Source organism: Haemorhous mexicanus, chromosome 18, assembly GCF_027477595.1.
Source record: "Haemorhous mexicanus isolate bHaeMex1 chromosome 18, bHaeMex1.pri, whole genome shotgun sequence".
Taxonomy (NCBI): domain Eukaryota; kingdom Metazoa; phylum Chordata; class Aves; order Passeriformes; family Fringillidae; genus Haemorhous; species Haemorhous mexicanus.
In genome coordinates this window covers 1,014,935-1,147,500 of record NC_082358.1, presented here as the reverse complement: position 1 = coordinate 1,147,500, position 132,566 = coordinate 1,014,935, and the positions used below count along the sequence as shown (strand labels likewise).

Sequence of the window (132,566 nt, the reverse complement as noted above, 5' to 3'; positions counted from 1 at the left end):
CCTACAAATCTCCTGCCTTATGCTCAGTCATACCTCACCTGTGCTCTCCCCTCTCTCCAAGCAGCCTCTTGTCCTTCCCTGGAGGTGCTGCTCCGAGCTTGGCCCCAAACATCCTCCATGACAGTTCTTTCTGGGATGCCCAAAGGAGCTCAATGCATTTGTTTTGCCCAGAGAAATGGTGCAGAGATTACAAGAGCACACATATATTTATTTCCGTTCGTTCTTTTGCTGGATTTGCACACAATGGTGTTATGGCCAGTTTCAGAAGGGTTGGCAATGTCTGTACCTGATCTTACAGTCTGTAAATCCAAGTGTTAGAGGGGCTTCAGTCTGGGGACAGCAGCAGGATGGGTGGCAGCAGGAAGCGTGGCAGCAGGAGGAAGGAGCCCCTGTTCAGCAGCTCTTGCCATCGCTGGGCACCTGCCTGTGGAGCTGTGCTCTGCTCCTCGCCCTTTCCCCTCTGCCCCTGTGCCAGGCCTGCTCATCCCCCATCCCTGCAGCATCCCTGCTGTGCTCATGGGATCCCACAGGGACTCTCAGCCTATTCGCAGAGCTCTGGGTCCAGCTCTGGGCTGGCTGCCAGGTCACTGTGCTTGTTCCCTGGAATGGAGGCTTCATCTCATCTCATTTTTACCAAAAGCAGCTGTGGGTGGTTTGCTGAGGCTCATCCAAATCTGGAAGAGAACAGGAAGGAGCAGGAGGTGACAGCCCAGCCTAGGAGGGACCTCTCTTCTCACAGAGACCATCCCAAGATGCTGCTGTTTGAGCTGTAACATTCCACAGGATTTTCCCTAGAATTAGATCCCTGCACCACCTGCCCAGCTCTGCTGGCCTTGCTGTGCCCTGGCTGTGAAAGGCTCTGGCCCTTTCTCCCTGTGGCAGAAAGGGAAGGACCACCCTGCCCTCCTCATTTGCTCACTTGGTTTCAGCTCACTGGGCTGAAACCCCATTGCCTTCCTCAGGAGGCCCCAGCAGACACTGATGCTTCATATTTCATCACCAAACTACAGCCACCTCTGAGGTGGCACAGAAGCACCAGATCCATCCCTTCAAGGCCTTCTCCAGCAGCACAGAACCACGCAGGCTGCAGCAGGGCAGGCTGTGGCCTCCTCCCTCAGCCCAAGAGGACAATAATCACCAGCTGATTCTCCAGTGAGGTTTGGCTGCAGAGCATCTGAGACTCCGTTCACCAAAATTGTCTTGGAGGGGCATCAGTTCATCAGCAAGACACCCCTGAGCAGAGCAGGGTCCTGGATGGATCCTTGACTGCTTCCTCTGGCATCCTGCGCCCTCATTACCTGGAAAATCAAGGTCCCAGCTTGGCCCCTGCTCCCCCACCCTTCCACTGGTCTGCAGTCCCCTTCCCTGAGCTTCCAGCCCCTCTCCTGTCCTTCCATGCAGCAGCTTCCATCCCACCCCAGCCGTGAGCACTCTGCTGCCCTGCACCCTGAGCATGGCAGGGACAGGGGGACAATGGAGGCAGGGAGAGAGGGACACTGGAGGTGTCTGGGTGGAGGGAGGAGGAAAGGGACACTGGAGGCATCTGGATGGTCGGTAACATCAGGTCCTTGGGCTGCTGACACATTTGTTCATTTGCATTTCCTTGGGTGTTGATGCTGATATTAATTAAAAGCAATTATGGTGCCATTTTCTCTGTGCAAGAACAGCCTGTAAAGGGAAAAACAGTGTTCCATACCAAAATGCTTCTTCCTCCAGAGCTTCAATGACCTTGTTTAGTTGGAGGAACCTGCTGGGTGAGGGGAGGCCTGGCACCCAGGCCCTGCTTCTCCCCCCCCATTGGATGTGCCAGGGGGTGCCAGGACTGGGCTTTTCCTGGGTGCCTGAGGCACCCTGAGAGTGCTGGTTACACACACAGACGTGATGGGTGGTGCCAGCTCTGGACAGGCACTTCCATCCCAATGGTCACTGCTGCTCTACAGGATGCTGATGCTGGTGCCTGTGCAGCCAGGAGGGTGCTGGGGGCATTCCTAGAAGGTGCTGCTGGCTCCCATGGTGGCCATCGGTGGCTCCAGTGGTGCTGCCCTCCATCCCAGCGCTGGTGGCACTAGGGCAGGGCACTGTCACACAGTGGATGACAGAGACAGGTGGGTGCTGACACTGGGGGCAGCACTGGCTGTGGATCCTGGCTGTGCTGGTGACTCTGCTGTCTGCATCACGGGCTCAAACTCAACACAGCTCCCAGTGCTGGAATTCCCTTTCCCATGGAGAGAGCTGTGAGAGCGCCAGGCAGTGCCAGTGCAGTGACTGTGCAGGGCAGTCCCTGGCACCTGGCCCTGCCACAGCTCACCCTGGCACACACAGTGTGGTGACTGCCACCTCAAGGACACCCCTGAGCCCAGGAATGTCTGGCTTTTGGTGGGGAGGTGTCTCTCAGGACACAGCAGAGGCCCCGGGCTGGGTGAAGCCACATGTGCCTCACCTCTCTCTCAGCCTCAGGCTCTGACCTCACAGCCCAGCAGCAGCAAGAAAGTCAGGAGAGAGTGGAGGGTGTTTGGTGTAGGAGGCAGGGGAGCTCTGGAGCTCAGATGCAAATGCCCTGCTTGGCCGTCCCAGGACACATCCCTTTGCTTTAGCAATTCCCTCTGCAGTGCTGGGCCATAGTGGGAAGGTGATGAGGGTTTGTACCCAGTTTAGGAGGCCAGACTGCTGATCTGCCCAGGCTTTCCATCCTTCTGTCTCTTGGGATATCCCCCCTGAGGGCCTTGGAGTGAACACAGTCCTCTTGTTCTCTGCTTGCACTGTGCCTCTCCATCTGCCCAGGCTTTGCTTCCTTGGGAAGGGTTCTAGGAGGGCTGCTGGGCATGTCTGAGGAGAGCATGGTGCCTCTGCCCCAGCCAGGCACCCGGGCTGTGTGTGCCCCCAGGCAGGAAAAGTCCCTCTGGCTGGGTGCTGGCAGGGGGCACAGCGGGGTCCCAGGAGCACTGCAGTGCCCATCTCTCCATGCTGGGGACAAAGAGCTGCTGCCTCATCTCTGGGTTTGCTCATTTTCTGCATCACCAGGGGGGAGTCAAGCCCAGCACCTGGATCTGGCTTTCCTAGAAAAATTGCTGAGGTTTGTGTCCGTGTCCCAGCCTTCCATCTGAGCTGAGAAACTGGGGTCCACCTATTTTCACCCCTCTTTGAGCTCTCACAGACCTTCTCAAACCCAGATGGCCTCCTCCATTCAAGTAGGAGTGAAAAGGCTGTCCTAGGAAGGCTAACTCCTCTTCTGGTTCCCATGCCATTTCCAACCCCTCCTTTCCTGCAGCAGGAGTTGCCCAGTTTGCCCCCAGCAGTTCACAGTGCAGGACAGACAGGCTGATTGTGTTCATCAGTGCAAGCCCCAACACCACTGAGTTGGTAACTCAGGCTGTATTCTCTGTGGGCCAGTAGGGTTTTGGGGACACTAAGAAACATGGGGGGTTTTCCCCAGATTTATTTAGCTGGCTTTTCACAGAGGGAGCATTTTTGCTGTGGTTTGCAGCGTGATTGGGTGGCAGGGAAGGAGGAACCAGCAGGCTTTAGTTGCAGCACAGTAGCACCTAATGACCAGATGGGAGAGGCTGAGTGGGAGCTGCCGTGAGCAGCTGGAGGTGACAGTCAGAGCAGGTTCTGCTGTGCTGGGACACAGCAAGGGGAGCACCAGAGGTGCCATCTGCCACCCTGGGCAGGGGGATTGTCCCCAGGATTGTCCTTCCTGCCTCCCTGGGCTCAGCTCAAAGGGGACAGCCCAGAGGCTGAGGCACAGAGGGTGACAGGATCCCCCTGCCCAGCTCAGTGGCTCCTGGCCTGGCCACAGACCACAGGGGGTGAGTCCACGATGAACAAACAAGGGAAGGGAAGACAAAGAGCCCATTCCCACAAAGGGGCTCTGCCCAGACTTGAGCCCCCAGCAAGGAGCATTTTGGATATTCTCCTCCCCCACCTGGCTGATCTCCCGCTCATCCTCTCAGTCCATGTGACACCAGAGTGATACAGGACCCACTCCCACATCTTTTCCTGTCCTGTGGGCACTGCCTCTGCCTCCCCCTCTGCCATTTGCCCTTTGCTGGACACAGCCTGGGTATCAGGCAGAGCAGCCGAGTGTTTGCAGCATTGGGTTGTGGCCTGGGATGTTTGTCAGGGAGCTGAACTCTGATCACAGAGATCACAGACACCTCTCTGATCCCTGGGAGGACACAGCCCCTTTTCTCTCTGCCCTGCAGGTCTTCATGAGGGACAGCCCTGGAGCCCAGAGGGACACATGGTGCTCAGGATGCTGAGTCTGGCCTAGTGCCGAGCCCAGCGAGCTGAGAGGTACGAGATGGTCCTGGGGTGGCTTTGGGATGGTCCTGGGGTGGCTTTGGTGATGGCCCCGGGGTGGCCGGGGAGGACAGCCCCGGCTCTGTGCGTGTGGCCAAGGGGCAGTGGGGCTCCTGCAGGAGCAGGCTGGGGAAGGGAAGCTGGGAGGGTGATTCAATGACAACCCTCCTCTGTCTCCTGGCGAATCCTGCGACACGCCCCATAAAATAAAGTTATGAAATCTGCTGCCCGTTGCTGTGGTAACGTCACGCCTCCACCTGACCCACTTTGAGACAAAGGAAATGTTCCGAGCTCCGAGCGCGGAGCTGCGCATGGGCCCAGCCCGGCTCCGAAGGGAGGGCACAGGGAGCTGCTGCCTTCTCCCACCTGCTCCTCTTCACCCTGGGACCCTCAGGCTACAGGAGCTGCTTTGTTTGTGGCACTGAGCAAAGCCAGTGCCAAGAGCATCTCCAGCCTGCATCCCAAATGCAGACAGGGCCCTGCCTGGCTTCATGTGGAGATTTAGGGAGCAGGAACCTCTGCCCTGGAGCACAGAAAGGTCCTTGCTTAGCTGGTGGTGCAGCAGTGACAGCCCCGGCCTTTCAGAGCATCCTGTAACAACTGCCATACACATTAAGGACCAGGAGACAGAGAATCATGGAATGGCTGAGTTGGAAGGGACCCACAAGGATCATCGATCCAGCTCTGACCCTGCGCAGACACCCCAACCGTCCCAGCCTGGCAGCGCTGTCCAAAGGCTCCTGGAGCTCTGGCAGCCTCGGGGTCGTGCCCATTTCCTGGGGACCCTGGGCAGTGCCAGCACCCTCTGGATGAGGAACCTTTCCCTGATCTCCAGCCTGAGCCTGCCCTGGCCCAGCTCCAGCCATTCCCTCTCCTGTCACTGGTCACACAGAGCAGAGCTCAGCACCTTCCCCCAGTGAAGACTCCAATGAAGTTTGACCTCAGTCTCCTCCTCTCCAGGCTGAAGTTCCTCCTCCTCAGTGTGGTCTTTGTACCCTGGGAGGGGCACTGGGGCCGTGGCCCTGGGGCTGCTGGTGGCTCTGGCAGCACAGAGAGGCAGGAGGACTTAGCTGGGGCCTGGGCAGGGTGGCAGCACAGGAGGCCAAGCAGCGTCTCTGTCTTGTCTGGGTCCCAAGTTCTCAGTGCAAGGGTGGACACCTCCAACCCTGGGAGATAGGACAGAGGCAGCTCAAGGGCAGCTGTGGTCAGGGCTTTGCATCCAGGGCTTTGCATCCAGGGCTTTTCATCCCGCGCTCGCTCCATGGGGGCTGTGCCGATACCCCTCACCCCCTCCAGACCCTTTGAACACCACAGGCCAGAACAGGTCAGCTTTGGGCCGGGATGTTCTCATTAGCTGCTCTTCCAGCCAAGCTGGAACCTGCCCCATGTGGTCACCAGCCTGTGCCCCAAGTGCTCTGCAAGGCAGCAGAGGCTGCAGGTGGGTTTCAAAGACAACAATCCAGCTCCCTGCCCTGGTCCTTCCCCTCCAGCCACCTCATCAGCTGTCCTGCTCCCTTCCTGAAAATTCCCTTTCTTATCTGTCTCATTTGTCTCATTTGACCTACTTAATGCTTTTCATTTCCTGATTCAGAGCAAATCCCATCTCACGAAGAACTTTGAGAAACTTCTATTTAGGGACAGACAAATAGGTTGCAGAATTTCTGGGGTTTTGCTCCCTGGAGAGTTGATTATATTACCAGTGACATCTGCATGGAAATAAGTTCTTTGTCTCTCTGAGGAGTTCATCTGCTCCTCCAGCTTAGACAACACCTGAAGTCAAAAATGTTTTTCATATCACAGCCTTTGACTTTCACAGCATTTTGTTTTGCTGGTAGATTTAAAAAAAAAAACAACAACAACAAAAAAAAACCCTACCCAACCAATAAAAAAGAAAAAAAAAAGATGTAGTAGTTAGAGTTCTTAAGATAAATTACTCTTTGTCATTTTGGCATGGTGCCAGTCAGATCCCATCCCTCTCATCACCCCAGATAGCACCAGTGGGCAGAGACACCCCTTGGCCTGAAGAACAAGCAGGAGACCACTGGTGTTCAGCTGTCATGGGGCCTCAGGAGCTCTGTGTACATTCAAAGGGCAGCAGCCATGTATTCCCGCATGAGGAGGGACGTGGGGAAATCCTTCCCCAGGGACACAGCTGAGGGATCAGGCTGCCAAGCTCAGGCTGGCACTGGCTGTGTTTCCCCTGCCTGGCAGGGGTGAGGATGGGCAGGGTGAGCCCCTGAACACCCTCAGGCAATGGGTAGACCCATTGAAGACTCCCTGTCCACTAAGCAGGGATCCCAAGAAGGTGACATACTTGGCTTGCTGGAAGCCACTGTCCCCTCCATTGCTGTGCTTGGCTCTCCTGGTGGCACTGTCACAGTGGGTGGCATTAACTCCTCCTCAGGAGCCCCTGCCTCCATCCCAGGACGGGCAGTGCTCTCCGCTGCTCCTCCCTGGGCATGGCTCTGCCCAGGACGGAGCTGTGGGAGCATCCCAGGAGCAGCGTGGCGGGAGGGGGCTCTGTTGTGTAAGGAATTGTTCCAGCTATTTTTATCAGCCACGATCAGATTGTGAACTCTGAATCATCATTAATGCAGGGCTCTGGCAGGCAGCGGCCCCAGCAGCACATCCAGAGCTCCTGCTAATTCAGGGAACGCTGGGCTCCGCGTGGGCAGGCCCACGTCACCTGCAGCACAGCTCACAGATCCTTTCAGCTTCCTGCAGCAGGAGAGGGAGGCATTTTCCCTCTGCAGGTGGCAAATCATCTCCCCGGATTGCAGCCCGTGTTTATCATGCTGCTGGCTCCAGGTACAAAAGCCACCTTGTGTTTGCAGCCAGCCTGGACGGCTGGGCTGGGCTTTGCCCGGGGGATGTGCGGCCCTGGAGGAGCCGATGGGCAGAGGCAGGACCAGCTGACCCCGAAGGGTGCCCTAAGCCCATCAGCCCTGGGGTGGCTTCCTCCAGGAGGATGTGTGCTCCGGGCAGTCCCATTTCACAGGCTGCTGCATCTCCTGATGTGCTGCCAGCCCCTCCTGAGCATTACTAAAGTGGCTCCTGGCCCTTTCTGGCCAGCCCTGCCTCAGTAGTACATGGAATCAGGGAACCAGAGAATTCTGGAATGCTTTGGGTGGGAAGGGACCTTGAAGCCATCCAGTCCCACCCCCTGCCTTGGACAGGGACACCTCCCACTGTCCCAGGCTGCTCCAAGCCCCATCCACCCTGGCCTTGGACATTCCAGGGATCCAGGGGCAGCCACAGCTTCTCTGGGCACCCTGTGCCAGGGCCTCAGCTCCACGTGGAGAGCTCCTCAAGTGCCCTTTTCTGGGCCAAGGCATCGCTCAGCTGTGGCAGCTGTGGCTGCATCAGCAGAGTGGGGTGGCCAGGGAGGGGACAGGGAGTCCCTGAGTGGCACGTGAGTGCCAAGGGCAGGGGCAAAGGCAGCAGGGAGGCAGCACAGAGCTGCCCTGGAGGGTGAAATGAGCCCCCAGCCCAGCACTCCCTTGTTCTGCAGGAGCCCTGTAACACCCAGGGCACCCCAGTCTCAGGTACATCCCCCACAGCCCGTACACCTGGGCAGCCACCACGTGTCACGCAGCACTGTGTCACACACAGTACTGTGTCACACACACCCCCCAGCCACATGGAGCTGGATGTGCCCCCATGGAACCAGTGAGGTTGGAAAAGGCATCCCTGGAGTCTGACCATTGACCCAGCACTGCCACCTTCACCACTACACCGTGTCCCCAAGTGCCACATCCACGCACCTGTGGAACACTCCTGGCTGCAGTCCCAAGGTGCACATACAAGGAGCAGAAATCTGTGTGAGTGTGGTGTGCTCTCAGAGCTCCCTGGGATCTGGCAGCCTCAGTGAGAAGGACTGAGCCCTGCCCAGGGCCTCTGCCATGGTTTGGGCTGGCAAATGCCAGCCAGCTGCAAAGAGAGATCCTGCAACAGAGGGGAGCAGAGAGGAGTGGGATGAGGCTCCTCCTGCTGTCCCCTCCTTGCTGAGAGAGGGCAGGGAGTCTGCCCTGTTCTCTGCCTTCTCTGTGCCCTCAGGTAAACTGGTTTAAGGAGGATTTGCAGCACTGAAGACAATAGAAATAGAGCAGCATCTCCTGAAAGCCATGTCCATCCCGGAAGTTGAGGAGGGGGCATGGTGGGCAATGGCACGGGTTTGCCCAATTCCCCTGTGGTGCAGAGCCCCAGCATAGAAGCTGATCACAGCCAGTGGTCCCTCACTGGCTGGAGACACATCCCTGGAAGTGTCCAAGGCCAGGTTGGTTGGGGCTTGGAGCAAACTTCCAGGTCTAGTGCAAAGTGTCCCTGCCCATTGCAGGGGTGGGACTGGATGGGCTTTAAGGTCCCTCCACCCCAAACCACCCAGGAGTTCTGTTCTGTGGTTCCAAGCCCTGCCTGGTGTCCGGAGCTGCTGGAGGTGCTGCTGGAGGTGGGTTGGGTGCAGCCCACCCAAACCTGCAGGCTGTGAACCAGGCCCAAGAGGCTCCCTCTTGCTAGGGTCTGGTACACACAAAAAATCAGCTCAGGTCAGGTCGCTTCATCCCCTCTGAGCATCAGCGAAGCCACTGGGAAGAGCAAGGGCAGTCCAGAGAAAACAGACTGAGGGGAACAGGGGTAATGGGGTTAAACCAGTCCCTTCCATGGGCTCAGGGATCCTGTCCTTGGCCCTGGCAGCCCCTGCTGTGACCTTCTGCTGGACAGGTCTTCTCCTGCAGTGACCCTGGTGCCCCCTCTGTGGTGCAGAGCTGACCACCCCTGATGGGGTGCCTGGCTCAGGGAAGGGTGACACAGCAGGGACACTGGGCACCTGTCCCAGGAAACAGCCCAGTGAGCTGCAGGATCTTGGATTTGGGAGATTTAGTTTCAAGCTTTTTCCCTTCTTCCAAATCCAATAGATGGTGGGGAAGATCTTGCTGGACTATTCTCTTCCCTGTCCCCATATCTCAACAAAGTGCCAAGGATTGCAGAGAGTAATTGAAATGTGGGAAAACAGTTTAATCCATCTTAGAGCGAAGCCAGCTGCCAGAGGAGGCAGCAAAGACACCATGGTGGGCAGTAGCACGTGCCCAGCAGCAGGGATGCACCTCACACCTCCCTTGCTGCCAAGGGAAGGGATCCTGGAGCTGGCAGGACAGGCAGCGGGATCAGCACCTGGGGCAGCCCCACAGGAGAAGGGAGCAGTGAACTCTACCATACAGAGGTGAGTGCCCACCCTTGGCAGCAGGAAACCACTGTGGGAGGGAGGGAGCTCCCTGCCCTCCCCTGCTCCCACCTTCCCACCCTTTCTGCTCCTGCCCCTCCAAAACCTTCTCTTCTCTCCTTTCCTACTCATCCCCCAGCTCCTCAGGGTTTCCTCCCTGCCCCACTGCCTCTCCAGCACCTGGAGCCAGCCTGGCCCTGGCCCTTCTCCTCCTCCTGTGCACACCACACCTCCACTGCATGGCATTGATCTGCATTTCTTCATTCCATTTCATTTCCCTACCTCCTTTGATTCCTAAGGCAGTTTGGGTTTATCTAGAGCCCAGCGAGCACAAGGCACTCATGGGCTGCCTTAAGAGGAGATTCCTGCTTCAAATATCACCTGCTCTCAGAAGGCAAAGATGTATTTGCTATCAATATCCAGAGACATCCCTTTGTAATCAGATCAGGGAGTGGAGTCTCCTCAGGGAGCCTGGCTCCTGTGGGGGTTCCTGTGAGCCTGGTTCCACAGCATCCCTCGGAGCCAGGAGGGCCCTGGGCACAAGGGAAGGATTTTACTGGGATTCCAAAGTGGGGGGAAGGAGGGGAGGGAGAGTGGCTGTGGCAGGCAGAGCTGAGCCTGGGTGGTGCTCAGGGAGGATTTGAGCTTCTGCCTCCTGCAGGGCTTCCTCTCCAAGGTGTGCAGGTGGAGCTTGGCCATCCAAAGCCATCTGGAATTCAGATCAATAGCTCAGCCTGGAGCCTGTCCTATGCCCCATCCTTCCCTTCTGCCTGGCGAGTTTCCTCTGGGAACATCACCTGGGGCTCTCTGTCACTGCTCTGTGAGCACTGTGGGTGCCAGCTGGCACAGCCTGAGCCTCCCTGCTCACACCCCCCAGATCCACCATCCCAGTGGGTCCCATGGGCAGGGGACTCCAGGGGGCTGATGCTGCTGGAGAGCACAGTAGGAATTAGGATCACACCCCCAGGGGAATTACAGGGGGATTAGGATTGCTCCCACAGGGACCAGAAGCAGCTGGGCCCCAATCAAGGCTCAAGCTGCATTTGGTGTTTGGGCAGAAAGATCAGGTTTGGTGCCAAAACTTCCCAGCTCAGGCCATGTCCCCATCCCTAAAATGCCTGGGTACTGTGTGTGGGGGAGAGGCCAATCTTCACTCCCAGAGCAGTGCAGCCTGACAGGGGCAGGGCACAGCTCGGAGGTGGAGGCTGCTGGAGCAGCCACTCCATGGGGCCATGCAGCCTCTGCAGGGGCCCAGGTCAGGACAAGCCCCATGGGCCCTGGGATGCCCAAGGAATGGTGCTGGGAAATTGCCATGGGTGCAGGGAGCAGTGAGCAGTGCCCAGGGCAGGTGGGCTGAGGTCAGCCTGGGCAGGACCCTCAGAGCAGGGCTCAGAGGAGGGGGACTGGGGTCTCCATTGGAGCAGGATGGGAAGCCCAGGCTGTGCTCTCTGCAGCTTTAGAAAGCCCAGCTTTGCTCTGCCAACCCACTGGGAGTGACAGAGTTAAATGGAGATTGCAAAACCCATCAAGCCATGGAATAAATTCCACTTAGTTTTCTTTTTGTGCTTCCAAACAATTATTTAAAGCTCTGGCTGCTTTTCATTATTCATACATTTTTCCCTGAGTGAGGAAGAAAAGCCTGTCGATTCCTGCCACCCTGTAGTGGTCACTGACTCCACTCCCACACCACTTTGCTGGCCTCACTGCACCTGGGGAACAAGTTCCTCGAGGAGACTGGAGACCCATTCATGGCTGAAAGGGAGAAGCCAGGAGCACAGACTGCCACCTGTGCTCCTCACAGGGACATACCAACTGCATGTGTTAAAAGTCACTCTCTCTTTTTTGAGCACACTCAAACTAAATCAAAAAGGAGCTAAGAAACTAAAATGTAACAGGAAACAAGAGTTCATTTATACACTCAGTGATTTTAAGTAGGTTTTGAGTATGGAAAATCAACTTATTGATTGACAGCTCAACTCATATCAATGTTCATTGATTTTTCTTTTAAGCAAACCCAAAAGGTTTGTCATTTTTCCCTGTATAACACAGTAAAGATTAGGATCCCTCTGAACCAAGCAGGATGGGGCAAGACCACTGGGGAGATGTTCAGTGAGGATCCCTCAGGGGATCTCTCCGTCCCAGCTGCCTTTCTACCACCCACAGGGATCCCATACCTGCTGAAAGGAAAGGACCAACCCCATCCCCTCACAGAGGGGCTGGCTGGGAGGTGACACAGCTCCCCAGGAGTGGTGCAGCCCAGCAGGAATCCTTGTCTGTTCACTCAACGGCTTCTCAGGTCAGGCTCTGAGTGCTCAGAAAGACCTCAGCTCTTATGGAGCTACTGACACGCTGTGCTCTGGGGCAGAACCTGCCAGGAAGGCAGCACTGGCTGGAGAGGAGGTGTTTGCCGTCGTGTGACATTAGCACAGCTGTGGGAGCTGTGCCAGCCTTGGGATCCATCACCTCGGGAGCACCAGGCACCCTGCAAAGCTGGGGTGCTTGGCTCCAGACTGGCTGGACTCAGCAGGACCTGCTGGGCTTTGACAGCAGCCTTTCCTCCAGCTCCCCGAGCAGATGGACAGAGCAGGGACCTGCTGGCAGTGCCTCTGTCACGCTGTTAAATCCCATGTGCAGCACCAGAGCAGCAGCAGCAGTATTGTTAAGCAGCCTGTGGCTGGGCACTGAGGCACATGAGCACTGCAGCTGTAGTGGGAACGTGAATCCTGCCCCTCCTCTGCTGGGCCCTGCTCTCTCTAGCCCCTGGTCTCCCACCCCTTCTCCTCCCCTCCTGCCTCTGCCATCCTGCTTCTCTCCTTTGTCCCTTAAACCGTGGTGGCATTGGCTTTCCAAGGGGGACAGGGATGTGCCCCCAGTGAGGAGTGGGCTGCCAGAGGGGTTCACAGTGGTCTCTCAACATCTGGTCTCTTCCTCCAGCTGCAAGGAGGTCTGCGAAGGCTCTGCCACACCGTCCCCAAGCCATGGTCTAGGAAGCACTGGGACCATGAAGGGCTTAGGAGACAACAGAAGCCGCCATCTCTCCGAAAACCTGGACTCCCCTCAAGACTCTCTTTATGCCCCCCAGGACAGGAACCCTTATCTCCTCAGCCCCACCGACTCCTTCACCATGGATCCCCGATTCCCAGCCCAGAACACCGTCCATGGCGACTGTCTCCTGCCGCTCAACAACCAGATCTCCAACAGCAGCACTTTCCCCCGCATCCATTACAACTCCCACTTTGAGGTCCCGGATGACAACCCTTTTCCAAGCCATGCCCAAGCCACAAAGATTAACCGCCTGCCTGCCAACCTCCTCGACCAGTTTGAGAAGCAGCTGCCCATCCACAGGGACGGCTTCAGCACCCTGCAGTTCCAGCGGAGTGATGCGAAGCACCGGAGCGAGAGCCCAGGCCGTATCCGGCACCTGGTGCACTCCGTGCAGAAGCTCTTCGCCAAGTCCCAGTCCCTGGAGGGCCCCGCCAAGGGCAACGTGAACGGGAAGAAGGGGGCAGATGACGCCAAGCAAAACCGGAGGAGCAAGAGCAAGGACCGGGCGAAGACCTCCGAGCCCAAGCGCAGGACCAGGTCCAACATCTCGGGCTGGTGGAGCTCCGATGACAACCTGGACAGCGACACCTGCAGCTACCGCAACCCCATGGGGCTGATGACGCTGGGCCGGCAGCCCGACCACAGCCAGCCGAAGTACTTCATGCACGCCTACAACACCATCAGCGAGCACATGCTGAAATCCTCCAAGAGCAATAACGACCTCAAGGTCACTCCTTGCACCAATATCCCCATCAACAACGACTCCAACTACATCAAGCGGGGCTCCTGGTCCACGCTGACACTCAGCCATGCCCGGGAGGTGTGCCAGAAGGCCTCCGCCACCATCGACAAAGCCTTGCTCAAATCCAAGTCCTGCCACCAGGACTTGGCCTACCACTACCTGCAGGTGGGTGCCACGGGGAAATACGGGGTGCTCCATGCAGAGAGAGCACAGGAGCTCAGGGACATCCTCTTGGTGGGCACCCGTGTGACCTTATCAAGCATGTCGAGATGGTTCAGCTGCCAGCTCAGGTCACACTGCCAGGAGAGGGCTGGGGAGGGCCCTGGGAACACGCCCCTACTCCTCCTGTGGGGACACTGATGCTAACGGGGTCCATCTCCCACAGCTCCAGCACGGTCCCAGCACCCCCAGTCCCTGAGGAGGGGACATGCCACCCCACCTCCTCTGCTGGGTGTGACCCCATTTCCTGCAGGCCTCCCACGTGTTCCCAGTGCCTGCCCAGACCCTGCAGGTGATGGGGGACGCTCCTGGCAGGTGGGGACGTAGCTGCCCCATGTGGCTGTGTCCCCCTGAGTGCCCACATGGCCGGGAATGCTGAGGGGGCATGTCTCACCGGACACAGCCCCCCAGGCCCCCACGGAGACCCCTGTGCCAGGGGCTGAAGGTCAGCAGCCCTGACTAACGCTCCCCCCTTATCTCCACGCATCCCAAGGATGTGCCGTGCCCGGCCAGCCCCGCCCTGCCCAGCTTCCCCGGAGCACTGGTAGGAGCCGCGGCACCCTCGCTGCTCTGCTCGCCTGCGGGCAGGGCTGGGCAGCAGGGCAGTGCCAGCCCCGCTTGCATGGCCTGCATGGCTGATGCTGGTTTGAAACCCTGGCACCTACAGCTCCAGGTCTGCGGCAGGCTCCAAAAGCGGCGCTGGAGCGGCGTCAACCTGTTTGTGCCCTAGAGAGAGGAAAGAAGACAAATAAGCCAGGCCTGGATGGGGGGAGGAGGGGACCAGCCTGTGCATGTAAATCTCTAGCATCCTTTTAATGCAGAGGTGCCAGGGGCTTCCCTGGCTGTGCCCAGCCGGGTTAGAGGCTTTGAAAACGGATGAATTATTGAAGCACACTCAGCTTCCAATACCTCGCTGGCCATGGCTGCAAATCAAATTTCCAAGGGACTGAACTGACCGCATCAGGAACACCAGCAGGGAAAATGATCTTGGCCTGGTTTCTTTTTCTTTCCCCCTGCTCCTTCCCATTAGGCATTTGAGGTTAAAGAGCTGCAGCCAAGCTCTCCAAGGGCCCCGTTCCCTCGCGCTGCAGCACCGAGCCCAGCAGGCAGCCTCGACAGCCCCTGGGCTCTGGGGTGCAAGGCTGCCCTGCTCCTTCCCCCCATGTAATGAGCCTCCGTTTCTCGACAGCCTGACGCAGGGCTGTGGGCACCGCTGGGTGGCACGGGCCTGGCCAGCAGCTGGGCGGCCCCACCGCTCGGCTGGGAGGACACGGCTGCCCTGCAGAGCTGGGACCAGCCCCTCAGCCCCGGGCCGACCGACGCAGGCAGCGCCCAGGTAGGGATCTTGCTTTGAGCAGGAGCTTTTGCCCAGTTCCTCCTGCTCTGATCCTCCTAGGACCACTGGCCAGGGGCTCAGTCTGCACCACCGGACTTGGAGCGGGCAGGGAGCTGCCAACATCTACGACTGGTGTGGCAGGAGGGGCACAGGGGACACCAGGGTGTGACCAACACCCCCAGTGCCTGGGACACGCCCTGTGCTTGGTTCAGCAGTGGTTCACCCCCAGAACCAAGACCCTGGGCACCCAGTCCCAAAACCACAATGCCTGGTGCCCCCACAAGCTTACAGGGCACAGGTGCTTGGGCTCACCTTGTCCCCAGGTGTCCAATGTCAGCCCCAAAGATCAGGACACAGGGCTCAGGGACCTCACGGGAGGATGGGGTCATTGTATCCCAGCCCCTCCTTGGCACAGGAGAGGCGATGGAGAAGTCACCTCCGGAGCCTGTGTGTGGGGAATGTCCTTTTGCAAGGCCACATGTCCCCTGTCACACCTGGGGACAGAGCGAGCCCACTCCCTCCGTGTGCCAGGGGGAGGAACAGCAAGGATCTGCTTTCCCAGTGCCTGGGGGACACGGGGGCCCTGCCCTGCTGCAGAGGGAGCAGCTGCCAGGCAGAAATGCCCAGTAGGTGCCAGAGGTGCAGGGACAAAAGGGAGGGCAGGACTGGGATGGAGACAAACAGGACAGCCCAGTCCCCAGGGCTATTCACCTCTCCTGCCCCATTTGAAAGGTCTGGGTATTTTGGGGATTCATCAGCAACTACTGGGGGTCCATGTGATGTTTCCAGGCCCTGAAAACATCCACACCCAGAGGCAGGTGGTGATTGCCCAGCTCCAGGTCCAGCCCTGTCCCATCAGAGTAGGGGTCTCTCAGATCAGTCCCTAGGATGACACAGCTCCATCCTTAGAGCATAGCCTCCAAGGAGGGAGGCTGTGCTCCACATCCCCTGTCCCCATGGACCCCATATGCAGCTGAGAGTACAAGGAAAGAGGCTGAGAAGCTCCTTGGAGTGGGAGAAGCCCCAGGCAGGAGTGAGCAGGAGCTGTGGATCGGCAGACAGCACCGAAGGGACGGGCTCAGAGGGGACAGTCACCGTTAACCTGATGCATCATCCAGACCAGCCTCCCCAACCCCACCTACAGCCAGACCATCCCAGAGCTTCCTTAACCCCCAGGAGCCCTGAAAATAATTCATCATCCAGAGTGGGTGGCCTGATCAGTGCCAGCCACTCCACAGTGCTGAGTGCCTCATGCCAGCCCCACCGAGCTGCCATGGAGCAGGATCAAAGCCCAGGTCCTTCCCAGAGGGTGGCCTGCCAGAGGGACAGCCTGGCTCCAGCTTGCTTCTCGAGGACATGGCTGAGCCTGTGGGACAGTGCAAGGGACACGGCTGCCGAGGGAGCAGTGCTGTGCCCGCAGCAGTGCAGCCTGTGCATGGCCCCTGCAGCCCTGCAGTGCTCAGCAGGGCATTCTGTGCTGCATGTCCGTGTGTGCATGGCTGAGCTGGCACTTGTGTGATGGAAACCCTGTTTGCTCCTCTAGTCTCTTCCCCCTGACCTGTCCCAAGGGGAGGTAGCGCTGCAGCTCCTGCCAGAGCCCAGCAGGGGAGTTTTCCCCTTCCCCCCTGTCCCTGCTCTGCTAGGGATCCAGGGACTGGGGGATGCCCCCAGGGAAACCTCCCCGTGGCCCTTCCCTTCTCCCTCCACGCTCAGCTCATGGCAGGAGAGCAGCAGAGTCAGATGGCGCTGCTGGCTGGGGACGGTGCAGCACCTGGTGACAGTGCGGTGTGGTGGCAGCACCTGGTGACAGTGCGGTGTGGTGGCAGCACCTGGTGACAGTGCGGTGTGGTGGCAGCAGTGGAGCCCAGCTCCAGGGGTGGACACGTGCCTTGATCCCACACCCCTGCACCACATGGCACCACATGGACCATGACTGAGCACAATGAAGGACTCACATCCTGCAGCCCCCAAGTCCCCATAAAGTCTCTGGACCTGGGCATCCTCTTGGTCCCACTCCTTCCACAGCACTCAAAGCACAACGGGCAGAGCTGAGGCTGCACCTGGCAGAGCAGCAGGAAGGGCAGCAGGGCCCCACCCCCTGTGAGGAGCTGCTCTGTGCCTGGCCTGGGTGCCTTCATGCCCACTTGGGCATGACACACAGTCTGTGCCCCGGGCATCACCTGCCAGGAGCTCTGCTGCCATCGAGGGCTGCACTGGCCACTATCAGGTCTGTCCTTGATCACAGCCGCTGCTCTGGCTCGTCACCCCCATGGCACAGCTGCAGACTGTGAGACAGGCTCTTCACATCCTCCTGCAGAGAAGCAGCCCAGAGGACCCTGAACAGCACCCAAAGGACCTGCACTGCTTTTGCAGGGCCCCCAGGGCACCTGCTTGTCTCTGCAGGTGTGACATTTAGGAAACACTTGTCCTGCTCTCTGTCCCACGGCAGCTGTGGCACCTGCGGACCCTGTGCAGGCAGAGGTGGGACATGCTCCGAAGTGGGGCAGGGGATTCAGGGGTGTCCTCCCAAGCGCCTTCCTTCCCTTGACTGCTGAGCTGGAATGCAGAGCACCTTGAGAGCAGCTCTGTGTCCTGCTGCCTTGCCAAGGCACAGAGCAGAGGAGAGGCAAGGAAAGCAGGATTAAGGCAGCTTGGTGAGGGCCAGGCGCTATTGGGATGCCCCCAGGGAGGCTGTTCCTGGAAGAGGGAAGGTCCCAGTGGGGCAGGCAGTGCTAGGGCTGCCCCAGCAGAGAGAGAGGCACTGGAACTGCCTTTGTGCTGCTGTGCCCAGGGAGCCCGAGGCCAGGGGGCAAATGCAGCAGCCGTGGCAGAACTGAGCAGCCCCCAGCCCGTGCCCTCGAGCAGTGGCAGCAGAGCAGCTGCAGGACCCTGAGGTCTGAAAGCCCCCGCTGTCCTGGGCTGGGCTCAGCACCCCTCACTGCCCCACACCATCCAGCACTGGCCCTGCACAGGGACAGCCAGGCAGTGCCTGCATGGCACACCTGGCTGCTGGCTGGCCCTGCCCTCCTCAGCCAGGGGCTGCAGCCAGCCCTGCCTGCCCCTCACCAGGCCTACCTACCTACCCCTCACCAGCCCTTCCTGCCCTCTCCAGCCCTTCCTGCCCTCTCCAGCCCCGTGCTGGCCCAGACCTCACAGGCAGGAGGTGCAGCTCAGCCTGAGGAGGAGGCAGGCAGCAAAATGCAGTCTCCAGTCAGAGCTGACACCAAGGTGATCGATATAAAAGTGATTATCAGGGTTCTTGTCTCCTCTGGAAAGGGTCAGAGCCAGGCATCCCAGTGACCTGTGGGATCCTCCCAGTGGCAGGACTCAGCTGGAGCCAGCGGGGTCCCTCCTGGCCTCAAAGCCACCAGTACAGACAGAGGCAGCACTCCCACCTAGCAGGGAAAGGGTTCTCAGCTCTTGCATTCATCAGGACCTGACAGATGACAACCACAACCCCTGAGCTGGACAGTGGTGTGAGCTTGGCCTGGGAGCCATGGCCAAGCATAAAGGTGGCAGGAGCAGAGTGGAAAGAGCTGGGAGAATCCACACCAGCAGCAATGGGCCCAGGGAGGCCTGGCCAGCCAGCGTGTGTGCCTCACGTGGGGGACTTGCTCCGCTTGGGTCCTAGCTGGATCTCACACACCTGGCTCAGCCCTGGCTCTGTTCCCCACCCCCAGGAATGTGGGGGCTGGGTCATGGGTGCTCCCCAGAGGAGCCCCAGGGGTGGTTTGGGATCTGTTTGGGGTCAGAGCGGGCACACGGAGCAGGCTGGCAGGACATGGGCTGAGTCCCTGCTGCTTCGGGCAGGAACGAGCCCTCAGCTGTGGGCTGTGGGCTGTGGGCTGAGCCTGCACCTGGACACAGCCTGCAGCCTGCAGATCTGAGCCTCACCTGGAGGCACTCTAACCCAGCAGTGTCGGACACAGCCTCGGACTGGCTCTGGCTCCCAGGAAAGCCCTGCTGGGAGCAGGGATGGGAACAGGCACTGCAGGGCTGGCTCCTCACAGCTGAGCACAGCCCTGCGTGCTCCCTGTGTGAGCTACGGCTGCTCAGCCCCACGGCTCCCTGGGCAGCAGGGCGGGTCCAGCAGCTCCATCCAGCAGAGCCAAGCTGGAATCTCTTGTCAGCACAAGCTGTGCTCAGCACAAGAGCTGGCACTGGTCCCCATGGCATCCCAGCTGCTGTCCCAGTCTGGGTGGCTCTGGGCTGCCCTGGCACTGGTGTGGCATGGACATTGCTGCATCCTCACATCTGGCCTGGCTGCTCCTTGGCCATGTCCTCAAGGGCAGGACAAAGGCCAGCAGCAATCCAAGTGAGCCACAAAACCAAGGCTTGCTCTTGGAAACCTGAGCTTCCCCATCTTTCTCCTGACTTGTCCCACACCACATGTGGCTCGTCCTGGTCAGTCCTGGGCACCTTGGCTCTGCTTCTTGTCCCCCCCCCAAACCCTTCACAGGATGAGCAGGCAGGGTGGTGGCTGCTGTGGCCGCTCAGTGCTTCAGGCCTCCTGTGGGACCAACAGCTCACTCCTGCCTAGTGAGGAGCAAGAGACTGTGTCTGCCTTAAATTAATTGTGGAGTTGTCATCTTGCTGGGGTTAGAAGTGCTTTTCATACCCAAGGTGCTGCTCATCTCTCAGCAGAGAGGCCAGCACAATGTCTGTGTGCCCAAGCTGCTCTAGAGGGACTTGTGAGAGCTTGACTTGGTTTCAGAAAGTAATTTCAACCACTCAGGGTCACATTCAACTCAAAACCTTAAAGAGCCCATGAAGGTCTGGGCTCTGAGCCCCAAGCCCTGCTCCACAGCAGCAGTTTTATGTTCAGTGACATGGTCTGTGTGATGAACATCCAGGTCCAGCCCTGTCCCAGTGCCCCACACAGGCCCAGTGAGACCATCCCCTCCTCCCCTGTGACGCCTGGCATTGTGCAGCTTGTCCTGGCTGTGTGAGCATGTCTGGGATGGAGGTGTCCAGCGGCAGGGAATGGCTGTGATGTGCTAAAACAGAGGCCACCAAAGCGAGGGCTGCCTGGCATGAACTGGTAAGGGAGGGCTGTGAAAGAATTGTGTTGCTTATTCCCACTACACCACAGCAGAACTACAACAGTCTCCCGTGCTCCCCACGATCCTGCTGGTCCCAGGATCGTGGGCTGTGCCCTCCCTCACATCTGCTCATGCTGCCCTTCCTCCTGCAGGTGCCTCACGGGGAGTGGAACAGCACGCTGTCCCGGGATAAGGACAGCGAGATCCCGTGCCGGCGCATGCGGAGCGGGAGCTACATCAAAGCCATGGGGGATGATGATAGTGAGGACTCAGAAACCAGCCCCAAACCATCCCCGAAAACTGCAGCTCGGAGGCAGAGTTACCTCAAGGCCACACAACAGTCCCTGAGTGAGCAGAGCACCACACAAAGGTAATGCTGGAGCTCCTCTGGGAGCTCTGCACAGGCCCTCAGGGCCACCCCGGGAGCAGTCCTTGGGTTGCAGCACCCCACAGAGTGTGGCATCAGAGCCCAGCAGGGCTCCTGCACTCCAGCTCTAACAGAGGGATGAGGAGACAGCAGGACAGGAGAAGATGTGGTACCCCATCCTGGTGATTCCCAGAAGCCCTGGTGTTAAGAGTTGTTTTAGGTCCCTGTCCCCTCAGCCAAGGGGGGAGCACTCCTCTGATGGAGCTGTGGGGATTTCCTCTCCAAGCATCCTCTGCTCTGGGGGAATGCAGAGGCCCCTTGGCCTCAACCAACCCCAAGAGGCCCCTTGGCCATGGGAGCTGCTCACCCAGCATGTCTGAGGACACTTGGTCTGCTGGGACTGTGCCTGGAGCTGCTCTGCTCCAGAGGTGTGCAGGTGTTCCAGGTGTTCCACCTCTGGAACAGAAAGGTGGCGCACTGGGCTGGATGATACCCTGAAGAGCTGAGAGGTTTTTGAAGGAGGAAGACCCACAATGGTTTGAGCCAGACAGACAACGCCAGGGGAGCAGGGCAGGAGCTTTGCTGGGCCAGAGGCTGGTCCTGCAGGAGGGGCTCTGCATGGGACAAGGCACCTGAGGGCTCTCAGTGCTCTGGGTGCTGCAGCAGGGGCAGCTGTGGCTGGTACAGAGGGGCAGGGAGAAGCAGGAGCCACTGGGGATGAACTGCTGAGGCCCAGCAGGCAGTGGGAAGTGGGGTGCAGGCAGTGGGGATGCCTCACAGAGCCTTCACATCAAGACCAGGTGCTGCTTTCTGCTGGGAGACAGCGACAAAATAATCTGTGGGGAGCCCTGGAAATGCCTGCTCGGGATCCATCCCTGTTCTGAGCCCTCACATTCACCTCAGGGGAGCAGGGTGAGGTCCTGGAGTCTCTGGTGAAAAACACCTACCCAGAGAGGCTGGGGCTCCTTCTGCCCATGCAGCATGTCCATCGGGACGTGGCCTGCCCTGAGCGCTGGGCTCAGCCGGAGCCGGGCCGGTGCTGGGGGAGCTCTGGGGAGCGCGGCGGATCGGGACAGAGGGATCGGCTGCGAGGGCTCCGAGCACGGCTCGGCCCTCCTGGAGCTCTGCGGGGGCAGGACCAGGCGGATCCTGTCCGGGCCGGAGCTGGGAACTGAGCCGGGGCTGAAACCAGGGATAGAGCCAAGAATGTGGGCGGCATTGGGGCTGGAGCCGGGAATAGAACCGGGGACGGGGCCAGAGCCCGGGGACGGAGCCGGGAATAGAAATGGGGATGGGGATGGGGATGGGGATGGGGATGGGGATGGGGATGGGGATGGGGATGGGGATGGGGATGGGGATGGGGATGGGAATAGTACCGGGGATGGGGATGGGGATGGGAATAGAACCGGGGATGGTGATGGGGCCGGGAACAGAACCAGGAATGGGGCCGGAGTCCGGCCGGAGCCGGGAGCGGAGCGCGGCCGCCACCTGGTGCCCGGCCCTCGCCGCCCAGCGCAGCGCCGAGCCCCGGCAGCCGAGGGACCCTGGGCTGGGGCTGGGACGGCGGGGCCGCAGGGACAGCCGGAGCCAGGGCAAGGCACAGAGCAGTCCCTCTGCGAGGGTCTCTGCCCCTCCAAGGGCTGCTCTCCGCTCTGTGACTCGGTTTCCCTGTGGACAGGTGGGGTGAAGGCCGGTGGGGTGGCACAGGGACACTGCCCACCCCAGGATGTGGCTGGCTCATGGTGTGAGCTCACGGATATAAAAACCTCAGCATGAGGGAAACCCGGCAGTCAGCAGAGAGCTCAGGGCTAGGGGTGTCGCATGGCCCTTGGTCCCCAAGACGCTCCAAGGGGTGTCTATCTCCCCTGGCAGAAGGGACAATTCCCTGCTCCCATCCCACCCTGGGATGGACACCTCAGAGTCCCTGTGGGATGCCCACATGCTGCACAGGGCCTGCTGTGCCCTCAGCTCTGCTGTGCCCAGGCAGGTGACAAATCAGAGCTCTGTACCCATGGCCCTGGCAGACATGGGGAGGTGGCACCACGAGGACCTGTGTTGGGATCACAGGCCATTCCAGAGGGAGAGGCCCCACAGCTGTCCTGGGCCACTGTGGCTGGCGATGTCCCCTCCATGTGCACCCAGCCTGTGCCCAGGACTCCTTCACACAGGGTCTTGTGGTGGAGCAGAGCCCCACGGGAGCCCCATCTTTCCCCATCCCTCCCTGCCCCCATGTGCCTGGGTCTCAGCTGAGCTTTGGGCTGGGTCAGGTTCAGTGAGAGCCCCACTCTCCTCCTATGCACAGCCTGCTGCTGTGCCCCAGGATGTAGTGGCAGTTTCTCCCAGCAAAGCTGTACTGGAAATACTGATCCCCTGCCCGAGCAGCATTGCCATTCCAGCTAGGTTCCCACTGAACTTCTTCCAGATAATCTATACAAATGTAAATATATGTATCTTGCAGTTGTTTCCAATTGCAAAGTCCACAAAACACAAATTAAAAGTCATTTCTCACTTTGCATCTCCCCCCTTTTCCAGCAATCAGGCAGTGCTGTGGCTGCAGGCTGGCACAGATCCCACATGCTCCCTGGGGCTCTGCTGAACTAACTTGGCATCTGCAGTACATTCCTGGGGCAGCAGGACCTGAAATCTTGCCCGTCTCCTTTCCCTGTGTGCCATGCTTAGCCAGGGGCCGGCAGGGCGAGGAAGAGCTGCCTTCTCCACAGCCGAGCAGTGGGCACGGTGCCCAGCATCACCTCAGTGCTACCACGCCTGCTGTGCCTGGCAGAGGGCCCATGGGCAGGGGGTCTGGCCATGGGCAGGGGGGTCTGGCTCTGCCCCAGTGCTGTCCCTGCCATGGGGACACCCTCACACCCTCTCTCTGCTGGCAGGAGCCTGGACCGCCTGGACTCTGTCGAGATCCTCCTACCTCCGAAGTTCCCCACCTGGGAGGAAGAATACAACCAGATCTCTGACAGTGCCAACGAGTCCAGCTGCATCAACCAGGTGAGGTGCTGGAGTGCTGACCCACTGTGCTGGCACAGGCAGTGAGGGAGGCCAGCTCAGGGGGGAAGGAGCATGTTCTTCCCTCTTCAAAGCAAGGCACTCGCTGTGCTCCAGGAGCTGCACAGGCTGTTCCCTGGCAGCTTTACCAGTGTCATGGCCAGCTCTTTAATCAGGATTCCTATTAGACCTCCTTCCTGCAGCTTTGCCTCCTCTCACACTGCTGGTGCAGCCAAAAGCCCTCTGCCACAGATATGGTAACCCAGAGGGTGCCCCACAATGCTGGGGGAAGCTCAGGGCTGCTCTGGGTGCAGGGTATTACTGTGTCACCCCAAAGAACCATCTACAAGGCTGTTCAACCTTGCTGTAAGCCCCTCATGCCCACTGAGTTGGCCCAGAGCCAGGGCCAACCTCGCCTGGTGGTGTTCAGCCTGGGACCCCACAGGGTCACCAGGGATAGTCACCCTGCTCAGCTCAGGACCTCGCCCCTTGTGCAGCAGACTGGACCCAGGACTGAGCCCATAGCTGGGGAAGCTGTCCTGCCAGCCAGCTGGGGATGTCTCCTTTTGGATATTCCTGGGCACCATGGCAAAGCCAAGGATGCCTGTGAGATGCTGGCAGAGGGTGGCAAACCCCTTGCCACAAGGTGAGCTCATGCCCCAACCACAACATTTGGGATGCAGTTGATGTAAAATGGGTCTAACTTCCCACACTATGCTTGTGGGGTTGCTCTGGAGCTCCCTGGGGCTGGGATTGCTCTGGAGCTGCCTCCCAGGCCAGAGATAACTGGTGCCAGGATGAGCAGAGGTCCCATGTGCTCATCTCAGCCCTTCCACCATTACTGTGGGGCAGCAATGGCCCCACAGTTTTGCCCAGCGAGCCCTGTCACCCCAGGCCTCTGTCCCATCTGCTCCTGTGTGTCTGCATGGGCAGCACCCCCATGCTGCTCTGTGTGTGCAGGGGGCCAGAGCAGCAGAGTGGGCATCAGGATCCTGGGGGAGGGGGGACAAGGGCATGTCCTGCCTGTGTTGCCATCAAGGTGTGGGGGGCACTGAGCCCCTTGGCTGTAGTCTCCTGCTGTCCCAGAGCGGTCGGAGCCCTTGGAGGGGAGCTGGGGGAAACAGGGACATTGCTGGGCATTCCTGTTCCCTGTGGCCAGTCCTTACCCTTCTGCAGCAGCAGCAGCAGCAGCAGCAGCAGCAGCAGCAGCAATGTGCTGGGTGTCAGTGCACAGTGGGGTCAGGACCGCCATGTCCTTGTCCTTTGCATGTCAGTCCATGTTGAAGTCCCTGCAGGAGACCATGGCTCTGTGCTCTATCCATGTCCAGAGCTGCTTCCAGGAGCTGAGTGCAGCACCCCCATGGAAACATCAGGAGGGTGTTGGAGCTGAATGGTCTGAGCAGCCCATGATGTGCCAGGAGCTGCACAGGCAGCCAGCCCAGAGCCAGGCTGGTGGCACTGGGATTGCTGGGGGCACACCGACTGCCACAGCACCCACTCACACAGGGGGCAGCTGCCATCACGTGCACTCTGCCACTGTCCCCTGAAAACCAGAGAGCTCAGCTGCAGCTGGTCAGGATTGAGAGGCCTCCCACAAACTGCACGTCTGTTGATCCAGAATGGAGCTGGCTCATTCGCCAGTGTGTGCTGCTCTCATCCATCCCAGTGCCAGAGGCAGCTCCTGCCCTGCCCTCACTTTGGTGTGACCTCCACTGCCTTCCTTGTGTGTCCAGCCAGACCCCAGTGTCTTCCCACATGGAAACACCCCCAGCTCTGACAGATAAGTCTCCTCTGCTTCGTCCCACTCAGCTCCACCTCTGGCAGTCCGGGGATCACCAGGGGCATGTCAGCACCCCCTATCACACCAAGGAGGACAGAGCTGGTGACCCCAACACTGCCAAGCCCCACCATAAGCTGTGGCCTATGCAAGAGGGCCAGGCCCATTCCCAGAGTCAAGCCTCTTCCCTCAGGCCCACTTTGAACGTGGATTCTCCCCGAGAGGGTCATCCAGGACAGGTGGTGCCAGACAGAGCCCCAAGGGTGGAGAGGAGGAGGAGGAGGCAGCTGTGCCCCCGGGCAGCACAGTGACTGTCGGGGCTCTGTCCATATGCCGAGTGTTTGCCGTGGCTTTGCTCTGCTGAGGAGGCAGAACAGCTTCTGTGTGGCTTCTTCTGGCGTGGGAAGACGGCAGCAAGGTGGCCAAGCCAGCCCTGCAGGCTTCAGAGCAGCTCCCCCCACACAGAGCACTCGGACTGCCCACGGCTCTGTGGGCTCTGAGGTGCTGGCCAGTGCTGGGGGCTACCCAGAGGTGCCCACGGCCACCTTGTGCAGCTGCCCCTGTGTGCAGAGGGGTGTCCCAGCACAGTGTCCCTAGAGTCCCCTGGGGTTGTACAGGGATATGGTGCACCCAGCAGGCTGAATGTTCAGCAGCTTCTCCCATGGTTGAGGTGTCCTGTGGAGCTTTGCCGTGTCTGTGCCACTGTCTGAGGGGCGTGTGGCCTCGCTTGGCATTTTACGAGCTCTGCAGTTTGTGCTGAAGTGTCAGCAGCAGTGGCCCCAGGGGACAGCCCCCTGCTCCCCTTGTGCTCAGTCCCTGTGCAGTGACTGTCTGTGTGAGGGGCTCCCTGTTCTTGGCCTTTAACCTTCTCCAACTCTTTCTTCCAGATCTTTGGAACCCCCTCACTTATCCCTCAGATATTTACCCATGGAGAGCAGGTATTGTCCCACTGGTGTTTCTCTCATCCTTCCTTATGGAGCTTTCTGGGGCCAGCCTGGACACCCATGGCAGGGTGTGAGGTGGGCTCTGGGGTCACCCCATGCCCAGGCCAGCAGCAGGAGAAGGAAAAGAGGAGGAGAAGGAGATAGCACTCCTTACCCAGGCACTGCAAGGCAGCTGGAGAGCTTGAGTCCTGGGCCCAGCAGGGGCTTAGGGACTGTCAGTTTTAGGGGGAAAGCAAATGAGCTTCTTAACCCAAACCTCATGGAGCTCAGATGCCAGTGCGGGGCAGGAACAATGTCCTTGTGGGCCAGGAGAAAGAAAGGGCTGGTAGTGATGGATGTGGGCAACAGGGCCAGTCTCAGCATGTCTCACCTGTATTTCAGAGCAGTCTGCTCTGGGCTGGGTCTGGTTTGACCTGGCTGAGCCTCTCCCAAGACCAAGTTTGCCCAGCAGCTGCCACGGGACAGCAAGGCAGGGCTGTGGGCAGGAGGGAGAAGGTGGGGGCAGTGGGAGAGCTGCCCCTGCCCTGCTCATCCCTGGCTACAGCCAAGCCCTCTCCTGGCCCTCACCAGGGATGGGGCTGGAGTGGATTCCAAGACCCACCCTAAGCAAGTGTGGGGGCTGCCCCCAGCCCACAGCTCTCCACTGCTGTCTCCCCACGTTCCTCCCTGAGGAGCAAGTGTGCCCTGGTGGGCTCTCACATTGAGGCTGAGGTATCCCAGCTGTGCTGGGACAGGGGCCCTGGCAGAGTTTGCACTGGAGGTGTTTCACAGGCACTGCGCTGGTAAGTGTCCCCTACTCCATGAGCTGGGACCCTCTCCTCTCCAAGGAGGGACCCTCTTCCCTCTCAGCAGAGAGCCCCGGGCACCCTGTGTCCAGCAGCACTGACCACTGATCACTGTACCTGCCGTCCCCCCTGCCGTGAGAGGGACGTGCAGGAGTGGCCGGAGGGCGAGGAGCAGGACGGACGGGACGGGAGGGGAAGGGACGGGAAAGGAAGGGCGGCCGCAGGCAGGGGCTGACGGGGCTGCCCTGTCCCCGTGCAGGCACCCGATCCGGAGCTGGGGGAGCAGTACGAGCCCGTCTGCGACTCCACCTACAGCGAGGCCGAGTCGGCGGCTGCGGAGGTGCTGGACCTGCCTCTGCCCAGCTACTTCCGATCCCGGAGCCACAGCTACCTCCGTGCCATCCAGGCGGGCTGCTCCCAGGAGGACGACACGGGCTCCGTCCGCTCCATCTCCCCGCCGCCCACGGGCAGCCTCAGCGGCAGCAGGACCCTGCCCACCAACAGCAGTGAGTGCAGCGGCGTGCGGGGCCGGCGGGGACAGGGACGCGGCTGGCGCTGCCTGGGGACTGTCGAGCACGCGAGGCGCTGGGTTCGGGTACCTGCATCCCCAGCCGTGGCTGACCATGACTTTTGGGGTGTGTTGGGGCTAACCGTGTGCCCGAGATGATGTGCAGCAGCTGGATGTGGGTGCTGGAATGGCAGACAGGCTCTGGGTGCTGTGTCAAAGGAGATGTGACCAGTAGGCCAAGGGAGGAGACTCCTCTTGCTCTACTCTGCTCTCATGAAGACCCCCCCCCCTGCAGAGCTGACTCCAGCTCTGGGGCCCTCAACACAAGAAAGATGTGGAGCTGCTGGAGCAACTCCAGAGGATACGATGGAGATGATGCTCCAAGGGCTGGAGCTCCTGTGCTCTGGAGATAGGCTGAGAGAGGTGGGAATGTTCCACCTGGAAAAGAGAAGGCTCCAGGAAGACCTTAAAGGTTAGTGAGGTGCTTGCACATGTTGCCCAGAGCAGCTGTGGCTGCCCCATCCCTGGAAGTGTCCAAGGCTGGACAAGGCTGATCCAAGGTTGGACAGGCCTTGGATCAACTTGGTCTAGTGGAAGGTGTTCCTGCCCAGTACAGGGGTGGGACTGGATGAGCTTTAAGGTCCTTTCAACCCAAACCATTCTGTGACTCTGTGATGCCACATAGAGAGCACCCAACATCCCTGGCTGTGGAGTACAAACAGATCTTGCACTGAGTTTCAAGGCACCAACAAGCCTTCCCAAGCCCCAGAGCCCAGCATCCCTGTGCTGAGCCATGGTAGCATTTCCGTGCTGCTCCAAGTCACTTGATCTGCATCACTTTGCATCATTTTCTCCAAGGCCACCTCTGCCATTCCTGGCTCTAGCCAGCCCCGGTGCTCCAGATGGGGCTCAGGTGTATCACAAGGTGTGAGGAGCTGAAAGGTCCCATCCTGGGGATGCTTTTGGAAACTGGTTAGCAAAGGTGATACCTTGGTGTTCCTGAACATGGTGGTGCCTGTTCATGGTACAAGGCAGATGGCAGAGGCGGCAGGAGGAATGCAGAGCCACCCAGGGCTGTCTGTGGAGGCAGCACGTCCCATCCCCATGGGGCCAGGGTCAGGCCCAGCAGGACGGGGCCTCTCAGCACCAGCCCTGGCACCAAGGGGGGTTCAGAGCAGCCTCAGCTCATCTGCTGTGGGCAAAGCTGCCACAGCACTGGGATGGGATGGGATGGGATGGGATGGGATGGGATGGGATGGGATGGGATGGGATGGGATGGGATGGGATGGGATGGGATGGGATGGGATGGGATGGGCTGTCAGTGGGAGACAGCACATCCCAGCTCTGGGTAGAGTGGGGAATGGGGAGGAGGCAGTGCAGCCTTCCTGCCTGGCTGCAGGCCTTCCTCCCCAGGGATATGGGCATGGAACATCTCCCTTCAGTGGTTTGAGCTGCAAAGCCATCCCAGTCAAGGTTTGCAGGATGAGGCAGGAACTGGAGGACATCCCTGCCCTCCCTCCCTGAGAGGACATCCCTACTTCCTGCCCACCCTCTCTGCTCTGTCTTGTCCCACTCCTCCCACCTGGCTGCCCCTGTCCCACAGCCCTCTCCTTGCTGGCTCAGTGCTGCTGATCTCAGTGCTGCCACAGGTCCAGGCTGACACCAGGCAGCAGCAGCAGGCACAACACAGAGGGGGCTTCCAAAATGCTGGGGTGCCACCTCTCTCTGACATGACCCAGCACAGTTCTGCTGGTTCCCAGAGCATCCCCCAGCCCTTCACATTGGCTGCTGGGCCTTGGGGAGGGAAAGGGTTTTGGTGAAGGATTGAGGAGGAGAGAGGAGCATCTGTGGTTGTGCATGCACAGGATGTGGGAGGCAAGAGACACATCTGGACAGCACTCACACCTCTAATCAGCCATCTGGGCTCAGTTCTGATGCAAATCATGGAATTATTTTGATTGGAAAAGCCCTTTAGGATCATTGAGTCCAGCTGTTAACCCAGCACTGCCAAAGCCACCACAAATCCATGTCCCCAAGTGCCACAGCCACAAGTTTTTGAACACTTCCCAGAGATGGTGACTCCACCACTGCCCTAGGCAGCTGTGCCAGTGCCTGAGCACCCTTTCCCTAATATCCAATCTAAATCTCCCCTGGTGCATCTTTGAGGCCATTTCGTCTCATCCTGCCACTTGTTACTTGGGAGAAGAGCCTGATCCCCACCTGGCTGCACCCTCCTCTCAGGGAGTTGTAGAGAGTGAGGTCCTCCCTGAGTCTCCTTTATTGCAGGCTGAGCCCCTCAGCTTCCTCAGCTGCTCCTGGGGCTCCAGCCCCTTCCCCAGCTCTGTTTCCTTCCCTGGATACGTTCCAGCCCCTCAATGTCTTTCTTGTCACAGGGGCCCTAATGGACACAACTCCTAAGGTGCCTCACCAGTGCCCAGCACAGGGGGCAGTCACTGCCTTGGTCCTGCTGCCACCCCATGGCTGGTACAGGCTAGGTGCCATTGGCCTCTTGCCCACCTGGGCACACCTGGCTCATATTCAGCTGCTGTTGAGGGCCTTTTCTGTGCATCCCTGAGGCTCTAAGTGGCTGGTGGTATAGGAGAGGGGCCTCCCAAGCAGCAGGTGGCAGCTTGGTGGCATCAGCCTGGACACACAGGGAGGGGTGGGTGCACTGTCACCTGCAGGTGTAATGGTCACTTATGGCCTCTGCTCCACGCAGGACTCTGAGATGACACCATTAAGAGCTCTGACTCAGACACATCCCAGGGACACCTTCCTTCATCCAGCATCTGTGCACCAGCCCAGAGCAATGGGAACCACCACGCTTTTGTCTGTGCAGGGTCACATCCTAAAGAGGCACCACCAGCAGCAGTTCTGGTGCTTTTTGTTCAGGCTTCTTGTTCCTTGAGGGCCATGTGGGGGTTGGATGCTGAAGCAGAGAGATTTGGGCACCATCTGAGGGCAGGAGGAGGGGCAGCAAGCTCCGTGCAGGGTGTGTGGGGAGCACGGGGGAGAGCCCTGACAGCTGTCACACCCCTGCCACGCCAGTTCCTCCCACTAATGCCTGTGTCACCGGCACATTACAAGGCAATTAGCTCCCGTTTGACAGCCAGCGAGACAGATGATGAGCTGCCCTTGATCAGCCTTAAACAAAGCTTTGTGCCTTGCACAGCCGGAGACTCAAAAGCCCCAGTGGAACCTATTCCTCTAATTGCCAGGCGTGCAGTGACAGCCGCGCCCGCTCCCAGCACCACAAAGGGCTCCCCAGCCCCGGCTCCTGCTTATTAGAGGCAGCTCTGGGAATTACTTGTTTAATAGACTGTTTGCAATGCAGAGCAGAGTATTTGATGTCCAGGGGAAACAGGAAAGCGGAGGTGAGCAAGCAAATACAGCAGGGAAAGCTCACACCAAGCCAGTTCTACTTGAGCTCTTCCCAGTCCTTGTGCCATCTGGTAACACCACCCTTGCTCAGAGCATCCTGCCCTGGGGTTCAGCAGCCCACTCCCGAAAAGCTCAGGTGTCCAGCTCCTTATCCTGTGTCCAGATCTCTTGCAGGGAGGCCAGGGCTGCACGCACCTTGTGCCCTCCATATACCAGAACTTTTCCAAGCTCAGGCTGGGCAGGAGAACACTGCCTGGGAGAGATACTCCCAAAGGTCAGGACAGAACAACTGCCCTCTGTCTCCCACCTGCTTCCTGTCTTCTTTGTATTGCTTTTGTTTCCCTGTTTATGACTAAATTAGAGAGCTGGCTTCAGGGCCCATGGTTGTGCTGGGGGAAGGCACACAGTCCCCTGGCATTGATGCTCTTGCAGGGGCTGCAGAGATGTGCTTAGGAGGGACAAAGTGCCTGCACCCTCCAAGGGCTGGCTCATTGTGGGACGAGTTTCCACGGCTTCTGGGAAAGTCGTGTATCTTCCTCCTCCTTCTCCTCCTCGGTGTGCCGTGATCCCGGGCTCTGTGTAGGCAGGCGATTTCTGTTGCACTCCTCTTGGCTGTCATGGCCTTCTCTCCTGTGTGGGGAAGCAGCAGTGATGGGAAGGCACAGGGAGCTCACACCAGGCCAGGAGCCGTGGCTCAGCTGGGGCTGAAGCACCACTGTGGCCCCTTGCTAATCCCATCGGCCTGAGCTGACCCCACACAGCCTTTGAGAGGGACTGCTATCATTCCCTTCAGATTTTCTCCTTCTTTTTGACCTAGATTTTACGTTCCAGAAATAGCTTTCTCTGACACACAAGCAGGAAAGGGATTAGAGGGATACCGTGTGTGTGTGTGTATATGTGTGTGCCAGGGAAAGATTTCTGTTGCATGCTCCATCAGTGTTTGCAGAGGAAAAAAGGGCACGCACACACGTTCTGTGATGTATTCGTGTGTCTGTGGGACAAAAAGAAATTCATGACAGCTGTTTCTGTCCACATTTGCCAAATCATTTTTCACCTCTGATCTTTCCCTTGTTATTATGGAAACTCCACCACCGCCCTGTGCCCAGCCAGCACTCCCTTTTCCCCCGGAAGCCGTGCCATGGCCACAGCCCCGCTCTCAGCTCCACCTCCAAACCCAAACCATCCCTGTCTTTATGTGCCCGGTGCTCCTTGCTGCCAGGTTTCAGCACTCCCATGGGCAGCACCCGGGCTGTGAGCTCGCTGCCTGCTGCAGGCACGTGGCTGGCACGCAGAACCAGCTGCAATGGGTTTGAGCCCACAGAAATGCCCAGGTCCCCGGGAAAGAGGGAGCTGCAGCCACACTGTGGGATGCTGTGCTGGCACAGACGCGGGAGGTGAGCACGGCTCCAAGGTCCTGGCCCAACCTGCCTTCTCCCAGCAGGGACCATCTACAAAGGAGTAGAAACAAAAGCAGCTGCCAGCATTTCCCTTTGCTGGCATGGACAGAAAGACAAGTCCTTCTTGTTGCTTGCTTTTATCAGCTTTGATAACAGGAAAGGGAGTTGGTGCTGTCCTCGTGGGAGAGGAGAAGCCAAAGCACCAAGGGGTGCCTCAGCTCACTCAAAGCCTCTGGGAGGGCAGCACCAGGAGTCCGTGCACAGTGCTGTGCTCTGCCCGTGAGGAGAGCTGGCTGGAGGGCAGTGTGCCAGGTACACAAACTCCTGGTCTCCTCAGGCCAAGGGGCCTGGTAGCATCCCCACGTGCTGGCCGTCCTTGTGACCCAGGTGAGCACAGAGCTGCCCTGACACCAGACAGCCACAGGTGCCCCTTTGTGTCCCCCCTGTTGGTGATGCTCAGCCCCTCTGCAGCTCCCCACAGCCACAGGGCTTGTGCCATCGCTGGGGAAGTCCCCACAGCAGCCAAGGACAGCCTTAGCTGAGCCAGACACACATGTGCCAGGAGAGCAGGGCTGGGTGGGGTTGATTGAGGCTCTGCGAACAGCCTGGAGCATTTTCAGGATGTCAGACAGTGCAGGCAAATGAGGGTTTCTTTGTGTATGTCTTGGTTTGTGTTGCTTTTCTTCTCCTTAACGCTTTCCCATTATCTTTTCCATCTACTGAACCATGACCTGGGTATTTCTGAGGGTTCAGGAAGAGACTGGTAGTTCAGAGCTACCTGGGAGACCCTGAACTGAAAACAAGTTTCCTTTTTTCCCTTGTTGGGCAGCAGAGTGGGGAGGCCCTAGGCTGAGGGTCCCAAGGCTCAGGGCTGACTCTGTGACCAAATTCTCCTTCAGCCCCATTGTTCTGCTGCTTCCAAGAGCAGAAGCAGCAAATCCGCAGCGATTCTGTTGCTGAACGCCGAGGGCGGCGGCGGCTCGGTCCTGCCTGCGGAGCCGGCAGCACTTGAGCTCCGCGCGCTGTTTTCCACGGCGCTTTGATCGCTCCTTGCTGCAGACCAGCCCTTCTCCGAGTGCTGGGAGCCCAGCGAGCAATCAGTCAATCCCAGCACCGAGGAGTGATGGAAGCAGCGCGGGGCCGGGCCAACACGCGTTCTGCTGGCAGGGGCCACGGGGTAGCACCGGGGCTCGCACGGCCACGGCCCTGCCCAGGGCCCAGCACCACCAGTGCCCGCACCACTCTGGGCTGGCGGGCACCCGCTGCCCGTCTGGGTCAGACACCACCACACGGAGCGACTCCGGCCTCGCAGAGCTGTCCCGGGCCAGGGGAGCCTTGTGCTCATCTGCTCCGTGTGTCAGCGCAGGATCTGAGGGATAGAGCTGGGTGTTCCTGCAGCACCCAGCGTGGCTGTGCCCGGGGCACAGAGCCGGGTGGCTCTGCCCAGCAGGTTCTTCCCGCAACCCGCACTCTGTGCCAGCCCTGCTCCCCTCTACACCTCTATCCTCCATCAGCCCTGCTCTGGCAGCCCCAGGGGAGGCTTAAAGCACAGCCCCAACACACCGCCCGCACCCGCTGAGCCTCCGCTCCCTCTCCCCATGCCCAGCGGGGCAGAACTCCACCAGCAAATCTGGGACCAGGGGAAAACACCCACAAAGGAAACCTCCTCGTCCCACTTGTTCATTTTCCATGTATTTCCCTCTGAACCGGAGGGTTCCTCTCGGCGATGCTGCAGAAGGTGCGTGGCGGCAGCGCTGCGCCCCTGCACCCGCCGCCCACGGGGGTCCCACCGCGTCCGCTCCGCGACTGGAGCGGCTGGAGCGGTGAAAACGGGAGGGCTCTTTCAGACAAACCCACGTTTGCGCGTGGGTGGGACCGCGGCCGCGCTGGGGAAGATGTCACCGCGGCTGCCGCGACAAGGAGACAAAGCTCCCGCGTGGGGTGGGAGCGGCGCCCGCTTTGTTCAGCAGCGCTCGGCTCCCCCCGCGGCAGCGGCGCTGAGGCAGCGGCCGCCGCCGCCCGCGACCCCTCTCGGTAGTGCCAAGAGTCCCGCCGCGTGTCCGGCGGGGCGGAGGGACCCGCGTGGCCGTGGGAGCGCGGCGGGGCAGGCTCGGGGCGGTGCCGGTGCCCGGGCGCGGGGCGGTCCCGGGGCGGGGCAGCCGTTTAATGCGCGGCCCCGCCCGGGCGCGCGGCCGGAGCGGCGGGCGGGCGCGGTGAGTGCGGTGGCGGCTCCGCGCGTCTCCTCCCTTCTCCAGCGGCGGCCGCACGAGCAGCCGGAGCGGCCCCGGACCGCGAGCGGCCCCGCCGGCGGCTCTTCCTCCTCTTCCTCCCCTCCGCGGGATCCAGGCCGGGCCGAGCGCCCTCGCCCCGCGCCCCCCCCCCCCCGTCTCTCCGGTCCCCTCCGCCCCTCTTTGTGTCTCCCATGGCTTTGTGTCTGGAGCTCCTCAGGCAATGTGAGTGACCGCGCGAGCGGGGGGCCGAGCCGGGCCCTGCATGGCTGCGGGTGGGGGTGCCGCCCCCTCCTTCCCTCGCTGCTGCCGCTGCTCCGCCGCTTGCCGGGCCCGCCGCCCCTTCCGCTTCCCACGCGCGTCCCGGGCCTCCGTGGGAGCGCCGGGGCCGCCCCGCTCGGCTCCGGGCCGGGCCGGGCACCGGGGGCCGCTCCATCCTCCTCCTCCTCCCCCGCATGCCGCCTGCGCCGCGGGGAGCCGGGCCGGGCGGGGGTGGGCGCTGCCCGCTGTCCTCCCCGCTGGATCCGTCCCCGGGGGCCGCGCGGGGTCGGGCCGGTGACCTGGCCGGTGCTTCAGGCCCTTACGGAGTCGCTGGGTGCCGCAGGGAGGGAAGCGGCGCTTCACGAAATGGGTTCCCTGCCGGGGGACACGGACCCTTTCTTTGGAGAGGCGTTCGGATTCTTCCTCCCCTGGAGAAGAAAAGGGAATTGTCTGGGTGAGGCATGGAGCTGAAGGCTGACATTTCGCAGCGCAGCGAGCTGGCACCTCCCGCCCAGAGCTGGCTCTGAAAAGTCTCTTTTTTTAGCTTGGGAGAACAGGTCCTGGCTGAGGGTACCTGGTGTGGTAGCCCAGGCTCGCCCTGTGCAGGAGTTGAGGCTGAACCCCTCGGGATTTAACTGCAGGTGCAACCCGGCTTTAGTGTGCCTTGCAGGACCGTGAGGATGTTACGGTTGGTTGTGAGCAGTCAGTAGATGTGGCTCTTAATTTTTACTCTAGTCTTGATTGAGAGGCTCGAAAAGGAGGATTGTTTGTAGGATGCTGTTGGTAGGGCTAATATTACTTATTCTGCAAAGACTTTGACCCCAGGTTGTGCAGGAAATGTCTTTGGGATGAGAATGGAATTAGGACCTCTGAATCCTAGGCTGTAGCTTGTCACTTGGGAGAGGAAAATAAGAAAAGGAGGAAAAAAAGTCCCACAGCATGTGGCATTGAATCCTAAAATAAATTCCAATCATGTGGGATGTTAACAAGCCAGATTGCCAAGTCGTGTAAGTTGGCAGACTTGATTCCAGAGGGTCCAAATTACTTTGCTTGTAATTGCTCTTCCAACAGGCATTTGGTGCTATGAAGTTGCATGTTCTTGAAGGCGTGGAGAAAATTGTAACTGTTGATCAAATTCAGTCTCTCTGTCTTTCAGATAAGTATTGATGTGTGTCTGCACCCAGATACTTGGAGGAGGGTTATCTGCAGAATTTGTCTGTTGGCAGGTGTGGAAAACCTAAAAACTCACCTTTAAGGTGCAAACACCAAACTCCCACATGGTAATTTTGCATCCAGCTTGCTACTTCCTCCCACTTCTGTCATGGCAGTGTAACTTTGGGGTGCAGCTGAGGGCTCCAGGATCTGGGGAAGTGCTGGAGTGTAACTGCTGTGCACTGTGCCAGCCTGGAAAGGACAAGGAGACCCTGAGTAGCAAAGGTGATAAAGGAAGAACTTGGTTTCTGTGAAGTGTGGGTTGTCTGTCTGTACAGTCCAGTGGGATCTGGCACTCCAGTGTGCTGGGAGCCCCACAGGTCCCTGTGTGAAGATGTAGCCGGTGTCCCAGCACACGGTGTCAGCTTGTTTGGCTCACAGCTCTGTGTGTCAGTGGTTGGGTGGTTGATCTGTGTGTGCAGTTTGGGTTTGTGGACACTTCTGACTGCTCAGCTCAAGGTTATTCTGCTGCTGCAGCCTGATGCACGGGAAATCTGCTGCTCTGTGAGCACGTTTCTGGCCATGCGTGCTGCCAGAGCAAGAGAACTGTGAAAGCTTTAATGGGTAACTAATGACAGCTGGGCATTTACAAACAGCTGTGTGTCAGTTCTTGTCTCCTGTATGGATTTTCTTGTTGTTTGAGCCCAGACTGGGGTGGTCTGGAGTGAGCTAGTCACTGGATTGTGTGAAAGTCACTGTGGCACTTTAATTTTTCTCATAACCCACTTCATGCACACCTGCAGAACCATGGTACAGCAGGGCGTGGTTGTGCCTCTTCAGCTGATACTCTTGCTCTGTGCAACCTGCACAACAGCCTCAAATATTTTTTAATGGATTGAGGAGGCATAATTGGATTCAGAGCAGTGCAAGTTACAGGGACATATGTGAGTTGGAAGGATTAAGGCTGTGCAGGCGGGTGGCCCTGTTCAAGAAAAATCCCCTGTGATTTCTGCAGTGAAAAGTTGTCAGTGTGTTTTCTATCAGAGCAGATTTAAAAGGGAGGGGAGCAGTGCTAAGTATGATTGCTGTTTGCTGTGAAAGGCGATTAGAGTTCAGGCGTTGAATAAAGTTCTGTGAGGGCTGGAGTTGGGAATGGTGAATTTGGGTCTCTCCAGAAGTGCTCATGGAAAAATGAGTTTCTTTCCCTACTCTCCTGGTCTCCCACCTGGAGAGAAGAAGTGGAGTGCAGAATGACACCAGGCTTTAAAATAAGCTGCCTTTAAACAGGCAAAAGTTGAGCTATTTGCAGATGGGCCAGTTTAGGAGAGGAGAAAATATTCAGAAATTCTGTCCACTTCAATTTGTCTTGCAGAATTAATAATCGCTGGCCCTTTGGTGTAGATCGGTGCATTAAGTACCAACCTTCTGTCCCCTGGAGAAGCAAGAGGAAACTACTGCTCTGCTAGGGTCTGGCTGGTGAATGCAAAAGGCACCATTGCAAAAGTATTTGTGATTTTCACTGAAAACAGCGAGGTAAGTGCTCAGCTCCACCTGCCCACATGAGTCTGATCTCTAATTAAATGGGCAGCATTAGGTAGTCCCAGTGTTGACGTAGCTCATTGTGGCTGCTGGTTTGCTGTCACAAAAGGTGACAAGCATTGCTGGGGTCAGTTAATGGTCCCCCAGGACTGGAGACTGCTCCATTTCTGTAGGGGACAGGGCTGTGGGTTATGCACTGCCAGGCCTCTTCCCAAATTTCTGTACATCTAGGAAGACAGCTGAGTTCTGATTCTCTCCTCCTTCCTTCCTCCTTAGCCTTGCAGTGTGAATTGCCAGTAAAGGCAGAGGGGCACATGCACCTGCTCGCACATAGGCAGGGTGCTTGATGCCTGCACAGGTGCTGCAGCATCACCTGAGCAGACAGTGCATGCAGAACTGGATTATCCCCTCTGCTCTGCAGGGCCTAGGGGGGTGAAGTTTCTCAGTTTCTCTGGGAACACCAAGAACATGAAACCAGTCTCTAAGGGGACTCACCTGAGCCAGGCTGTGGCTTGGTGCATCAGACAGCAGTACTTGAAAAGGAATGTGCATACATTTTAAACCTTAGCACTCATATTTGCATCAAGGGGGTGTTGACAGCAGTCTTGTGTATCCCATTTAGTGCTCTTCATTAAGACATCCAGGTTTCACTGCAGTGAAAATCTTTTCACTGTGGTGGAATCTTTTCTGAACCTAGTTCCAAGAGATCAAAGCTTAAGCTGCTGTTTTGTCTCTTCAGTTTGAAGTTTGACCAAGAAACTTGAGTGGTGAGTGTTTCAAAGGTAAATTCTTACCTGTGGTGCTGGTCTGTTAGAGCTGGAATTAAAGTGGAAATCAGAAGTTGCTTATGCCTTTCTCCTGATGCACTGTCATAGTGTAAGGTGATGTCTGATGAAAGCTGAAAGCTATTTAAGAGTTCATAAAAGGGAATTTTTATTACAAGTTCTTTTCATAAGATTAGTCAAACTTCTAAGTATTATTTGTCTTGTTTTGTTTCTATTCTGGGAGTGGTTAAGATCTACCTGAACAGCGCCCAGCCAGGCATCTGCTGTGTGCAGGAGGGATCTCCAAGCCTAAACCTCATACCCAGATTTGGCATATCTAGAGCTGCATTGAATTAGAAGTTAAAATTGGGAAGTTAAATCGTGGATGCTGCATCCCTCTTAGGCCTTACACATAAGCCAGGTACCTGTATCTGAAGCCAGAGAAGGTGTCCCAAAGGCTGCTGTGGAATTGTCCCTGAGGGAGTGCCTGGACCCTGCTGTAGGCCCTCGTTAGGAGCCATGTCCGTGCCAGCCTGGTCAGTGCTGCTCTGTGGAGAACAGTGTGTGCAGGACAGGTCATGGGCCGTGCCAGGGCTCTCAGGTCACTGCAGTGGCTGCTTTGCTGAGAGCCCTCCTTTCCCTTGTTTGAGCCCTCAGGCTTTTCAGTCCCTTGGCGTGCCCCAACATGGGGTTACTGCGTTTCTGTGCAGGAACTCTTCCAGGCTTTGGTGTTCTCCGCTGAGCAGCTGCCAGAGCTGCCAGTCTGAGCTGCCACTCCAGCAGCAGGCCCAGACTGGGAATTCTGGCCTCTCAGCACTGCTGCTCTGAGCACAGCAAGCTCCCTGGTAGTGCAAGACTGCTCTAATGCCCAGCCTTGTACTGCCTGGGCTGGTGCTTTCCTGGGGAGAAGGTGGCTTTGGGGAGATGGATACTGGTGGAATGGAGCTGGAAAGCTTCTCTGGTGCCTGAAACAGTGCTTGGTCTGATCCCTTGGAAGTACAAGGGTGTTGGACAGTGCTTGCACCTCCTGAGCTCCTGGTTCTGGACAAAGTAGCTGCTTTATTTCCAAAGTATTGGGTTTCGGTGATGCTTAGGTTTGCAGCGTGCCAAGCGCCAGGCCTTGAGCAGGGAATCGTGGATGCTGGGAAGCAGAGCCCTGCTCACCAGCAGCCTGTTGCCTTGGCCACGATGCTGCTGCTGTTGGCCTTTGCTCTTGGCACAGGTTCAGTGTTGCTGTCACCCTGCAATCTCCTCCCTGCTGCACGACCAGCAGTGTGGTGCCACACATTAACTTTTATCACTGCTCCTTTGAGGGCCCTGCTGGAGATGAGTGCTGCAGAGCACCCAGGTGCTGAGGGGACGCTGCCAGAGCAGCCCTCCAGGCCCTGCTCCCTCCCAGGAGCTTTTCTCACACAAGTCAAGCACTGAACCAGGCTGCCTGGGGGAATCAGGGCTTTGGGGAGGGCAGCCAAAAGGCCTGATTGAGCTGTGGCTGCTGTCACCGTGCCCGGGTGGCTGCTGCTGTGACTGCTGCTCGCTGTCCCAGCCGTGTGAGGATTTGCTGAACAGCTCTGACAGTCATACATTCCCTCTGACACACCACGGCCCTGTGTGCGCCCCAGCCAGAAGGGATCCCTGCATTTTGGGTGTTCATCTGTGGGATACTTTAATTCCTCTTTATAGTGCATCAGGACTGATGAAATGTGCAGGTTAAGAGATAAAAGGAAGAACATCTTGAGTGGCGTCCTCAGGGCAGCAGGGCAGCGCCCAGCCTCTGCTCCCAGGCAGCCAGCAACAGGATGAGAGGACACTGTCCCTAAACTGTTTAGGTTGGACATAAGGAGGAATTTCTTCACGGAAAGGGTGGTCGGGCACTGGCCCAGGGACATGGTGGAGTCCCCTTCCCTGGAGGTGTCCAGGGAAGGAATGTATATGGCACTCGGTGCTCTGGGCCGGTGACAAGGTGAGGATGGGTCACAGGTCGGACTCGGTGGTCTCAAAGGTGTTTTCCAGCCCAAGTGATTCAGTGGCAGCAGGAGCCGGCTGGGCCCCGGGAGCTGGAGCTGGGAGATGCTCAGTGCCTGCTCGCAAGACGGGCCCAGGGCAGATTTCCCACGGGTGCACAAAGCGCACGGGGGCGATGTGCTGCTCCGCGGGCCGCAGCGGGAGCGGGCGGGGCAGTCCCGGGCGCTGCGGGCCGGGGTGGGAGAGAGGTCCAGGAGCCGGGGTGGTTCCGCTCGGCCGCGGCCCCGGGCGCTGCCTGCCCTGCCCGCCGCCGGGCGCGCTTTGCGGCTGCCGCGCTTTGCAGCAGGGCCGTCGGGCGAGGTGGGCGCCGGCCGGGCCGGGCCGCTGCTGAGGCACTGCCCGCGGGGCCGGGGCTGGGCCGGGTGAGCTCCGACTGCCGCTCCGAGAGTGCGCTGGGCTGTGTCAGTGCGCAGGGACACAACCCAGACTGTCACCCCCCTTGTCCAGGGAAGGGAATGGGGCACCCGGAGCAGCTGGGGGTGGGGCTCAGCCTGGAGAGAAGGCGGCTCAGGGGGCTCAACCGTGGTTTAGTTGATAGGAGGATGTTCCGTCACAGCCTGGACTCAATCTCATTGATTCTGTACCACAATGTGCTGTCCAAGGGGCATGGAGGCACTGTCCTTCCCCCGAGACAGCAGTGCCCGGCTGGCACCGTCTGCAGTGCCCAGCCCACGGGGCTGGGTGCCCTGAGCTCGCTGTGGCACAGCAAAGCAGAGCCCAGGCTGAGGAGGCTGCCTGAATGGAGCAGAAGCAGGCCAGCCATAGCTGCTGATGGCAGCAGTAACTTTGAAGCACTGTTTGCCTGCTCCTGCCAGTGCTATTTGTGCACTTACCTTTGATTTATATTTTTTTTGAACGGCTCTGAATATCTTGGCTGTTGGGGGAGGCAGCTCTAAAAATAACTTTAGAGGCTGGTTATTTCCAAAGCCCTTTTTTCTGCCTCTGTCTGTTTCTTTCCCTTCTGTAGCTGATGGCTTTTTCTACTGCTGCAAGGCCTGATTCACACAGAAAATCATGTTTTCTGCTCTGTGGTACTTCTTGCTCTGTTAGCCAACATGCTCTGGGTGTGGGTGATGGTGTGTGCAGGCAGCAGGTGCATGTGATTGCAGATCTGGGCGAAGGAGCTGATAAAGCAGTAACACAGGGTCCAGAACGTACTAAAACATTAACACAAACCTTTTGAAGGGTCTCTGCCATTTGGAAATTGGAGCCACTCAGGTGCAGCTCTGCAGAAGCCATGTGCCAAAAGCTGTGCTTGAACCAGCTGTGTTCAGAGGTGACAGTGGCTTGAGGAAGTCCCATTGTCCCATTTCTCAGGCATGTGCCACAGAATGGCTCATTTTTAATGGTGAATCCCAGCAAGAACCCCTGTCACTGTTAGTGCCTTACCTCAGGTTCTGCTGCTCCATGTGAAATAACCTCACCTGACAGATGCAGGGGCTGGTACAAGGGTTATGTACAAAGACTTACTTGAATGGATGAGGACCAAAAAAATGTTTCTGCAGACGTTGTTGAGGGCACCTGTTAAATCAAATTTATCCTAATTCTTATGGTATGATGCTTTTCAGCATCTTTTTTTTTTTTTTCCTAAGGTGACTCAGTTTTGGGCAGCTGTGCCTCTTATCACAGAGCACCTGCCAAGCAGATTGCTGCCCTGCCTCCTCATGCCATGAGTGTGCCAGGACCAGGGACCTGTGTGCTCTGCCTGCCCTGGCAGCACTGCATGCCTCGCTTTCCCATGGAATTGCAGGAGAGGAGCACAACAGGGCTGCTCCCAGGAGCTGTGGGAGGCAGCGTTTCCCATGGAGGTTTAGCCTCCAGTGTTTGCAGAGTTGCTGTGCTCCAGTGGCTTTGTTGGCTGCTGCTCTCCTTGCTCTGGGTGCCCTGACTTTGTGCTGTGCCTCACACCTTCAAGCTTCCTTTCTTGGGAAGTTTGAGCTCAGCTTGTTCCCACCTGCTGCAGCTTTTAGGCTTGATTGAGAAAAAAATCTGGTGAGTGTACGGCATGTCACTGGTGTTTAATGGGCTGAGTGCATGGCCACAGTGGAGGTGCTTCAGGCTGAGAGCCTGACTGTGGAACACTCCAAGCAGCTGCTCTCCCTGGGGAATTCCTGGAGCTGTGTGTTGCTTCTGGCCACTCTGGAGCAATGGAGCAGCTGCCTCATCTGTGGGACTGCAGCAAGTGCTTCCTGGCTAACCTGCGCCATAGGACGGGAAGCGCGGATCAGCCAGAGTCAGACTTGGCTCTGGCTGAGATGTTCCTGTGTGTCTGTCTCTCATTTGGAGGCTGAAAATAAATCAGAATAGATATTTAGAGGGTCCAGATCTTGTTCATGTCATCCATTCCAAACCCTGAGTGTGCTTCATCCCTGAGGGTGGAGCCTTTGCTGGCTGAGTCACTGTGCATTGGCAGCCTGGGGTTGGATTCTTTTGTGTGTGCCCCCGCACATGTGTGTGCTAATTGTGAAGGCTGAAAGGCACCTCAGCTTAGGTGCTGTGCTCGAGCTCAAGGGCTGAGCAGCCTCCTGATCATGTGAGCAGGCTCCAGTGGAGAGGAGAACTCGACAGAGGGGAGATGAAAAGTGATCTCTTGGATCCAGACTGTGCTCAACGTTCTGTGGACCTGGGAATGCAGCTAGTGGTGTCATGGGTTTCCTGGTCTAGAAGGGATTTTACATATAGATATGGTTTGGCGCTCACCTAGCAAGCTAAAAGCAAGCTTTTTATTGTTACAACCGTGTCTTTTTTATAACAGTTTCTCTTATTTTTGCTCATTTCTATGGTACCAGCCACAAAAGAGCTTTCTTGTTCTAATTGGCCTCCTCCTGTTTCAATTCAGTTGTGTTGCTGTGTCACCATGGAGACAGTCGTGATGTCACAAGATGTGGCATCACTGAGAAGTGGCTGGGAGGCAGTGGCTCATGTTCCCCCTCACCCCATCCACCCCAGTAATCAATAGCTGGAGCAGAAAGCAGAACAGCTCAATAGACTTCAGGGAAGATAGGGGGCTTTGAAATGAGCCTGAATTACAGCTGTGATTTTGAGGCTGTTACCAGAGTGGTGGTGGCAGAAAAGATCTCATATGCCCTCCTTCTCAAAACTGTCTCCATCCCCTCCTGTGTTGCTGAACTCACTTAAATTATTGCCAGGAAGCCCCAAATGTCCAGCAGTCACTGTGCTGTGGGCCCTGTTGTCAAATGCTTGTGGTGCTAAAAACCCAGGCAGGCACTGGGTCACACCCTGGCCATGGTGCTGCTGGGCTGGGACACAGGTACACCGAGCTGTGTCAGCTCTGACATCAGTTGGAAAAGCTGGTGTTTCACTGGGGTGTGACTTGGATGAGCTTTTTTGGTGGCCTCCTGCCTTTCCAGCACTCCTGGGACAGCTGTCTCCTCTGTGGAAGGCACCCAGTGGGGTGAGCTGGGTGATGAGACCAGGAGAGCCAGCACAGTCTGTGTGAGCTCAGCAGAGGCAGGGATTTAGCAGAGAACTGGGCTTATTTCATGGCATAATTCTACTCTGCCAAAATCATGGGAACTTCCTGTTTCCTGAAATACCGTGATTTGTCACCAAAACACTGTGAGGATGTATTCTGCCCTGTACAGTCTTTGCTGTGCATTTGTGTTCAGCTTTATCTTGTTTTAACTGTTTTGTAAGGAGTCTAGATGAGAGCATGGCACGGTATATTCGCTCCTCTGCCTTGAGCTGCAATAGCCTACTCAAATATTAACTAACTTCCTCCTGATTAATGGGAGGCAGAGTGGTGTCAGTGCCTGGCCTGGCAAGCAGGGAGCTGATGCTTTCCAGTTATTTCTTGTTTTTGTTAGAGGGCTTTGTCATACCCATCACAGAAGCTTGATACCTGTAACTGTTCTGTTTGTTATGTTTGATATTGGGGGATGGACAAGCAGATTTCCCCTGTTTGTGGGGCGTCTCTGGGTGAGATTGGGGTGCTGTGTGCTCGTCCCACTGCTCAGCAGGGACCTGCACATGGCACCTGCACAGTTTGGCTGGGACTGCTCGGGGTTGTCATATCTCAGGGTTGACACTTCCTTGGCAAGTGTATCAGCTCCCTTGAGCTTTGCTTGCTTTAAGCAACCTTGTATTCAGGCAAAAAGAACAAAACTTTGTGTAATGTGGAAGCTCAAACAAGTTGACTTCTTCAGTGTGAGAGAAATTTTTGGCTGTTTTCCTGAAAAGATCAGAACTGTTTTCCAGCAGTTCTGCTGACAGACTCATCCTTTTTTTTTCCTACTTTTTCTTCTGGGTTGCTGGGTCTTCAGAGTGAAAGGCTACAACAGCTCTTAGCATGAAGACAAAGGTTTTTTTCACCTTGTCTGTTCCCCTGAAACATTTGATATGCATCCTGTTTAGGGGAAAAATCACTGAAAGGCCTGTTGCAATTGAATCATACTAATTTATACTGCTGCTGTTTTTAAAGTAGCTGGTGTCTGGCTATAGATGCTAAAATCTGCTTTTTAACCACCACTGCTTTAAAAAACAGAGGGTAGGAGAGGTTTTCATTCTTTCCTGACACTGGTCACATGTGTCCTGGTGGCTGCAAGGCCATTCCAAGGCCACTTGACTCTGACTTCCAGGACTCAGGTTCCTGTAGAGGAGAAAAGAACTGCATGAAGGTCTGGGATTGACACTGTTTGTGGCTACAGTGGGCAGACAGAGGCTGTTCAGGAAAGGAGTTAAAACCTTACCTACAAACTGTGCATGCTTTGTAGGTTTAGCTATATTGTAGCATGTTTTCCATTTTCTGTGTGTGTAGTGAACTACATCCATGGGGAAGGGGGAAGAAGTTTCCCTTAATACAGCAAAACAACTACTTCCCAATATTTGGAGACTTCCATGAAAGGCTTTGAGTAGGTTGCTTCCTGGAAGAGTAGGTTGCTTCTGTCCTTACTCATGGACTTGTCTAAACAGTTAACCTCATCAAATTCCTTTATTACATGAGCAAGTCACTGTGAAATGGTTTATTCTCTCAGAATAGGACTGTGTGGAGTTCCTTATCCCCCAGATTTAAGCCCTAGAGGATTAGCTGTTATCTGCTTTTCCTTGCAGGGCTGCACAGACCCCCCTGGGCTGCAGTGCAAGTGTTTTACCCTTGCAAATGCACTGGTTGATGCCCTTTCCCCTGTGCCAAACCCCTTCCCTCAGGACCTGCAGGTTCCTCAAACCCCTCAGGTGAGCTCAGTTGGCCTCTGTAAAAGGAAAAGAAGGAAAACCTGAGGTGCCAACCAAGGCAGGCTAAGTGCTTGAGGATGGGAACAGAATAATAAAACCTAATATTCTGCAAATTAATGTGGTGTTCTGCTTAGTTCTCTGAACTTCAGACTGGTATTCAAACAACTTTTAAAATATGTCTTTGTAGAAGAGGGTCACCTACAGGGTGGTAAACAGTGTCCAGGCTTAAAAGGGAATAGTGAGTGGACACTGACAGTGTTTACAGAAAAACTGCAAAAGTATCCAAGATACAGGGAAATGGTGTTCTTGCCTGAAAGATAAAGTAGTGCAAATTGCTACAAGTCTCTCTGGGCATCTTCCCAGCACTGAAGTTTCCTTCGTTCTTGCAGCAGAAGCTGGTTCAGGGTTGTGACACTGAGTGCTTGTTCAGATTGCAAGTCAAGAGATTGCTTGTCTCCAGGTCCTGGCTTGCAGCAGGCATCAAATTGTTGTGTGTGATCTCAGATAAAGGCTGTGAAACCAGAGCTGCCTGATCCTGTTGCAGCCATGGCCTTGTGTACTCATATACAGGTGATGGCTCCTGCAAGCATCACCCAGAGATGGAGGTTAACAAATATGGGTTTGTGCTCAAAGCAGACAGAAGGAGAGGCTGCAGAGCTGGCAGATGAGTAGAAAAGTGAAGTTACTGAATGTGTGGAAGCCTCAGGTTCCCATCTGGACAAGCTGCCACACAGGGCAGGATTTTTCACTTGGTGTCTTTTTGCCTCTTGGTAACTGGTCAGTGAGTGGTAAAAGAGTCCTTCCTGCTGCTTTGCAGAGAATGCATTTGCTCTTTGCATTGTCTGTGCTTCTCTAAGCCCTCAGCAGAAGGAAGATAGGTCAGTGAGCCAAGGTACCTGTACCTGACTCTGTGTACTGGTGTGGGGCAAGCCCAGAGTAGGCAAGGGTGGCGCTTGGTTGCTTTTCAGTCTTAAAGATCTCCTTGTACAGCCAGTGACAAACTTCAGGCTGTGAATCACTCGTGTGTCAGTAATATTTGCATATTTTAGGCAGACTTTTGTTGCACTGTGTGTTGTGCAACATTGTGAGAAACTTTGGAGCTCGGAGGAAAGCACAGCTGGCAGTGCTGTCAGACACCTCTGTGCTCCTGGTGCTGAAAGCTGAGCTGACAGTTTAACTCTCTTTGGGCTGACTGGTGCTTAATCCTCTTGGCAGGATTACCAGAAATTTGGGAACTTGGCTGGTAAACTGGGAAGCCTGCACAGCTGGCCACAGAGCAGCCTGGGCTAGTGGAAGGTGTCCCTGCTTGTGGTGGGGGAGTGGGACTGGATGACCCTTAAGGTTCCTTCCAGACAGATCTTTCTGGGATTCTGAATAAGCTCCAGAAGCCATAACCTGTGCCCATGCCCACGTTTTCCAAGTCCTTTGAGGTTTTCCTGGAGAGGGAATGTATTCAGGGGGAGGCTGGTCTGTGCTGGTTTGGGAATACCTGTGTGTGCTGTGCTGCACCGCGGGCACACCTGTGCTCAGCTGTTCTGCCTGTTCTCTGTGAGCTTGGCTTCAGGTTACCAGCAGATTTCTTTATTTGAGGGGGTGGTGGCTGGTGTTCAATTGGCCTCTTGTGCTGAGGTTCTCTCAGCCATCCATCTGGACCACAGCTGATTCCTGCCAGATCTGGCCCTGCTCTTGGACCATGATTCTTTTGGCTGCCTGGATTTGGAGCTGGCCTTGTCTAATGTCAAGGTCCAGTGCACAGGCTCAGAAGGCTGCCAGCAGAGTTCTCTTGCTGGGAAGCACTGACTGCAGTTCTGAACTCTTGGTTGCTGTTTTCCTCCATCTCTAAGTGGGGAAGGTCAGAGTTGGGGTTTTCAAGTAGCTACAGTGAGAATTGTAGGAAGGAAATAGTCCAGCAGGGAGCTGCTGAAGGGGGAACTCTGCATGTTCTGCAGTGGAACTTGTGCATGTGGGAGCTCTGGTCTCTGCACAGTTTCTGCATGTTCCAGTAACTAAAAACTGAAGGTAGAACTCCTTTTTCCTCTTGCAGGTGAGATTTATGAATAAACTTCTTAGCTGGCTTTATGGTGAACTCTCACTGATAAGACAAGCGGGTGAATTTCCTTAGTAAGGAGTTTCTGATTGGGAGGTCTGATTTTTCTGGTATTGATAAAGCATAGTGCTTAACACCTCTGAACTACTACCTGATATCCTGTTAGGCACCATGGCATGAAAATCTGGGCCCATGTTCTCATATGGGAAATGACTCTTCAAGTGGTGTAATTCCAGCTCTGCAGCTGCTCCTCAGAGTGCAGCTGCTTTATGGTGTGTGCTGGTGTTGTGGTTGTTTCTGGTCTTGAGGGGCAGCAGGTGCTTGTTGCTCACTTTGGGCTGCACAGAGTTCCCCACAGTACTTACTGGCTGGAAGGGGAACAGGGATGGGTCATATTAAGGGAGGGAAACCTACACTTAGTAGTAGTTTGGGAATTTTTGTGGTGTGCTCTCTCTCCAGAGTTTCAGGTTGAGCCTTCTTGTTAGCTCAGTTTGTCTTCTTGTTCCCTGGTACCTTCAGGGAGCCAGCAGGTCAACATCCCTCATCCACGGGGATGCCCGTGGGACATGGCAGGACAAAGTCTGACTGAAACCTGCCACAGCCAGACCAAGAGCTCCCATACTGCAGAAGCAATTATTGTTCCTTGGCATTGCTCTTTGCACTTTATGGCTCTTACACCTAACAGTAACTAAGGATTGTTCTGACCCTTACAGAGAATATACGATGTATGGGGAAATCTAAATAACTTGAGGGTTTCAAAACCTGGCATCTGGTGTGCAAGAACCAAAGCCTAAAGCACAGTGGTTCATTCTGGCAGGGACTGCTGAATCAAACCACAAAGCAGTTCTCTGCTTAGATTCCTGACAGCATTATTCCTCTGATAACAGCCTGGATGAGGAAGTGCAGGATCATTTACTCACAAGAGACCCTCTCTAGCTTTAGGAAATGCTGTTGTGCCTTCCTCTGTTTTCAGAGTGCTCCATGTATTGAGGAGGTGGGGCACAGGCGTCCTAGGATGCAGCTGAAGGAAGAAAAGGCAGCCTGCTAAGGCGAGGCTTCCAGAAATCATGTGAATTCCTACCCTGTTAAAATTTCCCCTAAATCATGTTTGTGCTACAAAATCATGGCAGAGGTAAGCAAAGAGAAAGCTCAGACTGAAGTCTGTAAGACAAATTCCAGAGTAGTTTTAGTTTAGAATGGGACACTCAGTGTCCCAGTCCATTCTTGACCACTGCCTGAAATGCTGTGTGCATATCTGTGCCTGCAGAACTGGTGTACACTGGTGCCCCTGTGGGAGATTTACCAGCTTAGCCAAAACTCCCAGCAGAGTTATATCGATATGTTTCCTTCAGCACTGCCATAGCACTGAACTCTGTCCCTGAATTCTGAGCCGGGAGCACTTCTGAAACACTCCAGCTGAACAGTTCTCGGGGAGACACTGTTGTGCCAGGCACATGTCCTGCCAGAGAGCAGCCTGAGAGGGTGTGCTGGATTTGGGATGTCATCCTGGCTTTCAGGACAGCTAGTACTTAACACAGTACTGATATTTGTATTGTAAATTGGAGCATGCTTGGTGGGGTTCCAGACCTAGAGAAACCAGAAGTTACCTGGATCTTCTGTCCTGCATGCATGGGATGTTAACAGAGCTCAGACCTGAGCCCCCCATGGCTCTGCAGTGGGGTGGGGCTGTGTGTCTGTGTCCATCTGGCACCAGGGCATGGGCAGGGGCTGCTCAGCACTGGGGGGAGTCAGGTGCAGGTGGAGGGAAAAGGGCCCTGGCCCTGCAGTTCTCAGCTCTGCCACCGTGGTTGTGACATTGTGTGGCAGTGCAGAATGCAGGCACAGTTTTATGTTCTGTATCGTGTCACCCTAGTCCTCGACTATTTTTTCCATTTTTCCTTTGAGCTCAGCAGTTCTGGCTGCTGTCATCTGTCCATGGATGCCATCACAGGCATGCTGGCTGTGTTACCTTGTGCAGAACACCTGTGCTGGTGCTGGAGCCCTGCCAGCACTGCCTGCCTGCTGGGAGCTGCCAGTCAGGATGCTGCAGTCAGGATGCTGTGTGGCACCAGTTGTGGTGGCCTGCTGTGGCTGTGAGGTGACTCACTGCTGTTACACCCTGTCCCCTTGGATAATGCATTCCTGCTACAGGGAGAAGCAAGCCCAGCTTCCACCAGGCTCTAGAGCAGCTGAGTCAGATGTCTTGTCAATTAATGTAATTAGCAATTAGCTGAGGAAATACCTCCTATAACTGTCTCCTTGGTTGTGTCTGTAAGTGGCCAGAGTAGGAGGGGACAGTCCTGTGGTACCCAAGGGAGGTGGCACCTCACAGATTCTCCCAGGCATGTTGCAGCAAAGCTGCTGACATTGCAGTCCATGGAAATTTCCTGATGGAGATGATGCAAACTGCTGTGAGCTTGCAGTGAAATAACCCTGCAAGAGCTCTGCTGCTCCCACCAAGCCTACTCACGTCCCTGTTCCCACAGTTAGATAACTGGCCACGCATCTGTTTACAAAACAGTATCCAAAATAATGTGTTGCTGTTCTGTTTCCTCAGCTGGGCTGTGTGTCATAGTTACAGCTAAAGACTAGTATTGAATCTCTTGCTAAAAGGGGGTTGTTGGGTTTTTTCCCTATGGCTGCTTTAATGCAAAGCTGTCTTCCCCAACTCAGGCCTTGGGCTTGTAGGTATGAAGCTTGTCTGCTGTCATCTCATAGGCATCCTGTGTCTGCTGCATGTCTGGGACAGGAATAGAAACACCCCTGAGAAGGGGATTCATTGGTGTGATGGTGCTGCTGGGGGCACCAGCCATAGTATCTGAAGAATGGCCGCTGTGGGCAGGGCTGGCAAAGCTGCTTTGCCTCCCTGAAAGGCCACGAGAGGCTGATCCCAGAGCAGCTGCCACCTCCAGTGGGTTTGGGATGCCCCTGGAGCAGGAGGAGCCCCACCCAGCAGCAGTGTGGGGGCCCTGTGGGGCAGTGGCTGCAGGGCAGCAGGGGTTTGGGCCCCACACGTTTCTGGGGTGCACCAGCCCTCTCAGACTGGGGTCCAGGATCTCCCAGCTCTTCACCAGCTCTGTGCCATTAGAAGCAAGAGAAGTCAGATGTGAAAATTAATGCGCTTATTCATTGATGTCCCACTTCTTTGCCTCCTTCAGTTTACCATTAATTTATCTTCAAAAGCATTTGTGGCTGTTTTTGGCCTTGGAATGGATGTTGGATAAAGGACTTTTTTCACTTGCTATCATATAGTGACAGAGCTGAGAGCAGACTTTTTTAGGTGTATAGAAGAGGACAGTTATTCCTGAAGTATGAGCTCCAGGTCTCTAGTAACCTGGGCTGCAGTGAGAGCTCAAGCCCTCTCTCTTTCCAGCACTGGCCTGGACTTCTCCCTGCTGGATCAGTCTCTTGCTGACAGCAAGTTCACAGTGTTGGTCCTGCCTGGCTGCCAGAGCCCTACAGAGGAATTGTCTTGGGGAGTTATCCTGTTCCACTGACCTTCATCTTCAGGCAGTATCTGCTGTGTCTGTCTTTGAGGCCTCTGACAGGGCCCAGATCCAAGAACCTTGACTGGGCAGCTCTTCCTCCTCAACTGGGCCTCTGCTACATAAACAACCCCAATGTTTCCTTGAAAGTGCTTTCCCGGAAAATGTAGCAGCAGAGATACAGTGGGTTTGTTTCCCAGTGTGGTGTCCCACGCATTAGAAGTGACCCCAAGTCCCTGTACAGGTGACACTGGGACCACTGTGTGTCCTGAGGGTCCGTGCCTGGATATGCTCTGTGCTTCCCCCTGCAGTGACAAGGGCAGAGCAGTGTCCTCCTGTCCTTCTCAGCCATGTGCTCCTGCAGTGGCACCATGTTCCGGAGTATTTTGCCATAGTCTGATGGAGGATTCCTCCTGGCAAACACACCCCTTGAGCAGACAGTTGGAGACCTGCTCCTTGCTGCCACCCTCGTATCCCACAAGCTCAGTGCTGCTCTGGGGCTGTGTTGGTGCTCACTATTGGGTTATTTTTGGCTGGTGGCTCTTATTTCACGAGGCCACTTCAGGTGAAAGCACTTGCTGGACTCACCCCAAGTAGCTGACACAGTCAGTCTGTCCTGGGAGGCCACAGGAGCTGTTCTCAGCAATGCCTTGGAGCTGAGCACAGCAGAGGCTGAGCTGGTGGCTGCCCTGGAAAGCCCTGCATCCAAAGATTGGCGTTTCACTGTTCCTAGGAATTTCGTCCTCCAGCTGGTCTGGGGGTTGGACGACTGGCCTGACAAGGAGTGGCTTCTTGAATGCAGTAATGCATTCCAAGTCTAAAATTGTTCCCAGGCCAAGTGTGGGGAGATGGCCAAGTGGAGGAATAACTCCAGCCTTGGGCAATCTTTGCAGTTTGGCTGGGATTTTGAGAGAAGTGTAGAGATGGGATTTTTCCTGGAGAACTGATGGCACCTTCTTTTCCTTGGTGTGTCAGCTCTTGGTATACAGAAATCTTGAGCTGGTTCTTTCCAAAACCATTTTGGCCTTGTTTGGGTCAGGAGGTGTCTGCAAGAAGATGTTTGATCTGTTGCCTCCATCTACCCTTGCAGGAAGAACTTGCCCTGTGTGCTTTGGAGCTGAAGCTGCAAGGGAAGGGATGGGCATGGACATGGTTACAGCATCACCAGCCTGCTGAACCTCTCAGTGCCTTCAAAGGCTGGCTCACAGCTCTTGGGCAGGGTTGTAGCTCTGAAGGCCTGTAACCAAAGCCCCATAAATTCCTATCTGGAATGTCCCTTGGACTGATGTTTTCTGTTAAACTGAGTACAGCAGATCCCACATTTTTGCTGTGGCCCCAGTGTGCTTCCTATCTAGGTCACTTCAGAACTGACAAAGGGGCATATTTGGAGCAGGGGCTTTGCATCCCTGAGAACCCCAGTGCTCCTTGTGGTGCCTGCTGTGGGTGCAGGTGCCTCAGAGCACCTGGAACAGGCTGGCAGGGAGAGCTGAAGGTGAGCAGGAGGAGGGAGCTTTGTGGATAGGCTTCTTTCAAGGCTGCTCTTGATCTGTTCGGAGCTCCTTGGACTATGGAATAGCTGGGCTGGTGTGTTTTCCAGCAGGCTCTGGAGGCTTTTAAGGCTCTGGAGACCAAGTGAGCACTGTTTTGTGGGAAGGTTCTATTGCTTGTGCAAGGAGTGGCTTCTTCCAGAGACACCTCTGGTTAACTGTCTCTTTCAGGAGCCCCTTCAAAACATGATCTGCCTGGATCATTCTCATCACCTTTCTTAAGCCACTCTAAATCACTTCTTACCTGCTCTCTATCCTGCCATTCACCCTCTACCATCCAGTGCTGAGCCACTGATCAGGAAATGCCAAAATGCCTCTCTTCACCTGCTGTTTGGTACTTGGTGTTTACAGGTGAAGGGAGGAAGGAGAAAAGGTGCCTGAGAGGTGCCTCTTTGGAATATCCTGCAGAACACCCTGAGATTTCTGAATTTGGTGTGGATGGTTTTTATTTTGTAGCTGCAGTTACACAACTGCTAAGTTGAAAGGAGTGGAGGGAGAGGAGATCACTCATTTGGAAACAGGAATAAATATAAGCAAGGTGGGAAATGAAGCCTAGAAGGCTTTTGGCACATAACTGCCAAGGCAGGAAAATGGTCTGTTCCCCGGTGAGCAGGTTCCTGAAAGCAGCAGGGAGTGCTCTTGTGACGTTTAATGCTGTTGCTGGAGGCTGGGCTTTACTGATACCCCTCCTTGGAAGGCCAGGGAGTCATTGTCACATCCTGAATTCCAGACAGGGGACAGAAGGGAGTAGGTCCCAGTGCCATGGGAACAGCATGACTAAGCCAGTGCCTTCAGCTCTGTGGCCTAGAACTGAGTCTGTTCACTGGATGTGCTGAGCAGAGCTGTGCTCTGGCCTCTCCCTTGTGTCCCTTTCCTAGCAAAGTCTCTGATCCTTGGCATTCCTTCATGGCAGATTCTGCAGGCTGGAGGGGCCGGGTGCGTGGGCAAACAGGTCCTGCACCCCTGAATCCAGACCTGCTACCCATACTTGTGGCTAAGTGGTGGTCTGGGTTCTGAACTTGAAAGCTTATGGGGACTCTTGAGGCCTGTGAACCAGGAATGTGGTGCTTTGGAGCCTGCAGGAAAAGCAGAGCAAGCTATGAAGTTGAGGACCTGGTGGTGGCTGGGAGCTTTGTAGGTCACAGGTCCTGGAGCCCCAGGAGAAGGCTCTGCATTCACACCTGGGGTCTGCTGTGCTCTCTGATTTCAGAGCTGGGGCTGCACAGTGGCTCTTTTGTCAATGCCTGCTCAGTTCCTGAAATGAGATATTGCAGAAAGTGCTGGGTTTGCTCTGGATACCCCCTCCCTTGGGGCATCCATTGTTCAGGGACTGCTTGTGATACTTGAAATTCTCAGGTGCTCAGAGCTGGGGACTCTTGGCTTCTGGGAGAGCAGTGTGAGCAGTGGCACTGGGGACACATGGCTCTGCTCCTCTGTGTGCCTCTGTCACCAGGGAGGACAGCTCTGTGCTCTGCAGAGTCCGTGGTTAGTTCAGGTGGGAGCCCTGGGCAATCCAAGCAATGAGCACAACTTTCCAAAGCTTCCTAGCACCCTACCCAAAGGGAATAAAAGGTTGGAATATTTGCTTAATTGCCTGCTCTGAGTCTGAGGACTTCCTTTCCTCTCCAGATCAGACCAGACTGTGCTGCAACAGCTGAACCACTGTCAAATTTAATGCTAATGGAGAGGGAGCAGCCTGCTGCAGCCTTTTCTGTGTTTGTTCATGTGATTTTTTTTTTTAAATCTTATGGATAATGCCATGTTAAACAATGAAATAGAATATGGAGTATCTCTAACATGCAAAGCTTGTCCTGTGCCTCAGCCAACAGAAGTTTCCCAGCAATTTTGACTTTGATTCTTCACTATTAGCATAATGTTGCCACATCTTGGTTTGTACATACTTAAGGGAGGAAATAGCTTCAACTGAATCTGGCTATTAAAACCTCTTGATGATTGTAGCTTTGAAGATGTAAATCTTGGGTGCTGGCTGCCTGACAGCCACTGTCCAAGTGGAAAGAGTGTTGACTAAAGACTGGAATTTTTCACTGTGAGATGAGTCGAGCCTGCTGCCTTCCTGTCTCCCAGGTGCAGAGGCTGTTCAGTGCTGTCTCCTCAGCTGCTGACACGTGTGCTTTCCCTGGCCCTATGGCTACAGGGTGGGGTTTGTTTTCAGCTTGCAAAGAATCCCTCGTCATCTGGGTGTGGGGAGGGAGAGTTTTCCATAATGTCCTGGGAAAACCACCTCTGCTGCTCCTGGTGGCATCACTTAATGCTTGTCCTTGCCTAAAACAGTGGAATATCTTCCCGTGAGCAAGGGAGAGTAGCAGATTTCCTGCATCAGGTAAAATTTGGGATACAGTAACTGAAAACTGTGATAGAAATCCTGATGCTGAACAAAGTGATGGAGAAATTAATTCTTACCTTGAGGGGGATTTTGCTGGCAGTGATGGTGGCAATTTCTCATAATTTTAGGTAGGCTGCAGGACTGTTGGTAGCTTGTATTCTCGGGGATGTAGCAATTCCCTGGGAGCCCCATTTGTGCTGGGGAGCTCAGTGATTGCTGCCATCAGCACAGGCCTGTTCCTGTTATCACACTCTGTGCTGACGAGCTGCTGGCTGCCATCAGTGTTTTCAGCACCCTCTTGGCCAGCTCTTCTGTGAACAGTGTTTAGTGGCACACTTAAAATGATGGTGACCCCTCCACCCTGCTTCCAGGACTGTCCATAAGTGGGAATGTGCCAATAATGCCTCAGCAGCTGGGTGGTGTTTGCAAAACCTTCCGTGGACCCTGCTGTGGGCTTGGTTGTCCCACAGCTTTGGGGGGGTGATTCTGCTGTAGGGCAGCAACTCCTGTTCCTGGAGCTGTCAAAAAGTCCTGGGCAAAGTGGTTCCTGGTGGGCTGGGGGAGGTCCCTGGGCTGAGAGGGAGGCTTGTGGGGAGTCTTAGTGCTGTTTTGCCATGCTGGACTGGCACACTCACCTTTCTGAGATGGGATATTGCACTTACTGTTGTGCTCAAGGTTCATCTCGCTGCCTGTGCATGGAGAGCTTGAGATGTGTCTCCTGTGACACGTGAGCAGATGCTTGGGAGTGACTTGATTTGGGCTTCAGCAATCAGCATAACCTAAAATAGCTTGTTTTAACTGCTGAGCTCTGACACGGATAAGAAGAGATTTGATTTGCCATGGTTTCCAGCCATTTCTGGCCATATGGATTTTGACTGGCTGTGACTTTGAGGAGGTGTGTTGAGATTCCCTGGACTTCTGGAGTGGCAGGGAAGCGAGTTAAAAGCATCCACATATGCCATCCTCCGAGTGATGTGGCAGTGCATGAAGTGAAATGATGGTGAAGGGAGAGAATATTTCATGCAGTGCATCATTAGCTGGTGGAACTTACTTCTGCAGGAGATTCTAGAAACTGCTAGCTTAGAGAAAAACTAACAAGACCTCCCTAATTACACTAAACGTGGATGATTAATGCTAATAGCCTCGGTGCACCTAGGAGTGGCTGCAGTACTGAGTGCATGGAGGATTTGCCATCATTCCTTAAGGGTCTCCTCCCAAAGCATCCCCTCCTCCCTGCAGAGCAACTGGAAACCATCCCACGTGGATGAGGGATAGGGGAGCAGCCTGTGACCTGGTGGCACTGGCTAATTCCTGTCTGGTTCACGTTCATGCCGTAATTCCATGTCTGTGCTGGATAACCCTGAGCAAACCTTGCAGAAAGGGCAGCATTGAACAGGGAGAAGGACGCAGGGACTGGTCACTGCTGTGGGACAGGAATCCTGTGGCACCCAGTTCCCTTCCCCTCTCTGTCTGGTATCCATGGTCTGGCATGTCCTAGAGACACTCAAGCCTGCAGAGCCCAAACCAGCCCAGACACAAAGCTGCAGAGTGCAGCTGCCAGAACAGACCCTGCAGTCCCATAGTGACAGAATCAACATTTTGGGACTACCACTCAATATTGAAAAAGTGTTTAAAAGTGTTTAAAAGCAAGGAGGGATGGGGCCTGCCTGCAATAAGCGCCACTCCTGGGAAATACTCTCTGGAATGCAAATCTCTACATATCTTCAGTTGTGTTTTCCCTCTCCTGTTGTGCTAGCAGGTCCTTCTTGTCTCTGAGCTGCTGGCTGATGCTGTTAGAGCTGCCCTGGGCACTGTGTGCTCGTGCTGCCGCACTGACCACCTGTGTGTGTGGTTGAGTCCAGTGGACACTTCCTTGTGCTGCTGCTGAGCTTTATTTGCCACATCTGGATGAGATGCTACAGGCACAGGACCCTGCATCAGGCAGATGAAGTGGATGGTGCTTCAGTGCATCAGCAGAAAGGATTGCTGCTCTTGTTGTGGCAGCTCCTTTCAGCACAGCTTGTCTCACTGTCTGAGGAGCTTTTGGCTGACACGTGGTTACTAAGCTGTGGTCCTTGTAGTTCTGAAGTGGTCCTGGTATCTCCTGGAAGTGGTGGGTGCTGAGCTGCTGGGCAGGCTTTGTGAGGTGCTGTGTGCTCCAGTCTGTCCAGTCCTGCATTCTCCTAGCTGCCACAGGCTGCAGGAAAGGTCCACGTGACCTGTTCCAGTGCCAGGGGCTGATGGCAGTGCCTGTTCTCTCTAGAAATGCTCTGTGGCACAGATGGTTCAGAGCTGAGCCCCTTCCTGATGGGCCTCTGAAGAGGACTGCTGAGGCTGTTCTGTGCAGATGTGTAGGCAGGGTATCTGCCGGGCTTCCTTGCCTTCTGCAGAGGCAGGAAAAGCAGCACCGTGGGCTTTCAGTTTTTCCTAGTCCCATGGTCCAGTTGTGTGCACAGAAAGGTTCCAACCCCTCCATCCTGGCGTCCCTACTGCTGCAGCCAGGGACCTGCTCCCTCCCCCTGTGCTGGCAGGGCTCAGGCCAGGGTCAGAACCCTCTGGGGCTGTGAGTGAGGAGGGCCTGGATTGAGGAGGAGGAGGAGTCTGTAGCAAACAGGCTGCTGGGTGGTGCAGCAACTCCTGGGTCTCACAACTTGGTGGCTCCTTAATACTGTGAGACCCCACTTCTGCATCCTCTGCACAAAGGCCAGCAGGGAGAAATGGTGTGGCCTTAAAGCCCAGCTGGGCTCCTGTTGCCTGAGCTTTGTACTCCCACAAAACCTGCCAGGAGATCAGAATTCCACTGGCCCTGCCCCCATGGCCTCTGCCCACCATGCAGTGCTGCAAGGTGCCCGTGTTCAGGGGTCTGCCTGGGGAAGGGCTATGCCTGGCCACCAGGACTGAGCTCCAGGCTGCCTGGGTGGGCTCTCAGCTCCTCTGGCAGCCCTGGCTGTGCTGGAGGAGCCAGGCAGGGTGTGGCAGCAGGAGGAGTCACTGGTGACTCTCTTGTGTCCACCTGGCAGGGCTGGTGCAGGGTCCTGGTGCACACCAGGAGTGTGGTGTTGATCAGAGATGCCAGGGCTCCCACTGTCTGTGCTGCTTCACCTCTTTGGTGTGAAGAGTCTCAGCCCTCACCCTTAGTGAGGGTTTTTGAAGGGATCAGCCCATCCCGAGGCCCAGCACAGAGCAGAGGAGCTGAACTGGAGCATCCCTTCAACCCAGCCCCTCTGTGGAAGAAGTGTATGCCAGCACTGAATGGGCACTGAGCTGGCAAGGCACCCATCCTTGGGGATCAGGCACCCTCACCTAGAGATGCAGTTCTGCTCCTCCAGGGTCCGGGCTCATGGCTTTTCTCCTCCCACGTGGTGACTCCCTGAGGCTGAATGGTTGGGCTTGAGGGCCTTGGTGGTTGTTGATGAATTAACCTCGGGGCAGGGAGAGGCAGGGAATGCTCCTTTGGGCTGCTGCCCTGTGCTGGCTGGGCTGGAGACCTGTCTGAGCCCCCAGGACAGAAGGGACACTTGCTGGATGTGTGGCTGGAGCAGGGTGGAGCTGCTCACCATGGCTTCAGCTCACTTAAAAACCCCTGACAATGGCTTTGGGGAGGGTGGGGAGAAACAACAGTGTCTCCTGTAGCACACACAAAGTCCCAGTGTCAGCTGCTGCAGCTGGGTTTGGGAGTGCCTGTGCCTGGCGTCCCCTGCAGCATCTGCTGTGTCCCTGCTGACTCTGCAGCAGGCTCTGCTAAAAGGAGAGATGGCCAGATCTGTCAGGAGCCAGCAGTGTGAGGTACCCTATTTTTAACCCCAGCATTCTTGGGGGGTGTCTGCTGTTGCTTCTTCCCTCTTTTAAATTGGTGACCTTCTACAAGTCAGAGGCTTTTTATTTAAATAAGCAACCTGCCTTGCCTTCCCAGTGTATCAGTGCTTATTATCATTTCTGTGCTCAGGAATTCCGAATTGGAGCATCTCTGTGATGCTTAATCATTGAAAAATCCAAAGTCCCTCATGTAAAGAGTTCACAGCCCTCAGCCTTTCCTTCTCTGGTGAAATGTTCCCTCCCAAAGTACAGGGACTGGGTCTGTGGTTGGATCTGTGATTGGAGCTGGCTGCTGGGGCTCATGCAGTCCTGAGTGCCCCTGTGGCTGCCCCAGGCATCCCTCGGCACCCTGTGTGGTGGCTCTGAGGTGAGCAGGGCTGCAGCTCTCACTGAGGGCATCTCAGTCAAGGCTGATCAGAGAGCACAAATGGTTGTACAGAGCATTTTGTGGTGCATTTCTGGATGAGAGCTCTACTGTTAGTCTACAGACACACAGCTGATATTCAGAGGGAGCCTTTGCTTCTGTATTTGCTTCTGACTGGAACATTTGAGACATGCTCTCTTGAGTTTGAGGTCCTTTTTCTGCAGATATGTCCAGTTCTTTCATTCCAGTGATGCACAGGAACGTGTTGTACTTGGAGTGGTCGGGCAAGTGCAGGGCAGTCCCTTTTTTCTTGACACCAAGTACCAGATGGATACATGGATGATAAAATACTGTCCTGCCAGCAGAGCCTTTGGGCTGTGCAGGAGTGCTGTGGCCAGGACCTGAACCAGAGCAAGGGGTAACAAACCTCTCCAAGCAGCACCTGGAGGTGTCTCCCAGCCAGCTGGGCAGCGAAGACCATTGGCACAGGTCTGATAGTGCTGGGACAGCCTCTCTGGCTGCTCAGGGAGGGCTTGGAGGAGGCCATTTGCTTAAAGCTAAGAAGTTATTTCTCTGCGTACCAAAATGCCAGATTGCTGAAAGGCAGTGTGCAAGCCTGGTACCAGCTGTGCCAGGGGAGCTGCAGCAAGGGCTGGGTGGAGGCTGCTCCCAGAGGAGCCTCTGTGGGAGCAGGGGTACTCAGGAATGACATCTCTCCTCTCTGTGCTTTTCTCACCAGTGAAATGATGCTGTTCAGGGGGAAATAGCCACTTCCCATGGGTCAGGAAAATGCCTGGGGTGTCATTCTGAGTGAAGGCTGCTCATCTTCTGTAGCTGCTGGTGGGAACAGCTGCAGTGGTTGGAGTGACAGTCCTGCCTTGGAGGGTCAGGGTGTGACCCCAGCCTGCTGCCCCTCACCTCTGCTCAGTCCCTGCTGCATCCCTCCTGCCCTCTGCTATGCTCCCTGACAGTGCTGGGTTTCTCCTGCCTCTGCAGTCCCTGTGGGGTCAGGGTGTCCCATGGCAGAGCCCAGGGCCTGCTCTCCATCCTGGGAACAAGAGGATTATGTGGTGGGAGAAGTGACTGGCCTGTAGTGCTCCCCTTGTCCCAGCTGCCATTCCAGCCATGCTGGGGCTGGAAGCTGAGGATGGGGAGTGTTGAATTTCTCCTCTGACCTCCTTCAGAGGAGATCACTTAAGGTGATTTGGGTGTCTGGGCTGGGTTTATGCAGGGCTGTCACAACAGGTGAGAGGGCTTTTCCCTGGTGCTGCTGCTTGGGAGGAGCTCCTGGGGAATTCTCTGTCCATTCTCTGTCCTCTGACTCATAAGCACAGCCTGGCTGGTTTGTGGGCTCTGTGACAAGCAGAAGCAGCTGGTGAATTGTTCATGGTGTTCCTTGGGATCATCTGAGAGTTAAAGGGCTCTGCTGGGCTGGTCACTCTGCAGTGCTCCATGGGCACCACCACAGAGGTGGCACGTGGTGGCACATGCTCTGGGGAGCTGCTTGTTCCGGGATGCTGCTGCTGTTGGGGTCACCCTGCAGCTGGGAGTGAGGGCTGGCAGGAGAGCCCACATCCCTTCCCTGGCTCCCACAGCCCACTTGTGTGTCTCTTACTCAGTGTAGTATCAAGGTGAGATTTTTAGTTTTTCAAAAAGATCACTGCTACTGAGATTCACAAAGGGAAAGCATTGAGGTAGGAGGTATTTATAGCATATCCATAAACTGCCTCTCTGAACAAATGCACTCACCTGGCTTTGTTTTCTGGGAGTTGTTTTGTTTAATCACTATAAAACTTCTTTTGAATCTCCTCCGGCTCTCTAAAGACATTCATTCTGTCAGAGCAGGAGGTGGCACTTTCACAGGCATTTCCCATTGTGTCTAGATGGAAATACATGGGAGCCCTGTGACTTCTCACATGGGCAGATAGTGATAGGACAAGCAGAAATTGTTTTAAAGAGGTGAGATTTAGATTAGGTATCAGGGAAAAATTTATCCTTGTGAGGGTGGGCAGGCCCTCGCACAGGGTGCCCAGAGCAGCTGTGGCTGCTCCATCCCTGGCAGTGTCCAAGGCCAGGCTGGACAGGGCTTGGAGCACCCTGGGATAGTGGAAGGTGTCCCTGCCCATGGCAAGGGTAGGAAAAAGATGAGCTTTGAGGTCTCTCCAACACAAGCCTCTATGATTTCTTTCTTGTATGATTTTCCTCTTGACTAACAAAATTCGGGTAGGCTCTCAGCAGTGCCTCTAACTGGTGCAGGTATCTTGACCTTCAGTGTGCAGGAGGAGAACAATCAGGTCTGAAGTGATTCTTGTGAACCATAAAATCAATGTGTTCATATTGTCTTCGGCATGAATTGTCACTGGGGCCCATTTTCACTTGGACTCTCTACAAAGAAAACATCCTGCAGTTCATTACAGCTCCAACCTTGAAGTGCTCCTGAAGCTGATGAAAATCAGAGGTCAGGTCACTTGGAATGCAGCTGTTCCAGTTCCCTTTGCTGTTGGAAACTGCCTCCCAAAGCAGCTCCTTCCAGCCAGGACACCCTGTGGCAAAGGCCAGCCCAAAGCCCTGCAGCTGGGATCTCCAAGGGAATAATGCCACTGATGCCATTTGCTGCAAGATTATTCTATGGCTGTTTTATTTAAAAGGCAAATGAGCTTGCCTTGTAGGAGAGATTATTTCAGAGTGTTCTGCTTTCTGTGTGAGGAAATGAGGTCGTTCCTCCAGTCCTTCCCAAGGGGAAAGGGGGATGCATGGAGCAGGACAGACATAGCAGCCGGCCTTGATGTTTGAGGGCAGGGGTGTTTGCCTTCACAGCTGACTCTGGCTGGGGCCTTTGAAGTGATTTAATAAAAATAAGGATGGTTTGAGAAGGTCTTTGTAGTTCCTGGAAGGATTGGAAATGTCACCAGGCTGTATTGAATCAGCAATAGCACTTGAGGCCAGACACACTTGAGGGCAATTGTGGTGCTTAAGTCTGCCCCCAAATACCTTGGCTGTGATCATGGTGGTGCTGCCAGGTACTGAGCAGGTACCAGCCTGGTGGGGGGGGAACTGGGGCTGGATTTCACATTCTCTCGTGACTCTACCTTTAGTCTTCCAAGAAGCAAACACCTTGGAAGGAGAGGGAGAGGAGCCCAGCATGCCCAGCTGGATTTTGAGGGTCCAGAGGACTCTCCAGTATAAGGCTCTGCAAACAGCTCCCCTGCCCAGGGCTGCATCTGTGGGCATTGCCCAAGCCCCTGAGGGCAGGTGCAAGGTGCTAATTTGGAAACATGCTGCTTTCTAAAAATAATTACAGAAGAAAGATTATAAACAAACATCCTCCTCCCCAATATCAATCATCCACAGCATACTGTGAATTCCATCTGCTTGCTGAAATAAGCCTTAGAAGATCCTGTGAGCGGGAAGTGCCTAGCCCTGCAAAACTGGAAGCTTAAGCATGAATTCCATGTTCTTCTGTTGTTCCACACCTTTTTGGAGCAGGGATGATGTTCCCAAGCAAACTGAGCTGATGGTCCTGCTCCAGTGCCCACAGGAATTGTAATTCTACATTGCAGCACAAGATGATTTTAAAATATAAAAGGCTGTGACCTCAGCAAATCCAGAGCAGGTCATGGCTGCTGAGCTGTAGCCCTTTGGAGGGGTAAGTCAGCAACTGGAATGCTTCTGACTGGCCTCAGAGCCATGAGGGAATGCTGCCTGCTTCTCCTGTGGAAGCACTGGGATGTTCTTGTCTTCCTCAAGGTTTGTCTCCTCCCACAGATGCAGGAAGCACTGAGCCTTAGTTCAGTGTTTTGCTGAGGGCCAAGGACAGACTCTTCTGGATGGGCTTGCTCTGCCTTCACTTTGTGACGCCCTTTCTAAGAAGCTGTGGTTTCTGAGATTGCTGGGCAGTCAGAAGTCCTGTTTTATGTTGGCAGAGGGCTTCAGTGGGGTTAATTTGCAAGTGCACTAACTAATGCATCCCCAGTTGTTCAAAGCTCCTGATCCTTTTGTGTTTGTCATTTGCAATATTTCTTAGAGCCTTAGACTTACTTTTCTAGCTCAGGCAGTGCACCCTTTGAGCACAGATGTATGAGAAGGGGTGTGTTTTGTTGGTCCTGGGTCTTTCCCTTCCAGCAAAGCCTGTGCTGCCCTTCAGCCAAGCCAGGTGGCATGAAGGGATCCCAGGAATGTGCCAAGGGGATCCTGTGGTTCTCCCTTTAGCAGAGCAGCACAAGCAGTGTCTGTGCTGTCTGTTGGTAGGTGGACAATGACTTTGGGTCTGGCTTACTGGCCCTGGACACCACTGATCTGCCCCAGAAGCTCTGTGCTGCTGTGCCCTCCCCTCATTCTGCCTGGCCAGGTTGTTCCATGTCCATAACCATCAGTGTCCTTGCCCCAGCCCTGGCAGTGCTCACAGCAGCTGGGGAGCTGGGCTGGGCTCTTGGTGGCTGTGCCAGCTGAGCCACCAAGGGGGCTGTGGCCAGTCCAGCTCCAAGCAGGACGGTGTCACAGGGGCTGTGGGTAGCAGGGCACCCTGGGCACTGTCTCTGGAGAAGAACAGGGGCCATGTGGAGGGATTTAACTGAAGGGACATGTGACATGCTTTCACCTCTCCCAGGTGGAGTGGCTCTGGCTTGCCCTGGCCAGTGGCTGCTGTAGCCCTGGTGCAGTAACAGTGTAAGCTGTTGTTTTGGGGTTAGGCACAGCTGATCCAGGGGTGCCTCTGCCATGGCTCTGGTCAGACTGCTCCTACACTGCTCCATTGAGATGGGCTGTGTGAGTCAGGCCGTGAGACTGAGCCAAGGAATTGCTGTTGGAGGTGATGCTCCACGTCAGGTAGCTCTGGCAGGGGGACTGTGGCCACCCCTCACCCACGTGAGGCAGAGTCCTGCCATCAGGATGCTGCTCAGTTTGTGCTGGACTTGGTGTAGTTTGAGGAAACTGGGATGCATTAGGTGCTTTCTGAGCTCCTGTGCAGATCCAGGCTGGAGGCAGTTGGGTTGGCAGCCCTGCACAGGCCTCTCTCTTCTCCTCTGCCAGCAGCATCGTTATGGTGCTGCTCAGCATCTCTGGGCACAGAAACACTGCTGGAAACACAGATCTCCTCCTCTGTAATTCCTCCCTTTTAGGTCTTCCTTTGAAGTGGAGCTTTAGCTCTTAATATGGTAAATAGTGGGATGTGTAAGTGCAGGCATGTCCACATAGTGTCAGTAAGGCTCCTGGGGCAGCTCTGATTGCCCCACAGGGAATATGGCTCCCAGGGATGCTGGGAACTGGCTCTGGCTCCACTGGAAATGGTGAGGCTGGTGTGGAGTGGGGAGTAACTGCTGATCTCTGGGACTAAGGAAGCTGCTGGCAAGGGCTGGGATGTGTTATGGGGTGCAGGGGAAAAGCAGTTTGGGATTGCACAGGACTTAATGGCAGGAAGGATAAGAAGAGGGAGTCTAGTGGTAGGGTAGAGGTAGGATAAGAAAGGGAGTCTAGTGACTTGGGGAGGACTGTGTGCAGGGTTGGGAGGGGAAAGAGGGTCAGGTGTGTGTAGGAAGGTGGCTGCTCAGTGTGTTTGGCCATGCCCTGCCCAGTGCAGCCTGTCCTGCATGCACAGCAGCTGGAGTGGGACTGTGGCCTCAGGGGCTTGTAATCCTGGGCAGACTGAGAGCCTAAACATGGCTGCTGCAGCATCCACATAGATTTTACTTGTATTTTACATTTATTTTCACTGATGGACTTCGATCCTGGCTAGCCAGAGACAGGAGCAGGTTGGGGCTGTGGCTGCTGTCCAGGTTTGTGTGGCCAGCCACATATCTATCCCTATGTGGATCCCTATCTATCAGGTGGGATATGTCTGTTCTGTGTCTTCTGGGCACATGTCTCCAGCCTTGCTGCCACTTGGATCTGGGGCCATGGAGTAGCAGCCTCACCACTGTTGGGCTGTTGCGTCCAGACAATGTTTTTTCTTCTGGCGTGGAGCAGCTGGGCTTGTCAGGGGCTTCAAATGTGTGTTCCTGCCATCAACATCTAACAAATTTTATGGCTTCTTTCCATTTTTATAGGAAAAACCATCACCCTGATCCAGACATTGAAACTCGTCAACTGATGGGACAAAGAGCTGAGACACTTGGCTGTACTAGGACACTAAAACATAGGGTTTAGCCAAAGAATATTTCCCAACTGTGGAGGCTTACACCTGCCAAATCCTGTAGCATTCTTGGGAGGCTTTTCTATCCCTCTTCTCCATTTCCACATTTCCACATATCATGGTATTCCTTTTGACTTCTTTTGCAAGCTAGCTCTGGCTCTGCCTTCGCTTCCCCTATGCTTTGGTGTGGGTCCCCGGCGTGAGCTGCTGCCTGTGGGCTGGTTCTGCACCTCTGCCTCCAGCTGCTGCTCGGAGGCTCCTCTTGGATGTCGTGACTGACCTGCTTTTTCTCTCTCTTCCACTGTATCTCTTTCCCTCCAACCTGTCTCCTGCGTTCTCCGTTGTCCCCCTCCGCCCCTGCAGGTTCATCATGCCTAGTGGCATATAAAAAGACTCCACCTCCTGTCCCACCTCGGACCACGTCCAAGCCGTTCATCTCTGTCACTGTGCAGAGCAGCACTGAGTCAGCCCAGGACACCTACCTGGACAGCCAGGACCACAAGAGTGAGGTCACCAGCCAGTCGGGGCTCAGCAATTCCTCAGACAGCTTGGACAGCACCAGGACGCCCAGCGTCACCAGGGGCAGCGTCGTGACTCCGGCCAGAGACACTCCAGAGTTACCTCAGAAAAATGCAACTTTGAAAAGTGACAAAGGGACTCTGACTAACGAAGAGCCTAAAGTGGAGAATATCCCCAAAAGAAAGCTATCATCTATAGGAATACAAGTATGGAATAGTTTGTTTTCCTTTGTCCCAAGTAATGTCCTTGCTCGATCCATTTAGCATGTGTCTTTTCTGTGACCAGGTGTGCATCTGAGCTCACTTAGACTAGCAAGGGACACTCACTGCCTTGCCTGTGTTCCCAGGGTGAGAGACAGCAGCACTTTCCTTAACAGCCCAGAAAGGACTAAGCTCTTTTAGTACAAATTTAAAATGTTTTCTAGAGCAGAGGGGCCATGTTAACTGGGTGAGTCCCTCTGAAGAGGCCTTTTGCTGCTGGTCTGCCTGTGCCCTGTACTCTGTGTTGCTTCCAATCAGTCTGCTCCTTGTCCCTCATGGTTGTAGGGACAATTCTCCCCTGAGAGGTGGGCCCTTCTGTTTGATGTCCATGTGGGAAGGGCTGTTGCAGTGCCAAATGGTCCCAGGGCTGCAGGCAGGAGGGTGTAATTCCTTGCTACTCCATGTTCCCAGCAGGTTCCCTTCCCTTGCTGGAAGCATTTAACTGTGGGAATAGGTGGAAATGACCTGTGAATAAAGCAGTGAAACAAGAGCCCGTTGAGTAGTGTAAATTGGTGCTTTAGTCAGCAAGATGCATCCTCTGGGGCTGTGCTCTCCTCTAGGATGGGTTTCTCAGTCACAGGTGACTGTGAGTTCTGGTTCTGTCCCACGTGCTGGTTACCAGCAGAGGGGAACTTGGGCAGCTCCAAGTGCAGGATCTGAGCTTTGAGCTGTTCTGTTGCTGAATGAGTTCTCCATCAGCTTTACAGCAAGGCCGGCTCAGTACAGCTGACAGTGAAGGGCTCTCAGCAAGGCTGGTGGGACAGAACACCTGAAAGGGCAGTGAGGGGAGGGAAACACACTGGAGAGGCTGACTGCTTTCTACTGCTTTTCCTTTTCTGAGCTGGTTCTTAAGTCACCTGGATTTCTTTCTTAAAACCTTCTAACCCTCTTATCCAGAGCCATGGAGGGTGTGAATCCCTGGGAGAGAGGCTTTGCTGTCAGTCTCAATCACCTTGCTGTCCTCCCTTGGATGCCATGGTCCCTGACTGTGTGGGATGCCACAGGCACAGGGACACAGCCCCAGCCATGCAGAGCCCAGGGCTCCTGGCAGAGGTGGTGGCAGCAGCCTGGCAGGACACAGCCTTGCTCCTGAGGTGGGAGCAGAGCTGAGCAGTAGCCTCGTGCCTGTCCTTAGCCAGCCCTCCCATGTGGTGTCAGCATGCTCTGTGTGTATGCACACTCCCGGTCTACTGACGTGGATTCCAGCCACAAGTTCTTCTGTCTGTTTTTGTCTGTATTTTTTTTTTTGTTGTTCAATAAGGTTGACTGCCTTCAGCCAGTGGCAAAAGAGGAGCCTCCTCCACCAGCCACCAAATTCCAGTCCATCGGGGTACAGGTAGAGGACGAGTGGCGGTAAGTGAGACGCAACTTGTGCCGTTTCCTTTTATTTTAAATTGTGCCTCCCCCACTTGTGCTTAGACCTTCTTCCCTGCTTTGTGCCAGTGAGTGGTGTTGAATGGGGCCCACGGATAGCCCTGCACACCTGCTGCAAAAAGCACTTGTTCTCTAACAGCCAAATCAATGGGAGCTTGAAATTAAATCAAAAATTAAAAAATTCCAAGCTGTAATTATAGTCATACGTCAGCCCTCTCTTCTGAACGGCCGGCTGCAGTAAGCAGGCAACCTTGTAATTGTGTGTGTGTGTGTGGTGTGTCTGTGTGTGAGGAGGGGCAGGGGGGGCTTTGCTGTGGCCATGGATTTTGCTGTCGGTGTGGAAGGCCAGCCAGGCTGAGCCCTGCTATTGAACGATGGCTTTTGATCCCTGCAGAAACAGCCACTCTCGCAGCATGTCCTCCAAACAGGACACAGACTCTGACACGCAGGAACCCAATAACTCCAGCTGTAAATCATCTGAGAGAAGCCTCGCTGAGTGCCCTCAGCACAACAACTCTGTTGGTGTTGATGCCTCCACCAGGCAACCAGCCAAGCCCTCACAGATTAAGAGAAACCTCTCCTATGGAGAAAACAACGACCCAGCCCTGGAGCCTTCTTCTCTCCCTCCTCCTGACCCCTGGCTCGAGAGCTCCTCCACGTCGCCGTCGGAGCCGGCACAGGCGGGGCCCTGCCGGCGGGACGGCTTCTGGTTCCTGAAGCTGCTGCAGGCAGAGACCGAGCGCCTGGAGGGCTGGTGCCGCCAGATGGACCAGGAGACCAAAGAGAACAATCTCTCTGAGGAAGGTGGGTGGCAGTACCCAGCAGCTCCTCCCTCAAGAAGGAGTTGGAGCTGAGTATTGGCTCAGTTAAATTGTGGCTGCCCCATCCCTGGAAGTGTCTGAGGCCAGGTTGGACAGGGCTTGGAGCAGCCTGGTCTAGTGAAAGGTGTCCCTGCCCGTGGAATGAGATGAGCTCTAAAGTCCCTTCCCTACCAAACCGTTCTGGGCTTCTATGAAATTGCTGACAGCCCACAGAGCCAGAGCATGGAGATGAGGATGAGATAAGGAATGCCTTCTCCTTGGAAAGGATAATGTAACTTCCTGTAGCAAATGGTGTACAACATATTGCTGTGATGCAGCATGAAAAGATGTACGGGGCATGATGTGGCTTCGGACCACTCAAAACTGCCAAAAGCTTAAATGGACTTAATCTTAAAAAAGGTCAAATGGAAAAAGCTTTCAGGGAGGCTGTGGGATCTCTCCCTGCCTTACCCATTACTCTGAAACAGGCAGGGGGCAGAAGGAACACAACTTGGGACCTTGTTTGCTCAGTTCAGTTGATGAACTGGTCTTTGAAACAAGGAAGAGGTTTTTTCACATGGGAAAGCCTCACTAATTTGTGCTGGGTACACCAAAAGCATGGAACAGGGAGCATGAGGCCAGTTGATTTTATGGGGTTCAGTGCCAGCTGGTCTTGTTCCTCTATTTTCAAATGCCTTGGCAAAACCTGGGCTTTTTGCAGTGGGGATCCTGCCTCTGGTGCATAGAGTGACAGGAGTGGATGTCAAGGCTGCAAAGGGCAGGATCTTTGCCTCTGGTGCATACAGAGTGACAGGAGTGGATGTCAAGGCTGCAAAGGGCAGGATCTTTGCGTAGAGCCTGGTTTTGATGGCTTTAAAACCTGAGAAAGGTGAAACAAAGGTGAGGCTCAGTTTTAGCTCACTGTCACTGCTGGGTCTCCAGGAGCTAATCCCTAATCTGATTCCCTGAGGTGCTGCCTGGCAGGGAATCTCCCTGCCTCGGGGCTGGCCTGGCTTGACCTGTGGCAAGGAAAGACAGCAAGACCTGCGTGGCATTGTTCTGTGTGCCAGGAGCAGGCTGCTTGGTTGTGTAACCACAGCCTTGGTGGGTGGGAGAGCCCAGGGTGTGTTCATCCAGCCTGGATCTGCTGAGCAGGCTCAGGGGCAGCAGCAGAGCAGGAGCAGGACTTAGTGGTCCCTGTTGGTGATGCAGCTTGCAGGCACGTGGGGCTCTGAACCTGCCTCTGGGAAGGAAAAGCTCAGACTGTATTTCCTCTAATGAGCAGAGGAACATGTCCATGCCCAGAGGCTGCTTGGAAAACCCGTTAAGAGCAGCAGAAAGTCCTGGGTGTTAAAAGCCCTGGCCTGTGTGTTAATCCGTGCTGGTACAGGGAGGCTGGAGAGTGGTCCCTGTGTCAGCTTTGTCACCTTTCCCCTGGGCAGGGCTGGGAGAGCAGGCTGGGATCTCTAAGCAGGTGCCAGCAGACTTCGCTGAGGTGGTGCTGGTGGTTCTCTGAGGGGCTCAGGGCATTTTCAGGAGCATCCTGCCAGCTTGGATATTGTAATGTCCTCAGCCAGGTCTGTGTTTGGCCTGCCAGAAGGAGCAATGGCAGACAAATGCAAAAACATCTTGTTCATGAGAGCAGTTGGTGCCTTCAGGATCTCTGAAATTCCTTTTCTGATGACTCCAGTGTTTCCTTGCTCCAGAAATGCTGGAGCTCATTGCTACAATGAATAGTCTGTTCAATTCAGGTCTTTTTTTTTTTCCTCTTTTTTTTTGTTTGTTTGTTTGTTTGGTTTTTGGTTTTTTTGTTGGTTTGGTTTGGTTTTTTTTTTTTTTTTTTAATTTTTTTTTTTTTTTTTTGTCCCCCACAGTCTTAGGAAAAGTCCTGAGTGCAGTGGGCAGTGCACAGTTACTAATGTCACAGAAGTTCCAGCAATTCCATGGCCTCTGTGAGCAAAACTTGGTGAGTCTGGATCTCTTTTTCCTGGTTTCTGAGAGGATTCCTCTCTTTGAACTGCACTACAAGGACCTGGTCAGTGTTAACAGGCTGCAGTCCCTATGAAAACAAGGCCACAGCCTGCAGTGCCAGCTGGGGGAAGGCTGGGTTAGCACAGAGGTGCCTCCTGCTTCTGAAGGGCTTTCTGAGGCAAGCCCCCTGAGGCTGGGCCAGATAGGGGGGACTGTTTGAAGGTCTGCTCTTGACCACACATGCTCCCTTTGCGTGTGTGGCTGTGACACTGTCCCCAGGTCACTGGAATTAATCTCTGAAAGGGAATGCAGGGCTTTGCCCTTGCTCAGAGCTGACCTGGCTAATGGGGATTGATGGAATCTGTGGTTTAGTTTTCCCCTCAAGCTTTATGGTAATATGGATTTTGCAAGCTTCCTCAGAGGTGAATTCCCCTTTAGATGTAAAATAATCTTGGAGAGACTTGAGGAGCAGGAGGGGGTAAAGTGCTGATCCCAGCTGAGCAGCAGCACCAGCAGAGCTTTGTGTCAGCTGCTCGGATCTGATCCCATGCTTTCCAGGGTCTGTGGTGGTGGTTCAGCTGTCCAGGAACTGGGAAAATCCTATTCTTGGAAGAAACTTAAGCTATTTAAAATTTTTCAACCCAGCCTGAGAAGTACTGATGCTTTCAGGTTGTTTTGGCAGAAATGTAGCAAACTAATTTTGCTCATGAAAGCTCACTTTGGCTCCTTGGAGTGCTGCACATCCAGGCATCAGAGCTGGGTATCCATTTCCATTATTTCCCCCCCTGAAATGGGGGTTTCTGTGTAAGAAACCAGTGTTGTCACTCTGATTGCCATGCTGGGCACCTGCTGTTGGAGGTTCCTGCTGTGGGGTTAATGCTAGCACTGGGTGTCTGGTTCAGGATTACTCTGCTGTAAGGAGTGCAGTCAGGACCTGCTTCCTGAGCTTGGCAGAAATTATTTGGGCTGTAAATGATGGCTTTGTGTGTCCATGCTCAGGGCCTGTGTCTCCTAAGGCTTCTCACTGGGTTTGGTTGCAGGCAGACATAAAAAGGGTGAAGGTCCAGTGCACACTGCTCTGCTGGGTGTGTTCTTTCTGAAATGGTGTTTTTAATGCTTCTCCCCTTCTAGAACCCTAATGCCAATCCCAGACCCACAGCCCAGGACTTGGCTGGATTTTGGGATCTCCTCCAGCTGTCTATTGAAGACATCAGCATGAAGTTTGACGAGCTGTACCACCTCAAAGCTAATAGCTGGCAATTGGCAGAAACACCAGAGAGAAAGGTGAGTGAGGGGCACTGAGGAGTGGCCACAGCGCTTTGTTGTACATATTTGGGGGGCCTGAGGTCTGCTTTTGTCTGCAAGCAGATGCTCCCAAGGGCTTTTGCCATCCTGCACTTCTCATCTGACAGCCTTGCAAGGCACCAAGGCCATTCCTCTTGAGTAATAGTTGGAACAGTTTTGTACAAGGGGAAAAGGTGTTGGATGGAGAGAGCCCAGAGTGGTGAGCAGTGCAGGGGCCTCAACTGTTCCTAGCACTGTGTCGATGCATTTAACTATCCCTTGTGCCCAAGTAATGTGAAAAACAACTTGAACCTTTGGAAAATGCAGGAGAGGTGGGGTCCTGTCTCTGCCAGTAAGGGTAGGGAGGACTGTGGCTCAGGGCACAGTGGCTTATTAAAATTTTTCAGTTCCACATCAAGTTGTGTCTTTGTGCTGCCTGTGCTGTGCTTTGAGCTGCAGCTGAACCAGACAGTCTCTCAACTCCAGGCCACTCCAGAATAACCCCTTACCATGGAAGCTGCATGGAGGGGAGGGTTAGGGTGCATAACAGGAAAAGGTTCTCCCCCCAGGGTGTGCTGGGCACTGCCCAGGCTCCCCAGGGAATGGGTACAGCCCTGAGGTTGCCAGAGCTCCAGGAGTGTTTGGACACTGCTCTCAGCCACACGGTGTCCTGCAGGTGTCCGTGCAGGGGTTGGACTTGATGATCCTGGTTGTGGGTCTTCAGCCCCTGGAGTGTGGATTTCCATCCCAGGAAATCTCCATGGCCAGGTTGGACAGGGTTTAGTGGAAGGCATCCCTGCCATGGCAGGAGGTGGTACGGGATGATCTTCCAACCCAGACCATTCTGTGATTCCATAATTATTGTGGGTCCTTTCCCATGCAGGACATTCTGTGATTCCGTGAAATGCGAAATGGTTCCTTGTAGAAACAGGGGCAGTTGATTTGAGGGGTGTCTGGCTGCAGAGCTGCTCTCCCCGACACCATCGCAGTCCCTCAGGCAAGGGCCCCCGGGGCTGAGCCAGCACCCAGCTGCGCACATTTGTATCAGGTGTGGGTTTTTCCTTACTGTCTCCCTAAAGGAAGAGAAGAAGCCACCCCCTCCAGTGCCAAAGAAGCCGGCCAAGTCCAAATCGCAGCTGAGCCGGGACAAAGGCTCCGACTCGGACAAGCAGCGGCAGGAGGCACGGAAGCGGCTGATGGCGGCCAAGCGCGCGGCCTCTGTGCGGCAGAACTCGGCCACCGAGAGCGCCGACAGCATCGAGATCTACGTCCCCGAGGCCCAGACCCGCCTCTGAGCCCAGCCACGGCCAGCCCGCGGCTTTTATAAGTCATTAAATGGGAAAAAAAAAGGTTCTCTTGAAACTAGTGTGATTTATTCAGTCTAGAGACAATGAGCCATCCTTGAAAAGGGCTCTTGAGTTGGCTTTTTTCTCTCTCAGCTTTAAGTAATGAAGATTTTAACAAAAAAAAATACAAACAAAAAAAAAATTTAAAAAAGAAAAAATGCCCCTCGTTTTCTCCCCAGCTGTGGTGTTGCTGAATGGACTGGACAGACTCCTGGGAACTCCAGCCCCTCGACTTGGAACTTCAGTCTTTTTACTTGTTCTATCTCATGAGAATTATTAGCTTGTTTACAAGAAGAGGACAAGAAAACACGAAGCCTTGAGCACTTGCCATGCTGCGTTCTTCCTCCTCCTCAGATCTGTTCTGCCCTTCTCATCCTTTATTTTTCCCTCCTCCTGCTCCCATTCTCCCACCCTTTGCATGGTTTCAGTTCCCGCGTCCGGACGCCCCTGTCCCCGCAGAGAGCACCTGTGGTGTGTCATTCCTGCTGCCCTCTCCAGCCAGCAGCCTGCTGGGCTTTGTGTTCTTGGATGGGAATGCTGGGGTGGGGGAGGACGGGCACAGTGGGCCCTAGCCTCAGTTTGTTGGAGGGAGAGGACGCCGGGGCTGTGGAATGTGGGGTTGAAATGCAGCCCAGAAGCAAAATGTGCAATAAACCTGGCACAGGGGATCCCGAGAGCCGGAACTCGCTCCGGATAAAGGAGCGGAGCTGAAGGAGCACCGAGCACGAGCCACATCACTATGGTTTCCCTCCTCTTCCCATTCCCACACCGTTGTCCTTGGCTGGCTGGTGGAGAGAGGAGCTGCTGCAACGGGGGCTGTGGGATCAGCGTGTCCAGGAGGAAACAGGAGGGTGTACATATGCACATATACACTTAGTAGTACCTGTATAGTAATTCCTACACACGGATCCTGCCCACGCCGCCACGGGGGTGGGCAGATGTATAGCATATATTTTTACATGTACTATATCTAGATGTGTGTCCAAGTGTGTGTAAAAATATATACCCTGTGTGTAAGCAGATGACTATTTTTTCCTTATCTCCCTGCTCTCTGGGTAGAGGAAGGATTGCTAAATATTTTTTAGGCCATTTTTTCTTCCCCTTTGTAGGTCTCCTTTCCGGTCTGGCTCCTTGGAGCCAGAGCTGCCACCCCCTGATTCTTTGCCACCCTCTCACACAAAAGGTTATTGTCCCATCCTGAGGGATCTGATCTTGCTGGGGATTTTTTTTTTTTCCCTCTTCACACGTTTGAACAAGTTGGGAGATTGTGTGCTACTGTCACGGGGGTGGAGGTGGAATCCCAGTGGTTTCAGTGAGAGTGTTGGTGATCCGGAAGGCAAAAAATAAATAAAAGTGAAATCCTGAACGATGCCTGCTGCCCATTGTGTGCTGTCTGGGGCTGTCCATGAACAGTGCTCTGAGGTCTTGGTCTCTGCCCCAGCCATAGAATTCCCAAAGCTTGGCTGTGCTGGGATTCAAATTGGGCTGGAGGTGGGGGTCAGGCTCTGCTCCCAGGGGACAAGTGGAAGCAGCCTCAGATTACTCCAGGGGAGGTTTACACTGGGAGAAAGTCCTTCATGGAAAATGTGGTCGGGGCTGCCCAGGGCAGGGGGAGAGTCCCAGCCCTGGAGGTGTTGGAAGGGTCTGTGCAGGTGGCACCTGGGAGGGGGTGGGGGCATGGCGGGGTTTGGCAGCAGCTGGGACTCTTCTTGGAGGCCTTTCTCAAACCTAAAGACTCCATGGGGGCAGAGACTTTGTTAGGTTGCACTGTTGGGTTTTGGGGCGGATGCAGCTTTAGGGGTCGCTGGCAGAGAAACGGGGAACACCAAGGCGATGTGGGGGTTAAGTGATTTATTTTATTATTTACTGTTCAGGGCTGCTGCTCGTGGAGTGGTCAAGCTCTCTTTGCTGCCCTGGGCTGGGCTTGCTTATAATATTTGTATTCTTAAATAATATGGATTTGTATATATATATGTGCATTTATTTTAACATGTAAGTGAATTTATAAAGCTGTAAAAATTAATTCATTTTAGTATGGTTTTCTATCTTATAATTAATACAATATTTTAAATTCCCCTACATGTATTAAAATATATAAACAAATACAGAGGTAGAGTTACATACTTCTATATGCATATACATATAAATAAGTGCAACACGTGTACAAAAATGTGTTATACATATTTAGACACACCTTTTATAAATCTGAGAATTATTTGTTACAGATATTTAACACCCCTTTTGTAAATAATTTCATGCCTAATCCTTGTATCCACCTGTTCTGAGCCCAAAGTACATGGGCAGCCAATCACGGGGCGGCCTGAGATCACGTGGGGATGGTGGTGTCACGAGATGGCTGCCTGCCAATCACAGCGCGGCGTGACGTTTAACAAAATGGCTGCGCCCTGCCATAAGATGGCGGGTGAAACAAAATGGCCGCCCCCAGTGGAAACGAGGGGTGTGGCCCTGTGTCACAGTACTTCCGAGTCCTATCAACCAATCACCGCATAGTACGTGCTGCTGCGGCGAATGGCCGTGAGGCTGTGGGAGAGGGCGGGGCTTGAGGGGGCGGTGGGCGTGGCCTCCCCTAGTTCCACGCCGTGCTCCGCCGCGCAGGGCAGGTGGGCGCTGGGCCTGCCTGTGTCCCGTGGCCGTGTCCCCGTCTCGGCCGGGCGCTGCAGCTCCGCGCTCTCCGGCGCCTGGAGCCGCTCCCGGCTCTTCCCGCGGCTTCCCCGGGGCCAGCTCCTTCCGCGCGGGGCCCAGTCCCCGGGAATGTCCCGCGGCGCCGGCTCGGCCCTGTCCCCGCCCGGAGCGGAACAGCGCCTGTCCCCGGAGCCACCCCAGGACGGCTCCCGGCGCCGTTCATGCGCGGCGGTCGCGCCGCCTCCGGCATAGCCGCGGGCTGCGGACTCTCGGCAGGCGGAGACGTCCCGGGACCCTCGGGGGTGCACAGCGGTCCCGGGACCCTCGGGGGTGCACAGCGGTCCCCGCTGCGTGCGCTGATCTGGGCAGAGCCCCGCCCCAGCAATGGGGGAGCACTGCCAGGGAGGGTCCCGGAGCCTCACCCACTTGTGGGGAGGCTTGGGGCAGGGTTGGCAGTGGCGGAGTAGTTGGAGAAGTAGAAAAGGCTGGGAGAGCTGGGAGTGTTCAAGCTGGAGAAGGAAATGCTCCGAGGAGACCTGAGCCCCTTTCTGGGCCTAAAGGGGCTCCAGGAGAGCTGGAGGGGGGACTTGGGACAAGAGATGGGAATAGCTTCACGTTATCAGAGATCAAGGACATTGGCGTATTGGGAAGAAATTCCTCCCTGGGAGGGTGTGGAGGCCCTGGCACGGGTTACCCAGAGAAGCTGTGGCTGCCCCATCCCTGGAAGAATCAAAGGCCAGGCTAGACAGGGCTTGGAGCACCCTGGGATAGTGGAAAAACCGTCCCTGCCCCCAGGCAGGGGGCTGTGCCTAAATGGTCTTTACGGTCTTTCCGACCCAAACCACCCTGGGAAGTAGGAGAGTGTCACATTAATGAGGCTGTTGTGTGTGCCTGGGTCAGAGCCCGGGGCCTGGGGGGCTCCTCCCAGCACCAGCTGCTGCCCTGGGAAGCAGTGGAGGTGGGTGTGGGGGCAGGTCAGAGCGGTGCCTCACCCTGTGCCCCAGGTTGTCCCTCGGCACCTCCACCCAGCTCACTGTCCCTGAGCCCCCGGGAGCTGCTGCTCTCTGCCGGAGCTGCCTGGGGGTCTCGAGGCCCTGCAGGAGGCACAGACCCCCGTGTGCAGCTCAGGAGCCACGAGGTCTGCCTGGGACCACAGGAGGGGCAGCAGAGCTGTGGTGTCCCCAGCTGTGACCCCCTGTCACAGTGCCGACCCCCGAGCTGGGCTGACAGACCCTGCCCTCACTCCAGCCCCCCACTCCCCATGGGAATGTGCCCCATCCCACATCTCTCACCCCAGGCACAAAGCCCGTGGACAGTGGGGGACACCCGGGTGCTGTTCCAGAGTGGCCCAGGGCTTTCTCCTGGGGGTGGAGAACCAAGTGAGGCACCCACAAATCACACAGCTCACTCTGAGACACAGCTCATATTTAAAAATAGCAACCAAAACTAAAAAACTTTTATTTGACAATAGAAAAACAAACAAAAATATATTTACAGTAGTTTGTTATTTCTCCATAAATTTAATTCCAGTAACTCCTGCCCTCCCAACTCTCTGGTCCATCCCAGGGCAGCAGCACCAGCCCCTGGCACAGGCACAGCTCGGGGGAAGGAAACCACTTGGGTTTGACTGGGACAAGAGAGCAGGAGGCCAAAGAGCCTCTCCCTGCCCCAGGGCAAGGGACAGAGTTGCAGGGGGGCAACAAGGTGAGAGTCCCAAAACTGAGGACTTTCCCTGGGAAGGAGACAAAGGGCAAACGAAGGCTGCACATAGAAATGGAGGTGGGGGTGAGAGGCACACGATGGGCACCCACCTGCCCCGGTGCCCCCCAGCACTACACAGGGCACCTGCCCAGGTGATGCTGTTGGGAAACCTTCCCACAGCAGCCCCTCCCTGGCATCTTCCTCTGAAGAAATGGGGGGCAGGAACTCACCAGTCCCCCAAATCAGTGCTTTTCCCTTCCAGTCCTGTCCCCTCCCGTGCTCTCTCCCTGCCCCGCAGAGCTCCCAGTCCTGCGGCTTCACCCCCTCCAGTCACCACCTCATCTGGCTAATTACCGAGGGGATTAGCACTGCCCGGGCCAGGGCACAGCCACTGACCCACATCCCACAGGGACTCCTGCCCGGCACAGCGCCCGGGGACAGCAAGCGACACCCAGCCAGGAGCTGCCCCGGCGCCCAAAAACTGTCCCAGAGCCCAAAAACTGCCCCGGAGCCCCGAACCTCCGCAGGCCCGGCCATCCCAGCTCACGCCAGTTTGTCACTAGAGGTCCCCAGCACCGCACACTCACGCTGCGAGGGGAGGGGACAGGGAGCGACATCTCCATCCTCCGCCCGCCCAGCGCTGCACTTCCAGGACGCACATGGCCGTGCCCGCACCACGCCTCTTTCCAAAGGTTTTATGGAAAAAAAAAATAAAAAAGAAAATGAAGTCGGGTACAAAATTCACAGTCTCAGCTCTGCCCGGGCTTGCTGCTCCGGGCACAGCATACACACATTCGGCATGAACTCGAGGGGAACACGGGGAAGGTGTGGAAATGCTCATAGATTTAAAAAAAAAAAAAAAAAGTAATAATCATGTAATAAATCACAATTAAAGGGAAAATGTTTCAACAAAAAACTTGCTAAACAGCACCATAGAGATTTCTACTGGCAGCATCCAGAACAACCTAAAAAGGAAGAGGAGGGTCCTATTTTTTCCATGTTAAAATGCCACAGACTCCATGTTTCCAGTTCATCTGTCCTTTGCCCTTCCCTGGGCAAGGCAGGCCCCCTGGCCAGCACCGGGAAACAGAAAGGCCTCCAAAACCAAAAAGGGGGCCGGAGGGAAAGGGTGGCAGGGAGAAAGGATCCGAGATTTGGGAGACAAAGCTCTTCAGCCACAGTCCTTACATTGGCATTAAAAAAAACAGGTTCTCTCTGTCTTCCTGAAGAAACGGTGCTGGCTGGACCCTTGTTTGCCGGAGAGGAGGAGATCAGCAGGTTTTCCAGGGGAGGTCCAGGGCCCGCTCCGGCCGTGCGGCAGGGACAGGGCACTGCCAGCACTGAGCTCTGGGCACGTGCCGGGGCACCGTCCTCGGCAGCCAGGGCATCTCCAGGGGAGGATGGCGGGGTGGGACCGGCCTTCCTCTGCCGCCTTGGCTGCCGAGACACCAGAGCCCCCGGGGGCAGGAGCCGCTCCTGGGATGGGCCGTGGGGGTGAGGCAGAGGCCGGGAGGGTCGGACCCCCGGGAAGGGCACCCTGCGGGACCCGGCCCGGGGTTATTTGGAGGCTCCGGGGGGCTCGGCGTGGGGAGCCAGGGGCAGCTGCCCCCCCTGCCGCTGCCGCTCCAGCTCGGCCGCCTTCTGCAGGGCCACCTCCACCAGCAGCTGGAAGCTGCTGAAGTCATCCCCGAAGAGCTCGGGGGGCGTCGGGGGCGGCGTGTTGAAGAGTCCGGGTGTGGGGCTGCCCGACTCAGCCCGCGCCAGCAGGGTCAGGGTGCTGCCGCCGGGCCCCGCCCTGGCCGCGGCCTCGAGCCCGGGGGGCTTCTCCCACTCGGGGCTGTGGGCGCTCACCACGGCCAGCGCCCGCGCCGGGTGGCACAGTACCTGCGGGCACACCGACATCGACAGCACCTTGGAGGAGCCCGCGGGCGGCACCACGAGCACCCCGGGGCCGGCGGCAGCGCCCCGCGGCATGGCCGCGTCGCCGGCTTTGCCCCCACGGCGGGAGATGGTGAACTGGTTAGGGTCCTTGCCGTCCTTGCGCAGCATGTCGGGGAGCAGCCGCCGCCGGGCGTTGATGAACCAGTTACAGATCTGCGAGGAGAGAGGGCGCGGCGGGGTCAGCCAGGGGCTGCAGCCCCGGCTCAAAGCAGCAGCAGCTCCCCCAGAGCAGGCGAGCGGCTCCCACACAGCCGGACTCCCACAGGTCCCCTCTGAGCCCCGCACCTCCTTCCCGTGCAGCTCCGGGGAGACACAACTAGTGCTGGCACCCACGGAAACCCCAACACCGGCTGCTTCCTGCCTGGCACCACCTGCCCGGGGCAGCCCCTTCCTCCCTGCGCCCTGGCCCGGCTGCCCCTGGCCCTGCCAGCCCCCCTGCGGGACCGTGCCCCGCGGCTCCTGCTCTCCACGGCAGCCCAGGAACGGGCACAGCCTGCGCTGCCCTGGGCCGAGCCACCCCCAGGCACAGCAGCCGTGCCCTGAGCCCCAGGAGCTGCAGGGGTTCTCAGCAGAGCAGCCCCCAGGGCAGGAGGGCCTCAGTGCTGTGCCCCCACTGCAGGCAAGTACAGCACAGCTCCTGCCATGCCCCAGCCCATGGCATTGCACAGAGCCAGCTCGGAGCCCACCCTGCAGGTCCCTGGCCTGGGGACAGATTTTCCTTCTCCAGGTGACCCATCCTGGAGCTCAGCCCCGTTTCCACACTGCTGCCAACCCGGACAGGAGCACCGAGGCTGCCAGAGCAGATGGAAAACCCTAGAGAGAGCAGCACAGATGGAAAACCCTAGAAGCCATCAGGTGATGGAGCTGCAGCCCCGCAGCCCCTAACAGGGCCGGGAATGGGAGAGCAGAGGCACCTTCCTGTGCCTCTGCCCACGAGCAGCGTCACAACTCATGCTAAAGGCTCTCCCAAACTGCACAGCATGGAGGCTGCATGTCTGGCAGCCCTTGGCCATTATTGAGCCTTGGCCATGGATTGTTTCAGCATCTTCATATAAAATTCTGTATTTAAATAACTGCCTTCTTCCTAGAAAACAATTAGAAGAGAATAAATCAAGGGGAAAAAGAAGTCTGATCTTTCCTAAATCAACAGCTATGGAAAATATTTCCCCCAAGGAGAGAGAACTTGCCACAACTTCAACCACAGCAATATCTCAGTTGTCGTTTTTTTCTTTACGACAATATTTGGCATTAAAACTCCCAAATACACCAGTCTTACTCCCTTTTCTGTTCCAAACCCCCTCCCTTGCAGGCCTTAGCTGGGTCCCCTTGACACGATCCTGGCCATCCACCACTGTGATCCCCGACCAGAGAGATGGCCTCCCAACCAAAAGCCCAACTCCTCAGTGCTGAGAACCCCCAAAACCCTGCCTGTCCCCACCACCATGCTCCTTCCAGCATTCAACTCCAATTGGAGAACGGGGCACAGAGACAGGGACACACAGCCACTGTGACAGCAGGCACTGTCACAGAGCTGGGACATGCTCTGGCTCTGAAGCAGTTTATTGGGTTTAGTCCATCCCTTTTCCTCCCACCAGCACACCCTGCTCTGTCCCGTGGGCAGAGTCTGTCCCCCTGCACTGTGAGAGCAGCATCTCCTCCACAGGGAGGAAAAGCCCATCCATCCCACAGCAGGGCACAGCCTGGGAAAGCTGCTGCTGTCCAGGAAGGCTCAGTGGGAGCAGGTGCCACTTTCCTGGCGCTGGAATTCCTGCAAGGGAGGCACAGGGCTTCCTGCTCTCCCTGATCCCTGGCTGCCGTGCACGGCTCCAGCTCCCCAGGCCACTGCAGCAGCCAGGGGGTGCACAAAGAAACAACTGGGGGGTGGTTGGCCAGTGGCTGTGGCAGAGCTCTACCTTCCAGAGGCTTTTTTGAGGGGCCAGATCAGCATCACAGACTGAACCCCACAGCCAGATCATGGAGTGTCCCATGCCTCCACCCCCGCAGGCAGAGGGAACCCCAGGGGTTCCTGCTGCAGCCCCTCAGGCTGGCACTGGGGAATGCCATAGGGCTGGGACCCCCTGCACAGTGGGTAAAGGGGGCACATGGGGTAAAGAACAGCTGGCACACAGCAGGGCCACACCTCAACACGAGCCCTCCCGGGTCCCACGGGGCTCAGGGCACTGCCAGCTGGGCACCTGCCAGTCCCGCCCAAGCCCTGGGGCAGCCCCCGTGTGCCAGGCACGGCCATGCCAACCTGGGCCAGCACCAGCCCAGTTCCCACAGGCCAGGCCTGTCACTGCTCCCCCGCTCTCAGCCTCAAGCCCAGCCAGGGGCTCCAGGCTGTCCCCAAGCAGCTGCTGGACATGGCTCTGTGGCACAGCCAGCACTCACAGAAATGCATTCAAGTGAAAGAGCAGGTTTGCCGTGCTGCCCAGGAAGAGGGCAAGCAGACAGCCCCTGACCACACTCAGTGTCTGGGCTGGGACAGCTGGCCAGGACTGTGCTGAGCCACCGGGAGAGGAGCCAGAGGTACAGAAGAAGCTCCAGGAGAGCAGCAAACCCACTGGCCCTTGCCTGCTGCCGGCACCCCACTGCAGCCCAGACCCAGAGAGCAGAGAGCAGCCCACACCCTGTCAGGCTGGAAGAGGGGGACAGCACCCAGGGCACCAGGCCTGAGCATGGAGCACAGGGCCAGCAGCTGGGCAGGCCCTCCCAGACACCCCAAACACAGCAGGGACCACACCAGAGTGGGAAGGACAAGCGCTGCTCACCCCCACTGCTGCCCAGGGCTCCTGCCTGGGCACCCACCCTGGTGCCATATGGAGAACATCAGCCCACAGTGGGGAGCAGGACAGGGAGCCTCCTGGACAGGGCTCCCTTTAATGCAGCTGATGTAACTGGGACTTGGAGAGCCAGCCCGGGGCTCTCCAAGCGCAGCCCAGCCTCTCCCTTCTGGCTAAAATCACAGAATATCCTCAGCTGGAAGGGATCCACAGAGATCATCAAGTCCAACTCCTGGCCCTGCCCAGCCCCAGGGCTGTCCTCTGCCCAGCTCTGTGTGCAGGGGGTGGTCATCCTGCTGGGAGTGTCCAGGGGAACAGGATAAAGTAGCATCCCCCAAAACCTTCCCACCTGTGCATCTTTTACTGACGACGTGGTATCCAGCCTGCTCCCACTGCAGTCCCTCCATCTTCCAGCTCCAGCAGAGCTGGTCCCCAGGACTCAGACCTTTCCCAGAAAAGACCCTCCCTTCACACAGGTGCCTTTCCTTCCCAAACATCCCTTCCCTCGCTTCCTTTCTGCCCTTCCATGGCGAATAATCCCAGCCTGCCCGGATCTTTGGGATCCTCGGTGGAGTTCTCCTGTCCCACACCGCATGGCAGTGTCCCCAGCGGGTGGGGCCCGGCTCCTACCTGCAGCACGGAGAGGCTGGTCTGCCCCGAGAGGCTGAGCTTCTCCTGCTCCGAGGGGTAGGCGTTGAAACGATGCTCGTACAGCCAGTCCCGCAGGATCTTCACCGACTCCTTGGGGAGGTTGCCCCTTCTCTTCCTCTTGCACTGCGAGGGGTCAGGGGATGTGGCGCCGTCCTCGTCCCCCGGGTCACTGTCCGACATGGTGGAGCTGCCCGCGGGACCCCCCTGGCTGAAGCCTGGAGAGGGGAACCAAAGGGAGCTTCAGGCGGTGTCCGGTCGGGGGAGGGGAAGGGGCCTCCCACCGAGCTCCCCCCGCCTCCAACGGGGGGTCTCACCCCCTCCGGGCCCGCCTGGGGGGGAATCCCGAGGCAGAGTCTCCCGGGGTGGGGGGGACAAACGACCGGCACCGGCGGGATAACAGGGGTACCAAACAGCGCCCGGGGGTGCGGAGGATCTCAGCGCACGCACGGGGCTCGGGGGGCACCGCAACAGGGGGGAAAAAAAAATCAAGCGTGGGGTAGGGTGGAGGAGGGGAAGTTAAAAACAAAAACAATCTCAGCAGGAGAAAGAGGCCGGAGCTGGAGAGTGGGAGAGGAACCACGCGGGGTCATTGTGCGGCGGGGATGGAGGCGGGGGCGGCTGTCACGGGCCGGGGCTCGGCTCGGCGCTGCGGGCCGGGGGCTCGGCGATGCGGGCCGGGGGCTCGGCTGAGCGGGGCGCTGCGGCCGGGCCCTGCCGCCCGCCCCTCCGGCCGCAACAGGCGGCGAGGGGCCGGGGCCGCCGACACAAAGCGGGGCAGCGGCGGCCGCGGCCCCCCCGGGCGGTGGGGGCAGAGAGGAGCCGGAGAGCGGCCCCCGCACTCCGCCGCCGGCCCCGAGTCGTCCCCGGGCGGGCAAACTCCGCCGGAACTCCGAGCTGCAGCAGGGCCGGGCGGGACCCCCGGCCGCAGCTCCCGCAAACTTCGGGAAGCGCCGGCGCGGCCCGTCCCGCTCCGTCCCGCACAAAGGCGCGGGGCCGCCCCGCTCCCCCCGCGCCCCCCGGGATCCATCTTTGCGCTCACCCCCGGGCCGCCGCCGCCGCCTGGGCGCTCGCATGGGCCGCGCCGGGGTCTCGGTGCCGGGGCCGGTGCGGGGCCGTCCCGCGGCGGCGGGCGGGCAGCCGGGCGCGGCGGAAAGTTTTGGGTGGGCGGCGGTGACAGATGCCGAGACAGAGTTCCCTTTGTTCCCGAGGAGGCAGGAACTCGCCGGGCCCCCCGCCCCCGGCCCCGGCCCCGGCCCGCCCGCCCCCGGCTGTCACCGGGCACCGGGGCCCCCCCGCCCCGCCAAGCCCCCCCCGCCGCCCTGCGGAATCCCGGCCGGTACCTGGCGCCGGCGCACCCCCGGGCTCGGCCCCGCTGCCGGACACGGCCCCCGGCGGGAGGGGGCAGGGACAGAGGGAGCGCCGGAGCCCCCGCACCCGCCCGGCCCCGCTGAGCTGCACCCGCACGGGGGCCCAGCCACGGGCACCCACGTGGGGACGGCCAAGCCTGGGGACACCCACCCAGGGACACCCACTTTGGAACTCCCACCCAGGGACATCCACGCAGGGGCGCCCCACAAGGCACTGCACAAGTTCCTTCCCCCTGGCTGAATCCTGTAGCTGGGCCCCAGGGGTTACCGATGTCTGTGGGCAGGGGACAGGGACAAGGACAGGAGCTGCAGGGCCAGGTGTGGGTGACAACCCTGGGGACCTCAGAGCACCTTGAAGTTCCACCAGTGCCTCGTTTGATCTTTACCAGATGGGAAATCAGAAGCCCAGCACATCACTGCTCCCATGACAGAAGAAGGTGTTTCCAAGCAAAGATGGTGACTGAGAAGGAACCAGGTGGAGCCCTTGGCTGTGCCATGGCCATCAGGCTGGCCAAGGTCTCCGGAAGCCCTTCTGCTCTCCCTGTGCCTCTCCATGACTACAGCAGAGCCCAAGGTCACCTTCGGAGTTTTGGAGACGAAATTGCTCCGTTTATGTGCTGCTGGTCCAGGATGTGACGAGCATGAGAGCTCTCCAGCACAGCTGTGTGCCCCTGTGTGCTGTGGGGCTGGGTTGCTTGGTCACCCTCTGCCAGGTGCTCCGTGGAGCCCAAGGGGATGTGTCCATCAGGAGTCCCCCGGAGAGGTGCCTTCATCAGTGGGGAGAGAGGAGCTGCTCTGAGCAGTGGTGCCACATCCCAGTGCCTGTGATGGACAAAGTGCCACCATCGAAACCCTGTCCTGCAGCCAGCCCAGAGCCCTGCCTGCTGAGAGCCCCCTATCTTGGGGGCATCTCCTGGGAATGTCCTTTTTGGGTTGTCCCTCCCCTGTCTTGGGCACATCCATGCTCACCCCTGCCAGGCCAAGCCCTCTCATGGGCATCCCCCGGGACCTGTGTGCTGCTGGGGCACAGCACCCCGAACCCCAGCGGGTTCTGCTCCACCTCCCCACCAACCCCTGGCTTGGTGTCACCCTGCCCCAGGGGCAGCTCTCCCCTCCCAGGCTCCACCACCGCTGTGCTGCAGCTCCCCTCCCTCCCCTCTTTGCTGCTTGCAGGGTGAAAAATGGGAATCACTTCATGTATTGAAAAAAGCTACAAACCCCCTTCTTTTTGGCTGCTTTTGGGAAAAGCAGGATATGTGGTGCAATAAGAGATTAAACAGAAAAAGAAAAAGGAGAACTCCTTAAATCATTTATTTTGTTGCTTCTAAATCTTCCATGACCTGAGTGGAACTGTGCCCCAAGCTGCTATGGCTGCATTAATGTCAAGGCAGCAGGGCTGGTGAAGCACAGGAGGGTGTCGGAGCCCTGGCAGCACCTCCCACCCTCTGCAGGGTCACTCCGGGCAGGGAGCCCCCCCCCGCCTCCTCCCACGCCAGGCTGGCTCCTGCCCGCTGTGAACCATGGCCATCGCCGGGAGGGGTGGGCTCATCCTGCCCGCTCTGCTCCCTCTGCAGACGGGTCCGTGACAGCCCAGACACCCCCGGACTGCCTGGGCTGGGCCAGCCACTGTGCCCAAGCAGGACTGTCCTCCTGAGCAGTCTGCTTTTGTTCCCACCTTTTGGAAAATGCTGGTTTAGTCTTCCACCGAATTGAGACAACCGGGAAACGCTCCCTGAGCTGAACCACCCTCCAGGGCTGGGCCATGAGCCACCCGTCGGGTCCCTCCACCTGCCTTTGCTCCCTGGACCGGTAGTGTGGAAGCAACTTTGGAAAAAGCCCATCAGGTGTCTGAGCGTGGGAGGAGCCCGAATCCCTGGGCAAGCCCAGCCTGGCACCCCAGAGAGCTCTGGCTGATGGGGAGTAAGGAGCCTCTGGGATGAGGGGCCAGGGAAGGGGCTGAGGTGCATCTCCCTGTCCTTCCCACTCCGAGCTCGTCCTTGCCGAGCCCTGCCCGGGCCCATTGACATGATAATACTGCTAAACTTCAGCAATTTGAACAACAATCGGCCAACAAGAGCCTGAGGGGGAATGCTGGAAACCCAGAGGGATTCTGGGAACCCCAGGGTGATGCTGGAAATCCCGGGGAAGCTGGAACTCCCAGGGGAAGCTGGAATTCCCAGGAGGATGCTTGGCACCCCAGGGGGATGCTGGAATCCCCAGCCAGCCTCCCAGGTATGGACACCCCATACTCTACTCTCTCCATCCTCTGCCCACCCTCTGATCTTCGATCTGCATTTTTAGCAAGGCAAATTGGATGTGTGGTGGGCTGTGCTGGCTGTTTGCTGCCAGCCTGCCCTTGGGGCCACTGCTCCAGCAGCAGGCCCTGCTCCTGCTCAGGGCCACTGGACCTGCTGCAGGCTGGGATTCCCCCAGCAGGAAAAAAACCCCAGGTCCTGGGAGAAGGAGCCCCTCTCCTGGGCACTGCAGTCCCTCCATCTCCTCCTGCCCCTTCCCACATGGAAGCTATGCTCTGATTCCTTCCTGGAGGCCGTAGGGCAGGACAGACCCTCTCAGCAGGCACTGCTGTACCCTTTTCCTCTCTGATGTTCCTCTAATTTACATCTCTGGACATGGCAAGAGGAGTGTGGGGATGCCAGGAGCTCACAGCACTGCTGAGAGCACTGAGAAAAGCAAACACTGGGGTCAGGGGGTCCTGGGCTGCACTGGGAGCTGTCACAGACCAGGCCCAGAGCTGGGCTGCCCAGTATGGGACACAGGCACAGACTGGACAGAGTCCAGCACAGGGCCATGAAGGTGATGGAGGGACTGCAGCGTCTCTGCCATGAGGAGAGGCTGAGAGAGCTGGGGCTGCCCAGCCTGGAGCAGAGCAGGCTCAGGGCATCTCATCCATGGGGATAAAAACCTGGGGGGAGGCTGCAGAGGGGACAGGGCCAGGGACAGTCCAAGGGGCCTCGAGCACAAAGTGACACACAGGAGGGGCCCTCTGAGCTCAGGAGACACTTCTGCACTGGGAGCAGCTCTTCTAGACTGACCAAAAGGTTCACCTAACTTGGTGTCCCCCTGCCCCAAGTGAACGCTTCTGAAATGAATGTCTTTTTTTTGCTGCTATTTAAAATGCCTTTGAAACGAGTCAGGTCAAGTGCAGCTGCTGCCTCTGCTGTTTCTAATGCAGCCCAAGGACAGATGACTTCCTGGGCTGCCAGTGCCCATGGCCTGGTCACACCCAGTTTGTCACCAGCAGCACCCCCAAGTCCTTCTCCCAGGGCTGCTCCCCACCCAGCCTGTGCTGGTGCTGGAGCTGCCCTGACCCAGGTGCAGGACCTTGCACTTGGCCTGGCTGAACTCCATGAGGTTCAAGTGAGCCCAGATACTTTTGGAGTTTCATAGATTCATCAAATCCCAGAATGGTTTGGGTTGGAGGGGACCTTAAATCCCATCTTATTCCTCCCCCTGCCACGGGCAGGGACACCTTCCACTATCCCAGGGTGCTCCAAGTCCTGTCTAACCTGGCCTTGAACACTTCCAGGGGTGGGGCAGCCACAGCTGCTCTGGGAAACCTGTGCCAGTGGAGTAAGTTTATTACTCTTCCCATAAATATCTCAGTGTCCAATAACAAATTTGTTCTGCTTTGCTGCCTCAGGGTTGAAAGTCCCACGTGCCACCACAGCCCCGCCAGTGAAGAGGCAGCTCAGACCCAGCAGTTTTGGCAGCTGCTTGAGACAGCAGCTCTGACAGCCCCAGGCTGGAGCTGTGGCAGCTCCCAGCTCGAGCAGCAGTGAGTCCATCCCGCTCCTGGCACTGCAAGGATCTGGGCTGCTCACAACAGGGGGATCCCTGGGGGTCAGAGGGGCTGAACAGCACACCCACATGCAGCTGCCCTGGGAGCCCATCTGTCCCCAGCTCCAGCATCAGCTCCTCTGCCCCAAAGTGATGTCTGTGGATGTTCACTCTGCTCAGTGTCACAGTGAAGGTTTTATAAAGCATCCAGGCCTCCAGAAGCCTTCAGGCCTGGGAATTCTCTCTGGCTGTGGGAGAACTGTAGTTTTTCCCTGGCACAGCAGTAAATTATGGAAGAAGCTTGGTACCCCTGAGACTGGAGGTTGGGCTGGTTTGGGGTTGCTGCTGCAGAGCACAAGCCCTGACCCTGGGGAACTCCCTGGAGATCACAGATCACCCTTTCACATCTGACAATTTACTTCCTTTTTCCTGGAGTTGGTAGCGCCTGCAAAATAGAAGCACTGAGACCAAGGAGAAGCTTTTCATTCTTGGATCATCTCCCAGGTGAGAGAGCATCACCTGGGGCCTGGAGTGCCTCTGATGCCTCTGAGCCCAGCATATGCCCATGGAGCTCCCACAGACACTACCCAAGCTTTCCCAGCACTGGCAGCTCTCTGCTGTGCGCTGTGCCCTCACCAGGTTTTGTAGGTTTGTCCCCCCATTTTAAATAAAGAATTGCTGGAAACTCGGGCCTCCCTCCAGGGCAGCCTTCAAGCAGCATTTTAAGACCACAGCTTCACAAGGTGGGAGCGCCCCATGCTCCCACACCCTTGTCAGGGAGATGACAAATAACCAAACCAAGGGGACAAAGCTCCTCCCCATTTCTTATCCTCTCAGTCTCTTTGCTCCCCCACCCGTGCAGGGTGACACTGAAGGGTGGCCAAGCCCCTGGGACCCTGGGCCAGCTGATGTGGGGAGCATGGTTGGCACCTCGCCAAGCATCTCTCAGCCCATCCTGACACAGGGACTGAGCAGAATGACCTTCAGCCCACCAGCTAAGGCAGAAAATGGTGCTTAAGCTGATTTTACATCATTTGAAAGCAATTTGGCTTCAAAACCAGGCTGCCCCATTGCCAAGGGCCCTGGCTGACAAGGGCAGCAGGCTGAGGAGCTGCAGTGGCCAAACCCACCTTCCCAAAGCCCCGGGTACATCACGGGGGGCACGGGGCAGCCACACACAGCACACGTCTGTCACACCCATCAGGCTTTATACACCCCTCCAGCTTCCTGAATCCTCAGATCTCAAGCTCTAAAGCCATAAAACAGGGAGGAGGAACAAAGAGGGGGCTCTTTCCTGAAGGGGGAGCGTGGGAGGAGAGGGAGAGAGGCTTTCCTCTGTGCTACTGCCCTGAATGGGGCTCGCTAAGGCTGGACCCAGACAAATCCCTGCAGGTCAGCAGGGGATGCTCACCCCAGCCCCGGTACCAGTGGCATGGTGGCTTTGAGGGGGTCTGTGGCTGCTGGGGGGGGGGGGGGGGGGGGGCGGTCACAGCAAGGCTGGGGCGCCCAGTGGGTGGGAGAGGTGATGGGAGGGGAAGGCTGGATGGGCACGCAGCAGCACAGTGATGGGAGTTCATCCCCTCCAAGCAGTGTTCTGGTGCAGGGTGATGGTCCTGGGAGGTGTTTCCTGGGGGAGGAGTCTGCTGTGGGGCAGCAATGGGGCCAAGGGGCGGGGTATGTGCAAGGGATGGGGCAGAAGGGGTGAGTGGCCGCGGGCTCTAATCGTCCTTGTCCTTGGCCCCGTGCTTCAGGATGCGGGTGAACTCCACGTAGTTGAAGTTGCCCTTTTTGTCAATGGGCGCCTCCCGGTACATCTCATCCACCTCCTCGTCAGTGAACCTGTCCCCCATGGTGGTCAGCAGCTCACGCAGGTGGTCCTCGTGGATGAAGCCTGCAAGGAGGGCGGGGGGCAGCATTAGCAGGGGGCACCAGGAGGGCTGAGCACAGCGCCTCGCCCACCTCACACGCTCTGAGCTGCCTGGGGACTGTCCCAGCCCCGTGCTGGCTGTGGCAGAGGGGCCGGGCTCTACCTGAGGCCTCCTCGTCGAAGCAGGCGAAGGCGTTGCGGATCACATCCTCGGGGTCGGTGCCATTCAGCTTCTCCCCGAACATGGTGAGGAACATGGTGAAGTTGATGGGCCCCGGTGCCTCACTCATCATCCCCTCCAGGTACTCGTCAGTGGGGTTCTTCCCTGAGGGACACAGGCAGGGGGTGGATGCAGGGCCCTGCTCCCCAGCTCCCGGGGGGGTCAGCCCATGCAAACGGATGGAATGGCTTTTATCCATTGCAAATTGATCTGCTGGTTCTTGTTCACCCACCCCACGAACGTGGGAAGGGAGTTTCTGCAGTGCCCAGTGCTCCCCCCTCAGCACCTCTCCTGATGCTTTCATCTACACCTGGGAACAAGGTCTGCCTTGGGGGAAGTGCAGTAATTAATTTGGGGGTTACTGGAATGAAACCCATGGCTATTCCCATCCCCCTGACAGCTCCGAGGAGAGGGGCAGCGGTGTCCTCACACAAGCCTTGTGCTCCTGATGTCCCCAGCACTGCTTCCACTGTGGGTGCACCGGGGATGGTTCAGCAGCTCTGCTGAGGTCTGTGCCCCCAGTGCTGGCCCCTCTCTGCTCCCAGAGCTCCAGCCCCCTGGGAGGAGGGAGATCTCTCCCATGGTCAGGCAGGACCTCCAGAACAGGTTTGGCTGCCAGGTCAATCATTGACAGACCTCCCAAAGTGCAGTGGAGGTACCACTGGGGGTGGGAGGAGGGAGCCATGATCTGCAGCAAAGGAGAATGGCTCGGGGCAGGGAGTGGGTACAGACGTGCAAGTCTCAACTAGCCCAGGTATCACACCAGCACGGGGACCTGCCTTTGTCACCCCAGGTGAGAGCAACGGGAGGGCTTTGTTCCACATGGGACAGCCCCCGTGACATGCTGGGGTGAGACTACTCAAACACTCCATGGCTGCAGCTGGTGATTGCTCTCACGGCAGAGCTTCTCCAGCTCCGAGGCTCTCTTCCCTTCTGGTGAGTGCACCTGTGAGTGCACACAGAGCTGCTGCCCTCAGACACCTCACAAACACCCCTTCTATCAGCTGGTGGAGCAGAGAAATCCCACCCCGGGCTCTGAGACATCCCAGCTCAGCCAGTGTGGGCATGAGGTCACCCTGGGTGTGGGCACGAGGTCACCCTGCAGCTCTCCCTGCTCCTGAGCTGGTGCCAGGGGCAGAGGGACCTGCGGGGGCATGGGGGCAGGGTGTCCTCACCAAGGGAAGCCAGCATGTCGTGAAGATCCTCCTTGTCAATGAAGCCATCTCGGTTCTGGTCGATCATGTTGAAAGCCTCCTTGAACTCCTGGATCTGCGACTGGTCGAACATGGCAAAGACGTTGGAGGTGGCGCGCTGGGGGCGCTTCTTGGTGGTCTTGGCTTTGGCACGTTTGCTGGACATCTTGGTGGCTGGGGGAGTACCTGGGGGCAGGAGCATCAGGAGAGCTGGGGACAGGCAGCGCCAGGGGGCCAGAGCAGGGACACACCGCCCCTAGCACCGCCGGTGCTGTGCCTCAGTTTCCCCAGCTGTCACACACTTGGGCAACACAGGGAGATGAGACAGACACAGGATCAGACATGGGGATGGGCAGGACTTGAGCTCTGACGAGTTCCATGGGCAGTCACAGAGCAGGCAGTGCTCACTGCAGGTGGCCAGGACCGTCCCCAGGGCTGCAGGCATCCCCCAAACCCCCTCGCTGCCTGTCCTCTCTGCATATCTGGGCACAGGAGAGATGCCCAGCCCAGAACCCGGCTGGGTGCCATTCCTGGGGCCATGGGCAAGGAGGTTTCAGCACTTCAGTCACCATGGCTGTGCCTCTCCACCTCCCCTTGCTCCAGGCAGGCTCTCCAGGCCCAGCCTAGCTGCCAGGGTCACCCTTGTGCCCTGTGTGTCACAGTGCCAAAGCAGCCCCAGCAACCAGCACAAGGGGGTTTTCTGCTCCAGGCACATTCCTCACACACCACTGCTTCCCATGTCCCTCCATCCATCCATCCATCCATCCATCCATCCATCCATCCATCCATCCATCCATCCATCCCTCCCACCCCTGGTGGGTTAAAGACCTCTTGCTGCTGCTCTCCCTGTCCCAGTGACCCCCACCCTGCCCAGGGAGCCCACGGGAAGAGGCAGAGGGGAGAGGGGACCTCAGAAGGCTGCAGAGCCAGGAGAGGAGCCAAAAGCTCCAGGGCACTGAGGATGGTGCTGTTACAGGAAATGAATGCCAGGAGAAGGGAGGGCAGCAGTGGGACAGACCCACCTTTGGGGACACGACTGGGGCAGTGTGTGTCCCATGGGGAATGGCACAGGGACCATGCGGATCCCAAGCACCACTGAGGCAGGATGACAGCAGGAAAACCTGGTCCTTCCAAGGTGGGGGCTGCTGTGCCCAGCTGGAACTGGGGCCCCCAGCAGGAACTGGGATGGAGCAGAGAGCCCACTCCCAGCCTGGGATGGCACACAGTCTCCCTCGGGCTCCCAGCAGGGGCTGGTGGTGTCCCCACGTTGCCAGACTGAGGGATGCACCCAGGGTTTGGAGCACCCTGCTTCACTGACTGCCTGAGAGGAGGATGCTCAGGTTCCTCCCAGGGGAATCCTGCTGGGCTCAGCCCAGCAGAATGGCAGCAAAGCCCAGCTTGGCCCGTGGGACACTGTGGGACAGGCTGGGACAGTCCTGGGGGACAGGCTAGGATGGTCCTGTGGGACAGGCTGGGATGATCCTGAGGGACAGGCTGGGATGGTTCTGTGGGACAGGCTGGGATGGTCCTGAGGGACAGGCTGCGATGATCCTGTGGGACAGCCTGGTCCGAGGCCAGCCCAGGGAAGGGACAGTGCTCTGAGCCCTCGTGTTTGTGCTGCAGCCATTCCTCCCTCACACACAGCCCTGGCTCTCCTCCTGGCCAGTGTCTGGCTTGGGCAGCAGCTGCTGAAGCAATAGCAAATTAATGGATCATGAAAGGATTCCATGGTGGAAGAGCAGAGAATCATTCCTGTGCTCTGTGTGCCCCATGCCTGCTGGGCAGCAGCAGGACCTGGGCTCCTCATCAGGGCCCAGGGATGAAGCAATTCAGGAGCCACATCCTCTCTCATAGAGACACAGCCCAGTGAGCTGCAGCAGGACTGCCCGTGCTGGGCTGGACACCCTGAGTGGGCTGCTCTGGGATCTGCTCTGGGACCTGCTTCCCAGCTAGGTCCTTAGTGCTGACCCCAGGGGGACCACGGGGACCTGGGGAACATCCCCTGGTGCTGGCATGGACCAGAGCAGAACAAACAACCTCCAGAGAGCCTTTCCCTGCCCTCCACCCCACCAGACCCACTCTCCAGGTCTCTCCTTCCCTTCCTGCTATCACTCTCTCAAGGGGTAGCAGAGGTAAGGGCTGGGACAGGGGACCACCAGCCTGGTCCTCAGCCTGCTGTGGTCTCCAGGTTCCCAGAGCTGGGCTGTGCTGCAAGGACGTTCCAAGGGCATCAGGCAGTGCCAAATCACAGCCCAACACACCATAGTGACCAGCCAAGCTCAGAAGGGGCTGGGCACTCTTCCCACATCCTGACAGGGCTCCCATCCCACTGTGGAAGCACCCACAGAATCCAGGCAGGGCCTTTCATCTGCAGGGAACATGCCCCATGTCCCCAGGAGTCCTCCCTCATCCTCCAAATGCCCCCCATTCCAGGATGGAATCCACACCTCCCTCAGCCCCCTCCCTTGTGCTGACCTCAGCACCTGAGAGCAGCCACCAAACCACCCCACATCTCCTGAACTCTCTCTCCTTTCCCAGTGCCCACCAGGAAACCGATGTTTGTCACTAGCCAGCCAAGGGGGGCAGCAGGACTGGCAGCCCAGCTGGGCCCACACTGGTTGAGCCAGAGACCTCATGCCCCGGTCCATCTCTGCCTGCTGCTTCCTCCAGCCCCACAGAGAGCTCTGCAGGAGGCCAGCCCCTCTCTGCCAGGCACCACCAAGCACCAGTGACACCCCCAGGTGGTACCAGTGACACCTCCAGGTGAAAAGGGCCGATGACATCCCATGGCAGCAGTGGGAAGCTCAGTTCAACACAACACCACCAGGCCAAGTCAGCCAGAAATAAAAGCTCTGCTGCTGGCCCACGGCACTTGGCTCAGCTTTCAAAACACATCCAATTATTAGCAGAATTATTACCAGAAGACTAAAGAAATAAGCAGGAGTTTTGCTCTCACCACATGAATTAATATTATCCAAATATTTACCCTGCCCTGACTGTGACCAGCAGCAGCACAGCTTGGCACCATCTCCACAGAAACAGTGCTCTCCAGCAGGACTAAGTACAATTTTGACAGCACATGGATCTGCAGTTTGATCCAAAATGTGCCCTGGAAAGATGCTCAGTCCCAAGGTCCAGCTCAGTCATCCTATCTCTGCTGTTTGACAGCTGCCATGGGCTGACTGGGACTTGGGAAGAGATTTTTGGGTCAGTGTGGGGAAAGGTTCCTGTGCATGGATTCTGTGCAAGGATCTGCAGCCAGACCTGATTCAGCTGGAGCAGTCCCTGCTCTGCACAAGGGCTTGATGGCCACGCTCCCCTGGTAGCCATGATTTCTGGGATTCACAAAAACCCAGTTCCAGGAGCATTGCAGGGAATGCCTGGCCATGATGCCCTGCAAGCTGGGCTGGCCTCAGCTCAGACAAATGATACAGCCACCAAAGCTCCAGCTTCCCCTCAACAGGAGGGAAAGGCCCTGACACAGGTCCTGTTCCCAGCACCCCCTGCTGAAAGCCCCATCCCAGCACTGCCCCAGCCCAGGAACTGTGGGTCCTGGGCAGCAGAGCCAAGGAGGTCAGTGCTGGGTGACAGCCACACACTGATCTGGTCCCCAACTCACCCTGTCACAGCTGCCCTTGTTCCCTTGTCCCTCTGCCACTGCTCCTGCCAAAACAATTTCCCAGCCTCCTGAAGTGGAGACAAAATGATCTCTTGCCAGGCTTGTGCCTCCCCACCTGAGAGCCAGACCCAAGGGACCATGGGGCTGACCTAAAGAGCTCATAAATTAGTAAATAGTTTAGTTTGAAAGAGGAAAGGACCCACAGTTATCAGAAATATAAATTGCCATGTGTTTCCTCCTTGGTAAAAACCAAGCAAGCAACTCCATCCTGCTGCTTCCTGGCTGTGCTGGGGAGGGTGGGACAAGCCAAAGGGACACAAGCCAAAGGGCAGTGCCACCAGGGCAGGCAGCCTGTCCCAGCCCCATCCTTCCCCTCCTGCCTGCTTCCACCCTCCCCTGCAGCTCCTGCCGTGCTGCCCCAGCTCACTGTCCCCGCAGGAGCTCACGGCTGGGCTGAGGGCGCTGCAACAGGCCGGGTGGCTCAAAGGAGGAGTGGCAGGCAGGGCACAGGGCAGGTCCTCTGGCAGAGGTGGCAGCAGCCTGTTCCCAGTCCCAGCAGTGTTCACATGGATCCTGAAGCTATGATCTCCCAGGATATGCTGCTAAGGGTTTCCCAGGAGGGCTGTTCAGAAGCTGCTCCAGCTGGAGCCACCTCTGGGCGTACTGAGGAGGCTGCAGTAGGACTGCCCTGCCGTCCCGGGTACAGCCGGGCAGGGCCATCTCCTCCAGCAGCTCCTCCCAGGATCCTGGTACGATATGCCTCCGCTGGATGCTTTGGGTCAGGGAGGCAAAGAGCGATTCCAGCAGCCTGGGCTGTCCCTAGGGACACTCCTGCAGGACAGGGGCTCCTCAGGGGGGACTGTGCTCAAACCTCTGCCCGGTGCCGCTCCCCAATGGGAGCTGTGCGTACCAGCAAGCCACGAGCAGCCACATTCACTGCTGGGCAAGCTCTGGCCCCCACCATGTGCAGTCCCCCGGCAGTCCTGCACAGGCAGCAGCAACAACCCCTACTCCAGGGTGGTGCAAGGCCAGCAGGGTGAGCTGATGCCTTGTGCATGCCCCTGGCATGGGAGGGGGGAACATCCTTCCACCCTAAAGCTTTGCCAGCCACAGGCACATCTCGCAGCCCCAGGGCTGCTCACCGGGTGTCACACTGGGGGAGGGAGCATGGAGCAGCTCATCTTCCCTGCTTCTTTTGTTGTTAAACCACCCCTTTCCTCCAGCACAGCCCTGCTCAGGATGCCTGTGGGGTGTGACATTGCTCAGCTTCACCAAGGAGGGTTTCTGGTGCCAGGGGAGCCCCACTGCCAGCCAGAGACACCAGGAGCTGCAGGAGATATCCTCAGCCCACTGGACACTGCAGGAATGCAGACAGCTGCCATTCTGCTCCTTTTATGGCCTTATTTGAGATGTGGGAAAAGGAGCCTGGAGGTGAGAGGAAACCAGACCCTGAGCCCTGGGCTGTGTCTCCAGTCCAGGCACAGCCACCAGCACTGATGCCAGGGAGGAAGGGCCAGGGCAGCATCAGTCAGAGCAAAGTGTGCAGAGAGCCCCGGGGAGCAGAGCTCATCCCAGCCCTCCCCCAGCTCCCACCGGACACTGGGGATCTGGCCAAGTCCACGCACAGCTGTGGGGCTCAGCTGCAAGTTCAACAGATGGTTTCTGCACTAGTTGCTTCCCATCCAGTGTAGGAGACAAGGAGCTCACCATGTGATACATGCAAACCCTTTCAAAGCACAGGTTCTGCAGCCCCCCAGGAGAAGCCCTGGCACAGATCCCCTCGGTGTGCAAAGCACCCAGCCCCTTCCCATGCCCGGGGAGGCCGGGAAAGGGACCACAGGCACAAGGTCCACATGGCCTCGGGCAGTCAGCAGAACGTGTCCGGGCCGGAGTTTGCTATTTTCCCAGGGGAATTAAGGGGCTCACCTCGGCGGGAGAATGTGGCCGCAGCTCCTCGGAGGGGGGAGGTGACCGCAAACTCCTCCTACAACCGCACAGAGCCTGCCAGGGAGGGAGGAAAAAAAATTCCAGCGACTGAAGGAACCCAACCATCTTTGGTCAGCAGTGGTGGTTGTTAACACTTGGGGATGTTCCACTCCAAAGAATTCAGCTCCGGCAGCCGCCTTCTCCTACATATCCATGTTTTAGAGCTTGCCTGGCTTTTATCACAGTCGAAACATTTTGTACCAAAAGGGCATGCTGGGAGGGAAGCCAAGAGGGCTTCAAGTTTTCATGGGAAAGACTAAACAAAACACAACATCCCTCTGCACTTAATGCTGAAGGAAATGAGCTAAATAAAGCGTTTCTGCCTTAAAGAAGTTTATTGCCTGAAGTGACTCCCAGGTCACTGGGGAGATATCTGGAGCATCACACATGCATCCGGATCTTGGCCCTGGTCATCAGCAAAAGGACTTGAAGGAAAAGCAGATGTTCCAGACTGGAACAGACTCAGAGATCAGAAGGTGGGTGAAGCCACGGGCAGCAGGATCTGCTCCCGCAGCTCCGCCATCCCGGGGAAGCCGGGGTGTCCCTGCTCCAAGGCACTGCAGACAGTTATCCTCAGCTTGGCTCAGGACCCCTCCCCACCTGCCCTTGCCGGGACATTTCTGCTGGGCCTGGCCAGAGGCTGCCTGGATACAGGATGCCCGGCAGGGCACACCGGAGATCCTCCTGCCGCCTCGACCTGTCCCCAGGGCTGAACTCGGCACCAGCTCCAGCACCGCAGAGCTGGAGGAACGGCGTGGCTGCCTCCCTCTGCTCCCCGAGGCAGCCTGGCCAGCTCCTCCTGCTCTCCCGGGACGGTTGGGGCTGCTCCCTCTGCTCCCTTCGGCTCCATCCCTCCCGCTTCAACCCCCGCTCCGTCCCTCCCGCTCCATCCCTCCCGCTCCATCCCTCCCCTCTCTCTCCGCCGCGGCCGCTCGTTCCCGTCCCGGGGCCGTTCGTTCCCGTCCCGGGCGGTCCCGGTGCCCCGCCTCACCTGTCCCGGAGCGGGGAGCTGCGGGCGCTGCCGGAGCTGCGGGACGTGCGGAGCTGCTCTGCGCGGCTCTGCGGGACGCGGCTCCGCGGGGCGGGCGGGTCCAGGGTCCCGGCCCGGCCCGGCCCATACAAGGCAGAAGAATGCGGCGGGGCCGGGGCCGCGGGGCCGGGGCGGCGGGACGCCCTTATATAGACGAAAGCGGCGGCCCACGCGTGCCCCCGTCCCGCGGGGGGATGCGCAGCTCCGGGCGGCACCGGGCAAGCCAACCCGCGGGCGAAGCCAGGTGACACGGGGGGACCGCGCCCTGCGGGTGGCACTGCCAGGGGCACACGGGCCGGGGCTCTCTGAGCTCCTTGGAGCAGCTCTGGCTGCGGCGGGGCAGGTCCCTGCTGGCGGGTCTGCTGCAGGACCAGAGCGTCCTGGGGTCCCTGGAAAGGCCAGTGGGCTGCACCGTGGGCGGCCACGCAAAGGGAACAGTGGCCAGAAGGGTCAAGCAGCCCCTCAAAGGGTCTCTAACAAGTGGCCTGGGGCAGAGGACAGCTGGGGAACTGCCCCATTCCCAAGCAGGGATGAAGAGCCTGGAGAAACAGGGATGGGGAGCTCCTCCACCCGAGGCAGGACTCATGCTGACCCTGGGACACCTCTCCAGGGCAGCAGATCTTGTTCACATTTCCTTCCCATCAGCAGCTCTGAGCCTCATCACAGTCTTGCAGCCACCAAGAGGAGCTCCTGGTCCTGTGGGATCCTTGGGAGGGTGATGCCGCTCCAGACGTCATCCCAGAGGTTTATCTCTGTTTTGTGGGGTCCCACAACAGCAAGGGCAGAATTGAGCTTGAAGAGGAGCAGGAAGGTGGAAGAGGGAAACACGAGGAATACTTCTGAGAGGGAGTGTTCTTCTGGGGATCCAGTCCTGAGTGGGCAGCCAGAGCAGGACTGCCCAGCTCCAGCATTCCCAAGAGCTCCATCGCTGCCCACAGAGACGTGGGAACGTGAGGCTGAGGACCAGACCCTGATCAAAGGGGACAGCATGGAGCACACAGGCTGCACTTGCAGTGGCACAGATGAAGAACAGAAACGAGCGGTGACACAAATTAATCTTCAGCTGCCGTTCTCCTGCAGGCCATTACTGCAAACAACAGCTAAAAAGCCAAAAAAAACAGTTTCAGACCTGATACAAAAGCAGTGGCCGTGCCCTCTAGCAGGCTGGCCAGACCCTGCCTGAGGCATGGAGCTTGCTCCCACCGGCTCAGAAGGCCAGTGACTTGCTCTGCCAAGAGCCTGCCTGACTTGATGACATCCCACCCATGTCCCCATGCTGCTTGGATGAAATCTGCAGGGGCATTGCCTCCCCTGGGCAACCACAGAGGTTCCTGACCCTTGGTTGGAAGCAGGTGTCCTGCCTGCAGCCCCTCTGAGGGACAGGCTCAGAAGCCAGCAGAATGCACGAGTAGAGTTGGAAATGCTGCTGGATGCTATGCCAGGGGGGAGACAAGCCAGAGAAAGCACAGAACCTTTGTCATGCTCGTGAGCTGGACAGGAAGGCCCCAGAAAGTTTGTCTTTTTAATAAAAAATATAAGAACAGAGGGAAAAAAACCCCAACAACCAACCAACCAAAAAAAAAAAAAAAAAACATACAAAAAACTCATCAAAAAAAACCCAGTCGGGAGTCAGCCAGCCTGATCTGCCACCCCGTGGCTGGTCCCAGAGTTTTCTGTGCTGGAGAAGCCCAGCCTCAGCAGGGTCCAGGTGTTCCCAGGAGCCCAGCAGGAGCAGGACCCACCTGCAGCCCCTCTGGGGTGGCTTCTGTCCCTCGCTGAGCGCTGCTTTCTCTGGACAACTGTTCAGCCAGCCCCTGAAAGGGGAGGAGGGGGCTCTAGGCACATGGCAGCTCCTCCAGCTTTGCAGCCTCTGCAGCTGGGCCACCTCTGCTGTCCTCTGAGCCCCATCCAGCCCATCCATGTGTCTGCCAACACACATCCCTTACCAGGGCCTGTTTGTGCCCTCTGGCACCTCTCCTGTCTCCCTCTGGCTCTTTCAAGCCCAAATTTAATTTGCTTCTCTCTCTCTCTCAGCATCAGGTAATGGAAATGGAGCAAAACAAGCCATTTTTTTTTAAGAGTGTGAATTTTAGGTCAGTTCCCTGACCCAGGTGTCGTCGTCACCATGCAGGCATTTCCATCCCTGCAAAGTGGGGACAGGGACAGGGACACTGTTTCCACTCTCCTCAAGCACCTGAGGAGTGTCTGGGGAGCAGGACTGGAGCCAGGACACATCTGGCCTGGCCCTGCCGAAGGAGCTGCCAAAGACACAGTGATGACCCCACACTGGCCCCTTCCTGGCCATGCTGCCAGGCTTCCTTGGCTTGGAGCAGCCTCTGGCTTCTGGCAAATTCCCAAGGGGCTGGAGGTGATCAGGGCCTTGCAGGAGCAGGGCAAGATACTTCTCCATAAGTGCATTAGTACATTGCATAATCTGTGTTTAAATGACACTCCCCGGCTGGAAGTGATCAGAGCTCTGGGACAAGGACTCCTCAGCCTGTTCCCTCTGTGCTGGCCCCACACAGCCCACGCAGGCTCAGCCTGCACCCATGCCTCCAGGTCCTGCTGGCAGCAAAGCAGCTGCTGCTGGAGCCTTTGGAGCTGCAGCCAGGCTCTGGAGATGCTCAGCACATCGTGTTTGCCGGCCTGTGGGACAACAAGAAATGCACCACCTCGGGCTGGGGTTTGTTACTGGAAAAAAGGAGCAGCGGAGCTCATGGTGTGCCAGTGCCAGTGGGATGTGCACAGCAGGGGAGGGAGGAACGGCTCCACACAGGGCCCCCGGCAGGGCTCAGCCCCACTGGCACCAGTGAGGATCCCCTCAGGAGCCAGGGCTCCCAGCAGTGCCCAAGGTGGCCCCACCAGCACCACTCAGCTGCCAGGGGCAGGTGGAATATTGTCACTAAGACCCCTCTCTACCCACAGAATCACATGCTGAGGAGGTAACAGAGTGAGAGCCAAGCACACACACCCTGCCCACAGCATGCAGGAGTAATTCCTGGATGCTTTTCCAGGAGGAGTGCAACTGGTCTGAGTACCACTGCTCCTGGAAGGCAAGAACATGAAAAAGAGTCAAATCTTTAGGGCTGCACCTGTGATTACTCTCCCCACAGCCCCCACATGTTGAGCGGCTCTAAGCTCAGGTGAGTAACCAGGTAAGGAGCTGCACCACCGTGTGTATCCTACGGACTCCCAACCCCCCGGCCCTGTGGAGCCTCCTCAGCCTGGCTGAGCACCGGGATCCCCCGGGGCGGCCTGTTTGCAGGCCCGGTGGCCCTGCAGGGCTGCCAAGGGCTGTCCCCCTCCCAGCCAGCAACACCGGCACTGCTGTCTGGCCCTTTCGCTGGGGAATGACCCTGCCAGGCCGAGACTTGACTTGACTTGACTTGACTTGACTTGACTTGACTTGACTTGACTTGACTTGACTTGACTTGACTTGACTTGACTTGGACTTGACTTGACTTCCCTCCCCGCACCCTCTCGGCCCCTCTCGGCCGCCGTAGGGGGCGGCCCCGCCTTTGTCACGTGCCGCGGGCCCGCCCGGCGATTGGCGAGGCGCGCGGGCCGGGCCGGTTCCGGGCCGGGCGGGCGGATCCCGACGGAGGATCCCGGCGGATCGGGATGAGTGGCGGGCGGCGCCGGGACGAGCCGCCGCACCCGCAGCACCACGCGGTGGCCAACGGCGGCGCGGCCGGGCGCGGCTCCGTGTGGGGCAAAGCGCTGCGCAGCGACTCCGCCTGGCACGACAAGGTGGGACAGGGGCGGCGGGACCGGAGGGGGCCCTGAGCGGGGGGCTGGGACCCGCCCAGCGCGGTGGCTCCGTCCCGCGGGGGTGCCGGAGGAGCCGCCGTCCCTGAGCACGGTTGAAGTCCCTGCGGGGATCGGCGGGCTGAGGCGGTGCCGCGGGCGGGCCGTGCCGGGGCTGGCAGCGCCCCGTGCCCGGAGCGGCGGGGGCGTGTGTGCGGTGAGTGCTCGCGGTGGAGTGCGGCCGCCGCAGCGCTGAGCGGAGCCGTGTTTCCCGATCCCCCGTGGCCCGCACATGGCCCGGCTCTTTGGCTCTTTGCTCTTTGGGCTTGGAGCCAAGGGAAACAAGGTGTTGAGACACCTCCCTTACTTTTGGCTTGTGGTTTAACACCCTTCTCGGATTAAATAAAAATTTCTCTTGTCTGGTTCAAGGAACACCAGAAGCAGCTTTCCGAAGTTTCCCCGTGCCCGTGTGCCATGTGCTGCAGGGCTCCGGCCGGTGCCTGACCCGTGCTGCCTCCCAGCAACACAGCCGCCAGGTGCCCGGAGCTGCTGGAGCCCTGCCGTTCTCGGGCACACAGCGCGGGTTCCGGCCTCTCTGGTCCCTCCTGCTGGCTTTGCTTTTGGCGTGGGGAATGGGAACGCTCAATTTCCGTGGGGCTTAGCAATCTCTGTTGCTTTTTCCTTACCTGTGGATGCCCGAACTGGTGGGGCTCGTGTGTGCCTGCCCCCTTGCCTCTGGCAGATGGAGCTGGAATTTCAGAGTCAGCAGGGGAGCAGGGACAGCTATGCCAATGTTTTGATACAGTAGGAGGTGAACTGAAGGCTGAGCTGCCAGTCAAGTGCAGTGACCAGAAAAAATGTCTGTATCTTACACGGATTCCCATCTTCTAGGAGGGGCTGAACAGCTGGCACATCCCACAGGTTTTGGGGAATCACAAAGGCCTCGGTGTTTGGGGGGATGCTGGGACAATCCCAGTCCTGGGGAGGCTGGGAAAAGAGATGTGAGCTGAAGTGACTCTTACTAAAGTGTTGAGCCCTGCTGTTAGGCTACAGTAGCTACAGGAGTGTGGCCCTTGGACAGAGGAATGAACAGAGCCCTGCTGCTCAGGAAGCACAGGAGTTCTTGTGGCACGAGTGAGGTACAGCTCTGCTTTGGAGCTGCCCAGAGCCCTGACAGATCTTGGGTGCAGGAGGGCCTGGGCCAACGTGGGTGGAACACTCTCAAAGCATAAACAGTTCTTTAAACTTTTATTCCAGGGGATTATTATTGCACCTTTAGTAAATAAGGGGACTAGAGACTTGGCCTCTGCAGTTGGCCCATCGGAGGATAGAGCTGTGTGTTTAATGCGGAAGCAGAGAAGTCCAGGGTGCACAGTCCCAGGCTGCTTTATCTGTTCTGAGTGCAGTATTTTATACTCGGAGTGGGGAACTAAGTGTTCAGTATGCTGAATTTTCACCTGTTAATTGTGTGGTGCTTTAAAAAAAAAGAAACATAATAAATGCCAACATTTTTCTTGTGCTTTGTCTCCTCAGGACGAGTTTTTAGATGTGATCTACTGGTTCCGGCAGATCATTGCAGTTATTTTGGGAATCATCTGGGGAGTAGTTCCACTGAAGGGATTCGTGGGAATAGCAGTGTAAGGTTCATTTCCTTTTCTGTCTCCTGTACATTCCCACTGGCCTGGGAGCCTGTTTGAGGCTGTGCTGTGAACAGTGGGCTGGCTGAAGGCAGGCTCTGCCTGCTCTGTTGAATGAAACCAGCCTTTCATTCCATTGCTGGTTGCCATGAAATTCACCCAAATCATAACATGTCCATCAGTCTCTTTCTCCTCAGCCTGATTAATACTTCTAAACATTATTATTTGTTTTGTTATTAAATGGCAGAAGAAGGGAACTAGCATTTCAATTGACTTGGTGTGTGCTCTGCAAGTGTGGGAGGGGCTGGGAGCCTGCTGTGATCACCCAGGAAGGAGCGTCCATGGTGGAAGGTGTGCATGTCCTGGTCTTTGAGCCCTGCTCAGACAGGAGGCTCTGTTAGCAGGCAGGGGCAGCTGCTCTGAGAAGAAGAAGAGGTTTGCTCAGAACGTGAGAGGCTGCAGGTCCCAGGCAGGCACAGTGGCACTGGCACGGTGGCACCAGCAGAGCTCGGCAGCACTCCTGTCTTCATGACATGGCCTTTCAGCCATGGGGTGGGGAAGGCAGTGCCTGAAGGGGGTGTGTGTGCATTGAATCCCTGGGAGCCAGGTCACTTCCCCAGAGGTTTCTGAGGGCTACAGGGAGTTATGAAGAGAAAACCTCTTTGGGCCTGACACATGCCTGGAAGTGTTCAAGGCCCAGCAGAGGTGGTGACACAGTCCTGCTCTCTGCACATCTGCTCTGGGAAGATGCTGTATCTGCTCTGGGGAGCCTCTGTTTGCAAATATATCTGCCTAGCCAAGGTCTCAATAGTCAAGCTCACAGCTTTTTTTAGACAAAATTCAGTTGTCATCTTGTCCCTCGTCCCAAGTGTTCTGATTTTGGCAAGAAAAGGGAAGGATGATGCTCCAGCAGGAACCAGGTTAGCTACAACAAACAGTTCGATCTGAAGTGCCCCCAGGAACAGTTCATTGTTCTTACTTAGTCACCATTAATTGACAAGGCACCTTCAGGCACCTAAGCCCATTCCTATGCTAAATGTAAACAGAAGGATTTGGTGTACAGTGGAAAACCAAAAGTTTCTGGAAGTGTGTGTGTGGTTTCTCTGTGCTGTGCAGTGACACAGCTGTTCCAGCTGCTGCTGGTCACCCACTTTATGTGTATGTGTTGTCATCCCACCTTTCCCACACAGCATTCCTTGCAGGACACAGACCTGTCCCAGCCCCAAGCTGGACTGGTGTAAACCTAAACCTGTCTTAGGACAAACAGAAGGTTGAGTTTGTTTTCTGCTCTGCACAGACTGGAGAGCACCAAGGTGTCTCAGACTGAGCCCCAGTGCTGAGGCTCTGGGCACTATTGAGTCTCTGTGGCCCTTTTCTCTTCCCTGTTTGGTCATGGGATGCTCACAGAGATTTAACCCTGAGCATGGAGGTGACAGTTTTCCCTCTCAGCTGCCTGAGAATGAAGAAGCACACCCAGGTTCTCTGTGGAGGCAGAGCTGCTGTCAATCTGCAGGACAGGAGAACCTGCAGGTTTGCAGATCTGAGGATACTTCCAGCTTTTGGCTTCTGCCTCTTGTGCCCTACTAGAAGTAGGTTGTGCCTTGTCAAGTGAACTTCATCCCAACCTGGCAAGCTCACCTGGAGGGGCTCTTTTGAGGAAGTGACTGAGCTGCCTGGGAAGCATTGCAGGAAGAAAATTCCTCTTTGCTTCCTCTCTGCTGTGGATGGAAGATATTTCACTGTATGGCATTTGGGATGCCTACAGTCTGTACCACTGCAGTGATGGTTCCTAACCTCTCCCTGCAGGTTCTGCCTGATCAATGCTGGTGTTCTGTACCTCTACTTCAGCAGCTTCCAGCAGATAGATGAGGAGGAATATGGTGGGACATGGGAGCTAACGAAGGAGGGATTCATGACATCTTTTGCACTGTTTCTGGTAATGAATCTTGCTGTCTCTGAGATGATTTGTGAATTGTGTTGGTGCACATTCTGAAGACCTGGGAAGAGAGCAGGGGAGGTGGTGAGAGAAGGCAGATGTGTTAGCACCAAGTGCCAGTGATTGGGATTGCTGCCTGTGAAACACAGTGCTGACACCTGGGGTTTCTCTGAAGTAAAGGATGCATCAGCCACTCCCATCCTCTGTCCCAGATACCCTGGTGGAGTTCCATTCCATCTCCAACTAGTTACACCTGGGCTGGTGTTTTGGGTGTCTTAATTTTTCCCTTACTCCCCTCCCCCAAGTGTCTGATCACTTGATTAGCTGGTGCCTCTAAATCCCTGGAGGGGCTGTGATGGGATTTTAATGTGGACAGGCTGGCAGACAAGTTGAATGCCACCATTTGGGGCAAGTGGTGATCCTAAGATCTCTCCAAGATCACCTCAAAGCTGGAACTCAGTGTCCTGTTGAGAGCAGGGCCTGAAGCTCGTTTGCTGTGTCTGACACCTCTCCAGAGGCATCCAAATAACCTTCCTTTCCTTTCCTCCCCACAGGTGGTTTGGATAATCTTCTATACTGCCATCCACTATGACTGACACAGTCTGCAGCATTTGCCTGTTAAATCAGTTGTCAATAAATAGAGAAGGTTTTAATAAATCCTAGTCTTTAGTGGACTGGTGGCAAAGTGGGGAAGTCAAACCAGCTCTCCTCTGTACCAGTGGTCTGGGTAGCCTGGAGGAGCCCCAACTCTTCTGCTGGAGAAGCCTGTCTCCGTTTTATATACCCGTGAATTATTGGAACTATTAAAAAGCCATTGGAATTTTTTGAAGTGGTTCAAGACTGTTCAAATTTGGAACTTTCTGTGACTCTAGCCAGTAACTCTTATCAAACTCCTGTGCTGAAGGTTGAATCTCTTAACTTAATGTATGTATGCCCTACTGTTTGTCATTAAACCCTGACTTGTCTTCCACGGTTGTCCTTTAGACAAACAGCATTTCAAAAGCAGTTGTAGGTACACGGGCAGAAGGCACAGCAACAGCCAGGACATGAGCTGGTGGCTGTCCTTAGCATGTTTTTGTAGTAACCAGATCTGATTTGATTAAACAGACTGTGTTGTTACCATTTCTAATATTTTTTTTGTTGTTTTACTTGCAAATCAGTTGTTGATCTGAATTTTTAGATGCTTTTTGCCGAAGACAAATTTTTAAGTGATTTTGCTAGGAAAAACTGATTCATTTGGTGAACCAAGATGTATTCAGGAGGCTTAGAAGCTCCACTGCACTCTGCCAGCCTGAATATCAAGTTGCCATCACATACCTCAGAGCTTTGTAGTCTCGAAGGAGTCATTCTGGAGATACCCTATTAAATGTTAGTGTTTCAATTTGGTTTTAAGCTCTTGAATTCAACTGCTCTTTGTTCATAAATGCAGGACACTAAAACACAATTGAGGCAGCTATTATCTTAAATGCAGAAGTACCAACTTGCAAACTGGGCAGAGTACACAACCTGTGGTTTGGGAGGTGCTTGATCACTTCATAGCTCAGTCCCTCCCTAGTCATGCCCTTTTTATGCATCAATGGGGAGTCTCTGCTTTAAGGTATTTTTTAAGAACGTGTCTTTCAGAAATAGTTCTTGGGAAACACGCACAGTCCTTGTTATTGTCACAGGACCTTGTAGTCTTGTTGCCATGTGGTCCTTGCTTCTCTAAACAGCTCATGCACTGAAAAAGAGTCCTGACCTAACGCTGCCTTATAGCGAGGGCTTGGTAGTTCAGTGTGCTCTTGCTGCAAGCCTGCATTGCCTCCTCTCTAGTGGAAGTGCCACAGCCTGGCTCTCACTGGGAGTGCAAAGCCAGGGATCTCAATCTCCGAGTGCTGAGCCAGGGCGAGTCTCCATTCTTACCAGGGAAAATCTGTCTGTTCTTGGTGAAGAAACAGCCCTGGTTATTTTAGGTCCTTGGGATGCCAAGGGAAGAGTGCAATAGCAGACAGCTTCTGCTACTTGTGAGTGGCCAATTTAAGTAAATTATCTCACAAAAACTTCTTTATTTTCTCCTCCCTATCCCCAGACTTGCCCAAACTTTTAGTCTGCTACTTTCTCTTCCTCTCCTATCAGCTGAAATCATTAACTTCCCATGAGAATTGCATAGCCTGCTAGTTCTAGGTCACCCTTTCCTGCTGGCATCTGTCTGCATCTTAACTGCTTACAGCCATCAGTAAAACCATTGTATACTTGAAATGCTCCAATAAATGTTGCCTGAATAATCCACTGTGCAGCTTCTGTGTCCTCTGGTCTTTGATGCTTTGTAAAATGGTGGGAGTGTGGGATTCCTTTCAGAGTTGGATTTTTTGGTAAAATTTTTGAGATTCTTAGATCTCTTGTGCTGCACTTTGAGAAGAGGCCAGAAGCATTTGCAGTGGTAGCTAATGCTTAGATCCATGCTTTAGCTAAGCAGGCTAAGCCGTGTTGCCTGTTCAAGCTGTTCTTCTCCTTTAGTGATTGTACCTGCCCTGTGACACTGAGCCAGTGCTCCTTCCAGAGTGCTCAGGTGTGGTCTGGAGCAGGACCTGGAGCACTGCTGCACCATGTGCAGAGAGAATACACAGCTGCTTCCCTGACCCTCTGCTCTATTCCTTGCTTGCCTGTGCTCCCACCAGCTCAGTTCCTTGGACAGCTCAGTGCAGTTCCAGTGGCTGGAAGCTGAACCTGAGCCAAGGAGGATCATGACCATGAACAGACATTGGCCTATGGTATCTTTAAGGCTCCTTGTAAAGAATTTACTGATTGCTTTTGCCCAGCTGCAAGTTTTTCTCTATTCAGATTCCTGTTTTAAGGGGTGCCTCAGGGGCTAGCAGCTGGTATCCCCTGTGCTGGTCAGCAGGAGAACTAAATCTTTGGTGCCTGCTCATGAAGGAAGAAGTTAATTTTAAGCTCAAGGCAATGTGGCAGCCAGCAGAATGGAGCTGAGCATCTTGCAAGAACTGTAAATACAGGGAGCACTTGCAGAGATTTGAGAGGCTGACACAGGAATGGTGTAGCGGAGAGCATGGTTTGGTGCTGGGAAGACAGAAGAGCAGTGGCTGCCAGGAGCAGGGAATGCTGTGGGAGAGCAGGGCTTGGGCAGCACCCCTGCCCTCACAGTTCTGCACTGGCACACAGAGTGCTCTGCACTCTGCACTCCTTGGTGGGGAAGAGTTAATGGCTGGTGGGGGTCAGTGGTACCACAGAGCCTCAGGTCGGGGAGAACACTGGAGAGCTGGGCTGTGGGAGCCCCAGCTGCTGAGACACAGTTCCAGCAGCAGCTGTATCCTCATGGAGCTGACACAGAGGCTGCACTGCCCACAGTGCAGCTCCCTGCTAAGCTGCAGACCCGCAGAACCTCACCTTGGCTTTCAGCAAAGAGCAGCCAGCCCCTGTCAGGAGGGAGAGAGATCCCCTGGCCTAACGTTGAGAGGTGAGCAACAAATGCTTTGTGTGGTGGAACTGGTAAAGGAGTTTCTGGTGTCCTTGGCCTCCAAGCACTTAATGTGCTGAAATTAATGCAAGTTACAGTGGGTGTTAAAGGGAGAAAACTGGGGTGGGTGCCAAAGGGTGTTGGAGGGTGGCTGTGCCTCCAGGCATCTCAAGTCCTGCCAATCCCAGCTGTCAGAGCCCAGCTAGACCTGGCACCGAGCAGTGCCTGTTGGGGTGGCAGCACCCCCCAGGGAGCCTCTGTCCTCTTCATGGGGTGTCACCATAACTCTGCAGTTCCCTAGGTCGATTTCCAAGCTTGCAAAGATTACTCACAGCTGTTGGCTTTCTGCTGCCCACAGGTGTCACGAAGCTTGTAACATTGAGACAATATATTCAAATAAACTTCTTTTATAAACCAATTAAACTAGATAAACCAATTAAACCTCAGCCAACGTATGAATACAGATTCGTGCTGTGAAGTAGAATTGGAACCACCTGACTGTACGAATTCTCAAGATTTCAGAAGGGTCCCCTGGAATGCACAATCCCTATGCAATGAGCTGAGGGCTCTCAGCCTCGAGAAGCTTCGTGCTGACCCTCGGGGACTGCTGACCTGCAGCTCTGAGGAACGACTGCACTCTTCCCCAGTGTGGCTCCTTCCAGAGCCTGTGGGATCTGATCTGTGGTAGGACAGAGCCACATTAACTTTCCCTGACTGGAGCTCTGACCTTCTGCCACACCACACCCCCAGGGGCTGGTCAGCCATGACATGACCGAGGCGGGTGGCACATCACCGGCCAGAGGGGCTGAGGTGGCTGCTCCTGCCACAGCCAATTGGTTTGGGTTTGTCTTAAACACCAGAGAGGCAGAGGCTGGGCTGGTGGGTTAATCCTCTGACAGGCAGTGGGTGGAAGAGGATGCAGTATGGACATAGCTCCTGACCTTGTTGAAGATGCAGTGGTGGGGAAGAAACCCCTCCAGCTGCTGGGGATAGGGAGACTGGACAGATACCTGAAAGTGGAACAGACTGAGACTGGTTTGCAAAAGCCAAACTATCCTACTCCTGTCCCTATTCCTATTTATTTATTTACTATAGCTGGCCATGGTCATGATGCCCTCGGGCTGCTGGAGGCACAACCAAAACCTTGCCAGTGCCTCAGCACAGGAGGATTTACAAATCCCTGCATTGAAAAGCACCGAGCCAGTGGAGCTGCTCATGCAGGGGATTAGCTGGCTCATTGGAGGATGAGAAAGTAGGACACATACCTGTCAGGTGACCTCCCCAGATCCAAACAGCACTCCACATGCTCTGCCTCCCAAAACAACAGATGTCCAGGATACATTGGGGCAGTAGACGGATTTTTCAGATCTGGCAGCCAAAGAGACAAGTTTGTGTGCCAAGTCGAGAGAGGCCAGTGTTGTTGCAGGCATAAGGAATTTTCACAAACTTGGACCATGGAGAGAAATAACATCTTCCATATTACAGTTATTTTACTGGTGGTTTTTAGGTCAATCTCTGCAAGAAGTGCAGGGGAAAATTTAAATGTTTCAGCTAATTTGATCTCAGAAACATCCATGTAATCCAGGCCCCTCAACCCATATAAGTCCACCACAACTCTGCCAAACGGGAGCTGTTGGTAACCACAGCTCAGGCCTGCCCCAGGCAGAGCTGGTCCTGTGCCCTCATTTGGTCTCTCCCCAGCTTTGTGCTGGCTCCCTGTACTGCCCAGCGGCCTCAGCCCCTCCTGACACCTGGGCCAGTGCTGCTGGAGCCAGGAGCAGGGAGCCACCAGTGCCAGGTGAGCCTGGCCAGCTGCACCTGCAAACGGCAACCCAAACCCCCTGTGCTGTAGAGGGAACCACTGTGTCCAGTTCTCAACCCAGAGGGCCACACGCACGAGCAGCCAGCGATGGAAGGAGACTGTGGGAGAGCAGACACCCGGCAGCTCTGGGGCCATGTCACAGCATCTCTTGCTGATGGTCCCACCGGGTGCTGGTGGTCCCTTGCTCCGTGACAAGGGGTGACATGCAAGCCCCTACTACGGGCTGGCTGTGGCAGCGACATAATGTCCATGCACAGCCCCGGGAAAACTCTTCCAGCCTTCTGGAGGCGGACGGAGGAATCTCGGATCCAGCTCCTCGGAAGCTTGGCCCGGAACCCGCCTGGTGCGGTGTGGCCGGGGCGGATTCCCCGTGTGGGTCAGGAGCGGAGCTCGGGCCATGGAGCAGCCCCGGCTGGAGCGGGGCCGGGCCCGGCCCGGCCCGGCCCGGCCCCTCCGCCCGGAGCTGCGCCCGACCACGCCTGCCGGTGCTGGCTGCCGCGGCAGCGCCCCGGACAAGCCCGGACTGCCAGAGCGCCCCAAACCCCGAGCGGAGCCGCCCCTGAGCCCGGCCCCTTCCGGCGGCCCCGCCCGGCCGGCGCGGGGCGGCTCCGCTTGCCGGGAGAGGTGGGCCTGGCCCGCCCCGGCGCGGTTGTGGGTCCCGGCCCGGCTCGGGTGTCCCGGCTCGGGTGTCCCGGTTCGGGGTGACCCGGCGATGGCAGTGCCGGAGGCGGTGCCGGGCCGGCAGCGGGCCCTGGCCGCCGGCTCGCCCGTGGACTACATGAGCATCACCAGCTTCCCGCGGCTGCCCGAGGAGGAGCCGAGCGGCGCGGCCGAGAGCGGCCTCCGCGCCCGCAAGGAGGAGGACGCGTTCCTGGGCGAGCAGGACACGGGTGAGGGGCGGCGGCAGAGCCCGCCCGCGGCCCCCGGCACCCCCGGCCCTCGGCCCCGCGCCCGGAGCGGGGCTCCCCGGCTCCCGGCGTCCCTGCGCCCCGGCCCCGCCTTCCCCCTGAGTGCCGCAAGGCAGCCAGAGATCCGGGGGTTCGGCACAGAGCCTCCCAGGGCAGCCTGGAATGTTCTCTCCCACAGCCTGCTTGGCCTTCCAGCCTGGACCACTTGTGCATGGCCTCTTTGCATGCTCCTTGAGCGTCTCTCCACCTGGGGTGCTCCTTGAGCATCCCTCCGCCCTGGGGTGCTCCTTGCACATCCCTCAGTCCGGGATGCTTCATCCCTCCGGTGCTCAGCTGGAATAAAGCCAGGTGATCGTTTGATCTGTGAGAAAATCCTCTGCCTATTTTTAACTGGTTGCTTCCTCCTCCATAGTTGAGAGAAATGCTGTTTCTCCCCCATGTCATGTTTCTTCCGGTGGTATTGCCCTTCCCCCTGGGGCTGGTTCCCAGTCCGGGTGCCTGTCAGCCCCCAAGACCATGTTTGCACAGCCCCAGGCTCTCCTTGCCCTCTGCCCTGTCCCCCCATGCCCACGGGTGAAGCTCCCATTGCCTTTTCCCACCCTGTGCTCTCCTGACCGTCGAGGCAAAGCCACTGCCTGCAGGAGTGTGGGAGCAGCTCTGCTGGAAGCACAAGGCCTCTTGTCACACAGCCAGAATCTGGTGCAGTTTTGGCAGTGCCAACACCTGCAGGTGGGGTGGCCGGAGAAGAGAGCTGCTGCTCTCCTGACACTTGTTGCAGGAGCACCTGCAGAGCCCACCAGCAGCTCCAGTCTCTGCTGTCTCCTCTCCACCAGCTCCAGACCCGAGGTGACCCTGGTTCTGCAAAGCATTGGCTCCCCCATAAAGCCACGACTCCTTCACGGCCCCACGGAAGCCAAGCGGGATTTGGTGGCTTCTTCTTCAGAGCATGCACATTGGTGTTGGGATGGGCAGCTGTGCATTGGCTGTGCAGGCTGCTTCTGCTCCCAGGTGACCCCTTCCAGCTGCTCCCATCCCCACACTGCAGCTCTGCTGTCCCTATGCAACACTAGTGATTACAGAGACTAAAAACAGGATGTCTGTGGCAGAGAATGGAGGTGCTTCATGGTGGGAGGGCTGTCGTCTGCCCTCTTCTACCTAGTTGCTTCCTAGGTATTCGTGTCCCCTCGTCAGCTGGCCTGTCACCAGAGCGGAGGGATGGTGTCCTGGAGTCCAGCTCACTCCTTGCTGTTTCCCTGCAGGTGGGGCTGGGGCCTCACTCGTGTGTGCCAGGGGCTGTATGTGACATCCCACCCCAATGGCAGCCCCTGCCAGGCCAGCTGTGGCCCCCACTGAGGCCACCAGCCAGTCTTCCCACTCAGTCCAGCTCACTCTGACCAGACAAGCCCATGAGGGGCTCAGTGTGTGCTCAGAGGCTCAGGCTGCAAGAGCTGAGCCTTTCCCAATCCCACTCCTAAACCACCACAGCACAAATGAGATTAAATTCATTCTGAGGGGATTCCCTGGCTGTGGGAGTTTGCTCTTGGTTGCAGCATCACTGAAATTAAAACTCCTTCCCTCCCTGGCCTCAGGAGAGCTGCAGCCAGGTCAGGTTAATGCCATGACAAGGCCTGGGCTAGCAGTGCCAAGGGTGATACCCAGCATCTGCCAGAGTAGACAGACAGGCAGTTGATGGGGGAAATGGGCTTTCCTGCTCACTCCCCTCTCCTTTTCCAAGCCCAGGAAACATCTGTACAGAGGGACAAGTTTCTCATCTTGTTTTTTCCACTTGGTGCCTCTTTTTCCACTATGGATGCACAGAGTACTGCGGCCCCTGAAAAAATTCCTCCAAGAGCCCTGGATGATGCCCTGAGCTACTTGGTCCCCTTCAGAGCCCACAAGGGATGGGCACGACCTCACAGCTGCCCCAGCAGCTCCGTGTGCCTGGCAGCAACGGGATGGGCAGGGCATCCTTAGCCGGTGTCCTCCCAGCACAAGGGCAGCAGCTGACACCCTCAGAGATTCAAGGCATCTTTCAGAGCAAAAAAGAGACTTTTTTATCCTGCTGAGGCCCAGCAAACCCCTGCCCCACTGGTTTGCCATCTTGGAGCTGGATGTCCAGTGTGTGGCTTCATTTCACAGTGGGCCTCATCTGCCAGAGGAAGCAAGGAATTAAAGCAGAGTCCTTCCTGCAGAGGAGCCAGTGGATGTTCTGAGGCCTCCAGTTTGCAGGTTTGCTCCTCTCTGCCCTCACTTCCTTAGAGGGATTTTCTCTTCCCAGGCCAAATGTTTTTCTTTACCTCTGTTTTGCCTCAGGTGCTTTAGCTTAAACAGCTCCAAGTAAAGCTGCTGCATCTTTTTTCGTATCTTAATTTCCTCTTCCTCAGTCCTGCTGCATTTCAAAGACCTGTTTGCTGTGTTAAGAACCTCTCCAAATGGAGCATAAGAGTGGACCTGTCACTGAAGGCTGATGAATGGACCAAAATGGAGTAAAAATTCAAGGGTTTCTTGTCTCTCTTAATCTCCAGTGAAGTCAGTTTGGAATAACCAGAGCTAAAGAAAAGGATCAGTAAAATGATTCAAAGCAGTATCTGAGCCAGAAAGGCTCCTGAGAGCTGGGATCAATAGGGAAGGTGATAGCCATGCCGGAAGGGGGTCAGTGTAATGTTAGTGCTGGGTAAACACTGCAATAAGAGCCCCAAATTGCTCAATAACTCACACCTGTTTTCTCCCTGTTGCCCACAAAGACCCAGACTCCTTCCTGAAGTCTGCACGTCTCCAGCGCCTGCCCTCGTCCTCCTCAGAGATGGGGAGCCAGGACGTGTCCCCTCTGCAGGAGACCAGCAAGGACCCCTTCTCAGGAGACTGCAGCTGCCGGCAGGATGGGCTGACCGTCATCATCACTGCCTGCCTGACCTTTGCCACAGGTGTCACTGTGGCCCTCATCATGCAGATCTATTTTGGGGACCCTCAGGTAAGACAAAACAGTGGCTTTATGGTTGGGCTTTGGCTCCAAAGATGGGAGAGCTCCCTGACTTTTCTCCTGGTCCGTAGTTTGGCAAGAGAAGTACTGGAGAGCCATGGCTGGTGTCAGTGAGGCCCTGGGTGCTCAGTCTCCTGCTGGTTCCACCCCAAATTGGCTTGAAAGCCTTTTCCTGCACCTGGAGGTGGTGCTTGGAGAGCCAAGCCAGACTCTCAGAGCTTGCCCCATGGCCAGAGTTGGGGGGCTGTGTCAGGCAGGTTTCGGGGTGCTGCTGGGGGGGAACAGAAAACCCCACTGCTGTGACTGCAGCTGTAGTTTGAACCAGGTGGGTGTGCTTTCAGAAAATAATACTTAGTTAAACAGTAGGCATCTTGTCCATGTGGACAGAGTTTTATGGATTATGGGCATACGTGCCCAGATTCACCTCTGGAAGATTCATCCAGGACTAAGAAGGGAAGTAGCTGAAAACAGAGGTGAACCTCCTGCTAATCTGTCCCACGGCCCAGTGCTAGATTGCACAGCCAAGACAGTATGGCCACAGAATTGGATCCTCCTGCAGAACCTCTGCCAGGGTCACAGTAGCCAGGAGTCACCATCATCATCTCCACATGTAGCCATGGCCCTTCTGTCTTTGCATGTCCCCAGGCCAGCCTGGCTCTTGTTGAGATGCTGCAATTTGTGCCATAGGGATGAAATCAACTCTTTAAAATATCATGGGACTGCATTAGCACAGCTCTGGCACAAGGAAAAGAACATGCTGTGGTTCCGGGGTCCTGCTTCATCCTTTACAGCTGTATCCCCATTCCTGGTGGCTGCCTGGCTGCAACACAGGGACAGCTCTGTGCTGGTGAGGGGCAGAGGGAGACGTGGCCCCCCCAGCCTGGCACACGAAGTGTGGAAAGCTGTTTGAACTGGTGGCTGTGGCTGCCTGCAGCTACCCTGGAGCGGGGATGTGCCAAGGGACACACGGTGCCCACTGGCATTTGTTGGATCAGCCATGGCCCTGGCTCTGGCCCCAGGCCTCAAGTGCCACATTGGTGGGGGCAGAGGCTGGCAGGAGCAGCAGTGCCCAGCTGTGCCCTCTCTGTCCCGCAGCTGTTCCACCGCGGCGCCGTGGTGACAGACACGGCACGCTGCACGGCGCTGGGCACACACGTGCTGGCCAGGCACGGCTCCTCGGTGGACGCGGCCATCGCCTCAGCCCTCTGCGCCGGCATCGTCAACCCCCACACCTCAGGGCTGGGAGGGTAAGTGTGGGGCATTCGCCCTCTGCTCTTGTCTTTGGCTGTCCCCAAGGGAGTGGTTTCACAGAATCCCAGAATGGTTTGGGTTGGAGAGGCCTTAAAGCCCATCCAGTCCCACCCCCTGCCATGGACAGGGACACCTTCCACTATCCCAGGTCGCTGCAAGCCCCATCCAGCCTGGCCTTGGACACTGCCAGGGATGAGGCAGGCTGTACCAGTGCCTGGTTTCCCTACCTCCTGCTCAGAGGAATATTTCTTCCAAATACCTGATGTAAACCTGCCCCCTGTCAGTGTAAAGCCATTCCCCCTCGTTCTGTCACCATCTGCCCTTGTAAAAAGTCCCTCTGCAGCTGAGAAATGCCTCCGTGCCAGGGCTCTGACATCAGGCAGTGGATGTGTCCACGTCTGTCACAGTGACCCTTCCTGTGCTCTGTGCTGTCAACACAGGACAGAGACTCCAGGCAGGGAATTGTTTCTACTGTAGTGGTTGCAGGGAGCAACCAAGCCCCAGGCTCGAGAGAGCTGGTGAGGGGCAGAGGGAGACATGGCCCCCCAGCCATGGGAGCTGTGCCCTGAGCTACAAACACCCCGGGCTCAGCCCCAGTGCTTTCAGAGCTGCAGTCCTGCCTTCCACAAGCTCTGCTCCTGAGGCTGAGGTCCAAGCCCAGCTCCAGGAAGCTGCCAGGGATGGTTGTCCTTCTCCCAGCCCTCATTCCCAGGGTGGCATCCACATGAGCCTGGCGCTCCTGGCTCTGCAGGAGGGCTCAGCAGCATTGTATATACCGAAGCCACCCGATCACTGCTCCAGTTGCACCACCCATTGTGGCTGTAAGCAGACACCCTCTTTTGTTGCAAAACTGCTCAAATGAGAAAGAAAATCCCAGATGGTCCCAACCCGGCAGTGGAACAGAGCCAGTGGCTCCATGACCAGGCAGGCAGGGACTGCTCCAGCCTCACCAGGCTCAGCGCAGGGCTGCCTGTGTCCCACACCAACCCTGCCTTGGCTGTCCTGGTGTGTGCCCTAGGCAAGGACAGCAGCATTCACTGCTACTCCGGCCACCCCGTGGCCCTGCTGAGGCTGGTGACCTGGCACAGTGCCCCTTGTCTCACCGGGCTGCCCTGGCCTCAGTGCCACCTGAGCCACGTGGCCGCGGCTGCTGCAGGAGCAGCCGGTGCCACGCCCTGACGCTGTCTCGCCGCAGGGGCGGGGTGATGCTGGTCCACGACATCCGCAAGAACAGGAGCTGGGTGATCGACTTCCGTGAGGTGGCTCCCCTGGGCATCCCACTGGAAGGGGACCTGAAGCAGGACACCAAGGTGAGAACCAGTGTCCCGCAGCCATTGTCTCCAGATCTCCTCCCTCCAGCTTTCAGGCTGAGGGGCAGATGCTCAGCAAAGCAGCAAGAGGTCTCTCTCATCATGGGAGATCCTGGGCCCTACAGACGTGCGGAATCTAGGGAAAACACTTCTTTATCAGCCCCGAAATGCCTGCAGAGCTTTGGGGAGTAAAGAGGTACATCTCTGTGGCAGCAGGGCGCTGGGAGGACAAGAGCAGGAAGGAGCATAATCCCAGGTTGTTCTGCTGAGTTATCTCTCCTGACCAAACTGGGTTGATAACAAGATTGAATTTGCCACTCTCCTTCCAAAACCTTTTATTCCATAGTAAAGTGTGTTGCTACAGACTCTTCCCATCTCCTAACTATGCAGATAATTGCAAAGTAAACATGATTTGCACCTCCCGTTGCAGTTGGGGATCATGTCCCCTGTCCTCTTGTAAAGGAGACTACTCTCTTCCTTTTTTGTCTTTCCTGTTTTACAGCCAGGTCTGCTCGTAGGGGTACCAGGCATGATCCTAGGAATGCACCAGGCACACCAGTTACATGGCAGGTAAGACATCAGGCTGGCTCAGGCTGTGCCCTGGGGCCCCTGTGAGGAGCTGGGAGCGCACGAGCCCTTACCATCACACCATGTTCTCAGCCACCAGTCAAAACCATCACCTAAGAAGTACTTAGAGGCTTGTGTTGAAAGAGATGTTTGGTTTTTTGCTTATTTTTCATGTAAAAAGAAAAAAATTCAGCTTGGTCATGTTTTCTGCAAAGTGAACTGTCGGCTAAGAAGATGTACAATCAATGTTCTGTCAGAGCTGCAGCACATGGCCTCCCATGTCTGTGCATTTGCATTGTCTCTTTAGTTGGACCCTAAGAGGTGTGCCCGTCCTTGGTGCTCTGTTGGGATACAGAGGGATCTGAATGACTTGCTCACGACCACAGCTTGGCTTGAGCTTTTGCTGCTGGCACAGCTCTTCCCCCATCCATGCGCTGCCATTCCTCTCTTGGGCACATCCTGGAGCACTGACATGATCCTCTTAAGGAGAAGCACTGAAAGCTCAGTGCTCCTTTTGGCCACTGTTGGCCCCACAGCCTGATGTCCCAGGAGCCCCTGACTGTAAAGCCAAGCCCTGTGCTAGCTCTCCACCACCCTGCCCCACTGCACCCCTCCAAGGCCCGTTTCTCCTTGTCCTCTCTCCCTTGGCAGGCTCCCCTGGTCCGAGCTGCTTCACCTCACGGCTGGTGTCGCCCAGAATGGCTTTAATGTCACACATGACCTGGGTGAGTACCTGATGGGCAGCTCAGGGCAGTTCACTGTGCAAGGCAGCTGGGGATACAGGGGGTTAGTCATGGGAAATCAGGATTTTGTGGATGTGGAGATTGGATGGTGTTGGGAGCTGAGCAATGCGTGAGCCACAGTCTGCCAGGGACAGCATGGTGGCGGCCAAACCAGAGCCCTTTGCCATGGCTGGGTAGAGCCAGGGCAGAGCAGCCACACTGGGCAGTGCTCAGGGCTAGACAGGGAAGGGTTCTGGGGTTTCTTTGGGTTTCTTTCCCAGTTCCAAAGGACCAGTGGTCCAGCTCCCCTCTAGTTTTGCAATAGGGCCAGAGGCAGCAGCAGGCCTCCAACATCCCCATCAGGTGCACAGTGACTCCAGGTCCTTTGTGCCTTCCTGACCCCTGCTTTTTCTGGATGTCCTTCCCCTTCTCACCTGCAGCCAAAGCTCTGAGTGAACTGAAGGACCTGAACTACTCTGAGCGATTCCAGGAGCTCTTCCTGCCAGGTGGGCAGCCCCTGCTGCCTGGGATGTTCGTCCGGCGCCTGGACCTGGCGGCCGTGCTGCAGCTGCTGGGGGCAGAAGGGGTGGCAGCCTTCTACAGTGGGAACTTGACCCAGGAGATGATCTCTGAGGTGAGCCAGGACTGCCCCTGGCACCTGCTGGCCTGGGGCTGCCAGAACAGACAAAGTAATTCTGCTGGTAAAAGCCCCCAACAAACCATAACAATTTTTATATCTATGTGGCTGCAGTTGGGGTATTTGGAGCACCATTTTTTTGTGCCACCGTGGCTCAAGTGGTGCTCCTTCAATAGCTCATCTAGAATCTGGAATATGTTCATTCCACTCAAGCCTCAGATGTCTGTGGGCTCTGTGTTTGGAAATCTACAATTCACCTGAACTACAGCAGAGGTGAGGGATGAGGAGCAGGAGGAGTCACAAGCTTGTGAGCATCTCCACAGCTAAACCCTGCTTTGTCACTGTGTTGCCCTGACCTGGGGGCTGCCACAGAGAAGCACAAATTCCCTGTGGGGAAGCCAGGCGCAGGGTTGCCATATCAAAGATCCTGACAAGCTCTGGGATCCAGTGCACAATTCCAGCTTTGGTTGCAGAGCAAAGTGCTGCCTTCACAAAGCGTTTATTGTTCCAGCACAGGGAGGGCATCCATCTGGTGAAATCAACAGCTCCAAAACACCCACTCTTTGCTTCCAGGCACAGGTGCAAAATAGTGCTCTCTTGGGAATTTGGGATGTCTGCTGTGTGGCTGACTGGGGCTTCTTCCCCTTTCTCTGCTCCTTGTGCCCCATTCCCCACTGGCTGGGTCTGGGGAGCCAGGTCCTGGCTCAGCACAGCCCTGGGGTCCAACCAGCCTTTTCTCTGGGAAGGAAACAGGGATCCCAAGTAAGAGAGACATCTTTAGCAGCTTTGGGGTTGCTTGACATTCTGGCCCCACAGCATGTCCTGCATTAGCTGTCCTGCTCCAGTGATTCAGTTTTGCCAGAGGAGTTTTCGTGCCAAGGAAGCTAGCTGGGTTAGAGATCAGAGCTTGCAGGCATCCCAACAATCCCACCCTCTCCCCGAGAGCATTGTCCAGACACTCCTGGAGCTCTGGCAGCCTTGGGGCCATGCCCATTCCCTGGGGAGCCTGGGCAGTGCCCCACCACCCTTTGATAGTCCTCCCTCATCTCCGTCGTGACTCAACCACAGAAGACCTGCAGTGGAGGGAAAGGCCCATCTTTCCTGTGCCAACCCTGGTACATTGTACCTCTGACAGGAATCTTACAGGAAAACCAAGGCTACAGCAGACTCACTGTCAGATGAAATAATTTCAAATAGAGTGAGAACGGTGATTTTTTTAGTTGATATTTCTAGTGATGGCCACCTGCGGCACCCAAGCTCCTTGTCTCCTGGACCCATAATCCTGGCAGTGTTCAATGCCCCTTAGCACCGTCCTGTTTGCCAGCCAGGGCAGGGAGGCTGCAGGGCAGGGCCAATCCCCATCTTCCTGGGCAGACAGAATGTCCTGGGAGCACCCTTGGGGTGGGTGAGCTTTTGGAGTGGAGTGCAGAGCCTACCGTGATGAACAGTGAGCCAGGTCCCCAGGTCTGTGAAAGCACAGATTTCCAGGGTACCCCAAGGAAGCTGGCACTTGCTCAGGGATCTCAGTGGAGTGTGTTTGACAGTGAGGGTGTGTTGCACAGAGCCTTGGCCCAGGCTGCTCAGTGTGTGCTGCTTTGCTCTCGTGCAGGTCCACAGCTATGGAGGAGTCTTGGTGGAGGAGGATTTCAGCAATTACAGTGTCACTGTGGAGGACCCTGTGCACACAATCTATCGAGGTACACCCTCACCCTGGAGCCATGCAAGCTCCAGGGGAAGATTTTCTTCACCTTGCAAGGGGTGGCAGCAGCATTGAACAAGAGTTGAAGTCAAAGCTGTGCTGAAATGTCTGCAGAAAGTCAAAGCTGTGCTGAAATGTCTGCAGAAAGGCCTTCCAGACAGTTTCCTGCTATTCCCTGCTGACACTGATGCATCATGGGTGGCTCAGGAGATTTTCAGCACTTTGAAATGTTTTTTCCCTTGGAGGTCTAAAGATGCAACATGGTCATATCTTGTTGCAACATCTCAATAGAAGCTGGACCTATAGTTGAAGACAGTTCCCAAAGGGAAAAAAGCTAACTTTATGCAAGAAGTTTCTAAAATGTCGATATTTTCTAGCAGTCCCTGTATTTACCCTCCTTAGAGCTGTAATGTTGCAAATGTTTTAGGTAGCCTTCCAGTATGTAAAAGAGGTTTATAAAAAATGAGGGAAAGTGACTTTTAGCATGGGCAGAGAGTGACAGGACAAGGGGAATGATTTCAGACTAAAAAAGAAGAGATTTAGAATAGATGTTAGGAAGCAATCTCTCCCTGTGAGGGAGGTGAAGCCCTGGCACAGGGCCCAGAGCAGCTGTGGCTGCCCCTGGATCCCTGGAAGTGTCCAAGGCCAGGTTGGATGGGGCTTGGAGCAGCCTGAGACAGTGGAAGGGGTCCCTGCCCATGGCGGGGATGGCACTGGATGGGCTTTAAGGTCCCTTCCCAGCCAAACCATTCTGGTTTTCTACAATTCCATCTCCATTCTTCCATACTGCAGTCTAGAAACCAACAGCCAACCAATGAGAACTAAATTTCAGAGGTAAAAAAGCATCCCTGTTTGGGCTTCCTTCATCCTTCATGAAGAAACAGAAAAATACAACAAGGATGTTCTGGGAAACCCTTCTCAAATCATGTTGCTTTCTATTATTTCCCCTTGAATCAGGAAGGGTTTCCCTGTCCTCATGAGCGAGTGCTCTCACTGGATGGTGTCTGACAAAATCAGCAGCTTCATTCCTCTTCTCTTCCCTCCACAGGGCACCTTGTTTTCACCCCCCCACCTCCACAAGCAGGTCCTGCACTGATCTCAGCACTGAACATCCTCGAGGGCTTTAACATCACAAGGCAAGGATCCAGAGGGAATATCTTGCACTGGATGGTGGAGGTAAGAGGAGGTTCAACATTTGGCTGAATTGCTTGTGCTGTTAGAGAATGATTTATTTATTTTGTGGTTGTACAAAAACGTTTGTATGTTATTCCCAGAGGAGAATGAGCAAATAGACTGCTGAGGTGTAAAACTGAGCGGTGCTGCTGTTTCAGAGGCTGAGCAGGAGGATCTTTCCTGCCTAGGAAGAGCTTTTTCAGAACAAACTGTGGCTTTGTCCTTTTCTTGTATACAGTCATCTCTGCAGAATGACCCCACAGCACCTGAGGGTGGTCCCATTAATTCCTCCACCTCTTGGCTGCAGTGGTCCTGGCCATTGCAGAGCACCTGAGGGCACTGCAAGGTGTGCTGCAAGAAAAGCCTCTACGTGGCAATGACAAGGAAAACTAACCCAATACTTCACATTTTAAAAAAAGTTTATATTTTTGCCCACCTCCTGATCTCTGAGAATTTTTTCAGTATTTAGGACTCTCCTGCCAAAACTTTGCAGCTTTCCAGGAGGTTGAGCAAGTGCTTTGTCTCCTGATCTGTAAGCAGAGTTGTGGTCTTAGATGTTCTACAGATCCACAGATGGGGTTTATGAGTTGGGAATTTACAGATCCACAGATGAGCTTTATCAGCTGGGAATTTTGATTGAGGATTTTACTACACTCTTGTAGCAGACAGGACAATGGGTGCTTGGAAGTCTCTGCAAAAATGCAGCACCTGGAGATGTCACACACTGTGCAGAGGCACAGGAGGTTGACTCACCTGAGTCATTTTTAAGCTCTCTTCAGGAAGCTTTGGGTGAATCTATTTCCTCTGCCAAGAGTTTCACCTGCTGGTTATCCTGGAGCAGCAACCTCCAGCTCCAGGGCAGTCACTTCAGGAGATGTGTAACTCAGATTGCCTGGGTCCCACAGTTGAACATGTGGCTGAGGTTCAGTGCTAGGCCAGCTTCAGGTATCCAGCCTGGGGACAACCAGGACCAAGGTTAAGAGGTCCCCAACCTCTGGGGTGGAAGTGCTCTGCTGTTTCCATGGAGCACTTCCCTGGCCTCCAAGCCCTTGTCCCCCTGTCCCGCTGTGATGGTCAGGACACTGCTCCATGGAAATGCTGCCTTCTCCAGAGCTTTGTCATGTTCTGCTCTCCACACAGCTGGTAACCAAGGAGAAGCTGTTGCTGTGTGGCACATTCCAGACCAGCAGTCACATCTTGCTGGCTGCCTACAGGGCAGTGGGCTGTTCTGGATCCGGACTAACCATGGCCCAACCTGCAAGTTGAATATTGAGTGTGTTTCTGCTCAGCCTTTTTCTCTCAAGGCTGGCTTGGCTGAGGAGCAGCTCTCTCTCCATCATGGCTCTGCCCTGGCTATGCTGTGGTCCCAGGGCTGGATAAACCATGTCCTTTGAAATTGAATCTTCCCATTTTCAATGGACTGGCTCAGGCAGGACTCTGCAGGTCTGAGAAACCAGATCTTTTCCTCCTTTTGCACCATCATTCCCTGACGTGTATTGGGACTGATGCTTTCTGTTCAAGCCTTTTGGTTGGTTTACAGCCAGGAGCTGGGCAGCAGCTGGAGGGCAGAACAGCTCATTTCTGCTCAGCACTGGTGCTGGGCCAGCAGAGCTGGGGTCCAGAGGCAGCAGTGAGCCCAGCACCTCTGTCCCTTGGGATTCAGTCTGGTCTCTGCTGTTGTGGGGACCACTGAGGAATGGAAAGAGAAGGTAAATGGCATCCTAGAGATCCCGTGTGCCGGCTGGCAGTGAGGCTGAACCACTGAGCTGGACATCATGTCCTGGCAGGGATGTTGCACTTGTGGCTTCCTACTGCCAGAGGCAGGGTTAGAGGGGATATAGGGAAGAAATCTGCCCTGTGAGAATGGTGAGCTGCTGGCAGAGGTTGCCCAGAGAAGCTGTGGCTACCACATCCCTCAGAGCATTCAAGACCAGGTTGGAGAAACATGGGAAGGTGTCCCTGCCCATGGCAGGGGGATGGAATGTGGTGAACTTTAAGGTCCTTTTCTACTCCAACCATTCTGTGGTTGTACAAATACTGCTGGATTGACTTGGCTCCTCCAGCAGTTTACCATGCTGGACTGAGGTTCCTCGGTTCCCATACCTACATGTGGCAGCCCTTTGCACTGATGTATTCCCAGAACCCAGACTTCTGGTAATTTTTCTCCATAAGCTTTAGCCAACACACCAGGACACCAGATACCTCTTCTAGTTTGGAGTATTAGAAGTTGTATTTCCAGGGCCACATAAATGTTTTTCCTTTCCCCTCTCCCTCTCCCTCTCCCTCTCCCTCTCCCTCCCCTCCTCCTTTCTTTCTTTAGACACTAAAAATAGCCCTGAGTCTGGCGAGCAACCTGGGAGACCCATCTGGTGACGTGTCTGTCACTCACACAGCAGAAGGCATGGTGAGGTATGTCTGAGGAGGACAGGCAGGTGAAGTTGCAGGATGTGTGAGTTGGATGTCATTACTGGGTGTGCTGTGCCCTGAGCTTTTTCTTCATCTGTTTTATGAAGGAAAGGTCAGACCCTGAGAGTCCTCCCAGGGCTCATTCTTTTAGAAGATCACAGCTGACCACAGGCACGGGGTTCTGGGGATGGGTCACAGGATGTCCTCACTCACAGGTTTCCTGGAGCCAGCTTGAGCTTGAGGGTTCTTCCCACTTTGGCCCAACTCTAAGCATTCCCTTTGAGTGGGTCAGACAAACAGCCATCCCTGTAGACATGGCCACACGTGCCACTTCTGCCTCTCCCTGCCCCTCCGTGGGGCTCGGGGCCTTGCTGTGCAGGAGAGGCCAGCCTGGGGTTTGAGCCCAGCTTCCCACCTCAGAGCCAGGCTGAGCCATGGGTGGTGTTTGGGCTGGACCTGACTTGTCCTCCTTTTGAAGACTGGCATTAGCTGGGGTTGTCACCTTGGCCATTGAGGAGGGGTTTACTCCTGGTGAGGGCAAACAGGGGTAGACAGAGGCTTTGGAGGCTCATGGCAGACTGAGTGCCTCTTCTGTGCAGACTGAGCCACCTTGTCACCCCTTCCTTCCTCAGGGTGAACCAGAACAGCCCCCTGTCCTCGTGCAGCCCCTTGGGGACCCTGGCCCTAGCTGTGTGAGACACCAGGACACCTCCAGCTCCCCAGGCTCACAGCTTGCTTTCCTCTCTCCCTCCCTCCTTGCTGAAGTAAATCAGAAGCCAATTCCCTGCGCCAGCTGATCAATGACTCCCAGTCCTTCCTGTCCATGCCTCCCTCCCCCCTAGAGAGCGGGGCTGCTGCCAGCCAGGTCCTGGTCATGGGCCCCGATGACTTCATCGTCGCCGTGGTGAGGTAAAGGATTGCCTCTTCCCTCCTCTGTAGCTCGGGCTGGGAGCAGGGAGGAGGGAGTAGGTTCAGCAGGACAGGGTGGGACCAGACCTGGATCAGCCAGGCTGCTCCGTCCCAGTCAGTCCTGCAGCAGAGGAATGGGAGAGTGGGGTGAGATGTGTGGGCTGGTGCTGCTCTGCCCTCTGCAGCCTTAGAGCCCTCTGACAATGGAACATGGCTGCAGTGGCCTGGATCTGCTCGCTGGGGAGAGGTGGTGGCAAATGTAGGACTGATGGAGGCAGATCCATCTCAGCAAGGGGAATCCTCAAACATGGGGAGGGACAGACTGCTGTGGCATACCTGTGTCCTGCTCCTAAGTGCATTGGTCTCTCCTCAGTCTCACCAGCCCTAGAGAGCCATCAAAGAATCCCTGTCAAGACAAGGTGGGACAGAAAATTGGAGCCCTGAAAGCCTCGAGGTGTACAAAAATCTCTGGGATGATTTTTATGAATTTTCCTGTGTTTCTTTTCAGTTCTTTGAATCGTCCCTTTGGCAGTGGAATAGTAACACCCTCTGGAATCCTCTTGAACAGCCAGATGTTGGACTTCTCCTGGCAAAATAACACAATGAACCACTCCATTCCCAGGCCGGTAATGAATGACATGACAAATTCTTTATTTACCTTTCTTTTTCCAGTTTTATTCTCATCTTCACAACAGGGGAGCTATTTAATGCCTTATTAATAACAGAGACAACAGCCTGTAGAAAGTTGCTATTTTTCATTATATGAGCCACTGAAAGTGAGAAAACAGAGGGCTCCATGTCCATCAGGTATTCTTACAATGCAGAATTATCAAACAACACTGTTACCTACTTTCCCTGCAGCCCAGATGCACTTTAAGTAACAATGTGGACTTGTATTAAGCAGCTTCTTCATGAAAATTTGCTCCTCAGGTTAAAAAGTAACAAGTAGCAGGAAAAACGTCTTCAGGTCTTGGGAAGAAACAAATGCAGACCTGCACTGGTGGCTTCCAGGGCTGCCTTACGCATTGTAAAACCCACTTCTTTGATGAGGGTGATGAGCTCCATGTTCTTTCTGTGGGAGAGTTGGCTTGTTGACATTTTTTGGTGCAACTTTTCTCAACTGCAGCAAAACCTCCCTCGGCCTGGGAAGCGGCCGCGGTCCTTCCTGCTGCCCACCATCGTCAGGCCCTCGGAGGGGATGTGCGGCACCTACCTGTGCCTGGCAGCCAACCACGGGGACAGAGCCCTGAGCAGCATCGTCCAGGTGGGTGCCCTGTCCTCCCTAGGCAGCTGCTCACTCAAGGCTCCTTTCCCTTCCTAATTGTCCCAGGCTGGGTCAAAACTGGTGGCCACGGGTTACTGGTTCAGTCTTTGGTGTCACCAGTTCCACACTTGGGTTATTTCAAATCTCTAAGGGTTACCAGTTTACTTTTCTTGCACCGTTCCTGGTGGCACCACTCATAACTGTAGAGGAGAAGCAAAATTTTATAGATATATTATAGATATTGCCAAAATCTATAATGGTTTTGTCATTATAATGCCTGTTCAAAATTCATGTTAGGGATGATTAAGAAAAATGGAACATTTTTTAATTCAGCAAATTGCATTTTTTTAATCAGCAAATTGTTGGAAACTGGCAGCCCTTTAACCCTTTTCCACATGAAAAGCTCCTTTTAGGGCATTCCCAGCTGAATTCTTCTAGCTCAACACTGAATATAAATTGGGCAGTTCCTCTTAATTTATGATTTGTAAGGAGGTGAGGTACTTGCCAACAGCTTGATTGCATGTACGGCAGTAATGGATTGCTGAAAAGCCTGAGAATGGCTCCCAGTTTCCTTACCTTTTGGAAAGCATTCTTCAGAGCAAAACCAAAGCCAAAAACTGCTTCCTAGTGCTTTGTTTGGAGAAGTCACATGCTGAGCTTTGGCTGTAACAAATACTTCTTTAGAGCTTACATCATGTTCCAGACATACAACTCTGCTGCTTTAGCAGGAACTATGTGACAAAAAGCCCATGCTATCCTGAAAATGTCCTGCTTTACAAGCAGCAGCATACAGGCCACATTCCAAGGACCTGTTATTGTGTGCACAGCCCTGCAGCAGTTCATGCAGTTCAGTAAATGGTTCAAAATCTCCTTTGCCTGCTGCATGTGCAGATGTTGGAGCCACCAATTTGGGGGAATATCAGGAAGCTGGCTTCTCCTATTCTCAGAGCTTTTTTTATTATTGAGGATAATTTATGCTCTTGCAGGTTTTAGTAAATGTTTTAACGTTCAACAAGAATCTGAGTGAAAGTTTGTCACTTGGTCGACTTCACCCCCAGCTTCAGTCCAACACCTTGCAGGTTGACAGTGAGTATGGACACTGGGTGGGACACAAATGGACACAAATCCAGCAAGTGTAGTTAAAGAGCAGGATTTCCCTAGCACAGTGCAATGGAAGCACCACAGGTCACCATGTTCTAGGGTCCCCAGGGGTGTGGAGCATTTTGGGAAAGACAAAAATCAGAATTCAATTTCTTCAAAGCTTGGAGCCTTTGCTGAGCCATGTCCTTTCCCTCTTGTCCTGGAAATGCTTCCTGATCCCTGTGGCACCACCTCTCCAGGCTCTTTCAGGTGCTTCTCCCCAACCCTCCCTTTCTCCCAGCTCATCTCCTGGCAGTGGCCTTGTCCTGTCCTTAAATCCCTCTGGAGATCAGGTGCCATGGACAATATCCAACTCAGCAAGACTGCAGCCTCAACTTCACCCAGACATGTGCTCAAAGCTTCCTGCACTTTACTCCCACTGACATAAATTATAGTCCTTCACTTTTCAGTCCATGTCCCTTATTTCCAGCAGCTGGGAAGAAGGCAAGGCTTTTGAAAAGGGCTGTAGCTTTACAGTGCTGGAAACACAGCATCAGTGCTGGCACTCTGCAATCTGTACTGTCAGCTCTTTTCCTTGTTACTGTAAGTCTTGGTGTATTTGATGTTTTTCACACTGCCCCAAACTTCACCAGAGCCAACCATAAGTGAAATTTGGTTCTCATTCCACACCAAATAGCCAAAGTTTCTGGGCTTTCCCATTTCAGAGGAATATCTAAATAGGATCTGTCCTGCAGCGTGCCCTGCAGACTTGGAAATTAAAATGAAATTAAATCTGAAACTTCACAAGATCCTAATTTGTGAGTTTGGTCATTCTGAAGGAGCAGCAGGCAGGTTCCCCCCACTGCAGGCCCCAGCAGTGTTAGACCTTTGCATCAGAGGCAGCGCTGGTTTTAGTTACCAACTTCTCTTTTCAAATCCCTGCAGGTGAGTTTCCTGAAGAAGATATTGAATTTCTTGTGGCCAGGGGCCATCAGGTGGATAAAGTCCCAGTGGTGTCCCTGGTGCACGGGGCCAGGAGAACCAACAGTTTCATCATTGGCCTGAAGGACCCCAGGAGTGCAGATGCTGCTGGAGCCACGATCTTGTAGCAGCTCCCAGGGACCGTGTGCTGTGGCCAAGGCTGACACACAACCCTGTGATGTGCATGTTCCAAAGTGGCCCCTTCTCCAGCCCCCATACTACTGGGAAGGTGTTCTGCACTCCCCACCCTGACAGCACCAGAGGAGCCAGCAGCAGCAACATCCAGCTCTCTTTTTATTTTTCAATCATTTGGATTGCAAGCAGCCCCGGCCTTGTTACAGGAGTGGCAGGAGCACTTTTCTTTTGGCAGTCTTGCTAATAGTTCAGTCTTTCCAAAGCCCAGTTCTAGCCAGCATCTTACTTTTAGGGATCAGGAACATGAGCAAGGGAAAAAACAGCTGCTGCTGCTGCTGCTGCTATTATTGATGATGATTTTCCTCATCTCCCTGTCTTTCCCAAGCTCCTTCTTTGCTTCCAGTGTAAGCCAGTAATTAATACAGCCTGATGTAGTGTCTGTAGGTGCCTGCAGCTGGAATATTGGGGAGTCCTCTAATACTCCATCTGGGCCAGCTGATTTTTGCCAGCGTGCAGCGTCCCAGGGAAGTTCCTGTGCCCACATCACTACTTGTCTTGAATTTTGGCAGTAAATATTTTCAATCCAGTTGCTGTGCAGACTCACTGGCAGTCTGATTTTATAACCAGAGCAATGATTTTCACCAGCTCTAACAACTTCTTCCTCTAACAACTTGTGCACCCCCCCAGTAGTTTTCTTACAGAGGTTCAACCTCCTCACTGGTGAATTTCAGATCAATGGTAGCAGGTTTAACTTTCTTAGACACTTTTTGGAGATATCTTAGCAGTACTCAACAGTGAAAACCCACAGATCACGGACTGAAGACCACACGGAGAGTATTTGGGTGGGTTCAGAGCTCTCCTTCCACTGCGTTTTCTCAGTCAGTTCCAAAAGCCTGGGTCATTCCTACAGAGAGGTTTGGGAATTTCTGCTGACTGAATTAATGGCTGTACCTTAGCTCTGTGTTTTAATCCTAGTGAATCTATTGGAAAAGCTGAAGAAAGTGAGAGAAAAAGTAGAAACCAGACAAAACACTACTGAGATAATTTTCTGTCCACCGCATGTAGTGAAAATAAAAGAATGCTCTTGCATTTTGTGCCTGAAACTGAGAAGGGAAGAATACCCCAGCTGACATCTGCACCAGGTTATTCAGCCAACATTTGGACATTTCCTGTTCTTTTTGCTGGCTAAGAGACACTTGGCACTAAAAAAATCCAGAGTTTGATCATTTTCTGCAGTCTAAAAATGTGATGTTTTCCTTCATGCCGCAAATGCACCCATAGCCACTGTACATATTATATATGTATGTCTGCTTATGGTTGTGTTGCTCTTTGATTTGGTGATCACACCACTCACCCTGACCTTCCTCCCCAGCACCCTGTGCCACCCTGTTTGTGCCACCCTCTGGCACTCGATGGCATGGGCTGATTTTGGGGTGGTCGAGGCCACAGGGCAGATAATTGGACTAATTGTTCCTGGGAGCTGTGGATCCCAGTGAAGTATGTTGCGCTGAGTGAGAACAGAGGTGTTTTCGTGGTCTGCTGAAGTGCAGCTGCTCATTAGAAGAGCACAGCAGCTCCCACTGACAGCACCATCAGCAGCACTTCCTGGTCCAAGTGCATCCGTGCCCTCAGCTGGGACGGGGGAAGCACAATGAAGCACAATGTTATATCTGTGACGTGCTCTGTGCCACCAAGAAGAGACTTTCTTCACCACAGGAACACCAAATCTATTTATTTATTTCTCTGTCATCAGCACTAGAGTTGGTCACTGACCAAGGATGGAGAGTAAATGTGTCTTGGAGCAGACCTCTTAGGCTCCATGGGAAGGGAAGGAGGCAGTTTTGTGGGTTGAACCTCTCTGGAGATGGTCTGGGGTTTTCTGGTCTGTCCCAGCCCTACTCTGTCCCTTGGGCATGGAGGTTCTCTGTGAACAGCTGCAAAATATGTGCTCGAGTCATTGTCAGTGCAGATCTTTGCATGAAATGTCACAAAACACTTTGAAAGATTAAATTCCTCCTTATTAACTGAATTCACCAACTTCTGGTGCTGGATACTGTGTATATGTTTGGGAGTAAAAGACTTTGGTCTTGATTCAGAAGGGCACTCCTATGTCCCAAATTACAATTTCACTGCAATTATCCAGAATCTTAAAATAAAGCATGTTCTGAAGTGTTCTGCTTGATCATGGCCTGCATTGCAAAAAGAAGAGAAAATTGAAAATAATTGGAAGATGAGACCTATGCCCCTAGGTTTCAGCTAAGAGAAGTAAAGGTATTCCAAATAATTTCCCTATTTTTTTTTTTCTGCTTAAAAGCAGCATCAGTATAGCACAGATGTATCTAACATGGACACCTTTAATCTGCTGATTGGCCCAGTGTCTCTAGTATTTTGAGCCCATCTGTTGTGATCTGATGAATTTAACATCTAATGAATTTAGGATCTGATAAATTTAACATGAGGTACCAAGAAATACCTGATGTTTCCCTTGGTATAGGTGAGATGGGCATTGTGAAATAAAGGGCTGCATTGCAGAGGCGTGTGTATGCAGAGTACCTGGGCTGATTTCAGCCTGGCCCTTGCAGACATCTGACAGCTCTGAAGCAGAATTTGTCCTGAAACTTTGTCATGGAAGTGTCAGTGAGGAGCTCAGAACTCAAAATACAAAGGGGCTGGAAAAAACAAAAACTATTTTAAAAGGAACAAAACAAACACAAACAAAGTAAATAAATTTTTTAAAGATGCCTTTACTAAAACTGAGAAATTATGATCTGGAATGTGGCCAGCTTGTTTCTGCCCAGGTTTGCAGTGCTCCCCGTCAGTGTGTGCTGATTTCACATGAGGATGAGCTGGAGCCAGGCTCTGCCATTGAGTCGCAGCAGTTTATCCATGTTTTTCCTTCTCGAGCACAGGTGACAACGTGTCTGCTGGCTTTTGGCGCTGCTGCTCACCCAGACACAGCCCGAGGGGGAGAGCAGGGGCCAGCAGTGCCCTCCTGCAGCGGGATGAGGATGAGGATGCTCTGGGCTTTGGGCTGTGCCCCTCTGTTCCCAGGCATGGAGTCCAGGCACGGAGCGGGGCTGGAGCCCGCCCTGCTCCCGGCTCTCCGGGCGGGGCAGGAGCTCCTGCGCTGTCCGGGGTGGCCGCTCACTGCTGCTGGGGCTGGGCACAGGCCAAGGCAGCCCCGGACACGGCTGAAGAGTGGCCCTGGACACAGCGGCTGCTCCCGCAGCTCAGCAGCTCCAGCAGCGCGTCCTGCTCGTGCCCGGGGCAGCGGGCACTGCCGGGGCAGGCAGGGCACAGAGCGGCCGCTGCTGGGCCAGCAGGTCCCGGTGCCCGTCTCCAGGGGTGATGGCCAGCGTCCTGCAGCTCTGCAGTGTCACCTGAGGGGTTCCTCAGCTGGGGCGGCAAGTCTGGAAGTGCCACTGAGTGCCGGCCGGCCGGGTCACCTTCCCTGTGCCCGCTGGAGACTCTGCCCGGATAATCTCAGAGCTCCCTCCCGCTGCTGCCTGGCCAGACAGCGCTGCTCCGGGGCAGACAGGGCAGTCAGGCCTCGGCAAACACCCTGCGAGCAAACCTGCTTCTCTTTTATTAACATCCAAACCACGGAGGGGTTGGTAAAGTTTTGCAGAGAATCAGATGGAGTAGGAAGAGCTCCTGTAGCGCCCAGGCGTTTCTAGTGGTTTTGAAAAGCTCTTCCATAGCTCGGTTATGGAAAGTGGCCCCTAGGCAGGGAAAAACTCAGGAAAGCTCTGGCAGGCAGAGCTGGTTTCAGAGAGGCAGGCACCATTAGAAATGAAGCACACTTGTGTGGAGGGCAGGTGGAGTAGGAGCACCAAAGCACTGACACGTGCTGCCCTCGAAGGGCTCAGCAGTGGTCACAGCATTTTTAGGTGAAGATTGTCCTGGCAGAGCTGACCCTAGCTGCCTGTGGGGAGCATCCCATGTTACAACAGCTCCCGGGCAGCCTGGACCTCCACCCACCAGGAGTGTTCCTGGCCCAGCCAGGACTCCCCAGGCAGCAGGTTCCACCTTTCCATGTCCTCGGAGTGGGGAAGGAGAGATGAACTCCTGTGCAACCCTGCCTCACCTGTCACATCTGTGGCCAGCTGCCCACCTCTCTTTCTCACCACACTCACAGTTTAACAAAACACCAGATCCAAAGTGACAGTGACTGCAGGGCAGCACATCTCCCTTCCTTCTCTCCAAGTGAGCATTGTACCAGTGCTAGAGAGGAAATGATTTTGTTCAAGTAATTTTTCTGTGTAATAACTGTCATTTGAAAACACTGCCATATGAAAATGCATGTAAATAAACCTACAATTTTGATTGTCATGATATCAAATGCATTTGTGCTCTTTTGTGGACAATAAGGCAACTTAAACACCTGTCTCTGGTGCAGGTAGCCCTCCTTCCCTGCAGGAGCTCTGGTATCATTCTGTGTCATCGTTTTGCAGCAAAGCTTCAGCATCCCAGACAAACTGAGTGTCTGCTCCTGGATGAGTTCCACAAACAGAATCACAAAAAAATTACAGAATAGTTTGGATTGGAGGGGACCTTAGAGACTATCTAGTTCCAGTCCCTGCCCTGGGCAGGGACGTCTTCCACTATCCCAGGTTGCTCCAGACCCTGTCCAACCTGGCCTT

The 132,566-nt window shown here is 55.8% G+C and overlaps 5 protein-coding genes across 12 annotated transcripts; 3 read left to right on the top strand and 2 right to left on the bottom strand.

Moving 5' to 3' along the window:
• Positions 1-12,483: 12,483 nt before the first annotated feature.
• Positions 12,484-73,872, top strand: DLGAP4 (DLG associated protein 4). Of its 2 annotated transcripts, XM_059863010.1 has the most exons (10): positions 12,484-13,472; positions 20,057-20,274; positions 23,157-23,271; positions 27,034-27,280; positions 65,316-65,677; positions 66,993-67,084; positions 67,500-67,909; positions 69,780-69,871; positions 71,008-71,160; positions 72,240-73,872. In XM_059863010.1, the coding sequence occupies exons 1-10, from the start codon at positions 12,522-12,524 to the stop codon at positions 72,453-72,455; spliced, it is 2,856 nt and encodes a 951-aa protein (XP_059718993.1). In that variant the 5' UTR covers positions 12,484-12,521; the 3' UTR covers positions 72,456-73,872. The 2 variants fall into 2 exon arrangements, with proteins under 2 accessions (XP_059718993.1, XP_059718994.1); XM_059863011.1 differs by lacking the exons at positions 12,484-13,472; positions 20,057-20,274; positions 23,157-23,271; positions 27,034-27,280 and adding an exon at positions 34,280-34,513.
• Positions 73,873-76,575: 2,703 nt separating this feature from the next.
• On the bottom strand, positions 76,576-83,698 carry TGIF2 (TGFB induced factor homeobox 2). 2 transcript variants are annotated; one of them, XM_059862370.1, is made up of 3 exons: positions 83,566-83,698; positions 82,205-82,440; positions 76,576-78,944 (listed from the first exon to the last, which is right to left on the bottom strand). In XM_059862370.1, exons 2-3 carry the CDS (start codon positions 82,403-82,405, stop codon positions 78,408-78,410), a joined length of 738 nt encoding a protein of 245 aa, XP_059718353.1. In that variant the 5' UTR covers positions 82,406-82,440; positions 83,566-83,698; the 3' UTR covers positions 76,576-78,407. The 2 variants fall into 2 exon arrangements, with proteins under 2 accessions (XP_059718353.1, XP_059718352.1); XM_059862369.1 differs by lacking the exon at positions 83,566-83,698 and adding an exon at positions 83,265-83,418.
• A 1,189-nt stretch (positions 83,699-84,887) lies between these two features.
• On the bottom strand, positions 84,888-97,418 carry MYL9 (myosin light chain 9). Its single transcript, XM_059862371.1, has 5 exons — positions 97,267-97,418; positions 96,216-96,290; positions 90,653-90,856; positions 89,421-89,582; positions 84,888-89,281 (listed from the first exon to the last, which is right to left on the bottom strand). The coding sequence occupies exons 3-5, from the start codon at positions 90,834-90,836 to the stop codon at positions 89,109-89,111; spliced, it is 519 nt and encodes a 172-aa protein (XP_059718354.1). The 5' UTR covers positions 90,837-90,856; positions 96,216-96,290; positions 97,267-97,418; the 3' UTR covers positions 84,888-89,108.
• A 3,442-nt stretch (positions 97,419-100,860) lies between these two features.
• Positions 100,861-106,893, top strand: RAB5IF (RAB5 interacting factor). Its single transcript, XM_059862475.1, has 4 exons — positions 100,861-101,055; positions 102,586-102,689; positions 104,496-104,625; positions 105,180-106,893. The coding sequence occupies exons 1-4, from the start codon at positions 100,927-100,929 to the stop codon at positions 105,219-105,221; spliced, it is 405 nt and encodes a 134-aa protein (XP_059718458.1). The 5' UTR covers positions 100,861-100,926; the 3' UTR covers positions 105,222-106,893.
• A 3,596-nt stretch (positions 106,894-110,489) lies between these two features.
• Positions 110,490-130,097, top strand: GGT7 (gamma-glutamyltransferase 7). 6 transcript variants are annotated; one of them, XM_059862558.1, is made up of 16 exons: positions 110,653-110,791; positions 112,545-113,038; positions 113,554-113,780; positions 114,885-115,036; positions 116,236-116,350; positions 116,853-116,920; positions 117,569-117,642; positions 118,080-118,273; positions 119,886-119,973; positions 121,024-121,151; positions 123,469-123,557; positions 124,320-124,463; positions 124,972-125,089; positions 125,590-125,727; positions 126,714-126,813; positions 127,753-130,097. In XM_059862558.1, exons 3-16 carry the CDS (start codon positions 113,613-113,615, stop codon positions 127,914-127,916), a joined length of 1,740 nt encoding a protein of 579 aa, XP_059718541.1. In that variant the 5' UTR covers positions 110,653-110,791; positions 112,545-113,038; positions 113,554-113,612; the 3' UTR covers positions 127,917-130,097. The 6 variants fall into 6 exon arrangements, with proteins under 6 accessions (XP_059718537.1, XP_059718541.1, XP_059718538.1 ...); XM_059862555.1 differs by having other exon boundaries at positions 110,657-110,791; positions 110,988-113,038; XM_059862559.1 differs by having other exon boundaries at positions 110,666-110,791; positions 112,628-113,038.
• Positions 130,098-132,566: the final 2,469 nt, after the last annotated feature.

Excerpts from the sequence above, each read along its gene's own strand:
- DLGAP4 (XM_059863010.1), top strand. The coding sequence starts at position 12,522 with ATGAAGGGCTTAGGAGACAACAGAAGCCGCCATCTCTCCGAAAACCTG. Across the intron at positions 67,085-67,499 it reads CAGGTAGAGGACGAGTGGCG|AAACAGCCACTCTCGCAGCA; the intron begins GTAAGTGAGACG and ends TGATCCCTGCAG. Across the intron at positions 69,872-71,007 it reads GCCTCTGTGAGCAAAACTTG|AACCCTAATGCCAATCCCAG; the intron begins GTGAGTCTGGAT and ends CTCCCCTTCTAG.
- TGIF2 (XM_059862369.1), bottom strand. The coding sequence starts at position 83,298 with ATGCGAGCGCCCAGGCGGCGGCGGCGGCCCGGGG. Across the intron at positions 82,441-83,264 it reads GCGGCGGCGGCGGCCCGGGG|GCTTCAGCCAGGGGGGTCCC; the intron begins GTGAGCGCAAAG and ends TCCCCTCTCCAG. Across the intron at positions 78,945-82,204 it reads CCAGCCTCTCCGTGCTGCAG|ATCTGTAACTGGTTCATCAA; the intron begins GTAGGAGCCGGG and ends CTCTCCTCGCAG.
- MYL9 (XM_059862371.1), bottom strand. The coding sequence starts at position 90,836 with ATGTCCAGCAAACGTGCCAAAGCCAAGACCACCAAGAAGCGCCCCCAG. Across the intron at positions 89,583-90,652 it reads CGACATGCTGGCTTCCCTTG|GGAAGAACCCCACTGACGAG; the intron begins GTGAGGACACCC and ends TGTGTCCCTCAG. Across the intron at positions 89,282-89,420 it reads CTTCGACGAGGAGGCCTCAG|GCTTCATCCACGAGGACCAC; the intron begins GTAGAGCCCGGC and ends CCCTCCTTGCAG.
- RAB5IF (XM_059862475.1), top strand. The coding sequence starts at position 100,927 with ATGAGTGGCGGGCGGCGCCGGGACGAGCCGCCGCACCCGCAGCACCAC. Across the intron at positions 101,056-102,585 it reads ACTCCGCCTGGCACGACAAG|GACGAGTTTTTAGATGTGAT; the intron begins GTGGGACAGGGG and ends TTGTCTCCTCAG. Across the intron at positions 104,626-105,179 it reads CATCTTTTGCACTGTTTCTG|GTGGTTTGGATAATCTTCTA; the intron begins GTAATGAATCTT and ends TCCTCCCCACAG.
- GGT7 (XM_059862554.1), top strand. The coding sequence starts at position 110,614 with ATGGCAGTGCCGGAGGCGGTGCCGGGCCGGCAGCGGGCCCTGGCCGCC. Across the intron at positions 113,781-114,884 it reads TCTATTTTGGGGACCCTCAG|CTGTTCCACCGCGGCGCCGT; the intron begins GTAAGACAAAAC and ends TCTGTCCCGCAG. Across the intron at positions 115,037-116,235 it reads CACACCTCAGGGCTGGGAGG|GGGCGGGGTGATGCTGGTCC; the intron begins GTAAGTGTGGGG and ends GTCTCGCCGCAG.